Source organism: Mya arenaria, chromosome 3 (assembly GCF_026914265.1).
Source record: "Mya arenaria isolate MELC-2E11 chromosome 3, ASM2691426v1".
Lineage (NCBI taxonomy): Eukaryota > Metazoa > Mollusca > Bivalvia > Myida > Myidae > Mya > Mya arenaria.
This window is the reverse complement of record NC_069124.1, coordinates 80,880,415-81,024,593: the sequence shown is the minus strand read 5'-3', so window position 1 is coordinate 81,024,593 and position 144,179 is coordinate 80,880,415. Positions and strand designations below refer to the sequence as shown.

Here is a 144,179-nt window from a genome sequence, read left to right as displayed (position 1 = left end):
TTCGTAGTATATTGTTGAGACTTTCAGGATTTGTTTATATTAGATAAAATTGTCAGCTGCTAAAATTTTAAATGCATCCTATGAGTTGTATGTTTTTTATGAACATAGTCTCAAAACTATCCGGACATCCCTCGTACTTATAAGCAATCATAGACTGTCTAAGCTCTAAGTTTGACTATCTTATAGCAATAACTATGGCCATAAATGCAATAGCATTGTTTGCATTTATCGTATGGAAACTGTGTAATAAAATTTGTTTATGGATTTATAAATGAATCGCGTGTAAAACTTCCATATTTCATGCCATTTTCTATGGAAATAGGAATGATTTGGTGCTCATGTAATCAATCTGACTATTCCCCGCCGCAAAGCAAACACATTATAAATTACTGCCTTGTTATGGCAGAATATCATAACATCATTTTATTGAAACCATTATCATTATTTCTAGAACACTGTACAATGCTCTCTATAAGGAGAGGTCATTGACGTAATAAGTTTTGGTTGACAGGGGCGGATCCAGGAGCTGACGTTAGCGTTAGAGGGAGTGTAACTACGGGGCTCAACCTTTTTAAATGCCCCCCCCCCCCTCAATATCCGAAAATATATTGCGTAAATTAATTGCATGTGGGTTTCGGGTTACTGCCTCAAGATCATTGTAGCAATTTGTAGTCAAAAAGGTGCGTTTTGAGCATTTTTTATAAAAACAAATCTCCTATATTGAAACACAAATAAAACATTGACGATTTTAGAGGGGGCGCGCCCCACTTTAAATCTGCTTGAAGTTGAGACTGGTCATTAACAAAATTAGTACTTAGCACATGCTAAGGATGAAATCTAGTTATCAGAAATAAAAACATATACGGTACAGGAAGAACGAGGTAACTGTTAACAACCATTTAATGGAAATTGTAGTAAAATATGAAATGCCTTATATAAAAAGGTCATTCAGATGAATTCAATACACCAATAGAACTAATACGGCAGTCTCGGTTTTATTGAGATTGTTCAAGGACATCTCTAGCAGGTACAACACTGTCAACTCCCCCTTACAGAAGCCTCGGTTTTCATCAGTTCATGGACAGTAATGGTAAGCGAAACACTGTTTACTCCCCCCGTCCTTACAGAAGCCTCGGTTTCCAAGAATGTCAATGGACAGTAACGGTAGGTGCAACACTGTCAACTTCCCCTAACAGAAGCCTCGGTCTTCAAGAGTGTTTATGGATAGTAATGTTAGGTCCAACACTGTCAACGCCCCATTACAGAAGCCTCGGTCTTCAAGACTGTTCATGAATAGTAACGGTAGGTGTAACACTGTCAACGCCCTTCCTCCCTTAAAAAAGCCTTGGTCATCCAGATTGTTCATGGATAGTAACGGTAGGCGCAACACTGTCAATTCCCCCTTACAGAAGCCGCGGTCTTCAAGACTGTTCATGGACAGTAACTGTAGGTGCAACACTGTCAACGCCCCCTTGCAGAAACCTTGGTCTTCAAAACTGTTCATGGATAGTAACCGTAGGTGCAACACTGTCAAAGTCCCCTTACGGAAGCCTCGGTTTTCAAGACTGTTCATGGACAGTAACGGCAGGCGCAAAACTGTCAACGCCCCACCCCTTACAGAAGCCTCGGTCTTCAAGACTGTTCATGGACAGCAAAGGTAGGCGCAACTCTGTCAACTCCCCCTTACAGAAGCCCTGTTTTCAAGATTGTTTAAGGATAGTAATAGTAATTGCAACACTGTCAACGTCCCCTTACAGAATCCGCGGTCTTTAAGTGTGTTCATGGACAGTAGCGGTAGGCGCAACACAGTCAACTCCCAATACAGAAGCCACAGTTTTCAAGACTGTTCATGGATAGTAACGGTAGATGCAACACTTTCAACGCTCCCCCCTCCCTTACAGAAGTCTTGGTTTTCAAAACTGTTCATGGATAGTAACGGTAGGTGCAACACTGTCAACACCCCCTTACAGAAGCCTCGGTCTTCAAGACTGTTCATGGAGAGTAACGGAAGGTGCAACACTGTCAACGCCCCCTCCCTTACAGAAGTCTCGGTTTTCAAAACTGTTCATGGACAGTACGGCAGGTGTAACACTGTCAACGCCACCTTACAGAAGTCTCGGTCTTCAAGACTTTTTATGGACAGTAACTCTAGGTGCAACATTGTAAACGCCCCTTTACAGAAGCCTTGGTCTTCAAGACTGTTCATGGACAGTAACGGTAGATGCATGACTGTCAACGCCCCCCCCCCCTCCAAACCCTTACAGAAGCCTCGGTTTTCAAAACTGTTCATGGACGGTAACGGTAGGTGCAACACTGTCAACCACACCTTACAGAAGTCTCGGTCTTCAAGACTTTCAAGGATAGTAACGGTAGGTGCAAAAATATCAACGCCCTTTTACAGAAGTCTCGGTTTTCGAGACTGTTCATGGATACTCACGGTAGATGCAACACGTTCAACGCCCTCTTACAGAAGCCTCGGTTTTTAAGACTGTTCATGGACAGTAACTGTAGGTGTAACACTGTCAACGCCCTCTGGCAGAAGCCTCGTTCTTCAAGACTTTTATGGACAGTAACGGTAGGTGCAACATTGTCAACGCCCTCTGGCAGAAGCCTCGGTCTTCAAGACTTTTATGGACAGTAACGGTAGGTGCAACACTGTCAACTCCCCCTTACAGAAGCCTCAGTCTTCAAGACTGTACATGGATAATAACGGTATATGCAGCACTGTGAACTCCGCCCGTCCTTACAGAATCCTCGCATTTCAAGACTGTTCATGGATACTCACGGTAGATGCAACACGTTCAACGCCCTCTTACAGAAGCCTCGGTTTTTAAGACTGTTCATGGACAGTAACGGTAGATGCAACACTGTCAACGCCTCATTACAGAAGCCTCGGTCTTTAAGACTGTTAATGGATAGTAACGGTAGGTGCAACACTGTCAACTCCCCCTTACAGAAGCCTCGATCTTCATGACTGTTTATGGATAGTAACGGTAGATGCAACACTGTCAACTCCACCTTACAGAAGTCTCGATCTTCATGACTGTTTATGGATAGTAACGGTAGATGCAACACTGTCAACTCCCCCTTACAGAAGCCTCGATCTTCATGACTGTTTATGGATAGTAACGGTAGATGCAATACTGTCAACTCCCCATTACAGAAGTATCCGTCTTCAAGATTGATTATGGATAGTAACGGTAGGTGCAACAATGTCAACGCCCCCCCCCCCCCCCTCCTTTCAGATGCCTCGGTTTCGAAGATTGTTCATGGACAGTAACGGTAGGTGCAACACTGTCAACGCCCGCTTACAGAAGCCTCGCTCTTCAAAACTGTTCATTGATAGCAACTGTAGATGCAACACTGTAAACGCCCCCTTACAGAAATCTCGGTCGTCAATATTGTTCCTGGACAGTAATTGTAGGTGTAACACTGTCAACGCCTCGGTTTTCAAGACTGTTTATGGACAGTAACTGTATATGCAAGACTGTAAACGCCACCTTACAGAAGCCATGGTCTTCAAGACTGTTCATGGACAGTCACGGCAGGTGCAACACTGTCAAAGACACCTTACAAAAGTATCGGTCTTCAAGACGTTCTATGGACAGTAACTCTAGGTGCAACATTGTCAACGCCCCTTTACAGATGCCTCGGTCTTCAAGACTGTTCATGGACAGTTACGGTAGATGCAACACTGTCAACGCCCCCCCCCCCTCCCAAACCTTACAGAAGCCTCGGTTTAAAACTGTTCATGGACAGTAACGGTTGGTGCAACATTGCCAACCACACCTTACAGAAGCCTCGGCTTTTAAGACTGTTCATGGACAGTAACGGTAGATGCAACACTGTCAACGCCTCCTTACAGAAGCCTCGGTTTTCAAGACTGTTCATGGACAGTAACTGTGGGTGCAACACTGTCAACGCCCTCTGGCAGAAGCCTCGGTCTTCAAGACTCTTTATGGACAGTAACTCTAGGTGCAACATTGTCAACGCCCCCTTACAGAAGTCTCGGTTTTCAAGACTGTTCATGGATAGTAACGGTAGGTGCAACACTGTCAACGCCTCCTTACAGAAGCTTCAGTTTTCAAGACTGTTCATGGACAGTAACGGTAGGTGCAGCACTGTCAACGACCCCTTACAGAAGCCTCGCTCTTCAAGACTGTTCATGGATAGTAACGGTAGTTGCAACGCTGTCAACGCCACCTTATAGAAGTCGCCGTTTTCAAGACTGTTCAGGGATAGTAACTGTTGGTGCAGCACTGTCAATGCCCCCTTACGGAAACCTCGGTTTTCAAGACAGTTCATGGATAATAACGGTAGGTGCAACACACACTCTCAAGGCCCCCTAACAGTAGCCTCGGTTTTCAAGACTGTTCATGGACAGTAACTGTAGATGCAACACTGTAAACGCCCTCTTACAGAAGCCTCGGTCTTCAAGACTGTTCATTGACAGTAACGGTTGGTGCAACACTGTCAACGTCCCATTACAGAAGCCTTAGTCTCCAAGACTGTTAATGGATAGTAACGGTTAGTACAACACTTTCAACGCCCACTTACAGAAACCTCAGTCTCCAAGACTGTTCATGGATAGTAACTGTAGGTGCAAGTGTCACCTTACAGAAGCCTCAGTCTCCAAGACTGTTAATGGATAGTAACGGTTGGTGCAGCACTGTCAATGCCCCCTTACAGAAACCTCTGTTTTCAAGACTATTCATGGATAGTAACGGTAGGTGCAACACACACTGTCAAGGCCCCCTTACAAAAGCCTCGGTTTTCAAGACTGTTCATGGACAGTAACTGTTGGTGTAACACTGTCAACGCCCCCTTACAGGAGCCTCAGTTTTTCAGACTGTTCATGGACAGTAACTGTAGATGCAACACTGTAAACGCCCCGTTACAGAAGCCTCGGTCTTCAAAACTGTTCATGGTCAGTAACGGTTGGTGCAACACAGTCAACGTCCCCTTGTAGAAGCCTTAGTCTCCAAGACTGTTAATGGATAGTAACGGTTTGTGCAACACTGTCAACGCCCCTTACAGATGCCCCAGTCTCCAAGACTGTTAATGGATAGTATCGATTGATGCAACACAGTCAACTCCCCCTTACAGAAGCCTCAGTCTCCATGACTGTTAATGGATAGTAACTGCAGGTGCAACACTGTCAACGTCCCCTTACAGAAGCCTCAGTGTCCAAGACTGTTAATGGATAGCAACGGTTGGTGCAACACTGTCAACGCCCCCTTACAGAAGCCTCGGTTTTTCAAGATGTCCATGGATAGTAACTGTAGTTGCAACACTGTCAACGCCCCCTTACAGAAGCCTTGGTCTTCAAGACTGTTCATGAATAGTAACGGTAGGTGCAACACTGTCAACGTCCCCTTGCAGAAGCCTCGCTCTTCAAGACTGTTCATGGACAGTAACGGTAGGTGCAGCATTGTCAACGCCACCTTACAGAAGTCTCGGGTTTTAAAGACTGTTCATTAATAGTATCTGTAGATGCAACACTGTCAACGCCCCCTTACAGAAGCCTCGGTTTTTAAGACTGTTTATGGACAGTAACTGTAGATGTAACACTGTCAACGCCCCCTTACAGAAGCCTCGGTCTTCAAGACTGTTTATGGGGAGATACGGTAGGTGCAACACTGTCAACGCCCCCCCCCCCATACAGAAGCCTCGGCATTCAAAACTGTCCATGGACAGTAACGGTATGTGAAACACTGTCAAACGCCCCATTACAAAAGTCTCGGTTTTCAAGACTGTTCATGGACAGAAACGGTAGGTGCAGCACTGTCAACCCCCTGTTACAGAAGCCTCGGTTTCCAAGACTGTTTATGGACAGTAACGGTAGGTGCAATACTGTCAACGCCCCCCTACAGAAGCCTCGGTCTTCATGACTGTTCAAGGATAGTAACGGTAGGTGCAACACTGTCAATTCCTCCTTATAGAAGCCTCGCTTTTCAAGACTTTTCATTTATATTTACGGTAGGTGCACCACTTTCAACTTCCCCCGTCCTTACAGAATCCTCGCCCTTCAAGACTGTGCATGGTATAACTGTAGTTGCAACACTGTCAACGCCATCTTACATAAGTCTCGCTCTTCAAGACTGTTCATGGATAGTAACTGTAGGTTCAACACTGTCAACGCCACCTTACAGAAGTTTCGCTCTTCAAGACTGTTCATAGATAGTAACTGTAGGTGCAACACTGTCAACGTCCCCTTACAGAAGCCTTGGTTTCCAAGACAGTTCATGGATAGTAACGGTAGATGCAGCACTGTCAACGTCCCCTTACAGAAGCCTCGGTTTCCAAGACCTAAAAGCCGTCTCGTTTTTTTTTTCAGACTGTCCATAGACAGCAATGGTGCAATCAACACCGTGAATGGCCCTTTACAGCAGTTTTGGTTTTGTTGAGAGTGTTTATTTGAAGCAATGACAAATAATACACTGTCAACGTCCCTTTACAGAAAGCCTGGTTTTATTGAGACTGTTCATGGACAGCAATGATGGGTGTAACACTATCAACGCCCCCTTACAACGATCTGGATTTTATCTGGACAGTCTAGTAGCGGCAATCTTTGTCGCAACACTTGCAATGTCCCATAACAGCAGTTTCGTTTTATCGAGAGCGTTCATAGAAAGCAATGGCAAATGCAATACTGTCCGCGCCCCCTTTCATTAGTCTCGGTTTAATTAAGACTGTCCATAACCATTTAAGGATGATGCAACACTGTCAACGTCGGGACTCGGGTTATTGAGACTATTTATGGTTAGCTATGGTAAGTGCAGCATTGTAAAAACCATCTACAAGCAGTCACGGTTTTATAGAGACCTGTTAAGAAACATCAATGGTAGGAGTAACACTCTCAACGCCCCGAAGATTAGCCTTACCTTTATTGAAACTGTCCATAAACATCAATACTAGGTGTAACAATGCCAATACCCCAAGAAGTGCAGTCTCAGGTTTATTGAGCTTTTCAAGGACATCAGTTTTATTGAGACGTTCCATGAAAAGTAACGGAAACTGTATCAGTGTCATGGCCCTAGCAGCAGTCTTTATTTCATTGGGTCTGTTCATTTACAGCAATGGTATTTGCAACACTATCAAAGCCCCCTTACAACAGTTTCGTTTCGGGTGGATATTTTATTTACAGCAATTGTAAGTGCAACATTATCGACGCCCGCTTACAGCAGTCACGGTTTTATTGAGACTGTTCATAAAAAACATTGATGTGTACAACACTGTCAACGCCCCTTCTAACAACAGTTACGATGTAATTGTGAGTGATCGACATCACTGGTACTTGCAACACTGTAAACGGCCTCTTACAGCAGTTTCGGTATTATTGAGAATATCCATGAGCATCAATGGTAATGCATCACTGTCAACTCCCCTTACCGCAGTCTCAGTTTTATTGGCATCAATGGTAAAGCAACACTGTCAACTCTCCTTTACCACAATCTCAGTTTTATTGAGAATGTCCATGGGCATCAATGGTAATGCAACACTGTCAAATCCCTTTTACAACAGTCTCAGTTTTATTGAGACTGTCGATTGGCATCAATGGTAATGCAACACTGTCAACTCCCCTATTCAGCAGGCTCAGTTTTATTGGGACGGTTCATAGAGCGCAATGGTAAAGCAGTACTGTTTACGCCCCCTTAAAGAAGTGTTGATTTTTAGACTATACATAGGCATTACTGGTAGTTTCCACACTGTCATAGTCTCGTATACAGTGTGTTCAAACCACGTGATTCGTGATAATATCATAAATGCTGTGTCAGCAGGCAATATTTTGCTTAAAATGAAGACTTTCAACAAAGATAACTTTATTATATATTCACATTTTTAAATGTTTATGGACAGCAATAGTAGGTGTAACACTTTCAGTTCCCTAGAATATCCTAAAGAAGGGATGTTGGTGCAAATCATCAAAGACGTAGCTGAAGGGTTTTATTGAATATTTATATTCATTTGTTGATGTTACATGAAGGTACTTACGAGTTGAATAACTTAAGGTTAAGCTGTTGTAAAGTTGTTACATAGCAACTATGACCTTCATATTAATAACGACTAATACTAATATTAACTACGCATCATTTTGTTACTAATCCGAATAAACACGGAAATACTAATATCCGAACTATGACGAATTTATCACATGAAAAAGCGATATATTATTGGTGCTGACAAACTTTTTACAAATTTCAATCGTATTTACTCGCCCATATCTGGCATGCGTTATTTAGGAAACGTACGTTGCGTAATGATTCAATGATACAATTCAGTGGTGTCGGGTCGATTCGGCCCAGTTATCATTTCGGACTCGTCCTTTAAGGCCTACTTTTCTATTATTAATGTTTGTTTCAAATCGAGTGAAATTAGCGTTTCACATTCATTTTTAATCAGTCAAATTAAGTCAGTTCATTTCGTGTTTGGCACAAAGATTTGTTTGCTATAAATCGTGAGACTTTCATCTCATATCACTAACATTTGAATTAGTCATTTAATTTCGTGAGTTGGCACTGATATTTTTGTATGAAATCCATGCACTATTATTCAGATTATGCACGTTTATTTAGACCAGCTTATCTATCAAAAAGTGTATATAAATCGGATTTCCGGCGCCCAGCTAAACTAAAACACAGCAATTTTTATTTTAACTTGTTTTAACCGTTAGGCTAATTCATGTCATATGCCCTTTTTAACACGCACCAACACGGTTCTTGACTAAAACATTCAGTAAGTTTCATTTAGAGTTATTATCATTAAGATATCATATTCCTTATATAAATGAATTGTATTCAGGTCACGTCTTATAATATTACAACATTCCATCGAAAATGTTTCTTAGCTGCAGACGTGAATACGGAATTTAATTAAAGCCCATTATATATGCCGTCTACGCGACCATATGGTTACTCAGGGTAGGCCTACGAAGCAGTAGGTCCACATTTCAGGGGAGCTCCAGAGGGAATGTGTGCTAATATGGCTGGTTGTTGACCCAGCGGCTAGTTTAATCAAAGCACTGAAGGTATCGATAGACAAGGAGAATCCTTACAACTGTTGCTGTTTGTAGTGAGGAACATTGAAAACGTGTGTGATGGTGTAATATATTGTTACGATAGATATTGTTAAGAAAATTGGTCTGTGAATCGAGCAAACTATTAGTGATATGCAATACAAATCTGTGCTATGCAGATTATGTAGATGGATGAGTGCACAGCGACTGTTTGCATGGTTGCATGTTTGTACGAGTGGATGATGTATAGATTGTTTTTAAAACAACTTATAAAACACCCATGTTCCACACTACAAACATCTACAGTTGTAACACGTACGTGATGTACAGTATCTAAAGTATTTCAGTTAATGTCAATCTCATGCCTCATCAATGATTTGTGTAATTAAAATCAGCCTCAACACAAACTTTACCATTCCCCAAGTCATTCAACACTTTTAGTGCTGACCTTTTTGGGAACATGTCGACAGCAAGGAGTCGGCACGGGCGATATCGATTACGAAACACATAAATTTCAACAATATATATATATAGTTGTCAAATTTCTCGCCTTGTTTTATCTTAATGAACTTCAAAATCGCTTATCAAGTGCCTTTTTCCTCATATTATATTAATAGGTGTATTCAAGTGCAACTTAAAGCTGCACTCTCAAAGATTGAACATTTTGACAACTTTTTTTTATTTATTTGTGTCTTCGAACGAGCCAATTTTTGTGAAAATTCATGGAAACCAGTTATATAAGACTGCTGACAAAAAATTAGATCGCAGATTTTTATATTTAAGTTAAAAAATGGATGTTTTATGCATTTTTCTTAAACCGTTAATAGTAACGGTTTAAGCCATAAATCATTAATTTTCGAAAGGAAATATGAAAATGTACGATCTGATTTTTTGTCAGCAAACTTATATCACTGGGTTGCAGATATTTATGCAAAAATTTGCTCTTTCCAAAATAAAAACAAAAATTGTAAAAATGGTATATCTGTGAGAGTGCAGTTTTAATGACCAAGTCGTAAACGAATAACTCCTGTCTACCATTACTATCGCGCACCTTCCTTCCAAAATGTCACGGCGTTTTCAATAACGAATTCATCTCCTGACAGTTGCTTATGTTAACGACATCAAATAAAATTATATGAAAACCATATGTTTACCAAATTAACATTTCCTGAAGAAAGAAATAACAATTATTTTTAAACCCACAGTGACTGCTTTTACTGAATAGTGATCATTCGATTTCGACTTTCGGCACATCACACTCACTTCGGGCGTTTCAGGTCATACCGATAGAATGCGTGACTTCCAATATTGAGTACCGATTGCCTTTTGGCCAGGCTTCCGGCATATACGATAGGAATCGGGACAATCTGTTTCTTGCGTTTTCAGTGGACTGTGCTTAACTTAAGAATATACAGACACTTGTATGTGTGTATAGGAAAATTGATATTTCTAGCGATTCACTCTCTAGAATTCAAGTCAAATCCAATTGATTTAAGTAATAAAAAGGTACGTCATGTTTCTCTTATGAATATTCACTTTAAAGTTGAGCACCGTTATCCATTGGCATTAAACTGATCGTTAGCATACATCTAATCCAGCAATATAAACAATTTATTAACCTCTGGGCTATTTATGTATTTTATCTTTCTGAGAGCAAGTATTGGACTTAGTTCAAAGTATAACAGCTGTATTACTTACATGCATTACTCAGACTTGAACAAACATTAGCCTTCAGTAGCATTGTCAATCTTGAATAACGAGAGTGCATTCTGGACCACATCCTTGCACTAGGCATTTAGTTATAACCTACCTGTAACAAAAGGATGATGACAATAACGCAAGACATGTGTAATATTCTTCCACTTTACGAAAGGGAGCACAATGCTTTGTTTTGTAAACTGCAACGATATATTTAATCGTGAACTCACTATGACAGTTCAATCACTAGACAATTCTCGTGGTTATTGTCTTCAGTGAACCAATGGCTCATACTTGTGTTGCACTTCACTTTATTTGAAGCGATATATCAAAATAAAATTATTTTTTTTTTAGAAACCTTGATACAACTGTCTGAATGGACAGACGATGAAACATTATGGCGTACACGAACGGCTTGGGTTGAAGGCGGCTTGAGGGTCTCCCTTCATCCACGAGCAAGGGCAAAGCTGTTGTAATATTTCTGATGTTTTACTGATTAATATCGCGCTATGAACGTTCCTATGGATTCCTGCACAGAATGATTTTCCTTTAATAATCAAGAAAAGGAGTTTTTCCAATGGTTAACTATTCATTATGCAATATTTGGTCATTTTTACGAACACCTCTGTAGGTACACGGTGTTGAACTCCATATGTTGTGCACACATGGCAAATCTCTAGCTCAAATCCGTTCCAATGTCTTGCTGGCACATTCGACTCGTATTTTAAAAACTCATAAGCAATTATTGCGATTTGTCGAGCTTGTTTGGCGAGGATTCTCAGCAAATCCAAGGGGAATCAAAGGGTGTGTTCGTATGGAAATTAAACCACAATATATTCCGATCAGGCTTACTAAAGCAGCGGATCCAACGAGCGCAAGTCTTGTTCGTGGTCGGCAGCCGTCTCATTCAACGTGAAAAAACGGACGCCTGAGATTTTGTAGTGATACGAACAGTACTAAGGTGATATTTGAAATGATATGTACATTTTTATTTCGCCTCGGAAAGAGTAGGACACCATGAAACCCATGTCCAGTATCCATAAGGCTACTAGAATAAAAATGTATTGCAAGACACGACACATGAAAAAGCCGTACAGGAAATAATATTCACAGAGTATCACAAAATATCTTCTTTCATCAACAGACATTAAACATACCACGTATTGTTATTCTTCTGAAAACATCCTTATTGTTTTATTGCAAGAACTGGTTTGATAACGCCCCTGTCCCCACCGCCCGCTTTACCACATATATTACAGGTGTGGTGTTTCTGAATAAGTATTTCTAAATAACTTCCATTGGCTTAAATTAGTTGGTGACATTGTCAAAACAATTTATTTCCTTTCTCTTGAATACACTTATTGATATCACCGTGTCAGCCTATTTTTCTGTTCCTCATAAATGAATTAAATACAAATACTGTGATAATGCAATATTTCAATTAGCATTGTACTCTTTTTACAAACCGGGTCCGCAAATCATAAACCAAAAAAGAAAGTGCATGTAAGACTGAAAAAGGACAATTTCCGCAAAAACGAGTGTTCCTATAAGTGTTTTAAAGGACACTTTTTAACTTAATTGATTCTGTAACAACAGTCAGGACATGATAAGAACTGTTATCTCCAGGGGTAATCTCGAGCAGGAGGGGTCCATAGGGAGCGGTATTAATATTTCAGGAGACAACCACAACAATCTGAGAGACAACCTCAACAATCTGAGAACTATTGAGACGATCGAGAAGCTGAAGTGGCATACAAAATCAGCTAATTGTTTTTATCTTGGCAATTTGGACGTTTCCTAGAATCAAAATTAACGTCTTATGTTGGAAAAATCCCAGTAGATTTGTAATTAAGAATATGGACTTATATAACCTAAGGAAATGTATACATATATAACAATTACCACTTGAAATCGTACATATTTCTTTCGGCAAGTGTATTTCAATACACACTGGGGGGTTTGTGAATTGAGACAGATGTTAAATAGCGATTATGTAATGATATAGCCAAGGGCGAACTTGTACTAATTGTGTGCTTCATTTACCTGAAGGACCAATCAAACGAAAATAAGTGTGTGGCGTTTCAACATACGAGTTTTTTTTACTATAGACTCTATTACGAATTTGACACACAGACACAACGTTCAACTCCATAAAAAACAATGGACAACAATGCTGGTCGAAATGGACGCGGCACTTATAGAGACAGAGCAGGCCAATTAAGGATACGACTACCTTTAGCACACCGTAAGTCGATATTGACTTCTGATCTGCGCGTGAGGGCGTTGTCGAACTGGAAAGCAATGTCTCTTGATGCCTTGGTGCCGTGCCGTTATGGCTGAAGATTACCAAATGCAACAAAAAATTAACAATTTGTACGTGCAATTTTGAGCCATAAACGGAATACATGCGTATAGAGTGTGAACGGGCATGTCATTGTGTCCTTTTCGTAAATATTTATATATAATGTACATAAAAAGCTTTTACAATTTGCGTGTTTATTTTTCGCGCGTATTTCAAGACCAAAGCTGTCGTTTGGTAAAATGCAGCAGACAGTATATGGCAGTGAAGCTAGTAAAGATTCATCTTCTGTTGGATAACAGCGGAAATGGCAATATTATTACCCATAACTCTCATTCTGTGTTATCGACATTGTCTTCTTCCAGACGAATAAATATTATCTTCATCAAAACTAATGCTGCTGCTATGTCTTTCTGCCTTCAGCCGCTAAGCTCATAAAATACAGGATTGGGACACACACGGAGCAACAGTTAGAATAGTTAAGCCCAGTTGTTTTTACCCTGCCAAAGACTACGTCTAAAAAGGCACTTAATTTGCCAAATACGTATGTTCTGTATGTCGTCTTCATCAGTTGTTGTTCTTCTGTTTAGTTAAAATTTAATTTGTGTGTGTGTGTGTGCGTGCGTGCGTGCGTGCGTGCGTGCGGGTGCGTGTGTGCATGTGAGTGGGTGTCAATTTAAGTCAAAGTACATTATCCCCAGCCTAACGCTTATAATCCTCTCAGAGTGACAGATATCTTTTCAAATGAATTTGGTCTTTGAATTACACCTTAAATCTTTAATGATGGTTTCGTTTAACTGTTAAAAGCAATATTGACCCAATGTTTTAAAAGTTCCATGTATATGAATCTTCCTTATGTTCAATTGTTTTTAATGGCAGTAAGCCTATGTATAGCCTTCAAAACTCAAAGCATCAAAAAGCTAAACAGAGTCATGGGAACCACAACTACGTGATTCAACCTAGGATGACGTATTTGACTGCAAGGAACGCCGCATAACAGCATCGCCGCATAAACGAAATCGACCACGTTTATGCGGTGATTTTCAACGCATGAACAGGACTTTCTTATGTGGCAAAAAGGCACTCTTTCACCGCATAAAAAACAATTAAAACAGTTTCACCAAGATCGGAGTTTTTTTGTGTCCACTTAACCAAGCTTTGAACTAGACTTTTAGAGACGTACATTCTGACAAAGATTCTGACAAAGATTTAGTAAGATCGGTTTAAATGAGAACCAAGGCAGCTGATCTTTCTGCGAAAACGTTTGAAATGACGTTTGGCCAGACTAAAGGCTGGAATATATGTTACGACAACGCACAACACCGTCATTTGGGACAATCAGAAAATTGAATCGTCGTATGACGTGACATATATTCTCGCCTTTTTGTCAGACTGACGAGCATGTACCCTTGACAATGCGCACTTTCACTTTCATTTCAAACGTTTCTAGAAAAGTCAATTGTTAACGACGGACAAACAACAGAAATCCAACAATCCTCACAGCTCCACATGTGCTCTTTGTGCTTAGATGAGCTAAGAATTATTTCAATTATTTCAAGAATCACTGGCAATTGTGCGATGGTTAAATTTATTCACGTCTAGGTCATCAGCGTTTATCTCTGGTTACCAGGGCAACGAAAAGAACACTTTTGGATATTATATTGTTTGCAAAATATTCAACACAACATTAGTTTTGGGACCTTGAACAAGAGGACTCAGATGACTGATATAGGGTCATCATGGACGTCTTTCTGTCATTGATTGTGTTTTAATGCACTAGTCATTGTAACCAAGAAAATGTAGATGTGAACACTCCAAGGGGAGAATTAAAATAAATCTACTTTCAATTTTGGCTCAACTTTAAAATAATACCTTAAATTTGACCAATTTGCCTGCCTACTTTTCCCGTATTTTTTTTTCAAAATGACAGTAACATGCTACGCACTAATCTTACTCATCATCATAATCAATAAAATCATCACAACCACCATCATTATCACCACAATCACAACCACCACCACCATCATCATCCCCACAACAATGATCATCATAATTATCATCATCATCATCATCATCATCATCATCATCATCATCATCAAAGTCATCACCATCGTTTTGTTTAAATATTAGAACTTTATTTTTTAGCTTTATAATAAATGATTAAGTTAATCCTCTTTATGTGGCAAAAAGACACAGTTGCGCCCCATATAAGCAGTTTTTGCTTTATGCGTTGAGCGTCGCCGCATAAACGTGGTCGCCCTGTTTATGCGTTGAAAATCACCGCATAAACGAATAAAAACACGTTTATGCGGCGATGCTGCTATACGGCGTTGCAAGGCACATTTATGTGGTTATTGTCAATCAAAGCCAAAATAATAATCGCTTTTCGTTTTTAACATAAACAAAAGACATAAATCAGTTGTTTCATACAAATGTTTTTGAAACTCTCAAACATGTTTAGTTCTAAACGATTAACAACCAATAGTATACACTAAAGTTCACAAAAACAGCTGAGGTTAAAATCATCATTATAACCTCCCCTCTATAACTTCTAACAATCTATTTTCATCGCTTCAAGGACATTTCGTGTGCATGTTGTGTATACAGTCAAAGCGTCCCTTGGCAGTAATAGTAATCTTGCCATAGACAGATACAACTTTAAGACACAAGGCGGAGACATTAATATAACTGCAGTACAAGGGTGTCTTGTCTTCTCCTTCGTAATTACATAATGTGTTGCTGTTAAAACTACAATGATCCCCTACTATGATAAAAGGACAGACGAAGAAAAACCACATAGGACAAAATATACAGAATAACAAGAGCTGTCACAGTATGTGACGAATGCCCCCTAATGTGACATTGACCTATGAACAAGGTCAGTACATGAAAAGTTGACATTGCCTTTACGTGTCAAATACATATGGCAAGTTATTTTCAATTGCCTCTGAACATAAAAAATACCACCCATACTTGACAACCTACACTGTAAGGTCCTTATATTCAGCATTCCATTGTGAATAAACACTAAGTGTATCTTTCACCTTAGAGGTAGGGACATGGATCTTGCACGCGACACGTCGTCTTCCATACAAAGGAAAGTTACAGCCCGGACACGACAACCTGTACTCTATGTCCTTATATGCAGCACTCCATTGTGAATAAACACCAAAGTGTGACATTGACCTTAGAGGACGGGACACGGGTCTTGCACGCGACACGTCGTCTTGGTATGTGGAACACATGTGGCAAGTTATTTTAAAATCCATCTATACAAGGGAAAGTTACAGCCCGGACACGAGTTATTGAGCCGGACACACGGACGGACGGACGGTCGGTGCGATTTTATATGCCCAGCTTCGAGGGCATAAAAATATCAATAAACTATATAACAATAGCTAGTTGGAAAAGTTTGTTTAATTAAGGAAGGTCTCACTGCCAATCAGACCAGATGGCAAGGTATCAACACCAGATGCATCCAAAAAATATTGATACTATCGGAGCCACAGGGGGCAGAAGCAAATTATTTTAATTGTATAAACAATAAATCTATATATATATATATATTTAATAAATATCATTTATTTATAATATTTCGTGTAGAAAGCATATGTTCAGAGAAAAATGTCTTTACTTTACATACATGATTATTAAATACTTGAACAATAGTTGTAAAATGATTCGTGCGTAATATTTCTTAACAATAGTTCAAACAATTGCTTCTGCTTATGTTTCTGTAAAGTGCCTCAACAAGGTATCAAACTTCTATAAACCACAAATGTTTAATAATGAAAAAAATGACCAGGGGCTATCATAGTCTACTTCGTTAATGTACATAATATCTGATATGTTATGTATGGTAATAAACATGTGTTCAGTTCTGTTCTTTATCGATGTGATGCAAGCAATGCCTAAAATTCAATTATAAAGTATTTATACCGCGTGGCACATTGATATACTGCTGAACCGAAATGCAAATAGAAATAAGTAACAGCATATTATTTCCTACAATCTGAATGAAGACAGTGTCTGGGCAAAGCCTTGCTCGGTAGTTTTCCTCAGGTTTTTGCTGAGTGTATGCAATTGACAATGATATATTGTTGTTCCTGTATCTCCTCCGATGAGGCCAGTCTAATTATATTGCCGTTTTCTCTAAGTGTCTCTATTCATCTCTATGTCCAGACTTTGCAATCGGAACGTAAATCAACATCTTATGGGAATAATTCAAATTCAGTCCTGTTTTCCTTTTATGCATTTCCTTTACGGTGTACAATTGGGTCAGAATTCGTCTTAAACTGACAATTAGGCCAGAAAAGCGGCAAACCTCTATACCATTTACGAAAATATTACGCTAATTAAGACTTATACAAAAGACCAAAATATAGACTATAGTATTCTTGTTTAAGGCACAGGTACTTATATGTTTATACTAATAAGCTGAATTAAGACATATCAAGTATGTGAATTATCGCAAGTATGTTAATATTGCTTTAAGAACTAGTCCAAAATTCAAACAGAAAACAAATATCATGGGGTGAAATACAACTTACAAAATGAGCACTTTTTCCTTAAAAGCAGTAAGTCCCTATTAAACATTCCAAGAAAAAACGAAAAGATCACCCTCTACGCTTTCCCGTTCTTTCACGGCAATTCCGTCTATGTAGAGATCAACGCCTTCTGCCCTTGCCCTCGCGCTTCTTTCATCTTTGATACAAGCTCCCGGCACTGGGACACCAATTCCAAGGAAATTATCAAAACAATTTGAGCCCCCGCATGAATCAGTTCCTGAAACCGTCTTCAGACCAGTTCCTTATCCTGAAAAGTGTAACCTTTGACATAATAGAACGTATGCCGCCAGGGTTTAGCTCGCCGACACGCTCGAACCGGTAACTCAAAATTCCATAGTCTCATTGAGATGTTGACTTAACTTTGTCGTTGTCCTTTTAAATGACTCTTGGCCCCAGTCTTCTGGTTTACAAGTAAACACAAAGTTGTTGCGCATCGATTGAGATTTAAATACACAAACTATTCCTATGATCTGAGATCCTGTTTGCCATTAGACCGGCTATACTATCCTTCCCGTTCATCGGACAGGCGCTATTCCATCCACTAGCTGCGCTCGTCCTTCACTGTCCATACGCTCTTCGATTCTTAAAATCCCCCACTCTCTGATCAAGCTTATCAAATGCTCCTAGCTCCTTTTTCACTTCCCATTTAGAGATGTACTTCTAAATACTGAGGTGAACCTCTAAGTGTAGTGGAATAAGTCAAAGTATACATATTAAATGTAATTATTAGAAAAGAGTACACATCCACGTTTAGAGGTGTATATTATTTTAGAAAGGTTTACTATTTTTGCAGAGAAACAGCTGAATGTTGACTATATGCCTATCAGTATAATACATGTGTTCCTGTTTTCCTGCAGTATTAATTTTAAATTCATAAGAGTTTTGACCCAGATGCTACGTCATATTCCTCAAAGAGTGTGGTGGGAATGTTTTGGCATTATTTGATGTACGTGAAGGTAGCGGCCTAGCGGCCTAGCGGCGTGAAGTTAGCGGCCTAGCGGCGTGAAGTTAGCGGCCTAGCGGCGTGAAGCTGGCGGCCTGGCGGCCTAATTTTGTTCTCTATTTCAAAGCAATTGTTAATGCGTTTTATTTAAAACAATGCTAAATCAAAGTTTTTTATCCATACAGTTACATAGCGGCATTAAATTGTTTTCTATTCAGAACATTTATCTTTACGTTTTATTATAAAACAAATATAAATTAACTGTTTTGTGCACAAATTATCACTCTGAAGCGTTTTTCAACTTTTTTTCAAAAAATTCGATCAAGCACTTCAGCGGCCTAGCGACCTAGCGGTGTGAATTTAGCGGCCTGGCGGCCTAGCGGCCTAGCGGCCTAAAATTGGATCCTATATCAAAGCATGTTTACATGCATTTTTTTCTAAAACAATGACATATTAACTGTTTTTACGCACACATTAACACATTGAAGTGATTATCAACATTTTTTTTCAAAAACGTCGATAAAGCAGTCAGCTAATTCAAAGTATTAAACATGACTGTTTTTCTAAAACAGTTATATACAATAATGTTTTTATTCACAAATTATCACTCTGAAGCGTTTTTCAACTTTTTTTTCAAAAAAGTCGATCGAGCACTTCAGCGGCCTAGTGGACTAGCGGCGTGAAGTTAGCGGCCTGGCGGCCTAGCGGCCTAGCGGCCTAAAATTGTATCCTATTTCAATGCATGTATACATGCATTTTCTTCTAAAACAATGACATATTAACTGTTTTTATGCACAAATTAACACTTTGAAGCGATTAGCGATTATCAACAGTTTTTTTCATAAACGTCGATAAAGCAGTCAGCTAATTCAAAGCATCAAACATGCCTGTTCTTCTAAAACAATGATATATTTACTGTTTTTATGCACAAACTATCACTCTGAAGCGTTTTTCAACTTTTTTTTTCAAAAATGTCGATCGAACACTTCAGCGGCCTACGGCCTAGCGGCGGGAAGTCAGTGGCCTGGCGGCCTAGCGGCCTGAAATGGTTTCCTATTTCAAAGCATGTATACATGCATTTTCTTCTAAAACAATGACATATTTACTGTTTTTATGCACAAATTAACACTTTGAAGCTATTAGCGATTATCAACAGTTTTTTTTCAAAAACGTCGATAAAGCAGTCAGCTATTTCAAAGCATTAAACATGCCTGTTCTTCTAAAACAATGATATATTTACTGTTTTTATGCACAAATTATCACTCTGAAGCGTTTTTCAATTTTTTTTCTAAAAGGTCGATCGAGCACTTCAGCGGCCTAGCGGCGTGAAGTTAGCGGCCTAGCGGCATGGCGGCCTAAAATGCTATCCTATTTCAAAGCGTGTATACATGCATTTTTTTCTAAAACAATGATATATGTTCACTGTTTTTATGCACAGAATATCACTCTGAGGCGATTATCAACAGTTTTTTTCAAAAAGTCGAACAAGCAGTCAGCTTTTCAAAGCATGTGAACATGCCTCTCCTTCTAATTTTTTTATATATTTTCTGTTTTTATGCACTATAAAAAGTGCTCGATCGACTTTTTTTGTAAAAAAAATGTTTATAATTGCTTAAGAGTGATAATTTGGGCATAAAAACAGAATATACATAAAAAAAATATAATTAGGCCGCCAGGCCGCTAGGCCGCATACTTTACGCCGCTAGGCCGCCAGGCCGCCAGGCCGCTAACTTTACGCCGCTAGGCCGCTAGGCCGCTAGGCCGCTAACTTCACGCCGCTAGGCCGCTAACTTCACGTACATCATTATTTGTCATTCTTAACTGAGGTGACAGAACTGTTGAGAAACAATGGCATTGACATTGACGTTACCCGAGAAAATGCAAGCACAAGACTGATTTTGTTCACCAAGTGTCATCACTTCACACCATCAACTTATGTTATCGATTGAAAATAGTTTATATATTTTCAGTTATAGTTGCAGTTATAATCTTGACGTTGACACAAACAACCTAACATGCAATCCCATTGTACATCTACACAATACAAGTTATTGGCTAATATATAATACACGTTTCATCACTATGAACTATTCTAAACTATAGCTCTTTTAAAAAAGTAACAGTGGCCATGACTTTGATTCAACTGACCTCAATCGCAATTCCAACGTACAGGGCGCAAGACATATTCGACAGCGATACCACTACTCGACAGTCCTATCACTAGAGCAACAGCACCACCGCTACTCGACACCCTTATCACTAGAGCAACGGCGTCACCACTACTCGACAGCCCTATCACAAGAGCAACAGCGCAACAATGTCACCTCTACTCGACAGCCCTATCACTAAACAAATAGAGTCAACACTACTCGACAGTCCTATCACTAGAGCAATAGCACCACCGCAACTCGACAGCCCTATCACTAGAGCAACAACGCCACCACTACACGACAGACCTATCACTAGAGCAACGGCGTCACCACTACACGAAAGACCTATCACTAGAGCAACAGCACCACCACTACACGACGGACCTATCACTAGAGCAACAGCGCCACCACTACACGACAGCCCTATCACAAGAGCAACAGTGCAACAGCATCACCACTACTCGACAGCCCTATCACAAGAGCAACAGCGTCACCACTACTCGACAGCACTATCACTTAAGCAATAGAGATACCACTACTCGACAGTCCTATCACTAGAACAACAGCGCCACCACTGCTCGACAGTCCAATCAATTGAACAAGAGCGCCACCACTACTCGACAGCCCTATAACTAAACAAATAGAGCCAACACTACTCGACAGTCCTATCACTAGAGCAATAGCGCCACCACTACTCGACAGCCTCATTTCAAGAGCAACAGCGGCACCACTACCATACAGTCTTATTACTAGAGCAACAGCGCCAACACTACTCGACAGCCTTATTACTAGAGCAATAGCGCCACCACTACTCGACAGCCCTATCACTAGAGCAATAGCGCCAACACTACTCGACAACCTTATTACTAGACCAACAGCGCCAACACTACCATACAGTCCTATTACTAGAGCAACAGCGCCACCACTACTCGACAGCCTTATTACTAGAGCAATAGCGCCACCACTACTCGACAGTCCTTTTACTAAAGCAACAGCGCCAACAATACTCGACAGTCCTATTACTAGAGCAACAGCGCCACCACTACTCGACTGTCCTATCACTAGAGCAATAGCACCAACACTACTCGACAGCCTTATTACTAGAGCAACAGCGCCACCACTGCTCGACAGTCCTATCACTAGAGCAACAGCGCCACCACTACTCGACAGTCCTATTACTAGAGCAACAGCGCCAACAATACTCGACAGTCGTATTACTAGAGCAACAGCGCCACCACTACTCGACTGTCCTATCACTAGAGCAATAGCACCAACACTACTCGACAGCCTTATTACTAGAGCAACAGCGCCACCACTGCTCGACAGTCCTATCACTAGAGCAACAGCGCCACCACTACTCGACAGTCCTATTACTAGAGCAACAGCGCCACCACTACTCGACAGTCCTATTAATAGAGCAACAGCGTCAACACTGCTCGACAACCTTATCACTAGAGCAACAGCGCCACCACTACCATACAGTCCTATCACTAGAGCAATAGCGCCACCACTACTCGACAGCCTCATTACTAGAGCAACAGCGCCAAAACTACCATACAGTCCTATTAGTAGAGCAACAGCGCCACCACTACTCGACAGCCTTATTACTAAAGCAATAGCGCCACCGCTACTCGACAGTCGTATTACTAGAGCAACAGCGTCAACACTACTCGACAGCCTTATTACTAGAGCAACAGCGCCACCACTACCATACAGTCCTATCACTAGAGCAATAGCGCCACCACTAATCGACAGCCTTCTTACTAGAGCAACAGCGCCACCACAACCATAGAGTCCTATCACTAGAGCAATAGCGCCACCACTACTCGACAGCCTTTTCATTAAAGCAACAGCGCCACCACTATTCGACAGCCTTATTACTAGAGCAACAGCGCCACCACTATTTGACAGTCCTATTACTAGAGCAACAGCGCCACCACTACTCGACAGCCTCATTACAAGAGCAACAGCGGCAACACTACCATACAGTCTTATTACTAGAGCAACAGCGCCAACACTACTCGACAGCCTTATTACTAGAGCAACAGCGCCACCACTATTCGACGGCCTTATTACTAGAGCAATAGCGCCACCACTATTCGACAGTCCTATTACTAGAGCAACAGCGCCACCACTACTCGACAGCCTCATTACAAGAGCAACAGCGGCACCACTACCATACAGTCCTATTACTAGAGCAACAGCGCAAACACTACTCGACAGCCTTATTACTAGAGCAATAGCGTCACCACTACTCGACAGCCCTATCACTAGAGCAATAGCGCCAACACTATTCGACAGTCTTATTACTAAACCAACAGCGCCACCACTACCATACAGTCCTATTACTAGAGCAACAGCGCCACCACTACTCGACAGTCCTATTACTAAAGCAACATCGCCAACAATACTCGACAGTCCTATTACTAGAGCAACAGCGCCACCACTACTCGACTGTCCTATCACTAGAGCAATAGCACCAACACTACTCGACAGCCTTATTACTAGAGCAACAGCGCCACCACTGCTCGACAGTCCTATCACTAGAGCAACAGCGCCACCACTACTCGACAGTCATATTACTAGAGCAACAGCGCCAACAATACTCGACAGTCCTATTACTAGAGCAACAGCGCCACCACTACTCGACTGTCCTATCACTAGAGCAATAGCACCAACACTACTCGACAGCCTTATTACTAGAGCAACAGCGCCACCACTGCTCGACAGTCCTATCACTAGAGCAACAGCGCCACCACTACTCGACAGTCCTATTACTAGAGCAACAGCGCCTTCACTACTCGACAGTCCTATTAATAGAGCAACAGCGCCAACACTGCTCGACAACCTTATTACTAGAGCAACAGCGCCACCACTACCATACAGTCCTATCACTAGAGCAATAGCGCCACCACTACTCGACAGCCTTATTACTAGAGCAACAGCGCCAAAACTACCATACAGTCCTATTAGTAGAGCAACAGCGCCACCACTACTCGACAGCCTTATTAATAAAGCAATAGTGCCACCGCTACTAGACAGTCGTATTACTAGAGCAACAGCGCCAACACTACTCGACAGCCTTATTACTAGAGCAACAGCGCCACTACTACCATACAGTCCTATCACTAGAGGAATAGCGCCAACACTAATCGACAGCCTTCTTACTAGAGCAACAGCGCCACCACAACCATAGAGTCCTATCACTAGAGCAATAGCGCCACCACTACTCGACAGCCTTTTCACTAAAGCAACAGCGCCACCACTATTCGACGGCCTTATTACTAGAGCAACAGCGCCACCACTACTCGACAGCCTCATTACAAGAGCAACAGCGGCACCACTACCATACAGTCTTATTACTAGAGCAACAGCGCCAACACTACTCGACAGCCTTATTACTAGAGCAATAGCGCCACCACTACTCGACAGCCTTATCACTAGAGCAACAGCGCCAACACTACTCGACAGCCTTATTACTAGACCAACAGCGCCACCACTACCATACAGTCCTATTACTAGAGCAACAGCGCCACCACTACTCGACAGCCTTATTACTAGAGCAATAGCGCCACCACTACTCGACAGTCCTATTACTAAAGCAACAGCGCCAACAATTTTCGACAGTCCTATTACTAGAGCAACAGCGCCACCACTACTCGACTGTCCTATCACTAGAGCAATAGCACCAACACTACTCGACAGCCTTATTACTAGAGCAACAGCGCCACCACTGCTCGACAGTCCTATCACTAGAGCAACAGCGCCACCACTACTCGACAGTCCTATTACTAGAGCAACAACGCCACCACTACTCGACAGTCCTATTAATAGAGCAACAGCGCCAACACTGCTCGACAACCTTATCACTAGAGCAACAGCGCCACCACTACCATACAGTCCTATCACTAGAGCAATAGCGCCACCACTACTCGACACCCTTATTACTAGAGCAATAGCGCCAACACTACCATACAATCCTATTACTAGAGCATCAGCGCCACCACTACTCGACAGTCCTATCACTAGAGCAACAGCGCCAACACTACCATACAGTCCTATCACTAGAGCAATAGCGCCAACACTACTCGACATTCCTATCACTAGAGCAATAGCGCCAACACTACTCGACAGTCCTATCACTAGAGCGACAGCGCCACCACTACCATACAGTCCTATTACTAGAGAAACAGCGCCAACATACTTGACAGCCTTAATACTAGAGCAACAGCGCCACCACTACTCGACTGTCCTATCACTAGAGCAACAGCGCCAGCACTACTCAACAGCCCTATCACTAGAGGAATAGCGCCAGCACTACTCGACAGTCCTATCACTAGAGCAACAGCGCCACCACTACCATACAGTCCTATTACTAGAGCAACAGCGCAACCACCACCATACAGTCCTATCACTAGAGCATTAGCGCCACCACCACCATACAGTCCTATCACTAGAGCAACAGCGCCACCACTACCATACAGTCCTGTCACTAGAGCAACAGCGCCACCACTACTCGACAGTCCTATTACTAGAGCAACAGCGCCACCACTTCTCGACAGTCCTATCACTCGAGCAACAGCGCCACCACTACTCGACATCCTTATTACTAGAGCAACAGCGCCACCACTACTCGACAGTCCTATTACTAGAGCAAAAGCGCCACCACTACTCGACAGTCCTATTACTAGAGCAAAAGCGCCACCACTACTCGACAGTCCTATCACTAGAGCAACAGCGCCACCACTACCATACAGTCCTGTCACTAGAGCAACAGCGCCACTACTACTCGACAGTCCTATTACTAGAGCAACAGCGCCACCACTTCTCGACAGTCCTTTCACTCGAGCAACAGCGCCACCACTACTCGACAGCCTTATTACTAGAGCAACAGCGCCAACACTACTCGACAGTCCTATTACTAGAGCAACAGCGCCACCACTACTCGACAGTCCTATCACTAGAGCAATAGCGCCACCACTAATCGACAGCCTTCTTACTAGAGCAACAGCGCCACCACTACCATAGAGTCCTATTACTAGAGCAATAGCGCCACCACTACTCGACAGCCTTATTACTAGAGCAACAGCGCCAACACTACTCGACAGTCCTATTACTAGAGCAACAGCACCACCACTTCTCGACAGTCCTATCACTAGAGCAATAGCGCCACCACTAATCGACAGCCTTCTTACTAGAGCAACAGCGCCACCACTACCATAGAGTCCTATTACTAGAGCAATAGCGCCACCACTACTCGACAGCCTTTTTACTAAAGCAACAGCGCCACCACTATTCGACGGCCGTATTACTAGAGCAATAGCGCCACCACTATTCGACAGTCCTATTACTAGAGCAACAGCGCCACCACTACTCGACAGCCTCATTACAAGAGCAACAGCGGCACCACTACCATACAGTCTTATTACTAGAGCAGCAACGCCAACACTACTCGACAGCCTTATTACTAGAGCAATAGCGCCACCACTACTCGACAGCCCTATCACTAGAGCAATAGCGCCAACACTACTCGACAGCCTTATTACTAGACCAACAGCGCCACCACTACCATACAGTCTTATTACTAGAGCAACAGCGCCAACACTACTCGACAGCCTTATTACTAGAGCAATAGCGCCACCACTACTCGACAGCCCTATCACTAGAGCAATAGCGCCACCACTACTCGACAGCCCTATCACTAGAGCAATAGCGCCAACACTACTCGACAGCCTTATTACTAGACCAACAGCGCCACCACTACCATACAGTCCTATTACTAGAGCAACAGCGCCACCACTACTCGACAGCCTTATTACTAGAGCAATAGCGCCACCACTACTCGACAGTCCTATTACTAGAGCAACAGCGCCAACAATACTCGACAGTCCTATTACTAGAGCAACAGCGCCACCACTACTCGACTGTCCTATCACTAGAGCAATAGCACCAACACTACTCGACAGCCTTATTACTAGAGCAACAGCGCCACCACTGCTCGACAGTCCTATCAATAGAGCAATAGCGCCACCACTACTCGACAGTCCTATTACTAGAGCAACAGCGCCAACAATACTCGACAGTCGTATTACTAGAGCAACAGCGCCACCACTACTCGACAGCCCTATTACTAGAGCAAAAGCGCCACCACTACTCGACAGTCCTATTACTAGAGCAACAGCGCCACCACTTCTCGACAGTCCTATCACTCGAGCAACAGCGTCACCACTACTCGACAGCCTTATTACTAGAGCAACAGCGCCACCACTAGTCGACAGTCCTATTACTAGAGCAACAGCGCCACCACGACTCGACTGTCCTATTTCTAGAGCAACACCGCCACCACTACTCGACAGTCCTATTACTAGAGCAACAGCGCCACCACTACTCGACAGTCATATTACTAGAGCAACAGCGCCACCACTACTCGACAGTCCCATCACTAGAGCAACAGCGCCACCACTACTCGACAGTCTACTTAAATGCTTGCAGATCTCATAATATGCACTAGTTTGATTCGGGAAAAAAGTTCCTGGCACCACAGTTCGCACAATATTGAAACGAAGTAGTAGCCAACATGCATTTAAAGTGTTTTTACAGGGTACCACATTCTCCGATTTACGAAATCTGTCCGTTTGATAAAATTTTCATAAATTATACTCACAACGGTAGAAGTAAACACAAGGCACCACGGAATTGTCAAAACCTCATTTTTTGCACCACAAATAAGTGATTCAGTTGGCGTTTAGTGGTCGTGAATATGTTTCCTCTCTTAAAATCATTTCTAACATAAACCGTTTTTCTATTATATAATGTTTCTATTATATAATGTAACAACAACTTCAATTTTGACCCTTCGATCTTGAACAACACTTTTCAGAAAAACGGATACTGCTGGGTTCGCTTTTTAACTAAAAATGCGAAATGCGAGATTATGTACAAATTCGCGATCCCTTGATTTCGCCGTAAGGCGGAGATAAAATACATTTCCTTGAAAAAAAATCAGAAAATATTTATTTTACGACTAATTCACTAATTTTAGGCAACGAATGCTGAATACAATTCGAAATTATTTTTTTTCAGGCGATTAAGGCATTTGCTTCGTTTATCGTTCGTATCATTATTGCTGACGCAAAACATCGCTATTAACCTTAGTTTCCAGTTTACCCCATTTCTGTTTTTGAAGATATATAACGTTTATTATTGAATTCATATGTAAGAGTGTCATATTTATGGAGCTTCTAGGCTGAATTTAATAGCTCTCCCACAATTATGTCCGCAATAAATAACTATTATCTGAAGGCAAATGGTTGTGAGTGCAGTCTCTGCATTATTAAAACAATAACGATAATTTATACACGTTTTGTTGCAAAATAACTGTAATCACAGTAGCGTTCCCAATACAGTGCAATAGCGTGACTATACACAAAACATATAGCTATTTAGTATAAAAAAGTAAAATTGGCTATCGCCCAGAATTAAGAGGAGAATATTACAAAATGCTTGAACGAGCACCAATCACCATCTTTGAAGAGGAGTAATTGCGGTGATAAATATAGTTCGATCAGTATTTTGAAATAAAAGAAGTGCATAAACTTGTGAAATCGGGATGGTTGTACTTTATTAACTCCCTTCATGATGTATATCTACATCAGCCACCACAGATAGCAGCGAGTAGTATTTTAAACTTACTTAGCCGCAGGTAAGATTAAGTTGTTGTTGTTTCCTTTTTTCTTTGTTAGTGAAAATCATAAAGAATTATGCAGCAGTGAACTAGGTGCCACTTATCCTTAAAACAAGAAAATATTTGGCAACAATCTTAAAAAATAGATATCTAAGTAAACTCTGAGATTTTTACGCTGGATTTGAAGTTACGTTTGCTGCTCCTTACACAGATTAAGTTTTTTTACGATTTGAAGGTTAAAACAAATCCACTGAAAGTCAAATAAGGCAGTCCACGTTTAGACAATATTCAAAAGTAATTCAGACCATTTCATCATAAGTCATTTATAAATACTTTTTTATGAATATCAAACGTTCGCCCAGTTCCAAGAGCTTGAACGTTTAATTTCCATAAAAACACCGCTGAATACACAATTATCTATACTTAATCCGCCAGGCCATATTCGACTTCGCGAATGTTTGCATACTCTGTTTTCACTCAGCTAGCGAGCTTTATTAAATAAGACGAGAGTCTGCGAAAAATACATTTTTAATGACATGAAAGACCTTTGCGTTCATGTACGTGAAGTTAGCGGCCTAGCGGCCTAGCGGCCTAGCGGCCTAGCGGCGTGAAGTTAGCGGCCTAGCGGCCTAGCGGCGTGAAGTTAGCGGCCTGGCGGCCTAGCGGCGTGAAGTTGGCGGCCTAGCGGCCTAGCGGCCTGGCGGCCTAATTATTTTTTCTATTTCCAAGCAATTGTTAATGCGTTTTTTTTTTAAAAACAATGATAAATCAAGGTTTTTTATTCATATAGTTACATAGCGGCCTTAAATTGTTATATATTCAGAATATTTTTCTTTACCTTTTATTCTAAAACAATTTTAAATTAACTCTTTTATGCACAAATTATCACTCTGAAGCGTTTTTCAACTTTTTTTCAAAAAAGTCGATCAAGCACTTCAGCGACCTAGCGGCATAGCGGCGTGAAATTAGCGGCCTAGCGGCCTAGCGGCCTAAATTGAATCCTATTTCAAAGCATGTATACATGCATTTTCTTCTAAAACAATGACATTTTAACTGTTTTTATGCACAAATTAACACATTGAAGCGATTATCAACAGTTTTTTTCCAAAAACGTCGATAAAGCAGTCAGCTATTTCAAAGCATTAAACATGCCTGTTCTTCTAAAACAATGATGTATTTACTGTTTTTATTCACAAATTATCCCTCTGAAGCGTTTTTCAACTTTTTTTCAAAAAAGTCGATCGAGCACTTCAGCGGCCTAGCGGCCTAGCGGCGTGAAGTTAGCGGCCTGGCGGCCTAGCGGCCTATCGGCCTAAAATGGTTTCCTATTTCAAACCATGTATACATGCATTTTCTTCTAAAACAATGACATATTAACTGTTTTTATGCACAAATTAACAATTTGAAGCTATTAGCGATTATCAACATTTTTTATTAAAGCGTCGATTAAGCAGTCAGCTATTTCAAAGCATTAAACATGCCTGTCCTTCTAAAACAATGATGTATTTACTGTTTTTATGCACAAATTATCACTCTGAAGCGTTTTTCAATTCTTTTCCAAAAAAGTCGATCGAGAACTTCAGCGGCCTAGCGGCCTAGCGGCGTGAAGTTAGCGGCCTAGCAGCCTGGCGGACTAGCGGCCTAAAATGGTTTCCTATTTCAAACCATCTGTACATGCATTTTCTTCTTAAACAATGACATATTAACTGTTTGAATGCACAAATTAACACTTTGAAGCTATTAGCGATAATCAACATATTTTTTTTTAAAAAGTCGATTGAGCAGTCAGCTATTTCAAAGCATTAAACATGGCTGATCTTCTAAAACAATTATATATTTACTGTTTTTATGCACAAATTATCACTCTAAAGCGTTTTTTATTTTTTTCCAAAAAAAGTCGATCGAGCACTTCAGCGGCCTAGCGGCGTGAAGTTAGCGGCCTGGCGGCCTAGCGGCCTAGCGGCCTAAAATGGTTTCCTATTTCAAACCATGTATACATGCATTTTCTTCTAAAACAATGACATATTAGCTGTTTTTATGCACAAATTAACACGTTGAAGCTATTAGCGATTATCAACAGTTTTTTTCAAAAGCGTCGATAAAGCAGTCAGCTATTTCAAAGCATTAAACATGCATGTTCTTCTAAAACAATTATATATTTATTGTTTTTATGAACAAATTATCACTCTGAACCGTTTTTTCAACTTTTTAAAAAAAAGTCGACCAAGCACTTCAGCGGCCTAGCGGCCTAGCGGCCTGGCGACCTAAAATGCTATCCTATTTCAAAGCATGTATACATGCATTTTCTTCTAAAAAATGATATGTTAACTGTTTTGATGCACAGACTATCACTCTGAGGCGATTATCAACATATTTTTGAGAAGGATAGGCATGTTCACATGCTTTGAAAAGCTGACTGCTTGTTCGACTTTTTAAAAAAAAGGTTGATAATCGCCTCAGAGTGAAAGTGTGTGCATAAAACAGTTTATATATCATTGTTTTAGAAAAACAATGCATGTATACATGCTTTGAAATAGGATAGCATTTTAGGCCGCTAGGCCGCTAGGCCGCTAACTTCACGCCGCTAGGCCGCTAGGCCGCTGAAGTGCTTGATCGACTTTTTTTTTAAAAGTTGAAAAACGGTTCAGAGTGATAATTTGTGCATAAAAACAATAAATATATAACTGTTTTAGAAGAACATGCATGTTTAATGCTTTGAAATAGCTGACTGCTTTATCGACGTTTTTGGAAAAAAACTGTTGATAATCGCTTCAATGTGTTAATTTGTGCATAAAAACGGTTCAAATGTCATTGTTTTAGAAGAAAATGCATGTATATATGCTTTGAAATAGGATTCAATTTAGGCCGCTAGGCCGCTAGGCCGCTAATTTCACGCCGCTATGCCGCTAGGTCGCTGAAGTGCTTGATCGACTTTTTTGAAAAAAAGTTGAAAAACGCTTCAGAAGGATAATTTGTGCATAAAACAGTTAATTTAAAATTGTTTTAGAATAAAAGGTAAAGAAAATATTCTGAATATATAACAATTTAAGGCCGCTATGTAACTATATGAATAAAAAACCTTGATTTATCATTGTTTAAAAAAAACGCATTAACAATTGCTTGGAAATAGAAAAAATAATTAGGCCGCTAGGCCGCCAACTTCACGCCGCTAGGCCGCCAGGCCGCTAACTTCACGCCGCTAGGCCGCTAGGCCGCTAACTTCACGCCGCTAGGCCGCTAACTTCACGTACATTTTGCGTTCAACATTTTGTGAAATTATAAAGCATTGGGCCCGGACTTATGTGGATGGGATAATCTGCTTCTATGATCATCGTTAGATGGCAATGCATCTTTTACACTATTCTAACGTTTGAATACACACCTCTCTCTTTATAAATCGCACATACGCTGAGCTATAATGGTCCGAGGTGGCTCAAGACCACAGTTATCTGCCCCCCGTTGACCAAGATCCGGATGTGAATACAGAAACAAAGAGTGCTTGTGTTCAAGTATCAATATTTTATTAAAATTGAATGAAAAAGAAGCAAAAAATGTTCTTTTTGCAGAGAACTTGACTGAATTTGACACTCTATTGCAGAAATTGATAGTTTTCAATGTAAATATTGGAAAAATCATAGCTTGTGGAAGTCTGAAAATTAGTTGTTTGTAGCCGATTGACTCCCTGGCGGAAGGGTTATGTATTTGAACTCAATTTTGACAGTCGGGTCAATGGTCAACATGGTGTTTTCTTGTGATTATATTTTGTGTCTTGAATTGTTCTAGAGATACCATGTCCTTGTTTTTCAATTGGGGTGTGTATAAAGTCAAAAGCCAGGTTAGTGTCTATATGAAACATATAGTAAAAATAACTGTGGTCTCACGCCTGATATAGAGGAAGCTTTTGGAGGGGTGGCCTATTTTAAATTGTTATAAATTCTTAATTTATACAGCTATCTGGTTGAAATTTGGCCAGTTGACAGTGCTTAGCCATAGAATATTGGTGTTTGAGTATGAAATGTGAAAATCTTATATTACATAATATAAATTAATAATATATAATTTTCTTATATATTTTTGACATTTTTAAAATAAACTACTTTCACTTTCAATTTAATGTTTGGAAATAGTTCCAAATGATGGTAACTAATGAATGATAGCCTCACTTTCAATTCCAAAGTATAAATGGAGGGATTTTTTTAACATAGGAAGCAGACCCAGGAGGAACTGTCTGTTGAAGAACCCCCCCCCCCCCCCCACCAAGCTGCCCACCAGAGGCCAAGCTGTACTTGGTGTTTGCCAACATGCTGTAATTTGTAAGTACTTCAAGATAATATATTAGAAAATGGCATCTAAACTGAAGTACAAAGTGAGACAGTTTGGTCATAATAGCCCATTGAGACTGTTTGTTCCATTCCTAAATGAATTTCTTTCATGTTGTCAATCATTTCTGATGTGGCTTTGATAATAATATTATGTTCTAATGAAACTGCTGACTTGTATCAGTCTTTGGTCTGTATTGTGCATCTATTCACACATTGTGTTTGCTCTTTTAAGCAAACACTACAATAATTGCAAATTCTATAAGCAATTAAACAAAACTTACTGCACATAGGATGCAGAATGATGTTTTATTTAGTGTGCATATGATTTTCAGCTTATGGACAAGAAAACATATACTTTAACAATCACAGCAACACAATGAGATCCCAATTTTAAAGAAATAATGCCACCTTTCATTAATTCATTAATTCATTCTATCAATCATTCATATATATTCATTAATTCATTCATTTATTCAGTTTATTCATTGAAAAACTTGACATTTCTCAAGGCAAAATAAATAAAAAGTGAGCAGCTTTCATAAAGAATAGAGCCTTTTCCCTTAATGCATTAAAAAACACAACCTTAATACAGTATAAATGTTTTAAAAACCCTAATTTATTGCTTATTTTAATAGCCAGCCTGGTTGCTGTAGCCACAGAGGAATTTTCAAGGACAAGAACCAGTGCTGGTAAAACTGTGGTCTCGTGTGGTTTTCCATACCGGCTCTCGGCAAGGATTTTCAAGAAAGGAATACCATCTCCAAGTAAGAAGAAATTCCAAGCATGTCTGGTTTGAATGCTTGCAAAATGCATCTGGGTACTCAATAAGATGAGATTTACCTTTGAGTTGTTAAAAACTGATTGCAAAATGTCCAAAAGACTATATATTCTATTAAATTTGTCCTGAAAATCTTTGAATTCATGAACTTTTCTGCATATTTATCACATTTATGACTATATTAAAGGTTGTGTATGCCTCAAATGAGTGTTTACAGGCCTTTTTCAAACTTTAACAGTAGTGGCAGATAGTTTTATTTGTGTAAAACATTGCTTTTGTGTCTTGCTTGCAGATCATGATGTGCCAATAAGCTCCAGTTAGCTGCGGCCTTTTCCCCAGGCGGTAGTCCTGCAATCTGAATCCAGGAGATGCAGCTCTGAATCCAATATTTCAGAAGAATGAAGATGTTAGTCAACTCTGTAGTGCTTGTTTGTGTGTAAATGATTCCAATGAGTGAGATTTATAGCAAATCAGGTGTAAATAAGCATCTTATAGACAATAGTGAAGTGCTGTACTCTGAATTGAATGCCAAATCTAGCCTTCAAAACAGATTCTTAAAGTAAATTTTTTTTAAAAATGGGCATAATAATGCTATCTCTGCATTTTCTACATCATGTAGCCACCTCATACATGAAAACACTAGCAGTTGTCATGAATCTTTAAGTTTTGGTGTGTTTTTTGCCATTTCCTTTGTTGCGCCATTTGTCCCGGAAGCCAACAATTTGTCATATAGTGTTGTTTAGACTGTCTATTAACACATTATCACTAAATTTCTTGTGTTAAACTGAACAGTTCTGTTACCTTTGTATATAAGTGGACCAGAAAAGCAAAATTTTGACAAGTTGAGGCATTTCAGTTGGGCTCTATGTCATTTTTTATATAAAACACTAAGCCGATGAAGTGGAAAAACCTTATTTTGCTTAGAAAAAAATCTTAAAAGAGTAGGCAGGCCAGTTTTGTGGTGCTGTTCTATAGACACCATTAAAAGCTACAAGGAAAACTTTACTTGGTCAAATTATTCCAATGCATAAGGAAATAATGGCTCTTCAAAGGTTTGCGGCTTAACATTTGAGGGAAATGGCTGTTTCTGCTTTTTATGAAAATACCACAGGTGCTAATACTTGTCTCATTCATTTAGTGTTTGATATATCATTGCCAAACTTTCAGTATGTGTTGCATATAGCCTGAAGCTGAACTATAGGAGTTTTGAAGTCTGTTTCTGAAAAAATGTTGCTTAAATAGGCTCAAGACCACAGTTATCTGCCCCCCGTTGACCAAGATCCGGATGTGAATACAGAAACAAAGAGTGCTTGTGTTCAAGTATCAATATTTTATTAAAATTGAATGAAAAAGAAGCAAAAAATGTTCTTTTTGCAGAGAACTTGACTGAATTTGACACTCTATTGCAGAAATTGATAGTTTTCAATGTAAATATTGGAAAAATCATAGCTTGTGGAAGTCTGAAAATTAGTTGTTTGTAGCCGATTGACTCCCTGGCGGAAGGGTTATGTATTTGAACTCAATTTTGACAGTCGGGTCAATGGTCAACATGGTGTTTTCTTGTGATTATATTTTGTGTCTTGAATTGTTCTAGAGATACCATGTCCTTGTTTTTCAATTGGGGTGTGTATAAAGTCAAAAGCCAGGTTAGTGTCTATATGAAACATATAGTAAAAATAACTGTGGTCTCACGCCAGGTATATTAGTTGAACTGGGCATCACGCGGATAACTCGGCCTACAAATATGTCCCCTGGGGCGAGCGCCTCTTCCAAGACGGCTTGTTTTGTGATCGGCACTCTCGCCATCAGATTGCATACATTTACATAATATTTTCTCAAGACAAGTCGTATATTGTCGTAGAGACGTCGGATGTGGATTAAAGATTTTATATTAAACACTCTTGGTATAAACTCAATCAATTTCCAAACTGGTGTAGCTTTGTTGATGCAAAGGGACAAAGCAATCATTAGTCCCGCTCCCGGTGACCGGTAAGGTAACACGTAATAGACAGAGCTAATGGACAATTGAGTAACCGTCCCGGCGGGGACCCTGGGTAAGGACACAATATCCTTAATGAAAATAGCAGGCTTGCAATGGACCCGTTGACTCCTACAATTGTAATGCCGCTTTACTTGGCGATATTAAACAACCGTCGGTTTATTTGATTTAAATTAAATACGAACTACTTGAAATATTGCTTGAATGTCAATTTGAATGTCAATTTGTCCTGATCGAATATCTCTGTCTAGAGACAAGCTGTACAGAGATGTAACTTGAACATGGAAATTAATTATTAAATTTATAAGAATAGCACATCAATTAAGAACGCATTTCTAATTAACTATGATTGATATTTCATGTGCAGAATGGAAATGGGATTCAGGACCGTAAGTATTTTTTGATCATTTTATCAACGATTGATTGTAAATGATGTTGTTCTCATAGTTCGTTTTCTTTACTTAAGAGGGAATAAAAGGGAATTTGTCTCAAAACAACAACTGATACAATGAACGATGATATTATCTGCCCGTATGTCACATGGTTAGTCTAGGCACTCATGATTTATTGTCACTAAATTAAGTTATTAGGCTGCACAGGCAGAAGGAGCAAATTGTTTTTGAACTCGTTATCACAATTTGGACCCGACCATGATATGACATGACAATATGCACGATTGGCAAAACATCTTGGATAAAAGACAAATAGCATCAGATCCGCAGAAAGATAACACTTTTACTAAAGGCGTAGAGATTCCATTGTGCGCAATTTCGGGTAGTACCGTAGACTAACAAAACTAACCCACATCCTAATTAAATATGGGATGCTAGAAAAACAAAGTGTATTTAGTCTTCGTCGGAGATAGTTTGACATGATAGACATTATCGACATTGGTTTAACGCAGGTGCCTTCGCTTGGATCGCGATCAGAATCTGCTATGTGAGGAAACGTATTTATTAAACCAGAATATAAATAATACACTTGGATGCTACGGTTATCACTGGATGATGTTTTGTGCATTTGTTTTTCATGATAAATCGGGGAATATGTGAAACCTGTGAATAGTTCTTGGAAGTGTTATAGTTTGCAATTTATTTAAATGCAGGGGATATATCTCTGAATAAGATGTTTTGCATACATTCCTTAACTTAACTCTTAAGGTTTTCTTTTAAAAGTAATCAATATTAGAAAAAGTTCATGTCTAAAACGATTGACAATTAAATTCCGGACATGTTATTGAGCAATTTCAACACTTAGGTGTAAAACCAATATCCCGAACATTTGATTTACAGATGAAGTCAACAATGCGGGCGTTTTGAGCGAACAGGAAACGATATCAACCGAGGACGGTAGAAGCAAGTCAATTACACATCGGCCGTTGGATAAAGACGTCGCCTGTAAAGGGAATATTCAGATTTCCATCAAGCGTTCTGCAAGACGTGATTGTGGTTATGTTACTTAATTGTTCTGCACGAAGAACATACTCGTAGTGATAAATAAAATGCAACGCGTGTTTAAACCTTTTATGTTCACTTCTACTTCTTATTAATAAAATCTATATATTATTTTTTTTCAAAAGTACTGTGTTTAAGTGCAGAAGTGCTAAAAGCAGGATTGATCATAGCTTTCAAGACAGAGACATAATCACGGCAGTTGGGATTTTACTAACCAAGAGGAATGGTATAACTGTTAATTCTGCAAAAGTTTCGCTAATATCCGGGATAGCGGAAGATAAGACCAAGCTCCATCTCAGTATGTTGATAAAAGTATTAGGTTCGTTCAATGGACATTTTCTGGAATTAATGCTTAAATTACTCGAAAACTGGCGTAAATTGGCTATAAATTAGATACTTAGCGTAGAATTAGATGCCAACAGTAAAACTGATTATTTGATAAAGGAATGCTGTTTGATTTTCTTTCAGTTTATTTATTCGTGTTAATAGTCTTGCAAAACCGAACAAACTTCATAAACGATATGATTTTATTGTTAAATGCATAAATGTTGAAATTAATAGTACATAGTATCCTCAATGTTTACAGAAGGGATAGGGATTGCCCAAGGCGAATAAAAGGCAGAAATTATCCATGAAATGCGATTAAGCTGATCGAACGTGTCTGATTCAGATGGATTTGATTTTTGTTGAAATGAAATGCAGGTGATGATATTCATATGATAAATACTACTTCATATACACAGAGAGCAGGTTATATACATATATATACATAATTGATAGAGATTTGATGTAATATGAATTATCATTCTCTAAATAGTGGAGGAATGTTAATTTGTATGCATTGGGAAATTGTAGTTAGTCCATACAGTAGCTCATAGGCTTAAAATGATACTCTGTATATTTGTTTTCAAACATTGGATGTGAAGTAAGTATATTTGTTTTCCACCAAAAAAGTGGCTTAAGTAAATTTACTTTTCACTTTCTCTGTTTGAAGGATATAATCTGCTGGACGAATTGTGAATCGCTTTTGTGAAACAGACGACTGCTGTCGGTAACTTGATGCAGAAACCAGGTCCTTGAATAGGACTCACAATAACACGATCACAAACATTGGCAGTAATTTAAAAAAATAATAATATGGCGGACATGGAGTTCGGGAATGGATGACAATTCATTGGAGGATTATAATGCATTGTATCATCATGTGATGAAGATTGTGACTAGAATCAAGTTGAAATGACATGTACACCATATTGGATATTTAAACCGGGATATGGTGTGTGGAATACGAGTTACAATGGAACAATGACGAGATTCGTGAGGACAGTAATAACTCTACTTCTGTTGTTACTCATCGGAACGGCCATGCTAGGTAAGTTATCTCTGTCTCGTGTTGTTTCGGTTAACACAATACAAACACTGCATAATTGCCATAATGTATAGTCAAGCCAACGAAACATGTGAGTGTTTCAGTGGCGGGGCCATGAATTCAAATGGGGGGGGGCGTAAAAAATCACTGTAATATATATATATATATATATATATATATATATATATATATATATATATATATATATATATATATATATATATATATATATCAGCGTTTAATTGTAAAGGTATAATGTGAGGTTGAAATAGACTTCATATGCCGGCCATTGCACGCGCCCTTGTCACCCCCCTCGCTTCATCCATTTTGATATTTTTCACTGCTTTGAAAATTTGAAAATTAAGCCCGCTCCAAATCAAACGTCAGCGCGAAAAGGGCTGGTGCACAATTTCAACGACAATTTCAATTTCAATTTCTGAAATGACGTTACGTTCGCATACAATTTGGCGCGCTTCTCTAAAAACAAACAAACGATTAAATGACATTTCAACTTATTTTTAGGCATAAGAAAGGAAAAAAATGTTTGTTACAGTGAAAAATTGCAACGTGAAAGTTTAACTTGTGGCTACGCCATTCGTGAAATATAACTCTTTGTGAAATATATTGCAACCAATCATATGTGTCTATATATATGAATACAATCGCTTAAATCTGGTTGCAGCCTTTTTTTTATACTTTTGTCTCAATTCCTGAAATGTATACGCGTAAGAAACGGCAAATGAAGCGTTATGAAAATAGGTATGTGCCGTATATTATACACATCACTGGTTTATTACATGATTATCCTCTTACGAAAATTACCCGTTTTCTTCTAACATCTTAACAATTCTAGTGATATTTGTCATTATATACTTACATAAAATAATCAGATGAACGATAAAGTAACAGTTTTAGAATGAAAAACCATATATTGACGATTAAACCAGAAAGTACGGCAAATAAAACGTTGATCAACATAAAACCTCAAGATCAAACATTTTGGTAATTGCTGTCCTACCATTCGTCCAAAAATAATTTTAACGATTTTTGTTCTTTAAGGTGTATCTAAGATTAAATAACATCTAAAGGTATCATCCATAATTAAAAGGTTAGCCGTCCGCTCCGAGAAAACAATAAAAATCCATTTTTACAACATTGTAACGCCTAGTTATATCAGCCTTTAAAGTGGCTTGTTCATGTTTTTGGACCAAAAACTACCTTACCCGGTAATGCACCTGAAAACACTAATTTAATCTTTTTTTTTTACTCTATAATATCGAAATTGCAGAAAAAAATACAGTTATAGCATAAAAGAGTATTTTGGTTTTAATGGGGTTCGAACCCTCGCCGCCTTATCCACACGGCCACCGGAACTTTTACAGTGGTGTATATGTTGATCTGATTAGAATACATTGATAACATCACGTGATAATGTCAATCAACCAATCACGCAACATCACAGCCGTAATTAAGTTTCAATCGCGCTATTAACGCTATTAATGAAAATTGTGGTCTTCAAAGACGATATTTGAGAAAATATCAACCTTTGCTGAAGGGTTCCAGTTTTTGGTATTATTGTTTTAACACTCCTTATGATTTGCCACACTTCATTTCGTAATTAAAAAAGTGCATTTTAAAACCATGATCGAGCCACTTAAAAGCTCCACTTTCACAAATTGAACGTTTTGACAACTTTTTTTTTTTATTTTTTGTCTTGGAACGAGCCGATTTTAGCGAAAATCCATCGAAGCCAGTTAAATAAGACTGATAACAAAAAAAAATCGCATGGTCGCAGATTTTTATTTTATTGATGATTTATGCATTTTTCTTAAACTGTTACTAACGATTTAAGCCATAACACATTAATTTTCGAACGGAAGTATGAAAATCTGCGATCTGATCTTTTGTCAGCAATCTCTTATCATTTGTTTGCAGATATTTTCGCACAAAATTGCTCTTTTTCAAGACAAAAAATACAAAACTTGTTAAAATGGTATATCTGTGAGGGTGCAGCTTTAATGGTCTAACATATTTATTTTTATGAAATGTACCCAGCAGTTTTGCTAATGAGTATTATATTTGTGACGTGCACCGCAGTGAAACTATTTATAAAGAATGCATTTCACGATACAAGGATATAAACTTGTAATTTCAAATCAATAAACAGCGAAATACCTTACAAAATCTTGCTTGTCAAGTTTGATTTCACGAAGGTTATGATTCTCGTACAGCGTAACATACAAGTGTGTTCACTGAGAATATTGAATCTGAGTTTGACACTCAGCTGAGGAAGTTAATTATTTTATGCTTCAAAATATCTTAAATATAAGTAACACAATATATGTGCGTAGCTGTAGATTTTTTTATTTGTAACAGATACATTGTACAGCAGTTTTTTAGCATTACTGGTCTTGTATGACACAACACAATTAAAATATCAAGTCCCAGACTTAGACACAATACGTTAGTAAATATGGACCTAATATGGCCTGTATGAGCAGAGTGTATACTCAGAAGACGCTGTCGTTAGTACAGAGACTAAAATTAAAAGCAATATATATACTGATTTAATATCATAGCTGGCACTAATATAAGGGCCAATGTGATGTACACCAGTTCGGTTTAGTTTCCTTTTGGGGGTATTCTTTTAAAGAGACTAGACACCAGATGGTCCCAAAATCTACCAATACACTATTTGCTAATAAATATAAACTTATATGTGGCGGCTAATACATACTTTTGCATGATAAAAAGACTATTTAGTCGCTGTCTCAGCTGAATCTACCCGTTTAAAAATAGCGCAAAACGGTTTCCTTTTTATAGTGTGTTTATTTATCATGTGAAGGTTTCGTGAATAGTACATATACATATACCGACGCTATTTTTAAATTTACTGGGATTTACGTGGTAGACATACCCAGTAAATTTTCAATTGGAAAAATACGCAAAAACTGCGAAAGATACATGTGTCGTAAGCGATGTGATACTCAGTAAATAAGATGCAATGCGTTATACACAACGTTATCATTTAATGTAAGTTTTTTGACAATTTTCTTTTTTTTCCTGCAATGGTATCATCCGACGTCTTGTCCCTTTAACAATTACATGGTTATTAATGTAGAACTTCACTTTGGATTATTGCCGCTTTTAACGAATGCACAAATTATTGAATTTGCATGAATTTTTGTAAGGGAATGTATACATGTATATATTAGATTATTGTAATTTAATGAAGGAATGACGCAAACACTCAAGGAATGGCATACACTAGACATAGTTACCATATGTCTAATTCCCGCAAGCCTGGGTTTAAACAATAGACGTTTTAGCGCCAATATCCTATGTAAATAAGATTTAGTAATATCAATAAACCAATGCAGAGCAGGTAATTAATAATCACTCTTCTAATACACACATAATCTCTTGAAGCGGAAGAGCCATGTTATCAGATTGGTGAATGATGAAATATGGATTATGGCTGCTAGATATTAAAAGATAATGGTGCATATAAAAAAGAAGGGCGCTTAACTCTGGCAGTTAATGTTCAAGAACAGGCCATGGGAATATCACGCTTCCACTTCAAAAGAACCCCAACGTTCATCAATTTTGTTTCGGCTTATAATTAGATATTATTTTTTTTTGTGAAGACATATAGTAAGTTATTTGCTAGGTATGTGAACACAACTTCGTTGGTAATATATGAAGCTGGTGCTTTGAGATGTGTTAACTTTTGAACAATGACACTACTATTGATTTAAAAATAACTGTACTTATTATTATAAACCTACACAATTCAGTTAGTACGTAGCAGTAGCATTACATGTACAGTGAAGATGTTTTTCTCCAATGTAGAGATTTATAGTATATTTGACTACAATCTGCAAGAAAGATCTTTCAAAAACACAAACTATTTCCATGACAAGACACTGATTTTCATTGGCAGAAATGGAAGATGAAACATTGATGGCGTTCCCTAGCACCGGGGTTAATGGTGTTCTATTTTCTAGAATCGCTATGTCATTTTAACTACACGTTTGAGATAATGTATGATGGAGTTATGAAAGATGGAGATATAAACATTTTTGGAAGTCTTGTGTTTCTAGCTGATTACAAGATTCGTATAACATTAATAAATGCTCATTCATAACTCTTTATTTTTTATTTTAATGAACTTTAGAATGATGAAAGTTGTTACCATCGTGAAAATAATTACTGTTTATGCCGAAAATTACTACCCTTTAAAATGTGCACATTTTGTTCGAAACAATAGCGAACATCTCGTCTTAAAATTCTGCAACTTTGTTCTTATCTTACATGAAAAACACTTAGCACTTAAATAACTGTCAATCGGATGTGAATTATTACCATGGTTATCGCGAGAACCACCACATGGAGTCACGCTTTAGCTTTTGCTGGAATGTGATGCACATATTCTTTAAAACCTTTTTACTTTGTTTTCTCGATGTAAATATAAATTCCGGCCTAAAACTGAGAATATTTGAAAACAATAACTCCATTTGGTGCAATGTCTCATTAAGGAAGGCGTCTAAATCATAAAAGTTCACACACATGGAACTATCTCTATAATATCACGTGACAACCATGGTCAGGGATTACAGTTCAGGCATCCCCAGGAACATTTACTTTAATCCTTGCTTAAAATTATCTTCGATTATACACCGTACACAATGACAAATGTTACCCATGTTACCGTATTACAGCCGAAATGAGCAGTTAAAATTAAACTAAGTGAATATGCACTCAGAAAATGCCTGTTAAAAGACAACTGTGTGTTGATGTAATATTTTCACATCTAGATATCAGTCATAACAAGTGGTTATTAATACCACCCTTGATAGAAAACGTATTTAAAACGTTTGTTTCATTATCAATTGTGTCAAAGAACTTGGCAAAAGCTGAAGTTTATTACCTGAATGCCATTATGGCATATACATTAATTACGTTGTATCAAGATATCGACGTGGTTCTTAATGTTTATGGCATTTAAACACGATTCAAGTCGTGATGACGTCACGGCGGGGTCAAGCCATATTAGCGCAGCCAATAAACAAACATCGTTGATCCTTAGTGGTCAATTTGCGGGTTTATCGACCTAGAGTATTGGCCGAGAGCGTAGCCCGTAGTCGATTTCATTTCTTTAAATCGATATTTACAATGATCGTAATTAAAATGAAACGAGTGTTTTCTTATCAAAATCAATATCAAGAATCTCGAAATTTATCATTTTAGTTAAAATCACTGATATTCTTTTGAAATGCGGTGTAATTCGTTTAAAAAAACTCTTGCGAACCGCCCTTTTTCCGGTTATGACATTTTTAATTTAATATCTCACTAGACGCCTGTGTTGCCGAAATTGCCAATAAAACTTATAACTGGTTTCAGAAGTCTCATATAATGCAGATGCAAATTATTAATTTACGTAAAGTTCTAGTGCAAGGGAAAATGACCGATCAGACGTAAAAATGTATTGTCGGGAGGAAAAAAATACTGTGAATTGGTAAGTGGGAATAAATAACCTTTTTCATTTCCAATACTTTGAAGAAAACCGGTAGCAGTTAAGGTATCAGATAAGAATGTAATCTAGTTTGAAGAAATTAATAGTGGTAACCTTTTTCGTTCGTTGCTTCCCTTTGTTTTTGTAACGCCGATACAGTTAATACATAGGACATTTCAGATTATTTCGTAGGAAGAATAAAGTTTATTCACGGAAACATAACACACAATATACAATTGAAATATGCCAGTATGACATGTAATCAAATTCATAGAATAAAATGTAGATATTTAAATGTAGATGTAAATGTAAATACCGATCTTTAATTAGTCTTGGTTCGGTGTGCCTGCCATGGCTTTTTATAATATCATGTATGTATTATGATTTATTTACTATACATGTTGTTTGTTTTAAATGTCCATGTATGTGCATTCATTAGTGAAATAAATCTATAGACACTTTGGTGTGAATTAGATAACAGAAATATGAATAAGAGGAGTAAACGACGTTTCAATTAATTTCAACGTCACATTCATTTATTTTGTCATTATTTTGGACGCTTATTAGAGAGTCAGATCTTGCGGAATAGTCAGTTGTTTATAAAAGGGGATGCACTTAGTTGAAAGAGATTTCATTAAGATCGACCCATATACTTTGTAAGTTATGTGAGCTAGTTTATTTCTCTTAACCGGAGTAAATATAGAATACACTCACCTTGTTAGTACGAAGTTTAAAAGACTATAGCAAAGTATATTTGATCAGTAAAGTGATTTTAGATTTAAAAGAACAACAATGGTTTGAAATGGTTTACACTGAATGAAGTAGTTAGAAGTTGTTAAAACGAATCATTTGTAATTACGTTTTCATAAGTTAATCATTGTTTTCGAATACAATTATTTAAGTAATTATATATTTAATCAAATGATAAGGAAGAGTACTGGAAAATATAAATATTCGAGATAAGCAGTCTGTTTTTAAAAGACCGCTCGGAAAAGATTAAAAACAATAGATAGTCCGAATAAGAAGTTGAAAACCGATCGGTAGAGCGTTTCATATATCATGTGGTAGTTTATCAGTTTAGATAATATCAAATTATTAAACCATAATTAGGAGAGTGATCGTTATATATTTTAGGTGACAAAACTCGTGATTGTTTTAGTTGTTCATAGAAATACGTTACACTTGTGATATCATCAGAGTTATATCATTACTATAGTAAATGATCTTAAAATGTGTATGCTTGGTTATCGGAGTATTTTGCATTTTTTCAAGGCCAAAATTATGTATTTGAAGTATCATTTTGGTACCCATGAAGCCTTCCCAAACTGTACCAAACAATAAGGATTTACGAGGCATCGATACTCAAATATTTGTGTATCAAAAACCTTCACGAATAAGACATTTCCAACAGATAAGTAGATTACGTATCCCATTTAAATCCCATTCATAATATACTGCAGCAACTGTCTCTCAGATATCTTTACCAGATAGTACAGAATAGAAGAACTTCAAACCAACCGACTGGGCATTCGATGTATAGCAATATAGGAAACCGTTGATTGCCGTTTAATGGCTGTCTCGTTAGAAACTATTGGGGAACAATGTTCGCATATATGTTTGCATACTTTGAATTGTCGGCTACGATATTTATTTTGCAATTATGACGTATTACCATTTTTAATGTGATCTTATTATTATGACATATCTATTATAAAGGTTTTCTTTTGGCCTAAGCTAATCATTTAACGTTTCAAGGTAAAGGATTTAACAAGTTCTACTGTTGTCAACCTTATTGCATATATTACTATTTAACATGAACATCGGACACACGTTTTGCAAACATATCGCGTCAAGTAATATACATAAATAATGTAATCACTTCAATCACGAAAAAAATCCCCAATTTGCTGTTAGAGTTCACCACATTAATAATGAATAACCTTCCCACAGAAATGTGCTTTTTGCGCTTTAACTTCCATTATATCATGTCAAATGCTAGCTCAGTAAGAAACAATTCTGATCTGCACGTCTTTATTTATTCATCTTAATTTTTGGATGAGTAAAGATGCCCGCTTCCTTGCTTTTAATTAGTTTCTTTTTAGCTTCGCATCCGGAAAAGCATTAAACTGCCGTTCATCCGTCGCCGTTAACAGTATTATCCTACACTTACTCTCAATTATTTATTTATACCTTAAGGTATCACTTCTATGCACGATCGGGCCGAAGAACTATATAAACAATTGAAGTTGCGTTACAATTATCTCAATATATAAAGGCCATTCGAATAAAACTGTTTTTACGACAATACAAAGATAGTTTTGCTACAAGGTCACTAGCCCGTGTAAACTAAAATAAAGAAGATATACTGACTGATTGAGTGCGACTGACTGTTACATCATATGGCAGCATTGGAAACTGTGCGACATCCAGCTCAACCAGAGATGGTGATGATATGGCTCTACAGCTCAGCTGGTCTTGTGTATTTTGCATCGATAACTTTCAATTGATTGATTGCTTCCACTGAGCAGAACGGGTTATTGTGCAATAACAAAGGCAGCGCAAATAGGGTGTTTAATGATCAACTGGTGATTCATAACGATTTTAGTGCGCGCGTTATCAACATGCACTTTTAATTTTATATGTTACCTGCACACGCTAACTCCAGCTCGTTGAGAAGCTGTATAGAAATATAGCCAATGACACTTTCGAGACAAAGATCGGACAATATGATACCTATACACACTGGCTCCTGCTCTTTTAGGAGCTGTATAAACCATTTCGCCAATGATACCGTCAAGGTGGAGACAAAGAGCGGACAACATGATAAAAAGTAAGTATGACTCGTTTTTTTACCCAACATCATGATTATGAAGGCTAATTTGCGAAATCGTGAACGATTCTCACATGAAACACACTCAGCCTCCACGCATTGGCTCAAGGTCCCTGCTTTTTGACTCAACTTAACCAAGATACCGATGAGTATAAACATACTTTTTAGACGGGCTTTGTATTCCCGACAAAATAAAAGCACTCGACAATATTAGTTTTGAATTAAATGTATAATCTTATCTTTTATCTACTTTAGTGAAACTCTGCTGAAAATTGATGAAAAATGTTCTACCTTCGTTTGTAAACACGCATGTGGCACTGCCTTCCCCGATTTCTCAAATAAGCTCTATCATAATCGTGATATTAGGTAAAATAACGAGTCATACTTAGTATCTATCATGATGTCCGCTCTTTGTCTCTATAGCTCGGAAGAGTCATTGGATCCACTGTTTCGCAATCGTGTAGATACCGCGTCTTTCGTGAAATAGTTCATCCAATTCTGGTCGCTAAATGTATTTCAAAACGAAACTAATTAAAGAGTGATCGTATAATATGTCCGTGTGCTCCTGCTATGTGAACGCATCAGGACACGTTCACCCATAATTTTGTTCATTACTGGTCAGAGCCGTTTCCAATAACACCTTGGATTTGATTTAATCCTAAAAGAAGAATCCGAGTGTTTTGATTGGATTAATTGACCAATAGACTGAATGGTGTACTGTAGTCATGTCTTAGGATTAGGATGGTAACGTTGCCCCTTTTGAAGAAGCGGGATTAAATTGCTTTCCACATATCGGTTCGAAGGTCCGTCTGCCGGTCGGTAGACCAAACCTTGTCCGATTTATAACAAGAGTACGCTTGGACCAACGTTCCTCAAAAGTGCTAGGCTGGTCATGACCAGCAGATGACAGATATTGATTTTGAGGTTAGTAGGTCAAATGTCATGATTGCGGTGACCTTGCACTCACAACTCTTGTCACACTGTATATAGAGATACCGAGATAACTTTGCTTGATCATATGGTCCTCAAACATAGCTTGGTTGTTGCTCATGATCAACAGACTCCTAGTCATTTTGGGGTCACGAGGTCAACCGTCACGGTCGTGGCGACATGGGACACAAAAGGTTTTTTTTTAAATTATATAGCTACAGTATGCTTGGTCGTACATTCCCCAAACTTGTATTGATGTTAGTAATAACATTGAATGACTCCCCATACGTTTCATGCGAAAAGTGTATGCCATTTTGGGGACATAGATAGATAACAAACACTTTATGGCCATCTGTCCAACAAGGCCTAATCGAAGGCATTTGTGGCCGATGTTAGTATAGGATTTCAGTCGTAATAATCTTAATTCTTCACAAATAGCAAGATATTGATTTGTTATATTTTCTTACTTTTGTGTTCATTTGTAATACTGGCTAAAAGTGTATTCACTTGAATATGTAGCAAAAAATGAAACTTAGGCATACTCCTTCACGGTTAATGACCACATAACCCCGCGCTTTTCATAAAAAAATAAGTAGAAATGTAAATATAGACGGATATTTTGATATACTTTGTTAACTATATCAGGCAAATGTATGTTTTGACTGTCCGTTAAATCTGTTTTAAAAACATGCTGTCACTTCAAGGATATCTGTAGTGTCAGTTACAGAATTTAATTAAAGGAAATATTAGTTGAACATGTTTGAAATCTTAATAATACGAGATAATCTTTCGTTAATAAAGTCATTTTTCACAGTAAAATTGTACTCTTCAAACACCTTTCATATTAGCCGATACGTGATATGTAATAATCTCCATCGCGGCTTATTGTGTTCACTTCATTAGTCCAAGTTCCTTATAAAAGACGAAGGAGGTGGCCATAATATAATCACCCATTTCAGCGCATCGAATTTCCATAATTTACCTAAGGCTAAAACAATTTTCCGTGAGAAAGTGGATCAACCAAAAAAAAGAATCACGAAGGGATCTTATATTTCGATTAATGATTCACATATCGAGCACAAGGTTAATGTATTTTACGACTCAAGTTATGGTGAGACAATAAATGCGTCTTTGTACCGCAACTGTCATCGTTTTGCGTACATTTGCAAACTCCCTGAGCATTAATTTAAATATCATAAAAACAAAACATGTTCCACGGTCCTTAAACTCGTAATAAGCCCCCAGTCAGGCAACTGCTTTATTACTCTTGTCATTTTTACAAACAGAAACTAATGAAAATCGAAATTGAGAAATTATACTTATTTTATGTGTCTGTTCAATGCGCCATACACGCACGTCTGAGCTGAACGTTATGATATGAACTGTTCATGGCTTGAAAAAAGCGAGACAGTATAAGTGCCGCTATATACACATCAAATAACCAGTAACATATATACTATTAAAGTACCCCTATATACACATCAAATAACCAGTAACATATATACTATTAAAGTACCCCTATATTCACATCAAATAACCAGTAACATATATACTATTAAAGTACCGCTATATACACATCAAATAACCAGGAACATATATACAATTAAAGTATCGCTATATACACACTAAATAACCAGTAACATATATACTAAAAAAGTTCAGCTATATACACATCAAATAACCAGTAACATATATACTATTAAAGTATCGCTATATACACACTAAATAACCAGTAACATATATACTAAAAAAGTTCCGCTATATACACATCAAATACCAAGTAATATGTATTCTAATAAAGTGCCGCTTTATACACATCAAATACCCAGTAGCATATATAATGATAAAGTGCCGCTATATACACACCAAATACCCAGTAGCATATATAATAATAAAGTGCCGCTATATACACATCAAATACCCAGTAACATATACTAATTAAGTTACGCTATATACACATCAAATACCCAGTAGCATATACTAATAAAGACACGCTGTATACACATCAAATACCCAGTAGCATATATGATTATAATAAAGTGTCGCTATATACACATCAAATACCAAGTAACATACATACTATTAAAGTGCCGCTATATACACACCAAATACCCAGTAACATATATAATAATAAAGTTACGCTATATACACATCAAATACCCAGTAGCATATATAATAATAAAGTGCCGCTATATACACATCAAATACCCAGTAGCATGTATAATAATAAAGTGTCGCTATATACACATCAAATACCTAGTAGCATATATAATAATAAAGTTACGCTATATACACATCAAACACCCAGTAGCATATATAATAATAAAGTGTCGCTATATACACATCAAATACCAAGTAACATATATACTATTAAAGTGCCGCTATATACACACCAAATACCCAGTAACATATATAATAATAAAGTTACGCTATATACACATCAAATACCCAGTAGCATATATAATAATAAAGTGCCGCTATATACACACCAAATACCCAGTAACATATACTAATTAAGTTACGCTATATACACATCAAATACCCAGTAGCATATACTAATAAAGTAACGCTATATACACATCAAATACCCAGTAGCATATACTAATAAAGTAACGCTATATACACATCAAATACCCAGTAGCATATACTAATAAAGTAACGCTATATACACATCAAATACCCAGTAGCATATACTTATTAAGATACGCTATATACACATCAAATACCCAGTAGCATATACTAATAAAGTAACGCTATATACACATCAAATACCCAGTAGCATATACTAATAAAGTAACGCTATATACACATCAAATACCCAGTAGCATATATATAATAATAATAATAATAATAATAATAATAATAATAATAATAATAATAATAATAATAATAAAGTGTCGCTTTATACACATCAAATACCCAGTAACATGTATACTATTAAAGTGCCGCAATATATACACACCAAATACCCAGTCACATATTTAATAATAAAGTACCGCTATATACTCATCAAATACCCAGTAACGTATAATAATAAAGTGTCGCTATATACACATGAAATAACCAGTAACATGTATACAAATAAAGTGCCACTATATACACATCAAATACCCAGTAACATGTATACAAATAAAGTGCCACTTTATACACATCAAATACCCAGTAACATGTATACAAATTAAGTGCCACTATATACACATCAAATACCCAGTAACATGTATACAAATAAAGTGCCACTATATACACATCAAATACCCAGTAACATATATAATAATACAGTGCCGCTATATACACATGACATACCCAGTAACATATAATATTAAAGTGCCGCTATATTCACATCAAATACCCTGTTACATGTATACAAATAAAGTACCGCTATATACTCATCAAATACCCAGTAACATATAATAATAAAGTACCGCTATATACTCATCAAATACCCAGTAACATATAATATTTAAGTGCCGCTATATTCACATCAAATACCCTGTTACATGTATACAAATAAAGTACCGCTATATTCACATCAAATACCCAGTAACATATAATAATAAAGTACCGCTATATACACATAAACTACTCAGTTACATACATGATACTATGGCGGAACTACAGCAAAGAGTCTGTTTAAAGGCACAATGCTAAGGCCTCACAGACAATCATCGTGAAAACAACACAATTTGACCACAAAACATAATACACGATGTAGATCCGGTGTGAACACGACCATCTCTTGAAACAGAAAGGCCAATCAGACGTACGGACTATTGGTGCTAATTTTGCTAGCTCAGTATAGGTATTGTGTGCTGTATTGGAATATATAAAATATATTAAATGTTAAAACCAACCTACTCGTATAAACATTAATTCCAAAATTATCTAAATAGTTCCACAAGCATGTGGTAATCTAATCACCAGCCTTCTGATATGATAAATTAATCTGCTGCCAAGAAGTTCTAACAAGCGTCTTTTCTTTGAATCTTTTCTTTGAATCTTGGGTGAAGCTGGTCGTTTCCTTAATTTACAAATACAACATTAGATAGGATAAATATAGTTATTAAAAAAGAGTTAACATAATTTAAAAAAATAAAAATAAATAAAATAAAGTTTTTTGGCAAGCTTTAACATAATGGACGTTATAGTAGTCGTGGAATCAATTGCATTATACGCTAAAAAATGTTTTCATTGAATGCTTGTTTTTTTCTTTTTTTCTTTTTTAAGCATCACCGGCATTTTAAATTTCAACAAACAAATATCAAAATCTCTTAATTTATATTGCATGCATACAAGTCAATCGGATAAGGAGTATAACAATTGCTCACGCGTCACCAAGTGGCACTCCGTGGAGTCACGAGAATATGATAGCTGAAAATTGTTCTTTTCGGTGTGATCAAAAAATAAAATATGTAAACCTGTTTGTTTGTATTTAAAAAGATGAACGTCATTTGGTGCAACGCACAATGAGGACGAAGAAGAAGCAAATTTTCGTCTGGTATAATTATATCTCTATTAAAAATTTGTACTTTGTGTCTGAATGGGCCTCAAGGAACCATAATGGGAAAAAGTGGTCGGTGTGTGTCTCGATGATTGTATGTCGACCTTTTACCCTTCCATGCCTGGGCTTGTTCTGTTCTTGCCTGTAGCTCAAACTGTTCATTGAAAAAATGTAGAATCGATGTTATTATGAATAAGATCCAAAAACAATTCTAAGCTTATCTATTACTGATTGGCGTGTGTGCATGTACATGTAATATGATAACCGTAAGATGTCAGCCAAACCTTTACGTAGATTAATGCCACTCCTGATAGGCAACTGACGTGAAATGCCGGTTAAGCTCTCAATTCTCCCAAGATCTTAACGAAAGCTGCAAGTTATCACAAACGTATCCGAACTTTTCGTTTGTAACTGTGTGTCAAGAATATGAATGAGCTGATAATAGATTTGACATTGTCTTCAGCTATTAGCGTCAATGAGATACTTACATTTATAACATACTATTTATATCATTGATAGTAAAATGTGCAGGCACATGTCGTAAATACTTTGACGATATAGTTGATGTACGCAATACAACGAAAAATACAGGACACAATCTGAAAATGCTTCCCTGTAACTGACACCTTTACAAATTAATGCAATAATATGCTTGTTCGAAGTTAATTTTCTTCATTTTTTTTAAACTTTCCGATACTTTAATGAACCGGGCGTTCCCAACATAAACGTAATTAATGAATTTCATTTTAAATTTAACTCACAATAATTGATGAAACATCTGCTTCTCAGATTAGAGATTGAACTCTCTTGTATCACCTTTTTGCTCAATAGAAAGAGTAAAAGGTTCCGAACTACCGACTAACGTCAAACAAATACGACATGCAAGGTACAGGAGTTGTGTTAATGCTAATTGCCGTATTGTTTAAATGTTTCACTTCTTTTATAGTTTGAAGCTATAATGCCTAAAGGCCTGTCTTTGATTTGTTTTTTATAGTCAGCTATGAGTTTTATTGAGCGATTACGATTTGGTACCTATTTTTACGATGTTTTTTACATAAACACATTCCATGTGAATCACTTTTCTTTTCATGGTCGCAAAACTATGCCGAACAACATTGTATACATACTCGTTATATCTTATTCGTTTTCATATTCATTTCGACAGTAAAGTAAACAAAATGCTCGGTTATTTTGTGATTTACAAAAAGTTCTGGGATTTCTGCAGGTTGTTTTTTATTTTCGTGTAAGGCTTTTCTATCTTCGCTCTGTTCATTAGTTCAAAAGAAAACGATTCTTTTTTAAATTCGTACAATCTTGGGCTCTTAATAAAAGGCCATGGAGATCTCAAAAAACACGGTTTTATCGATTATTCGATACGGCTTTTAGGTAAATTGTGTAGTCCCTTGCATGTGCAAGGACGGCTACATATTATGTGTTACTATTGTTTACATACGTGTTCTGCAGTTCAAATAGCAGCTTTATGATCAAATCGCTTCAATCAGGACTTCTGACACTTTAGTAACGACCACTTTGATTATGAATGATCTGCATGACTTTATTTACTCATAAATATGACCCTTTATGTAACTAAGTGCTTCCTTGCTCAGTATCAGTATCCTTTGGACGTCTCACGGGGAAGGCCGTTACCTTGTCTTTAATCTGTCTTTGTAAACTGTGCGAGTGTACACTATTAAATGAATCCCAGCACGATCACACATACTGATTCCAGCTTACTTTCCTATATAACTGTGTAATTGGTAAAATGCAAAAAATATGCTTATATACGGGAATTGTAAGAATGTGTATGATGTTGAATGCATTTAATCTTAAAGATGTCTTTCCGAAAATAAAGCGGCGTTTTACTGTGGAGCTGCAGATCTATGAGTTAATCTGATCTTTTGTCGGGGGCTTTTAATTACTGAGCAGAAATATTTATTGTGCAATAACAGTTTCAGGGCTTAATGATAAACTTGTGCTTTGTAATTATTCCCGATAGCAACATACATTTTCGCTTTTAATCGTGTGAAGTATGTATTTTGCAATGTGTAATAAGGCATGCACTCAGCCGCTCCGAGAATCTAACACTATTTACAAGATATAATGCATAGAGATAATTCCGACCTTCGTACATTCCATAAAACACTTGAACTGATGTTTGTTCCGACTTTTCGTATACGTTTACATTTAGGGTGCAGTCTAAATTCACAACAAATATGTCTGTGGATGTTTGTTGTTTCGATTAGATTTCGTTCTTGGTACAAGTGAATCAGTGCATGTTTCAGAATTTCATTGGGACAATATTGTCTCACCTAAACAACAATACAGCGGAGACCACAGGGATAAACTCAGTAGCATCAACAGAAACAACAAAAATCCCCTAGTACTAGGACATGGCCTACCAGACACTGAACAAGAGACGCACAACCTACACAATACACTGGTACAATGCCATGGCCTACCAGACACTGGACAAGAGACGCACAACCTACACAATACATTGGTACAATGCCATGGCCTACCAGACACTGGACAAGAGACGCACAACCTACACAATACACTGGTACAATGCCATGGCCTAGCAGACACTGGACAAGAGACGCACAACATACACAATACACTGGTACAAGGCCATGGCCTACCAGACACTGAACAAGAGACGCACAACCTACACAATACCCTAGTACAATGCCATGGCCTACCAGACACTGGACAAAAGACGCATAACGTACTGAATAACCTGGTACAATGCCATGGCCTACCAGACACTGGACAAAAGACGCATAACGTACTGAATACCCTGGTACAATGCCATGGCCTACCAGACACTGGACAAAAGACGCATAACGTACTGAATACCCTGGTACAATGCCATGGCCTACCAGACACTGGACAAAAGACGCATAACGTACTGAATACCCTGGTACAAGGCAATGGCCTACCAGACACTGGACAAAAGACGCATAACGTACACAATACCCTGGTACAAGGCCATGGCCTACCAGACACTGAACAAGAGACCAACAACGTACACAATACACTGGTACAAGGCCATGGCCTAACAGACAGTGAACAAAATACGCATAACGTACTGAATACCCTGGTACAAGGCCATGGCCTACCAGACACTGGACAAAAGACGCATAACGTACTGAATACCCTGGTACAAGGCAATGGCCTACCAGACACTGGACAAAAGACGCATAACGTACACAATACCCTGGTACAAGGCCATGGCCTACCACATAATGAATAAGAGACCAACAACGTACACAATATTCTGGTATAATGCCATGGCCTACCAGACAGCGAACAAAAGACGCACAACGTACACAATACCCTAGTACAAGGTTCTGGCCTACCATACACTGAAAAGAATGACGCACAACGTACACAATATCCTGGTACAAGGCCATGGCCTACCAGACACTTAACAAAAGACCCTCAACGTACTCAACACCCTGGTACAAGGCTCTGGCCTACCAGACACTGGACAAAAGACACACAACATACGCAATATCCTGGTACAAGGCCATGGCCTTCCAGACACTTAACAAGAGACGCACAACGTACACAATACCCTGGTACAAGGCCATGGTCTACCAGACACTGAACAAAAGACCCACTACGTACACCATACTATGGTACAAGGCCATGGCCAAACAAATACTGGACAAGAGACCCACAACGTACACAATACCCTGGTACAATGCCATGGCCTACCAGATATTGAACAAAAGACGCATAGCGTACACAATACCCTGGTTCAAGGCCATGGCCTGCCAGACACTGAACAAAAGATCCACATCGTACTCAATACACTGGTACAAGGCTCTGGCCTACCGAGACTGAACAAAAGACGCATAACGTACAAAATACCCATGTACAAGGCCATGGCATATCAGACACTGAACAAAAGACGCATAACGTACACAATACCCTGGTACAAGGCAATGGCCTACCAGACACTGGACAAAAGACGCATAACGTACACTATACCCTGGTACAATGCCATGGCCTACCAGACACTGAACAAAAGACGCACAACGTACACAATACCCTGGTACAAGGCAATGGCCTACCAGACACTGAACAAAAGACGCATAACGTACACAATACCATGGTACAAGGCTCTGGCCTACCAGACACTGAAAAAAGACGCACCACGTACAAAATGCCCTGGTACAAGGCTCTGGTCTACCAGACACTGAACAAGAGACCGACAACGTACACAATACCCATGTACAAGGTCATGGCCTACCAGACACTGAAAAAAAGACCCACAACGTACTCAAAACCCTGGTACAAGGCCATTGCCTACCTGACACTGGACAAAAGACGCACAACGTACACAATATCCTGGTACAAGGCCATGGCCTACCAGACACTGAAAAAGACGCATAACGTACTAAATACCCTGGTACAAGGCCATGGCCTACCTGACACTGAACAAAAGACGAACAACGTACACAAAATCCTGGTACAAGGCCATGGCCTACCAGACACTGAACAAACGACGCACAACGTACACAATATCCTGGTACAAGGCCATGGCCTACCAGACACTGAACAAACGACGCACAACGTACGCAATATCCTGGTACAAGGCCATGGCCTACCAGATACTGAACAAATGATGCACAACGTACACAGTACTCTGGTACAAGGTCATGGCCTACCAGACACTGAACTAGAGACGCACATCGTACACATTACCCTGGTACAAGGCCATGGCCTACCAGACACTTAACAAAAGACCTTCAACGTACTCAACACCCTGGTACAAGGCTCTGGCCTACCAGACACTGGACAAAAGACACACAACGTACGCAATATCCTGGTACAAGGCCATGGCCTTCCAGACACTTAACAAGAGACGCACAGCGTACACAATACCCTGGTACAAGGCCATGGCCAAACAAATACTGGACAAGAGACCCACAACGTACACAATACCCTGGTACAATGCCATGGCCTACCAGATATTGAACAAAAGACGCATAACGTACACAATACCCTGGTTCAATGCCATGGCCTGCCAGACACTGAACAAAAGATCCACATCGTACTCAATACACTGGTACAAGGCTCTGGCCTACCGAGACTGGACAAAAGACGCATAACGTACAAAATACCCATGTACAAGGCTATGGCATATCAGACACTGAACAAAAGACGCATAACGTAAACAATACACTGGCGTACCATGCACTGAACAAGAGACGCACAACCTACACAATACCCTGGTACAAGGCCATGGCCTACCAGACACTGAACAAAAGACGCACAACGTACACAATACCATGGTACAAGGTTCTGGCCTACCAGACACTGAAAAAAGACGCACCACGTACACAATGCCCTGGTACAAGGCTCCGGTCTACCAGACACTGAAAAAAGACGCACCACGTACACAATGCCCTGGTACAAGGCTCTGGCCTACCAGACACTGAACAAGAGACCGACAACGTACACAATACCCATGTACAAGGACATGGCCTACCTGACACCGAACAAAAGACGCACAACGTACACAATATTCTGGTACAAGGCAATGGCCTACCAGACACTATGTAAAAAACATACAAAGAAGAAAATTCCCTGTTGCAAGATTCACACATCGAACAGCCCTTTAAACTAAACTATGATAAGAAAATAACTACGTCTTTGAAACGGTTCTGCTTTTCTTTGCAATCGTTTACACCCATTCTCCTTTAGCTTCAATTCAAATATCACAAACAAAATGCCCAATTCATTGCAAAATTTAATAATAATGCAATGAAAACTACAGGGACAAGCCAAGTAGTAAACGCCGCCATAAACAAACCATAGCCACATAATGTCCGCAGTCAGGCTGCTGCATTATTAATCTCGTCAAAAAAAACGAAACATAATATAAGTCTATTCCCATTGAGACCTTAACATTATTTCCTGTGTCTGTTCAATTCGACAAACACGCAGGCCAGAAGCATTTTTTGTTTACGAACTGCTTTTCATTTGTTTTCCTAATTTTGCGACTATGAAGAATGACTTTATGCAATTGGTACAGTTTTTGTAATAAGGCGTTGTAGGATTTGTTTACTCGGACACTTTTGAGCCATTGTTTTATCTATCTTGTTTTGTTTATGAAGAATTGTTCGAATAGTTCAACAAGAAAAACAACAAGTAAGAGGACAATGACTGAAAACATTTCATGATAACAATATGTGTTCATATCTATACAACTATGGGCTTGGCAGTTATCAAATATATGTAACATTAAATGCGGAAGCTAAATTTACCAAGCCTTTAGCAGAGGTCAATATTGCTTTTATCTCGTAAATATCACATTAATTTTCATCAGTTGATGATCATTAATGATACATATTAATTAAACAAATTTCTTAACATCAAAAGGTGTGTTACTTTTTCAAGAATTATATTTCTAGAGCTCATTTTAATATGGAACAAAGCCAAAACACAAAGTAGCTTTTTCTCTTGTTTCTCCAATTTAAAAGTTAAAAGGTCAAGCTATAACGAAAAACAAATTTGACAATACGATATAACTAAAATACCTTCATCAGGAGTCAACAGGTTATCGTTTGTCTAGTTTGTTTATTAAAACCATTTTGATTGATAGGAAGTTATTGTTTGATAGGCATTGACCAATCGGTATTTTATATATTATATATTTTTTATACCTTCTGCCAAGAACTAAAAGGCATTTTCTTAAGAGTCCTGAGTAAAGCTGTTTCGTCAGTTTATAATTGCACGTTGTCATGGAATAAATTATGTTATGACAAAGTTAAAGTAAATTACAACCTTTAAAATACCCCTTTTGGAATTAAAGTTAAATAATTTTCTCTGCGCCAGGCTTGCTTTTATAAAGCTGGCAGCAAAAAGATTATTACGCGTAGCATGCAACCGAAATGTTCATTCATAGTTCTATCATTTCTCTTTTATTGTCAATTTATGTAACAATAAAGAAAATCATAAAACCAATTACTTTAAATGCCAAAAATTGCTTCTTCTCGAACATTGGCCACTTTGCGTAAATGAGCGTTTATAAGTTGAAGAAACAAATTGCGATTACTTTTTGCAGGAATCTGTACTTAAAGGCAAAACACGAAGCATTAACATAACTAAATAACTATCAATAGATACAAAGTTATTACCATGATTATCACTCACACGAACCACCATGTGCAGTCAACTATGTAATATTTTTCCACGAATCTAACGCGAAAGTAGCGCAAGATAACACCTTTAAATCGATGTGATTAAAGATAGAGTGAAGATGTTTTAATGAACTAATGCTTCATGACTCATTCTGAATTATAAACCTTCTTTCGGACCAAACAGTCATCTGAAATATGATAATAACGCTCTTAGATACAGTTGACTATGTACTATGATCTATTTTGTTCTTTTTACTAAAGCATTCCAATATCATTGAATGGGACGTTTCTTAACACATTACATATTGCATCTTCCGCCTGCTTCCCAGATGAAAGTTGAACTCTCTTCTTTTATCTCCTTATTGCTCCACAGACAGGGTCAAAGGTTCTGAGCAACCGACAGACGCCAAACAAATAGATCATTCAAGGTGCAACAGTAGTGTTAATGCTAATTGCCGTTTAATTGAAAGTTTTCGCTTGATTATAGATAAAGGTTAAAATGCTTTGAGATATGTTTTGTGTACTTTTAATAGTCAGCTATTAATTTTATTGCGCGATTACGATTTTTTATGATGATCTTTACATATACCTCTTCAACAGAGCATTTGCCTATGAAAATCACTTCATTGACGCAAGAATATGCCGAACACAATTTAATGTTTTCTTAAATTACCATTTTTTTTAAAGTATTAGGTTTAATGCATTTCGACTATTCAGTGAACGAATTACTCAGTTTTGTTGTTTCATACTTAAGCCCTTGGTTTAGGCGACTCTGTTCTTATATCCTTCCTTGAACTGTTGCTTTCAATACATCTGCACAAAGATATTTAACCTACCTAATGTGTTAAATGATAAATACTCCATAATTATGTTTATTTAATTTCGTAAAGTCTGGTTTTCAATAAAGGCCGGTCATTCAGATTAACAAAATGTTTTTTAGAATTTTTGTTCAGTAAATAGCCAGGGATATTCAACGAATGCGATTGCGATTGCGATTTAGTAAATTCTATAGTAGTTTACTTGAGCAAGGTAATACTGATCATTTGGTAACATGACCTGTTCTGAAGTATCGCAAAGCTATATTGTTTATGAGTGTTTGGAAAGGGGTGAGGTTTGGTACCCATTAACTGGCTAAAAATGTCCACCCCACCTCAAGTGATCTCATGTTTCTCTGACCGTTGTTCCATGGCGGTAACCGCAGCATTTATCATACGTGTGTGGTCCGTCTGCGTTGTTTGTATGGTAGTCGTTCCTTGCCTTTATACAGGGTCCACGGTAAATGTTTTGCTTCTGGGGTTTCTGTTGTATTATTAGTCACTATAGAATTATCCACGGTTCCTGACATTGAAGAATCTATCAAATCAGTTAATAATAACGTATTTCATAAAATGTGTTTTCTGCGATTACTCGTGAATTATATTATGTGACCTGCTAGTTCGGTCGCAAAAATACTGATCTGCTCATCTTTATTTATTCATACAGCCTTAGTTGTAGCTGCCTGCTTCAGTGCTCAGTATCAGCTTCCCTTTAAACATTTGACCGGCTTCACGTCCGGAGAGGCGTTAATTTGTCTATCACCCTTCCCCATAAACTGCGAGAGTCTACACTTCGAGCCACAGAGCTTTTTTTAGAAGTAAAGATTAATCACTATTTGTAAAATGCAATGGGCTAATATATGTGCTTGGGTGTCGGGAGCTTGTAATGACTGAGCAAATATATGTATTGTGAAAAACCAGAAACATTTACTTCATGAAATGTTTTACTCGTTTAACTTCATACGCTTTAGCTATATACCTAAAACCTTGATGAGTTTTCAGGAAATAATTTATAATCATGTGTGAAGTATTTCTTCAATTTATATCGAAGCTTGTCATCATCAAATGTCAGTATGTATAACTATGAACAAGTGATAAAACGACGGGATAAGTCCGACATTCGTGCTATCTATATAACACGTTAACAAATATATTTTCTGGCGTTTAAATACTATACTTATAAGAAGAAGTACAGTATATGTTTTGTACTGTTATTTTTGTTGTTTTGATTAGAATTTTTGTTCTGAGTTTGGGAGAATCAGTGTATTGAAAAACTTTACAACACTTATAAGATTCAACATTTCTGAACATTTGTTAACATTTCATTAAATTGTTAATATACCTAATCGTGAGGAAATATTTTGCCGATTAAATTAAAATTGTAACCAGTATACATCTTTTATATTGCGTTTTATTAACTAAATGATGTATACTTATATTTTAACTGTATAGGTGTATCTAATGGGTTTTCGAAAAGGGCCTTTGTCTCTTATGTTTTCGATTGCAATCTCCCTTAGCATTCATTGAAATATCTGTTTTAATTGGGTACAAACCATAGTCACAAATTGCTCCCAGTCAGGCAATTACTTGATTAAACTCGCCATTGTTACAAACTCATAATTAAATAACATCCCTATTGAGACCTTACTTTTGAGACCACATTGCTTGTGTCTGTTCAATACGCCAAACACAGGCGTCTTGATCTGGGCGTTATCACGTGATGTTTTCACGGGCTTTCTTATTTGCTTTTCTGAATATTCGACTTCCGATAATGCCTATTGATACAAGTACAGGCTTTGTTACATGGCGTTGTAAAGACATTTGTGGGACATTGTCCTACGCATCTGTCTTCCCAGGCATCGAAGATAGCAAACGGTCGATCCATGATCGCATTTAGATTTTCAAGTTTTGCTTTGTAAAGTTGTGAATATCATTTAAAATTCTGGTCGAAGCTTCAAATAAAAATGGTAGCCTATTGAAGTGGCGAAAAGTTATTGAAATGCTTAGACTAAAAATATCATTTCACTTTCTCAATGATTTATTTGCAAATTTGTTGTTCAGTCCGTTTGTTTTAATTGTTTTATCACGGAGGACTCATCGGTTTTAAACGAACGCATTTTTTATAAAGTCATCAGATATATATATAGCGTTCATCGCGTCCCGTCATATCCCATCGCGACCCACATAGGTTTGTCGCATTTATCATTAATTTTACCTACACACATTGAACTTCAAAGCTATGTTGGCCAGCAGAGGCTGTTGAATGTCTGCCTTTTGGTCACATCTCCTTCCGGGCAACAAGAGTGAGTACCCTTAAAATAGTAAAAGTGGTATCATAAAATACTGTGTTATCACTGTGATAGTTCCAGCTAAAACATATGTCTAGTTTTTGAATACAAGAAACCATTGAATTGCATAAGTTTGACCGTAACCTGGCCGACTTAAAGTCCAAACAGGCTATTAATGGTTCGATAATGCTTGTTTCCATATTTCATTTAAATTAACAGTTTGAACTATTTATTAAGACGCTCGATGGTTCTGTACAGTTAGTATCCAAATTACACTGGAGTCATGATATTTGCAATCATCAACCTCGTTTTCAAATATTTTCTATATAACTGTGTTAAAACACATTACTTTTAATTTGCTTGAAAATAATCATACAACTTCTGTGTAGATAAAATATCTAAAGAGCAATTAAAATAATGAATTAATTTAAGAAATAAATCTCTGCATCCTCCTGATATACGTAGCCGAGGTTCCGAATTATATATGGAATGATGTTTGTATGACGAACAAAGATTGAAGTAAAAACAATCGATACGCTATATTTCCTATGGATCACGTAGGTATGGAGGAGCGCAATTTTAATAATGACATGAATGTGTATATATAAGTATGCATTTTGTACGACTGAAATACGTAATATATATCTGAGGCACAGTAGACATACCATTTATATATTTCCCGCAAGTCTAGTTTTCAACAATATAAGATTGAGCTCCAAATCCTACGCAAATACGATTCAGATATATCAATAAACCGATGCAGAGCAGGTAATTAATAATTACTCTTCTAAAACACACATAATCTCTTGAAGCGGACGAGCCATATGATCAGACTGGTGAAATATGAATTATGGATTATTGCTGCTAGATATTGAAAGATAAAGGGACAAACGAATAAGACGGGAGTGTGGTTGATAGCTAAACGCTGGCAGTTATGTTCGAGAACAGTCACAAGGAATATCGTGGTTTGTTTCAAAACCACCCCATATTTCTGACATTTATTACGATTTTTAAAGGTTCATGCTTATAAACAATATAAAAGGTAGATGAATATAGTTTTCCTGATTCTATGATAAAAGGAAATAAACACTTCATTGTTATAATGGATACACTTTTTAATTTCATTTTTAATAAAAGCCTACTGCTATTGAAGTGAATTCGAATTTATCCGAATAATTCCACAATCACATGTTAATCTATGTTACAGATTTATGACATGAAACTATGTTCTACTGCCAAAAAATACTTATTGTTCTTCGAGTTCAGCAGTACTGTACCCATTTGTTTCGTCAATATAAAAATTGCATTATTATATAAAATAAATAATGTTAACAATAAAGGCGACGTCAGAATGGTTTAAGTCTTTTCAAAATATTGGCAATGTTGTCATAATTTAAATAATTTGCTTTTCTCTGCGCCAATCTTGTGTTTTTAAAGTATTTTTGCATGTCGCTTGCAAACTGCATGCATTTACATCTCCGTTATTTCTCTTTCATTGTCAATTTACTTCACAATAATGAAGGTTATCATAGTTGTTTAGACAATTACTTTAAGTGCCGAAAATTGCTTCACTTTGAACTTTGCCAATAAATCAGCATGTTTAAGTTTTAAGATCGTACAAAATACAAACAGTGATTTCGTCTTGTCTTTAAACACTGCAACGTTTTAATCACCTCACGTGCAAAACCAGTAACGCTTACAAAACTGTCAATCGGATCGGAAATAGTTAACATGGTTATCTTTCGAACAAACAAATGCCAACATGGAGTAGCTCAGTAGTTTTGGCGGGAAGTAGTGCCATTTGGACCCGATGGCCAAAACAACAAATATGACAAACTAAGCTTAAACATGTCCTTGTTGTTTATGCCTAACGCCTCAAGTACTAATGACCTAACTCAATATGACGAGAGCCACGCCTATTGAATGATTCCTGCTTGTGCTGTGGTCCGTTCAATGTCGTCCCTGAATTCCCGTTGAGCACTCATCTCTGTATCAACGCCACGTTCGACAAACGTGAACATCTGAACTGGTGGATCTAGGGGCCAAAGAGTCTACTATCTCTAAAATACAGTAAAACACGCGGAAACAGCCGGTCTAATATTTTTAGGCCTTTGTACTGTCCGAAAAATGATTATTCATTGCTGTGGACAGTCCCCGAACAAGTGTTCAGTTGGGGAACGATAAAGATTTTACTGGACTCATGAGAAGCTTTGTTACGACCTCTTGATATCCATCGTTAAATTAATATAATATTTATATATTTTATCAATGCGAAAGTAGAATTAAATGTGAAAGTAGGCATCTATAAACAAACATATTTACAATAGTTCTGATAAAGAAAAAAACTATTGTTTAGGAATAGCTGTTATTAAAACAACAATGTTAGAGCCTTTGAATGTTTAGAGGTGATTGTTTTCAAAGTCAGATAACATGATAATGCATTTTGCATCTGCTTCTCAAACTATTTCATAATTGTGCTGTTATAGTTCACAATTCCTTTCAACTTCATATTGCTAGCCCCATTGAGTGCGTATACCAACTGCTTATTGCCGTTTAATTAAAAGTCTTCGATTGCTTTATTGATTGAAGTAATTGGCTAGAATGCTAGACTATTTGTACTTTTGTTAATCAGCTATATTTGTATGATAATCTTTTTCACAATGGCATTCCATAGAACATTTGCTTAGGACTCTGTATTTGATGGTTGTAGAAGCCCAAAACGTCTGGCTATGTTTTATGTACATTGTGCGTTTCTCGCCTAGTTTCAATAAGCCTCAACATTAAGATTTTAAACCTAGTGTTAATTCAATTTTTGTTACTTAGCTTGTTCCTGTATACGTAGTTTCTATTTGATTATTCTTTACATCATTCGAAGTCTTAATGGCTGTAAGATAAAGACATTGCCCAGTTATACTGTGCTATATTGAAGTCTATGGTTTAGGCGAGTGTCTTTTTGTTTTTTGTTTGTTTACCATTCTTTGCCATATCAAATAATCTGTTTTGAACTTGTTTTCAATACTGGAATGATTAAGGTCTTCATGTGTTTGCTTTAGTTTTGTTCTCTTAAAACGTATGGTTATTTTGGTCATCAAATGTTTTAATTGTTTGGCATCGAATGTTCTGAAGTTGCAAAATCGACTATCGCTATTTTGTAAATACTACAATAGTTTCCAAGTGCGAGGCCGGCAACGTTATTTTTTGTAGATGTACTGGCCGTGTGTATGGATACGTGTTCCTCACAACATTTCGTGTTTATATGCATGAATAAGTTTATCATTAAGTCAGTAAACAATTCTGTTAATTCCTGATGTTAAAGAAAATCCCACATTGATTATTTAATAATGCACTCACGAAAATGTGTTTTCAACGCTTTAACGTCCATTATATATCATGAAAAATGCTTTCTTAGTAGAAGCAATATAATCTGCTCCTCTTTATTTATTCATACGGACCTAATTGTAGCTGCCCGCTTGCCTGCTCGGCATCAGTTTCTTTTGAACGTTTTATCGACTTCGCATCGTGAAAGACATTACCTGGCGTGAGACCACAGTTATTTTTACTATATGTTTCATATAGACACTAACCTGGCTTTTGACTTTATACACACACCAATTGAAAAACAAGGACATGGCATCTCTAGAACAATTCAAGACACAAAATATAATCACAAGAAAACACCATGTTGACCATTGACCCGACTGTCAAAATTGAGTTCAAATACATAACCCTTCCGCCAGGGAGTCAATCGGCTACAAACAACTAATTTTCAGACTTGCACAAGCTATGATTTTTCCAATATTTACATTGAAAACTATCAATTTCTGCAATAGAGTGTCAAATTCAGTCAAGTTCTCTGCAAAAAGAACATTTTTTGCTTCTTTTTCATTCAATTTTAATAAAATATTGATACTTGAACACAAGCACTCTTTGTTTCTGTATTCACATCCGGATCTTGGTCAACGGGGGGCAGATAACTGTGGTCTTGAGCCTATTTAAGCAACATTTTTTCAGAAACAGACTTCAAAACTCCTATAGTTCAGCTTCAGGCTATATGCAACACATACTGAAAGTTTGGCAATGATATATCAAACACTAAATGAATGAGACAAGTATTAGCACCTGTGGTATTTTCATAAAAAGCAGAAACAGCCATTTCCCTCAAATGTTAAGCCGCAAACCTTTGAAGAGCCATTATTTCCTTATGCATTGGAATAATTTGACCAAGTAAAGTTTTCTTTGTAGCTTTTAATGGTGTCTATAGAACAGCACCACAAAACTGGCCTGCCTACTCTTTTAAGATTTTTTCTAAGCAAAATAAGGTTTTTCCACTTCATCGGCTTAGTGTTTTATATAAAAAATGACATAGAGCCCAACTGAAATGCCTCAACTTGTCAAAATTTTGCTTTTCTGGTCCATTTATATACAAAGATAACAGAACTGTTCAGTTTAACACAAGAAATTTAGTGATAATGTGTTAATAGACAGTCTAAACAACACTATATGCCAAATTGTTGGCTTCCGGGACAAATGGCGCAACAAAGGAAATGGCAAAAAACACACCAAAACTTAAAGATTCATGACAACTGCTAGTGTTTTCATGTATGAGGTGGCTACATGATGTAGAAAATGCAGAGATAGCATTATTATGCCCATTTTTAAAAAAAAATTACTTTAAGAATCTGTTTTGAAGGCTAGATTTGGCATTAAATTCAGAGTACAGCACTTCACTATTGTCTATAAGATGCTTATTTACACCTGATTTGCTATAAATCTCACTCATTGGAATCATTTACACACAAACAAGCACTACAGAGTTGACTAACATCTTCATTCTTCTGAAATATTGGATTCAGAGCTGCATCTCCTGGATTCAGATTGCAGGACTACCGCCAGGGGAAAAGGCCGCAGCTAACTGGAGCTTATTGGCACATCATGATCTGCAAGCAAGACACAAAAGCAATGTTTTACACAAATAAAACTATCTGCCACTACTGTTAAAGTTTGAAAAAGGCCTGTAAACACTCATTTGAGGCATACACAACCTTTAATATAGTCATAAATGTGATAAATATGCAGAAATGTTCATGAATTCAAAGATTTTCAGGACAAATTTAATAGAATATATAGTCTTTTGGACATTTTGCAATCAGTTTTTAACAACTCAAAGGTAAACCTCATCTTATTGAGTACCCAGATGCATTTTGCAAGCATTCAAACCAGACATGCTTAGAATTTCTTCTTACTTGGAGATGGTATTCCTTTCTTGAAAATCCTTGCCGAGAGCCGGTATGGAAAACCACAGAGACCACAGTTTTACCAGCACTGGTTCTTGTCCTTGAAAATTCCTCTGTGGCTACAGCAACCAGGCTGGCTATTAAAATAAGCAATAAATTAGGGTTTTTAAAACATTTATACTGTATTAAGGTTGTGTTTTTTAATGCATTAAGGGAAAAGGCTCTATTCTTTATGAAAGCTGCTCACTTTTTATTTATTTTGCCTTGAGAAATGTCAAGTTTTTCAATGAATAAATTGAATAAATGAATGAATTAATGAATATATATGAATGATTGATAGAATGAATTAATGAATTAATGAAAGGTGGCATTATTTCTTTAAAATTGGGATCTCATTGTGTTGCTGTGATTGTTAAAGTATATGTTTTCTTGTCCATAAGCTGAAAATCATATGCACACTAAATAAAACATCATTCTGCATCCTATGTGCAGTAAGTTTTGTTTAATTGCTTATAGAATTTGCAATTATTGTAATGTTTGCTTAAAAGAGCAAACAAAATGTGTGAATAGATGCACAATACAGACCAAAGACTGATACAAGTCAGCAGTTTCATTAGAAAATAATATTATTATCAAAGCCACATCAGAAATGATTGATAACATGAAAGAAATTCATTTAGGAATGGAACAAACAGTCTCAATGGGCTTTTATGACCAAACTGTCTCACTTTGTACTTCAGTTTGGATACCATTTTTTAATATATTATCTTGAAGTACTTACAAATTACAGCATGTTGGCAAACACCAAGTACAGCTTGGCCTCTGGTGGGCAGCTTGGTGGGGGGGGGGGTCTTCAACAGACAGTTCCTCCTGGGTCTGCTTCCTATGTTAAAAAAATCCCTCCATTTATACTTTGGAATTGAAAGTGAGGCTTTCATTCATTAGTTACCATCATTTGGAACTATTTCCAAACATTAAATTGAAAGTGAAAGTAGTTTTTTTTAAAAATGTCAAAAATATATAAGAAAATTATATATTATTAATTTATATTATGTAATATAAGATTTTCACATTTCATACTCAAACACCAATATTCTATGGCTAAGCACTGTCAACTGGCCAAATTTCAACCAGATAGCTGTATAAATTAAGAATTTATAACAATTTAAAATAGGCCACCCCTCCAAAAGCTTCCTCTATATCAGGCGTGAGACCACAGTTATTTTTACTATATGTTTCATATAGACACTAACCTGGCTTTTGACTTTATACACACACCAATTGAAAAACAAGGACATGGCATCTCTAGAACAATTCAAGACACAAAATATAATCACAAGAAAACACCATGTTGACCATTGACCCGACTGTCAAAATTGAGTTCAAATACATAACCCTTCCGCCAGGGAGTCAATCGGCTACAAACAACTAATTTTCAGACTTGCACAAGCTATGATTTTTCCAATATTTACATTGAAAACTATCAATTTCTGCAATAGAGTGTCAAATTCAGTCAAGTTCTCTGCAAAAAGAACATTTTTTGCTTCTTTTTCATTCAATTTTAATAAAATATTGATACTTGAACACAAGCACTCTTTGTTTCTGTATTCACATCCGGATCTTGGTCAACGGGGGGCAGATAACTGTGGTCTTGAGCCACCTTGTCTTTCATCCATCGCCGCTAACTACGTTAGTCAACACATACCATCAACGCCTTCTTAAGCATTAAAGATCTATCAGATTTAACACGATATCGGACGTACCGATTATAGCTTACTTTACCATATAAGTGTTTAACTGGCAATATAAAAAACCTTATATTTGGAATGGTTACTTAGCATCTTTAAACCGATTTCGTTTCCAAAAATAAATTAGGGTATTATTCAGAATCTGCTGATCTGTGATAATAGGAATACGACCACAAATAGGCTAGTTCTTTGATGTGCTATATGTTACACTTTAATGCCTTGTTGCCCCATTTAATTGTAGTGACATTTGAAGGATATTTGCTAACTAATTATTTGTATGAAAAGTAAATGACAAAAAGTAAGTAAAACACCAAGTTCTAAAAGTGTGTTTATTTGCTCTATATTTCAACTGAAAATGGCGGTATTTTTGCAATCATGAAGTTCAAAAACACTATTTAATATTGTTTTCGTTGGATTGCATGGTCATTTTTGCATGCAAAATCCTTTCAAAGGACACCTAAATGATATAGGTTACAAGGCATCCAAGGTTCAAATGTTTGTGGATCGGATGCCGGACTTGTGCCTTGCGTATTGTCAACAAATGTACTGTACGATGTACTATGAAAAATGACTGGACAGCAGTTAACGCAATAGCGAATTGAAGCCAATTGTATAAAAGTGGTTAATTCATTAGATTGGTCGAAGTGTGCAGAACACATATTAGATAAGTCAATATCTATCCAAACTACTATTAACTAATTTAATCATTTAATTGTGCATCTAAAATGTGGACAATACACGCATTTGTTTACAGTTGGCTGCTGACGTTTTATAATGATTTAATTAAGCACAAAGACATACGCCTTGGCTTCTAACTGTTATAAAAAATATGCTATCAAGAGGGTGAACGTTTTTTTTTGTAATTTGTATTCAAGCATGTTATTATCTACTTACCTATACAAAATTAATTTCCAAATGTTGTCTTTGAACGTTTCCCTGGGTAGATGAGTTTCAGTGAACGTTCGCCAATTTAATCGGGAAACTATTGTGGTCGGTATGCTGTCGCGTTCAGTAAAATAAGAAACTGGATCGCGTATTCTCGTTTGGAACAAAAGGTCTATACAAACATTTTAAGCAAGAACATCCCTCTATTAGATGGCATTTTATCAGGAATCCAAACAGACGGACAAAACTTTCGTTGAGTAAGCGATGTTTTATCATAATACAAACTTCAAACAAGACGAATTGATAATATATGTAATGATATTGGTTGATAACACATCCGAGTGAAACTAATGACAGGAAGCTGCTAATTGTCGATTAATATTATCTGTACAAATAAAGGAACATGTACTTTGATTTTAGAATTATGAATTAAAGCTGGTTGGCTCAATATGATATCTCACTAGGTATATTATCGTTTGTCATATTTCTGTACTCTTTTTCTTAACTTTACCATTTATCATAACTATTGTCATTGTTTGAATGCATTCATATTTGGAAACAAATACGATTATGAAATATTCTTGATAAGTTGTAGTTTACAACTATTGTCCTTATATCGTTTTGGTAGCCAGCATGTCAGTAATTTTTTAATCATCGAAACTTACTGACGAACTCCTTACTTCCAAATGTGTGTCTAACAAGAAAGTAATGTTTGAGGCGAAAATACTGCTCGTCAACATACCAGAATGACCATAGACCAGCCGACTTCAAAGGCCAAACAAATTATAATTGAGAAATGATTTAATGTTTTCATTGTTTTGATATTAAGTGGTTTAAAGAACTGTAACGCGTGAATAAATACAAACATACTTCTTATGGTGCATGATGTTTCTGTACAGTAAATAACTCATTCACACTCTTAGTCATTGTATTCTCATTCATCAAACTCGTTCCCAAATATTTTCTAGCAAACTTTATATTTTACACATTACAATCTACACATTGCTTTTAATTTGCTTGAAAGTTATCTGACAATGCTTTTGTAGATTTAGTATCTTAAGAGTAATAAAAATAATGGCGTTCTGCATTCTGATCTTCGAAGCCGTTCTTCAGAATTGTATATGGAACCATTTTTATATGCTGAACACAGATTTAAATAAGAATTTCCAAAATGCTTCGTTTTAACAAAGACCTCGTTACCAATAGTGAGCCACCATTTGGATAACGTTTTGTTGATACTCGCATGGAAGTGTACTTGAAAGAATGCATTTTTACGACCCGGATTCACATTAACATCGTAAAACATCTGAGGCATAGAAGACATACCATATGTCCAATTCCTGCAAGTCTGGGTTTAAACAATAGCCGATTTAGCGCCAATCCTATACAAATAAGATTTAGTAATAAACCAATGCAGGGCAGGTAATTTATCATCACTCATCTAAAACACAATCCTCTCTTAAAGCGGAATAGCCATATAATCAGATTAGTGAATTATGAATTATGGAGTACGGCTGCAGGATATTGAAAGATAAATGTGCATATGAACATGATGCACGCGTGGTTGATAGGTAGACTCTGGCAGTTATGTTAGACAACAGTCGCTAGGAATATCATGGTATGCCTTCAATAGAATCCCAACTCTCGTTAATTGTATTCAGATCTTTGAGTCTATGTTGGTTCATGCTTAGTAACTATATGAAAGGTAACTGGACTGCATTATAAAACCTAATAATATGAACATAGTAAATAAACATTGCATTTGGAGATTATAAATTTAATTTTAATCTAAAAAAAGTTATAGTAAACTGCTATTGAAGTGAATTCAGATATATCTGGATAAGTCTACAATCATACGGTAATCTAATCAACGTGATTCTGACATGATAAACTGATCTACTGCCAAGAAATACATATTTTTCTTCGAGTGCGTTAAGCCATTTGTTTCGTCAATTTAAGTTTAATAACTGTATAAAATGAATTATGTAATTGAGAAGATAGAGTCAAAATGAATTACAAATAGCTATTCCGTCTTGGCTTTTAACTTACCTAATAGTGTACCTGCAAAATCATAAACGCTTACAAAACTGTCAATCGGATGTGAAACAATTACCATGGTTATCGCTTGCACATACCGTCAAATGCCGAAATGGCTTCTTTCATTAATTTTGGCGGGAGTGTGATGCAAGCAGAGTGAATTTTGATACATTTGTATGTTTTTACTTGATTAGAAACAGCTTAAAATGGTTTGAGATTGTGTTAAAAAGATGAAAAGCAATGGCAATATAAGGAAGACGGAGTCTGCTTCTGATGTGATATCTCATTGAAAGCAGGTCTTTTTTTTTATTGATTATGTGACAGTACCAGAGCTAAAAAGACCTCAATGTATATATACATTTTCAAACACTAGTCGTTGCTTGAGAGTTTCTGTGAGTGCACTTTATGCACTCTACCATTTTTAGGTTACCGGCTTACTTGTCATGGCTTTGTTTTTCTCGTTGTATGTTTTGATCCGCGTACCTCAAAATATACTCATAGTTATATCGTCCATATATTGTTCTGTAGGCTTTAGCACGCGAAATTGAAATTCCTAACTGAGGTAGTCTCGCATTATTTGATAAACAAGATTTCTGAGCTTATCAATGCCTTACAATTATATGTTGATGCAATGTGATCACATTAAGATGTAAGGCAAACCTTTTTTTAGATTAATACCATCCTTGATACTTATGTAAAATGCTGGTTTTTATTTCTTCGGGAACTTGACGAAAGCTGCATATTATCACAACGATGTCAGACCCTTTCAAATATTACTGTTTGTCAAGAATATCAGTGTGTTGGTAATAGATTTAAAAGTGAGCGTCAATGAGATACTTATATTTTGTGAAACACTTCGATTTCCTGTATTTGTTAATTACGCCCATACAAATTACGAAAAAAGAATTCAAAGTAGGAAAATAGCAGACAACGACATTTATATCGGAATGAAGGGCATAGAACATGTCTGCACAATGATGTCAACGTTGTTTTTTATGGTTTTTAAAAGGATCAAAAGAAAGACATCATCAACACATACGTAGAAAACGTTATCTCAACCCATTCATATTAATGCATTTTACAACTGTTTCTCAAAATAATTTACGATTGTGTAAAAGTTCAGAGCAACTAACTGACATAAAATTAATTGGGGATCAGTTGTTTGACAGTAGTTGCTGTTATATTGATGCAATATGTTGATGCTTCTGTCTGTGCTGTTTGTACGTTGTGCGTTTCTCGTTATTGTCTGTTAGGCATAAACATGGTGCCTTTAAAATAGTCTTTGTTAAAGTTTCGCTTGTATTTGTAGTTTCCATTCTTTTATCTAAAATATATTTTATTAATTTATTTGAAGTCGTAATGGCTGTAAGGTAAACACATCGCATGGTTATATTGTGTTATATAGTGTATGGTTTAAGTGATTGCCCATTTTGCTCTTTTTACGAACTATCCTTTTCCGTAAATATCAACTAAACTGTTCTCAACGCTTGTTTTTCATTTTAGTCTCTATATAAAGAATTGTTATTGCGGTGAGCAAAGTCCGTTGCTTGCGTAAGCTCCGACATCAACACAACCCAATCAAGAAACGGGGATATCAGACAAAAGGTGTTTTGTAAATACAAAAGAAGTATCCTAGTGTGGCCGGCAACCTTATTTGATAGAAGATTACTACACCCATCGCCGATAACTACGTGAATCTTCATTTACTATCATCGCCTTATACAGATGAAAAGATCTATGACTTCCATACATGAAATCGTTCCTGCCTTTTTTAATTTTAAACATTAGATTTTGTCCATTGAAGAGGCAGTATTTCTGAAGTTATCTAATATATTTTTAACAGTAAATCAGCAGTCAGCCGTTATTGATTTTAATCAGATTGGTCGGTAGATATACACAGTGTCTGACCCAGTAGCTAGTTTACTCAATATTTTGCACACATCTGAAAGACTTGAAAATTGTTATTATTTACAAACAAACATCAATAGTTGTGCGACTGCGTCTGATTCAGTAAGTACATACATTGCACTAATAATGTTGAACCATAACATAGCTAAAATTTCCCATATAACTGTATAATTTACAGAAAAAAACTCGTATTAGGTTTGTTCTCAAAATAATTGGATCATGTTGTTGCAGGGCATCAGTTAATTTGATAGTGATTTGGTGCTTTATAACGATTTTCGTATGAGCAGCACTAACATACGCCTTGGTTTTTAACCGTCACCTACTTACCTTGAACTTAAAGGTGTTTCAGGAAATATACCACATGAGTATGGGTGTTTTTTATGTGTAAATAAGCATGTTATCATCGACTTCCCGTAAAAAATACATTTCCAAGTTAAAATAATACAGGATCATTATTTGTTTCGTACACACTTTGTCACTTCAACACATGTCTAGGCCAGATACCCTTGTATTCCTGTAATTTTGGACTCGTTCTAAGCTGACGTTGTTTTTTTGTTCCTTCAATTGGATCAGAAACTTGTTTTGAACATCAAAGCAAGTAAATATATTGGAAATTCAAACAGACCCACACACATGTTTTTTGAATGCGTTATGCATTGTAAAAACTTCAAATATGCCATATAAACCTGTCCTAAGACGTTTTAATAAGTTCCTAATTTGATTTAAATGGTTAAGAGCACTATGCAATGCCTTTTTTAAAATTTAAACGTTATAAATCATTTTAATTAAACTACCCCAGACACTTTTGCCATTATAACAAAAGTCAAATAGAAACGCTCGACCATCCATACGTACGTTGACTGCCATGGAATACAAATGAAATCGCTACGAGTCCGAGAAGGAAATATTAACGCTTCTTGCTGTAAAATCATTAATGTGTCTTCGGCAATATATGAACTCGACTCCAGGGAAATTAAACCGTTGTTCGAAAGAAACAAAACTGCTATATTTGCTACATGGAACTCTAAATGATATCTATAACATATGTGTAAATCCTATATGATACGAGAACGCGCGGGGATATGATATTGTTGGTAATCAATGTCAATGGTGGGATTTGCATATTTTGGGTGTACCTAGGAATCGGGTAACAAGGACGTTCCGTCATGTGGTTAGGCATTCTAGTGCAACACACAAATGCTGTTAATAACGCCATCAAACATAATACTTGTTTGATGCAATACTACGTATATTATTTCGGACAACTTTTTAAAGAATATTTTTTTTTCATGTTCAATATTGATCACATGATATTGTGACGGACCGACTCAGGAACTCAATCTTACAGACAATCATGCCCAAAGCAATGTATCTCCCCTCAGTCGAAAGGGAACACATAATAAATTCTCGACCGTGCTGATTTACAAATTTGAGCTTTTACCAGATAAAAAATATGATAACATTTACTGAAATATTCTGTTCAATGTAATATGATAGCATACAATATTTTAAAGGGAGACTTTTTAATAAATGTTTTGCAAGCATATAACTTGTAGTTTGTAAAGTGGAACAGTTTAATTTCTGTTCTATAAAATGTATGATAATGAGCATATACAGACCGAAGCCTTAAGCGAAGCTGTAATGTTATGTTTTGTTTTGCTTTCATTCATTATTTTACATTTGATGTCGAAATATCATAATTTGACGCTAGTGTGCATTGCGAAGCGAAAAGATTTTATTTTTTTTGTTAATGAACCTTTAAAAATATAATTTGGAGTTTACAGAAATAGAGCATTATGTCGTATTTAAAAAAGTATGATAAACATAACAGCTTTTTCAACACTTTCTACATTAAATCATCAGCACGACTTAAGATGATTTTATTGGAATATTTGCTGACGGCAAAACACAATAAAAACACATTAGTGCGTAAACACATCATCTTCTTGTCACTTAAAATGAAATGTTATAGGTTTTCATATTCAAACGGGCGGCTTGTATGTGCCTATAGGCATTTGACAAGTGTTGCTGAGCGAATTCGCACGTCGTCCTAACTCTAGGTAACAATATCCGTTTTATATGATTAATGTTTATTGTCGGACCGCCATCCCCCCCCCCCCAATAAAAGCCTATTGCATTTGATTTCATAACGTGCGCCAAAACACACATACGGCGACAGGATAATTGAATCGCCGCCTGCCTTCAACTTTATATAGACATATTGATATATAGTGTAATAATTGATCTTACATATCGTTTGCTTCACTTCTTTCACATTGAGTAGCTCATATTGACCATATTTAAAGATGGGCTATCTTAGCCGTTCAGTATCTAAAATGTTAAGTATGTCATGGTTTCGGGAGATTACCACGGTGATATTCTTACCTTCTTGTATTACTAGTAAATATAGAGTTGAATCATCGTCTATATATAGATAAGAAAGATTAAAGACCAAGCATATAAATACAATAAATGGAATGATGCTGTAGGTACTTAAATAGAGATCATCAACTACCCTAAAATATCACAAAATAAGGTATTTGCGTTTTTTTAAAACATGTTTAGATACTTACCCGTTGAAAATCTCTGCCATATGAAGGCGTACCAGAACCACAATTATGCAGCGCTGGGAACGCTTGGACACCGAGTGAAGCAACTAGCGGACAGGTACAGATTGTGGAGTTAAAAACTCTGTACAAAGGAACATGATCCTTGACTGCATGTATTAAAGCTAATTGGTTCCATATCATATCTCACTTGGTATTACATTGTTTGTCATACCACATGTTACATAAGACAGGTTCTAGCAAATGCAAGAACTGTAATGTTAGGTTGTTGATATGAAGATTTAATCACTCCAAGTTGAATGCGAAAATACATTTTAACACGCGTCTTAATGCAAGCAACGGAAAACGGTACAATCCAACAGGTTAACTATTAAAATATTTTTTAATAACGTTCGATTGTCTTAAACGATGTCAAGTAAGACGTGAATGTTTGATGAAATCCCAGGCCTTGATATGGTGTCTCAAAATAATGTTGCGCTCATAAATAAATATTTACACATCAACTTCCACTCCTTAAATAAACTGCCTTTCGGCAATTGCGGTTATCATTTGATAAACGCAACATCTTCGGATATCTTCGGAACGCGAATCATCGCATAGCAATATACATTTTGGAATTGTTTATCCTGTTATTGTTTGTTTTGTGTCCGCATGTCCCGTTAAAAATAAATCAACATTTTAGAAAGTGTGAATTTATGATATGTTAAGTCAGTGTTGCCATTAGTGTTTCAATTTTACGTTTAAAAATGATTTCAAGTGGTTGATCTTTTCCCCCGTTTTTGAGACGTCATTTGATAAACAGTTTCCAGTTACGATCGGGTCGTTCTATTTACAGAATGGGTGAATTACTGTTAGGTTTTCTTATAAGAAATGAAGTATTTTTTTAACAATTCTTAAATGAAATAATGAACTATTGGTGTTAATATAAGTAATGAATACTTACAAGGGATTGATGTCATTATCGGGGATTTGAATGCTATTGGTCTGGTCAAAGCACGCAGGGAGTCCTTCGGAATCCACACACTTTTACCACCCCAACTGCGTAAATACCCCGATAATGACATCAATCCCGCAATTCATTGTTCGCGTTGCAATGACCGCTAGCGTCGAATTCAGATACTTCGACGTCAAACATTCACAAAATATGACTATAAAATATTCTTGATAAGCAATAATTTATAACTATTGTACTCATACTCATGTTAGTAATTGTTGTTATCATCGGAACTGACTGACCAACTCATTATATCTAAATGTGTGCATACAAAAATGTAACATTTGTGAGGAAAATCCTGCTCGTCAATGAAACATGTATGTATGACTATAGCTCAGCCGACTTCAAAGGCCAAACAGGTCAATTATGATTGGATGATGCTTGAATGTTTCCATTTCAATTAACATCAAGTGGTTTAAAGAATTGTAATACTTGAATACATACATCCACTTATTATGACGCACGATGGTAATGTACAGTAAATATCTCATTTACACTTTAAGTCAGGGTATTCTCAATCATCAAACTCATTTCCCAAATATTTTCTAGAAAACTAAAAAAAACTAAAAAAAAATACAGATTTCACCTTGCTTTGATTTGCTGGGAAGTTATTTGACAACGCTTTTGTAGATTTAGTATCTTAAGAGCAATATAAATAATGACGTTGATTTAAGAAATATTTCTCTGCATTCCGATCTGCGCAGCCGTTCTACTGAATTGTTTATGGAATTATGTGTATATGCCGAACACAGATTGAAGTTAGAATTTCGAAAAAGCCTCGTTTTAACAAAGACTTCGTTAGCAATAGTGAGTCACTATTTTCATTATTATTTTTTATACTTGCATAGAAGTACATAGAATATATTTTGTACGACTCGGACTCAAATACAAACTTCGTAATATATTTTTTTTGGCATAGTTGACATACCATATGCCTTATTCCAGCAAGTCTGGTTTTAAACAATATACGATTTAGCGCCAATTCCTATGTAAATAAGATTTAGTCTTATCAATTAACCAATGCAGAACAGGCAATTTATCATCATTCTTCTAAAACACAATCATCCCTTAAAGCGGAATAGCCATATAATCAGATTCGTGAATTATGAATGATGGATTATGGCTGCAAGAAATTGAAAAAAAGTGCATAAGAACAAGATGGTCTCGTGGTTGATAGAAAAACTCTAGGTGTGTGAAGTTGCCGCGTAGCTCGTAGATCAGACATCAACAATATTTTTGATGCTGTTTTACTTTGTAGATCTACGATCTACGATCCAGGTCAACCGATTTCTATGTATAACAGGTTGTCGATCTACGATCTACGATCCAGGTCGACAATATTTAATGTATTTTAGTGTGTCGAGCTACGATCTATGACCCAGTTCAACCGATTCATATTTTCGTTTTATTGTCGATCTACGATTTATGATCTAGGTCAACAATGCATTGTCGACCTACGATCCAGGTCAACAATACTTTTGATGTTGTTTCAATTTTATTGTCGATCTACGATTTATGATCTAGGTCGACAATGCATTGCCAATCTACGATCCAGGTCAACAATACTTTTGATGTTGTTTTAATTCTATTGTCTATCTACGACTTATGATCTAGGTCGACAATGCATTGTCGATCTACGATCCAGGTCAACAATACTTTTGATGTTGTTTTAATTTTATTGTCGATCTACGATTGATGATCTTGGTCAACAATGGATTGTCGATCTACGATCTACGTTTCAGATCAACAATATTTGTATGTATTTTAGTTTGTTGAGCTACGATCTATGACCCAGGTCAACCGATTCATATTTCCGTTTTATTGACGATCTACGATTTATGATCTAGGTCAACAATACAATGTTGATCTACGATCTACGATCCAGGTCGACCAATTTATTTATTTTTATGTTGATATACGATCTACGAGCTACACGCTAACTTCACACACCTATAAACTCTGGCAGTTGTGTTCGAGAGCAGTCCTAAGAACAAGGTTTGCCTTCTAAATCCCAACTTTCGTCAATTTTGTTCAGATTTGTAAAGATAATGTTAATAAAATTGCCTAAAACTGTGATCATAGCTAATTTAATCTTCTGACATGATAAAGTGATCTACTGCCAAGAAATACTTATTTTATATTCTTCGAGTGCGTTGAGCCATTTGTTTCGTCAATCTTAGTTGCAAAACTATATAAAATGAATTATGTAATTCAAAAGATAAAGTCAAAATGAATTCCATCTTTCAAATTATGTTTTAGCAACGGTGTCATTATTCATATAATTTGCTTTTCTCTGCGACATTCTTGTGAAGAATAAAACGCCATGCTCAATCATATCACCTTTATTTTGCTCTAATTGTCAATTTCCTCTACTATAATGAATAGGTTATCATGGTCGTGCAAACAATTACATTGCCAATCAATCAGCATATTAAAATTGATACAAGATACAAATAGCGATTCGATATTGTCTTAAAATTCCGCAACGTTTAATTTACCTTATATTGAACGTGCAAAACCATTAACGCTTACGTAACTGAAAATCGGACCAGGAACAATTACCATGGTTATCGCTCGCACATACCGTCAAATGCCGAAATGGATTCACTCCGAATTTTGGCGGGAGTATGATGCACACCGAGTGAAATTTGATGCATTTGTTTTCTCGATGTCATAAGAAACAGTTTTAAATTATTTGAGATTGTTTCTAAAAGATGAACAGCAATGGTGAAATTAAGGAAGACGGAGTCTACTTCTGATGTAATATCTCATTGAAAGCACGTCAATCTCTATATTGATTATGTGACAGTACCAGCGCTAAAAAAAAACTCAATGTATATATATATGTAAATGTGCAAACGCGAGTCGTTGCTTGAATTGTTTTGTGAGTACACTTTGTGCACTCTACCATTTTGAGGTTACCTGCTTACATGCCATGGCTTTGTATTTCTCGTTGTATGTTTTGATCCACGCGCCTCTAAATATACTCTAAATATATTATTAACAGCTAAGAACGTATATATATTGTTATGTAGGCTTCAGCACGCCAAATAGAAAATCTTTACTGAGATAATCTCGCATTATTTGATACAAAGTTTTCTGAGCCTATCGATGCCTAACAATTATGTGTGTTGTTGCAAAGTGATCACATTTAGATGTAATGCAAACCGTTTCTTAGATTAATACCACCCCCTTGATAGACCACTTGTGTGAAATGCCGGTTTTTATTTCTTCGGGAACTTGACGAAAGCTGCATATTATCACAACGATGTCAGATTCTTTCAAATATTACTGTTTGTCAAGAATATCAATGTGTTGGTAATAGATTGAGCGTCAATGAGATACTTATATTTTATGGAACACTTCGATTACGTCTACCACTGATAGTAACTGCTTCTCAAATTAATTTACGATTGTGTAAAAGTGCAGAGCAAATAACTGACGTAAAATAAAATGCAGATCAAGGGTTTGACAGTAGTTGCTGTTTTATTGATGCAATATGTTGATGCTTCTGTCTGTGTTGTTTGTACGTTGTGCGTTCCTCGTTCATCGTATGTTATGCCTTACCATGGTGCCTTTATAAGAGTCTTTGTTAAAGTTTCGCTTGCTCCTGTGGTTTCCACTCTATTAATAAGTATACATTATACTACATCATTCGAAGCCTAATAGCTATAAGAGAAACACATTGCTTATGTTTATGGTTAAGGCGATTGTCTTTTTTGTTATTTTTACAAATTATTCTTTTCCTTAAATATCAACTAATCTAAACTCTACCTGTTGCACAAAAGACCTCCACGTGTATGTTTTTTCATGTTGGTCTTAAAAAAGAACGGTTAGCGGTGAGCAAAGTCCGCTTCTTTCGTAAGCTCCGACGTTATTACAATCCAATCAAGTAACGCGGATATCAGACGATAGCTATTTTGTTAATACTATATATAGAAGTTTCCGAGTGTGGCCCGCAACCTCATTTATTGAGGATATACTGGCTGTTTGTTTTAATAGGTGGCTTGCCGAACACTTCTTAGTTATAAACCTATATAAATAAATCATTTGATTCAAATAACAAATCTTCTAATTCTTAATATTGAAGAAAACCCAACCTCGATTTTTTCAGTAACGAACTCATGGAGATGTGTTTTCAACGCTTTAACGTACATTATATCGTGAAAAATGCTTTCTTAGTAGAAGCAATTTATCTGCTCCTCTTTACTTATTCATACGGCCGTAATTGTAGCTGCTCGCTTTCCTGCTCGGCACCAGTTTCTCTTGAACGTTTCATCGACTTCGCATCTAGAAAGGCATTAACTTGTCCGTCACCCATCGCCGCTAACTAAGTGGATCTTCAATCAACATCAACGCCTTATATAGATGTAAAGGTATATGCCTTCAAAACATAAAATCGGACCTACAGATTTTAGTTATCAACATTATATATTTTGTCCATTAAAACGGTAGTTTTTCTCAAGATACTTAATACATTTATAACAATTAATTGGCGGTCAGACGTTATTGATTTAAATCCAGTTAAGCTGTAAATATAAACCGTGACTGGCCAAATAAGTGGCTAGTTTACTCAATATGATGTAGACCACTAAACTGCTTAAAGATTGTTATTATTGACATACATAAAATAAATGGTTATGCGACTGCGTCTGAATAAGAAAGTACATACAAACAATATTGAGCCATTAGATAGCTGACTTTCCTGTATAACTGTATAATTTACCCAAAAAATGAGCTCATATTTGGGATTTGTACTTAAATTGTATTAAACATTGTTCTCGCAAAGCACCAGCTTATTGGTGTTTTATAATGATTTTAGTATGCGCAACATCAACATACGTCTTCACTTTTAAGCGTTACCTACATACCTTGAAATTGAATTTCAATAAAAACACCTCGTGTGTAGTTGGTGTTTTGTAATATGTAATTAAGCATGTAATTATCTATTGCCGCAATGCAAAAATATATTTACAAGTTAAAATAATATTGATTAGTCGTTTTGTATCTCGTGTATAATTTCGTATTCTTTCAGTTAGATAAGAAACTAGAAGGCGTATGCTCGTTTGTAAATTCAAAAGCAAGCCAAGGGATGGGAAATTAAATCTGACAGACACAAATATGTTTCTTTGAATTATCAATTGCTGTGTATTGTTATTTGTTTATTTAAACAGCAACAGGAATTATTCAATTCTAGTTGTCTAAAGACAAACATGCATACGTACGTTGACTACCCTATGAAACACAAATCAGAACGCTACGAGTCCGATAAGTAAACGCTTCTTGCTGTAAAATCATTAATGTGTCTTCGGCAATATATGAACTCGACTCCAGGGAAATTAAACCGTTGTTCGAAAAGAACAAAAATGCTATATTTGCTACATGGAAATCTAAATGATATCTATAACATATGTGTAAATCCTATATGATACGAGAACGCGCGGGGTTCAATGTTGTTGATGATTAATACCAATGGGTGCATGGGATCGGAATGTTTTTGGAATGAATTCGGACAACATTTTAAAGAATATTATTTTTCATGTTCAAGATTTACCACAATATTTTTTGACGGACCGACAGGAAGACTGACAGACAACCCTGCCCTAATATATATATATATATATATATATATATATATATATATATATATATATATATATATATATATATATATATATATATATATATATATATATCCCTTAAATTGAAGGGAAGACAAAATATATCACCGACACTGCTGATTTACAAATTGAAGCTGCCTTAAATGATAAGCATGATCAGATAAAACTATGATTACATTAACTGAAATTTTCTGTACTCTGTAATATGATAACATATTTACGACTTTCATAAGAATATTTCAAAGGAAGACTTTTTAATAAATGTGGTTCAAGCATTTACCGAGTAGTTGAAACAATTTAATACCTGTTCTATAACATGTATGATAATTAACATGTACAGACAGAAAAGCGAAGCTGTTATGTTATGTTATGTTATGTTATGTTATGCAATCATTTTTTTTATTTGACATTCCAAATACCATAATTATCATAAAAAATACTGACGCTAGCGTTCATTGTATGACGCAAGCGAAAAATTGAGATCTTTTTTAATTTTTTTCTTGAAACGAGCCAATTTTTGCGAAAATGAATGGATACCAGTTATATAAGACTGCTGACGAAAAATAGATCGCAGATTTTTATATTTAAGTTTAAAAATTGATGTTTTATACATTTTTCTTAAACCGAAGCCATAAAACATTATTTTCGAACAGAAATATGACAATCTGCGATCTGATTTTTTGTCAGCAATCTTTTATCATTGGTAAACGCAAAAAATTGCTCTTTCCAAGACAAAAAAGTAATAAAGTTGTAAAAATGGTATATCTGTGATAGTGCAGCTTTAGACATACAATTTGGAGTTTACAGGAATAAAGCATGATGTCGCACGCAATTAAAAAGTATAATAGAAGCTTTTGCAACACGTTTTACATTAAATCATGAGCACGACTAAATATGATTGCATTAGAATAATTGTTGACGGCAAAACACAATAAAACACATTAGTGCGCTCATTTTCTTGTCACTTAAATGAAATGTAATAGTTTTTCTTATTCAAACGGGCGGCACGCATTTGACAATTGATGTTGAGCGCATTCACACGTCGGCCTAATTCTAGGGAACATAAATATATTTTGTCGGACCGCCATCTCGAAAACAAACTATCGCATTCGATGTCATTACGTGCATCAAAACACGCATATGGCGACGGAATAATTGAATCACCGCCTTCCTTCTACTTTTAATAGACACATTGATATAAAGTGTAATAATTGATCTTACATATCGTCTGTGTCTCTTCTATTACATTAAGGAGCTAAAATTGACGACATTTTGGACTATCTTAGGGCGTTTTTGTTCGTTATAAACAAGTTTTGGTTTTACATCGGTTTCATGGACTGTGTCATTGTTTTGAAGAATTATAGAAATAATGGCTACATGCAGAAGACCTATCATATCGTCGAACCTGTACATAAGAAAATGCATTTGTTACTTCAAGCAAACTTTCGAACCGGTTTCCAACCACCGAAACACTTCAATACTTATGTGAAAAACTACAGAAACAAGCTCAGTAGCCAAAAAAAATAAACATAAACCCCGTTTAATGGCACAGGGTAAACGCCAAAGACACACACAAAAAAAATCACAAACAAGAAACATGGAACAACAGCCAAAAACTCCTCAAACAGCACAGTGCATATATGCAATATAAAAAAAAACTAGGTATTTTTATCAAGGATGGTAAGGTTACGCTTTGTGACGGTCAGTAAAATGTAAATTCACTGGGGCCAAAGTATGCATTTTCTTGAGGACACTTAATAATAAAACAAATAATAATAAATTAATGGGTAAACCCCAAGTACCTCAATGTTTTGGTCCTTTTTTGGTCCAACGCGTTTTGTATTGTGGAATGCCCTTAAAACTTAATAGTTCAATATGACTTCATTACCAATTGAAATTTGAAGGTTGTTATGATATTTAAGAAAACAACAAAGCGAGCATTATTATATAGTACAACATAAAGGAGGGCATCAAAGCATGAGCACGTGGTTAATAGCTTGTGCCTGAGAGCTTTTGTTTGAGAGCATCCACTCTTTATATCATGATTTGTAGCCAAAAGAACTCCAATGTTCTATAACTTAGTTGATATCAAGCATATGAACGGTATCTCACCATCAACAGCCAACTGTATATCAAATGGACCAAAGTTAGCCAAAATGTTTATTGATTGGCCAATATTCATTCATTATTTACAATTGATTATTGAAGAATCAAAACATTTGCGTAACACTGGTCAAAAGATACCCTGTGAAAAACTAATTTTATGCAATTGGCAACAACAGATTATTTGCTAGTAAAAGCTGATGTAAACTGTATTTGGGGATATTAATTTTAACCGTTCTATTTTGAAATGTTTATCAATTTTTAAAAGATCATGTTTCCACACTAGTTATGGTTACCTATACAACAGTCTTTTCTAAGATAGTGTAACAGTAGTGTTATTTGCAGGCCTTGCACAGGCTTCGATTAAGCGGTAGTAGGAAACTCATTATTAGTTAATTTACATATGCCCGAAGGATACCACATACTTTAACTACATATGTAATTATAATCACAGTGCTTAAGTAATCAAAGTCGTTTAAAATACGAATTGTTTTGGCACTTACCTCATTGGTTAAATGACTTAACTTTCTCTGCAAGAGTCATGTGGTTCTAGCTCGCAACAGGATGAGAATTGCGTGTTACATGCGAACGGCATGCTCATTCATGGCATCATTATTTCTCTTTTATTGTCAAATTAATTTTCAATTACAATGATGGACGGTATTCTAGTCGTGGAAACAATTACTTTAAATGCCTACAATTACTTCTCCTTGTTTTGTTCAAACGATTTTTCAATATTTATAAGTGGGGGAAACACACAGTGGTTCCTTATTATCCTTAAATGCTGTACATATTTAACAAGCATTCTTAAGGGCAAAACACGAAGCAATTACATATATTTTATCGAATGTTGATTTGTTACCATGGAATAACACAAACATACAATGTATGGACACAAACAAAGCCGAGTTAGACATCTTTATTTTCGCAATTTTAAAGTAAACGTTGGTTGTCTGTATAGTGTAGTAATGCTACGTTATACCTTATAAAAAGAAACAATAAATATAGAGATACTTATCGCTTTACAAAGTTTCACACACATCAAGATTAAATGAAACCAATATCAGTGTAAACTCATGGTGTTCACATTCTTGATTATGTTTATCTCAAGGGTTGGCTAAGTATTGTAAGGTATGTTGAACCACAATATTCACAAATCACATTTTTCACAAATCGATATGTGAATAATGTGAACGGTGAAGGGGTTTGTATACTAAAACAGTTCTCACAAAACGTGTACATGTCTTCTGGAACTGATACATATGTGGCTAGTGAAATATTGAATCTGTTATCAATTTCAGCCTATACGTTCATTCGTCCGTCCGTCCATTGTCTGTCTATAGATAACTCGGCCTATGATGATGTTGTTGATAATAAAAATGCAAAACTATATTGTGAGCAATGTGTCAAAAATATCCCATCGACAAAAATGTGATCACATTTTTCATATTTGTGAACAATCTGATTTGTAAATAGCTGTTATTTCCAAATATATAGACGTTATCAAACAAGGGATACAGGAATTCAGACATGGTTTATTTTAACCCTTTTTCGAACATTATCACTGACTTCAACTTTGCACTGATGGAATTATTGCTGTTTAAATATAATTTTACCATATTGCAATACCATATTTATTGATGTGTAAATGCTTTATTGTCAATTTACTTCAGCTGCGGAATATCGCCACAATGTCATCAATATACTGATAATGATTTTCAAAGCATCTTTAGCAATAAGTGTAAATGAGATACTAACTTTTGATGACATATTTCGATTATTTCTACAACTGTTTATAATTTGGGAAACGAGTCGTAAATACCAAAGTAGATTTTACTTTTTTGAGCCTATTCACCAAGGTGATTTATGCAATATTAACCGTCTAGTTGTAAACGAATGGATTAAGGGCGCAGGCGACACGATATTGTAAATGTATAGTACTGTAGGCTTGCGTTTTATGCATTTGGAACAGCGTTCTGGTGAATATGTTGCCATTTTATAGCATTCTGATAAACATCTGTCCATTTGTTTACAGCTGTATATCTGGTTATATGAAAGAGTTGTTCTTGCCAATTGTTGACAGTATTATATTGTACATGTTGTGACGAGTCATGCACCATATAATGTAACATCTTCAATCTCGACGAAAACTGTTTCAAATTTCTGAAGTTTAAGGTTTTATCACATCAATTATTATTAACTTTCCTACGGAAATGTGCCTTCTGCGCGATATGTGTGATAGTGCTTTCTCATAAAAACCTACTTGTGATTACTTATTCATGGGACCCTAATTGTAGATGCCTGCCTCGAAAGTTTTATCGCATAAAAGTCCAGAAAAAAAAATCATTAACTTGTCTCTTATCGCCGTACAATCTTTGTCAAAATGGATAATGTATTACTTCTTAACGCGATTGGACTGACCGGTTATATCTGATTTTTTTACAAAACCGTATAATTTTCTGAAAAAAAAAGAAGATAAATGCTTACAATAGGGAAGTTACTTGTCTTAAAATCATTGATGTTAAAATAGCGCAACGATTTATTCACGTTTTGTGTAATAACAACAGCAGGGCAAATAGGTACTTAACGATAATCTGGTCCTGCATTATGGTTTTAATATGAGCATTTGGAACATCGGTTTGTCTGTAACCGTTTTCTGCATGCATCAGCCTAATATATATCGCGTGTGTATAGTTGTTTTGTAAAGCTTGCCATTATCTACTCCCAAAATATGAAGACTTATTTTCCAGCGATAGTTCAAACGATTACGAAGATATTATACGCCCTATATAGCTTGAACATATGGGTTTTCTGGCTTTTCGAAATGGTTTGAAATATTCCGTAATGTTACAATTTTTTGGGGGGATATAACATCTTCACTTATTTGGTTTAACATATCGGAATCCTTTATAAAACAACAATGCATACTGCGATAATAATATTTTGGATACAAATTTATGCCGAAAATAAAAGTGTACGCTCCATACTCCTTTCATATTAGCTGATACGTGATATGCAATAATCTACTTCCTGCCCACACTTAATATGATCGGTGCACTCGAATAGTTTCTAATCACTGAATAAAGAGGTAGCCATAATGTAATCACCAATTTCATCGCATCCAATTTCCATAATTTACCTTAGGCTAAAACAATTTTCCATGAGAAAGTGGATCAAACTATTTTTCACGAAGGATTTTTGTTTTTCAATAGTACATTATAAATGTTATGGTCATATAAACTTAAAATATGAAAATGCATTATATTTCTAATTTGTCGTAAGGAGAATTAACAAAGCTTTGTATCTTGTAGTCATATTCTTTAATATCTGAGAATATAAATTTTGTTCAAAATCTTAAAAAACGTCCACATTTTAAATAATTAATGCCTAAAAGCCTCAAAAAATCCATTAGTCTGCTTAATAAGTATCTTAAATTTAAGGCTTTTCCCCATCGTGATATTCTTCTCATTATCTGCGTCTGAAGTTGAATATGCAAAGGACACATGTCTTATTTTGGCTATTTTAGGTGTAATGAAATGAATCCATCAGGGCGCAAATTAGTTTGGTTAGTTAGTGGTCCCCAAGCCGGACAAGTGGGTTTCTCTGGGTACTCCGGTTTCCCTCTTAACACAAGACTACACTCAACGTGGGTGACTTAGTACAAGTTATCATAACTTTGTTCACAATCTTTTTAAAAATAAAATGATTAAACTAACATAGTATGACTTTGATGTAAAAACACACGTTTACATTCACGAGCAGCATCTTCAATAAATGACGATGGGTAGAATCTTAAGGCAACGTGTCCATTAATATGTAAATATTTCGTGTCTTAAGTGGTCCGCACACACTCGAAACTTAAGCTCAGCTTGTGTCTGTATTCATTTCATATTGTAAACGTTTTGATTTAGATAGACAATAATATTCTATATATATGTTATGATACAGTTGCCAAGAGAGTAAGCCAAAAGTGCCAACTGTGCACTTATATAAAATATATTCAGTCTATAGAGACCTAAACATCTTCTAGAAACAGAGAGCGTATACTCTTTTGCCAAAAGCAAGTAAAGGACCTCTGTCACTCTACTATACAGTCATTGGATTGGGCAATCCATAAGTCAGACACAAATCAGCTGAACAAGATGGTACTGCATACGTACATAATACACTTTAGATAAGAAAGAACTAAATCCATGCAAACTATGATTACAGTTCTGAACATGACGAACAGAGTGTTTTAAACAATAGAGTATCAGCATATGTTCATTGGTATAAACCATCAAATGTTTCGGCTGTAATATCTCTAATCACATCGCTTGTTTAATTCCACAGCCAGTTTGAGTATATAATTTATTTCATTGTACTTACAATCCTGATGTAGGAAAACTTATTGTTGGCATTCATTGAACCTTCAATCGTGATTTGGCACATATTTGAAGACTCTCTTTGAAGTAAGTAGTTTTCCATTCAGTTATTGCACAGTGAACACATATTAAAAAACCCAGTCTGTGAATTAATGTTTCTTAAAAAGGATGGTATATGGAAAAATGATATAAACGAATTAGGTATTATCTTATTTCGCATTTAAAACTATCTCAGACAGTTTTATCAACAATGTGTGAATTCCGCCTGTACTATATGAAAATGGCAGTTATTTAGGAATTAAGATTTATATGTTTTGCCAAAGGATAATAATATTTTCTATTGTTACGATGGAGCTAACTGCTAAAGTTCCCCGAGTGTTCATATCCCAAGAAATTAATATAAAGCAAAACTTACTTCTTTAAAAGAAAATATATGTACTCTGTGTGATTGTATATACTCCTAGAAACATTCAAACAAGGACACGTACTTGAAGCAAGGCTGATAAATACTCAAATAAGAACACATCCTTCTTGTAGCCAGGCTGAGAAATTCTCCAAAAAGGACACATTCATGTAGAAAGGCTGAGAAACACTCAAACAAAGATACACCAAACAATGACACGTACTTGAGGCAAAGCTCAGAAGAACTCAAACAAGGACGTATTCTTGCAGCAAGACTCAAAAATACTCAAATAAGAACACATTATTGTAGCAAAGCTCAGAAACACTAAACAATGACTCGATCTTGATGCAAGGCTCAGAAACACTCAATCAAGGACACATCAAACACTGACACGTACTTGTAGCAAAGCTCTGAAACACTCAAACAAGGACGCATTCTTCAAGCAAGGCTCAGAAATACTCAAATAAGGACACATTCATGTAGCATATCTCAGAGACACTCAAACAAGGACGCATTCTTGAAGCAAGGCACAGAAATACTCAAATAAGGACACATTCATGTAGCAAAACTAAACAAATTTCAAACAATGACACAATATTGTAACATAACATAACATAACATAATTTCATTAAGAATTAAGCATATACAGCTTATCATCATTTACATGTTAATAGATCACAAATGTACACTTACACAAGGAATGGCATACAACACCATTACCAAACTATGCATTTCATCTCATATAATTACACGAGAGAAGGAAATGATACAATATTCTATTGCACATTAATAATAGTATCTCTTAATGTAGAGGCTTTAATAATACATACAGCTATTTTATGCAGGAGCTGTTTACTCTTTACATTTAGTATTTAACAAAATTGAACATGCTAGGCCTGTTTGTATAATACGGAGGGATATAGTCTCTCCTTAAGTCACTATATACATCACATGCAATCATAAAATGATATTCATCTTCAATATCGTTCCTGTTACATAGTTCACATTTTCTATCTTGTCTAGGTATTCGTGTGTATCTGCCCCTTTCAATATTTAGCTTATGTGAGCTCAGTCTCATTTTTGAAATAGCTTGTCTGTGCTTAAAGTTGTCTAACACTGCTAAATAATCACTTATTTCAAAGACAGTCTTTATTTCACGATATAACGATAATCCGATTGACGTGTTCACTGTTTCCCTCCATTGGGTAGTATAAATGTCTTTAAGCCTTAATCTAAATTGAGCAATAAAGCATTTAACATTTATTACCGAGTCCCTAAATAACCACACATCATTAAAACCAGTTTGCCGAAACATTTCTTTAATATTTGAAAGCCAATTACTTTCGTTATTATCACATTTTATTAACATATTAACATATATAGCATACAAAATACAATTGTTATCATAGCAACTTACAAGCTTAAACCAATATTTAATAATGCGTATCTTTCTGCTGATTATCAATGGTTACCTTCCAGTTTCACCATACAGTCCATTATTACTGGTTGCCATTTTAACACCTAACTTTTGCTTTAAAAACTTTCTATGCAGTCTCTCAATATTGTCAGCACTAGAGAATCCCCACAGTTCACAGCAATAGCTAAGTACTGAAGTTACATAAGTATCAAACAAATCAAAAGTCATCTTTAGCGGTATACAAATATCTTTTATAATATTATTTAATGAACATACAGATTTAAGTCCTTTACTGGCCAAGTTTTCAATACCCTTTCTATTTGTGCCCTTTGAGGTCATTACAAAACCTAGATAATTAAAGTTTTCTTCCACTTCGATTTGGCTCCCTTTAAACGTGAATATTTCACGCCCAGTCAGTTGCCCACCTTTCCTAAATATCATAATTTTAGTCTTTTCTATATTCTATGTCAATTTCCACTTCATACAATAACTGTCGAGCTGATTGAGGTGTAATTGTAATCCTTGAGCGCTGTCACTAAGCAATGCACAATCGTCTGCAAACATGATCAGGAATATAGATAATTAGTCAAGTGTTAACCCGTTATTTATGTTTTCTTGAATGTGGTGTTCCAGATCATTGACGAAGAGGGAAAATAATATCGGAGATGTAATCTCTCCTTGGAATAGGCCCACATCACTATTAAAGTAGTCCGACAGCGTATTCATATGCTTCACGCACGATTTCACATTACTGTACATTGCCCGAACAATTTTCAATAATTTACCATCAATGCCTTCTTTAATTTACTTAAACCACAATGCCTGGCGATTAATTAAATCATAACACTTAGAGTAGTCAATGCAGCATACACTCTTTTGTTCTCATTCAAATTTCATTCAAGAATTGTTAAAAATCTACTTCATTTCATTTAAGAAAACTTTTCAGTAATCCGTTCTTACCCATTCTGTAAATAGAACGACCCGACTATATCCGGAAACATGTTTTTCAAATGACGTCACAATAACGCGGGAAAAGATCAACCACTTGAAATCACTTTAAAACGTAAAAATTGGAACACTTCTGGCACCAATTTATTTAAAATATAATAAAGTAACACTTTCTAAAATGTTGATCTATATTTTACGGGACCTGCTGACACAATACAACCAATAACAAGATCAATAGCTTTCATGTAAATTGTTATGCTATGAATTACGATCCGAACATATCCGAAGATGTTGCATTCATCGATTAATGAACGTAATTGCCTAAAGGTAGTTCATTTAAGGAATGGAAGTTGAGGTGTAAATATTGTGTCATGTTAAGCGCTTTACCCTCAATACTGTATTTAAATGTATATTTTTTTCTCCCACCTCAAATTAGTAGATCCAAATAATTAGCCATGCTAAAAATTCTGATCTTGCCCATGGGCAAAAATAAAACAAGTACACGTATGTAACTCCTTTTTAATAGTCATCACATTGTAATAACCTCCCTTGTTGAAGACTGTCGTCTGTAGCATCATGGAAACCTTGTCTTGTGGCAATTTGTAAAAAGCTAATTAAGTATTTCTCGCTTCAAATGTCACCATAAAAAAGTGTTCACGCATTTTTTAAGAAATAATGCTTCACTCTCCTCAGAACTATTTAAAGACAGATTTGACTATTAACATAATCTGAATCACTGCGCGCATAAACATGACAACATCGAATTATAACATATCTATACGCATATATTTTCAATACGCACAAAACATACCTTTTTTTCTTAATTTTGTTTAACTGAGTTGGGAGAGACATTTACCATAGCCGCTCGTCGAAGTTAGGCTTATCCAAATATGTGAAAAACTACAGAAAGAAGCTCAGTAGCAAAACGTTTAAACATAAACCCGGTTTAATGGCACTGGGTACAACGCAAAAACAAAACAAATCACAAACAAGAAAAATGGAAGAACAGCACAAAACTCAACAAACAGCCAACCCTCGCGCAGGGTGTTTTGCGGAAATCTCGTTTGCGAAAGACACCTTTGGCTCGGGTCGGGATGAACCTATCTAACACTCTCGGCCATGGAAAAAAACTTATAATAACTTCCAAACACGATCGGACCGAACGGTTAAAATTGTTCTTCAAAGTTACTCAGTAGTTTTCTGAAGGCAAAATGCTCATAATAAGAAAATATAATAAACATAATTACACGGATGTAAAAATCATATCTATAAATTCTAAAGCAATTATAATATTTCCGAAATACCCAGACGTACGACTATGCAGCTGTAGAGGAGAGTTGAGCTGGTGTTATGGCTGCGTCGAAATGTTTCAATGAATGATTGCTTCCACTGAGCACAACGATTTATTCACGTTTTGTGCATTAACATCAGCAGGGCAACATATGTACTTAATGATAAACTGGTGTTTTACAAAATGTTGCATTAGGAACTTACGCTTTGGCTGTAATTGTTACCCAAATTCCCCAATCGGTCTTTTTTTATAGTATATCACGAGTATAGTGAGTATTTTGTAGCGTGAGTCATCACTACTCCCGAAATATGAACTTATTTCAAACGATTGCTCCGATATCATACCCCCATCATTTGAACAAATATATTTTATGGCTTTTAGAAATGAGTACATAAAGCTTAGATTATGTTTAAAAAATGGGAATATATTATTTTCACTCATTTGGTGAAACTTATCTGAATCCTTAATGAAACAACAATAAAACATTACACTAAAACATTACACTAAAATGACTTTTATAATGCATAAGTATGTCAAACATAAACTCGAGCTATCCATACTTTCATTCTTTCTGGTACGTGATAGGCAATAATCTACACCGCTTGACGTGAGCAATGCACTCGAATACAGGGGAGTCCATAATATAATCGCAGGTTTCATTGAATTGAATTTCCATAATTTACCTTAGGCTGAAAGAATTTTCGTGAGAAAGTGGATCAATTTCTAATTAACAAAGGATTCTCACTGAAATAATCGCTCTGGCCATTAAAACCTCAGAAAGAAGTATAAGAATATTACGATGATGCGTTAAGGAACTGTTAACAGTCCTCGACGAGTCCTAGGCTAGACATCGACAAAAGTCCTTGGCAAGTCCTCGACAAATCTAGACAGTTCCTCGACAAGTCCTCCATTCTGGCGATAATTGCTTTATAGCTTTTGTCATTTTAACAAACAGACAAAAACGAACACACATCCCCATAGGGATCCTCTCCCCAATTTATTATTCTGAACTTGAATATGCAAAACACACATGTCAGATATTGTCTATTTCCGGTGATATGTACACTTCTTATAAATTTAATTGTGCTCGTGGACATTAAGTACATTCACTAAAAAATAAACATATCCAACGTTGATATATGTACATTGTTGTTGGTGTTGGTGGTGGAGTTTTGTGCTGTTGCTCCATGTTTCTGGTACGTGATTGTTTTTGTAGTTTATTTCTTTGGCGTTTAACCTGTGTCATTTAACGGGATTTATGTTTAGAATTTCAGCTACCCAGCTTGTTTTTTGGTTTTTCATACAAATATAACTATCCGATAGAAATCTTCAACAAAGTATCGCTTTGATTTAAATAATATTTGTGCAAGTACATGTTTACATGCATTAACAACGTCTCCTATAATTGGTGCAGGGTAAAATATTAAGATCACGATTCCAGTATATGTAACTACCTCATGCCTTCAGTATTCCACAGAAGATCGAAAATAAACCTCAGCTTTGTGTCTATATCCATTTCAAATTGTTCATGTTTTGATTCGGCGGATAGAAAACAATATAATTTCTTTGGTGCATATATTTATACTGTATCACTTCTAATTATGTTTACCGTCTAGAAACAAAGGGCGTTAACTATTTTGCAGAAACAAGTTAAGAAGCTCTGTCAACAAGCTTTACATGGCATCGGATCGGGCATTCCATCAGTCAAATACAAATCATTTTAACTATAGGTTGCTGCATACGCTGACAACACACACATTTGAGAATATGCTGTGTTTACAGATCGGAAGGACACTTATTATTTTCTACAAAGACATACACTCTTTGGTTTTTAGAATCATGTGCTACGTCTGTGATATCTCATATCCAATCGTTTGTCAGTTCTTGTTTCTTTTGATTTACTATCTTGATGTAGGATACCGTATGTTGGCATTCATCATCCCTTTTCAAAGATTAAGCTCCTATTTGAAGACCTTTTTTTCTTTCAAGAAAAAAGTTTGTCATTTCTTAGGTGCACATTGAAAACTTTTATTTAAGTAAATGCCCTTGTGCTCCCAAAACAACTATTTCCAAGCTATTCCTGTATACTCGTAAAATAAAGGACAGTAAATCTTCACGCAATGGACCATTTAAGCCCATAGACAAAGTTGATTGTGACTCTGTGGCTATGAACATTGTCATAAGGATGATTTAAGATTAGAAGAGAAATAAACATGATGGACGGTTAACATTATCAAATATGTTTGTGTCATATAACATAAGGAAGCGCAATAAACCTTTACCCTGAAGTCAATTTTGGCCCAGAACTGAACCGTAATATTGTTACAATATATATGGTTTATAAGATGTGACATTTTAAGATGTAATTATTAGGACATATATTTTGAAATTCTAAGACCACCAAGACACAATTATGACTGTGTCTCCGTTTGATTACAATTACTTTTGAAACGTAGGTTCTTTGATATAAACTGGATACTCTTTGATGGTGTACGACGCTCCTCGGACGCCGGATGTCCAATGACTTCGATACCACTTTGCACGCGTTTAACCAATGCAGAAACAATCCAATAGATGAGATTTGTAAAATCGTCTAAATCAGTTTTATCAACAATATAAGATAGTTCGCTTCTGTTTAATTATTGGCACAACCACCGTGCTAGCAATTATTAAGGAGTACACATATATGGTTTTCCTGTGACCGACACTAATTTCTATTAATTCCCTAGGCATATCCACCCAAGTTCAGTTATTGTAATATGATATTCAAATAATATTAGGTTGTTGCCTGATTTAAACAATGTCAGTTTGATACAGTGCGTTGCAAAACAGTTGTTTAGCCTTACAAACGTGATATATGTTAATATGCGTGCTTGTATATATGGCTTGCTATTATAACATTTCTTTGCTATTACTTAATAAAGTTTAGCTATAAAACTCACATGAGGAAATAAAAGCTGAAAAAACAAATAGACCATTACGTAAAACAAGGGCACGAAAGCCATCGAGATGTTTATTTTATGGCGATCGTTTCCAATTCCTATAAAAAGCGCACCATTTGCATTGCCAACATCCTTTCTCTGTCATAAAAGCGATATACAGACTATTTTAGAATATTCATTCTTCTGAGTTCCATGAAGCGTTTAACAGTTTTGTTACCTTCGAATAACGATTTAATTTCCCCAGAGTAGAATTCAGTTATGCTGAAGACACATTTATGACTTCACGGCTAGATGCGTTAACACTTCCCTTGATGTTTTAAAATGAAAGTATGGAATGGGTCGACATTTATGTAAAAGTACACCTTCGTTACAAATAACTATATTGTTGCGAAACAATTTCTTTATACAGAAACAAAGCTTGTTCATGATTTAGGCAATGCCAGCGTTTTAAACATGAGTGTACAGAGTATTGGGCTTGTCTCAGTAGTTTCCACTATATACTAATTATTGAAATAAAAACGTGAACTGATGAACAAATTGATGGAAGTTTAAAAATAAATAAATTTTATACTTGGTGTGTTCCTCCATATTCCCCAAAAGCATTATGTAATACCATGGATAAAAGACATGCACATTTTCTTTAAAAATAGGATACACAAATGCAATTTAAACACTAAACATTTTCTTATTTAAATGCCTGAAAATGTTAAGATATCTTAAATAGTTTTATGAATGATTTGTATCGCATGAATGAAGATTTGGCTCAAAGTCGATGTGGTCGTAGCTTTAGTTTTCATTGTACATTTTTCGTGATAAATACTTTTATAACTCGTCTATTTTAAAACCGAGAAGGTTTAACGTTCTCGCGAAGGATCTACGGCATATGTTGTTATATGAGTGACCCAAAAACACGCACACGGCGGTAGGATTATATAATGATGTTTTTCCTGCTATTTTCTGTAGACATATTGATTGATAATATAACCATCAGATGATTGCAGTCTCCTTCGTCTTTCTCCTTTTTAAAATACGAGCTTTTACAGACGACACTAACTCGTTCTGCATTTATAGCTCCAGTACCCAGTATCCATAGATATTTCTCCCGTGTCATGTATCGCATTTTCGCGGTGAAAGTGCGCATTCGAGAATGCGAAAATGCAGAACCCATCAAGTACGAAAATGTGCCCAATGGCAAGGTGAACATTTGTCTTATTATTATTATTAATAAGTATTATAAGTATAACTGCATATGTAACGAGGATGCAGCATGTCTCAACCATCTAACGTTTCTAATTTTCGCTCGGAAATCTTTTAGTAAAAAGGCAATTAAATTGCATGCGGTGTTTTGCAATATATATGATGTACGGTGTTGGTGAACAAATTGTTTTCCACACACATGACATAACTAATCTGAAATGTGTAAATTCTGATCTCACTTCATTTAGTAAATAAACATTTAAAATCAATTTACCAAGTAAAGAAACGCTCTTAAAAGTCAGCTTTGATACAGACGCACCAATTTTGAATAGCAAATTTGAAAATAAATATATGATATTAAAATCTGGCGAATCATAGCTTTTAAAACTACAAGCATCTCTTAGTTTAAACATTTGACAATCATGCATTCTTGTTGATATAGTTTCAATCATATTTTTTGTTTATTTTGTTTATGTTTTATTTTTTCTGGATCAAATGCTAAATGCTTATGCTAAATCTATCTATCTAAAATAACAAAACAATAGAAAAAACACATTTACCCTTGTTTTTGCAATGTGAATGACACAAAATGGTTCAACAGTATGTAAATGACTTAATACGTTTGTTATGGAAAATAACTTCTATTGTTGTTTTTACAAAAGGCTTTTCGAGAGGAAGAAATTGTTTATTGGAATCAAAACCACTTTAAAACACTAAACGAGCTCATTGTTGTCATACAATACAATACAAAAAATACAATACAAATACAACACAATACAATACAAATACAATACAATGTAATACGATGCAATGCAATACAATACAATACAATGAAATGCAATACAATACAATACAATATAATACAAATACAATGCAATGCACCGCAATTCAATACAATGCACTGCAATGCAATACAATACAATACAATGCAATGCAATGCAATGCAATACAATACAATACAATACAATACAATATCTTTATATCAAATAACTATGGCAACAATAAACGACGAAAGCCCAACAATGTAACCAAGTTAAGGAAACAGTGTAATTTTGTTTAGTAAAAAATGTATGCTTGTTGTAATTGTTCAATGATTAGAAAAAAGAAACATTTGTTTTTCCATTCCTGTTTATAGAACACAACATCAGTGTTTTCTTTACTCTGGTTCAATCATCAATTCTATCAACAAAGTCAATTTTCAAATAGTTTGTTTCCTAACATTTCCTAAATACAAGGTTTTGATTTGCGTGAAATTCTGCTCAGATCGTTTGTAAAGATTAAGTATCTGAAAAGCAATAAAAATAATGAAGTTAATTTTAGGAAAGACCATTAGGCGCTGCAAGACTGAGTTGAACATCTGAATATGTGGTGATTAAAGGTGCCCAAATCGAATGTTATATAAACATGGGAAATATGCCGAAGATGCAATTATTAAAATAAAAGTAAATTCTATTACTTTTATAACTCTTTCTAACATGTTTACATGGTATTAATTGAAACGTTCTACTTAGCATATTTATGCTCCCTAAGGATGGGCGTATAGTAATCGCTCTGTCCTTTCATCTGTCGATCCGTTACAACCTTGTTTCAGAAAAAAAGTAACTATTGGCGATATTTCATTTGAACTTCACGTAATTGTAAAGCACCATAGTAAGATGTATATCACATAAAATCATGATCTTCTTTCAATGGTCAAGGTCACATTTTGAGGTTAATACATACAATATGGACTTCATTCCAATAATTCGTGTCTTAGCCGTATTGTTTTTACTACTAACGGGAATTCAATCCAGTTCAAAACATTTGTAAAGCACCAAGGAAAAATGTGTCAGGCCTAAAGGTCGTGCTCGTATCTCAAAGGTCAACAAAGTCACACGTTATTAAACATGGATTACATATTTGAAATTCATTTCTCAGTCATAACTATTAATGGAAAATTTATAGATTTCTACAGATGTGTAGAGCGCCATGGGAAGATGTGTCACACGCGCAATTCATTCTATTATTTCACATCTGGAGGTCAATGTAACAATATTGAGTTTAAAGCAATGATTCGTGTCTCAGCCATTATTTTTAACAATAAATGGGAATTCAATAAATGTATGTGCATTTAAAGAGCTCCATGGGACGGTGTAACACTTACAACAATTATGTTTTTTCTCAAAGGTGTATGTCACTCTTAGAGGTCAAGTTTATACAATATGGATTTCATATCTCACTCGCGTCCCAGCCATAACATTTAAACTATCATTGAGAATTCAATTAATTTCTACACATTGGTAGAACACCATGGGAGGGTTGTGACACGCATAGCATTCGTGCGCTTATCTGAAACACTAAGCTAACATTGGGAGTTTGATATTAAGCAATATTTTTTATAGATATATAGTATTGTTTCCATCCATTTTAATGAAGAAATTTATGGCTTTAGATAATTATATTAGTTTTATGCATGTTGATGCTGTTCTAATAATATGTATAGAAAGACTCGTGATTGAAACCTGCTGGATTCATTGGCACTGATTTCCCCAATTAAAAAAACTCTAAAAATACATTTTAAACTGCTCTTTAATGAAGATGGATATTTTTCACATTGTTTTTATTCACATTGTATTTATATGGTAAACATCTTCGTAGTTACGTTCATTTCTTTCACGTAACAGTTGTTACACTTACTTGTCAAAGGGCAAAATTCTACCCTCGGGCACGGACCGATAAATAGAAAGTATTAATCTATCATGTGTTTTCGGTCAAGATCAAAAAGTCCGACCAATAAATAAGCGCGTAACGTCGGTTTAGGGGTTCGATCAGGACAGAGAAGAACACGATTGATATATATATATTTTTGCCTACCTAAAATTATCAATTCGTGGGACAATTGTCGTAGAAAACGATTGTGCATAACACCAAATACGCGTGCGATGTTGTTTACTGACGTCAAGACGCGTAGTTATTTTAGATCACTGTTGACGTCAAATTTGCTCTAAAAATGTGTTTTGGCTATTATTTATTTTCATTTTTAAATAAAAATTGTTGCATACTTCTATGGTTAGTTACGTTGTTTTGAAATGACATAATGTACTTTTCATAAACCATACAATAAAAGAAATAAGAAGTAGCGCAATGTTGCGGGTGACTCATCTGGCATGGGGTGCCAGATAGAGTTTTCTAACATCGCCGAAGTCCCCTGAAATGCCCGTTTCTAAGAAATGTATATCCGGTGTGGAATAAACTAAGTTGCTTTCACTTGGTAATAACCCAGTTATGTCGAAACGGTTTGTTGAATGGGAGTTTGACTTCGCTTTTGAAAATTTAAAGTAATTATTCGTATCTTATGTGTAATTTAATTACATAACATGAATCCAGTTATTCTTTGGTAAATCCCTGTTCATCTATTCAGCCTTGCACAGCAGGCGTAATTATTGCGTAAATTTATTAAACATTAGGTATTAATAACAACATAAATACGAATCGGCATTATATGATTCCACTGGTAAAAACTGTTTCATAAAATCAAAGAATAATGGTCTCTTGTTTTGAGAAGATGGCAATCAAATTTTATTTATTAAGATAAAAGAGCAGTTTACAGAAGATATTGCTTTTATCTTTTTAAATGCCTTTTGATTACTGTTATAGTAAAGTAGTATTTATGATTTACAGTTGCAGAATGTGGGTTGAATTGATTTCTAAATTCTTTGCAACCATATAATCGAATGTTACCATAAAACTGTATTACTCAGCGCCAAGGAATGTTCTTGTATTAGTTTTAAACTCTCAGATTACCGGTCGCTGCTGAATAAGTTAGAAAAGTGTTTGCTTATTATCCTTTTTAAATTCATTTCTGTTTCAAGTGCATACGAAAACAAGGAGCATACAGTTTTCTATTGTTTAAAGTATGGATAACACATTCTTTATGCTCGTATGTAACTTATTTACAGTGTTCTATTGTACATCTGGACATTTATTTACAGTGTTCTGCTGCACATTTCGACAATTGTTTATATAGTTCTGCGTAACATTTCTCCACCTGTTTACAATTTGCTGCTGTACATCTGGTCTTTTTGTTTACAGCGTTCTTTTACAAATCTGGGGCCGTATTCAATAAGCATCTTACTGAAAAATTGCGTTTTTATGCCCCCGACGGTGGGCATATCAAAATTGCACCGTCCGTCCGTAAAGTCAATGTCACACTTAGGTGTTTATATTAATAGAATGCTGCATATAAGGACATAGAGTATATGTTGTCGTGTCCGGGCTATTACTTTTTATTGTATGGACGTATTTTAAAATAACTAAACACATATTGTGTTTGACATACCAAGACGACGTGTCGCGTGCAAGACCCGTTTACCTATTTCTAAGGTCAAGGTCAAACTTAGTGTTTATTCACAATGATATGCTGCATATAAGGATATAGAGTATAGGTTGTCGTGTCCGAGCTGTAACTTTCTCTTGTTTGGACAGATTTTAAAATGACTTGCCACATGTGTTCGACATACCAAAACGACGTGTCGCGTGCAAGACCCGTGTCCCTACCTCTAAGTTCAAGGTCACACTTAGTGTTTATTCACAATGGAATGCTGCGTATAAAGACACAGAATATAGGTTGTCGTGTAGGGGCTGTACCTTTCTCTTGTATGGACATATTTTAAAATAACTTGCCACAATTGTTTGACATACCAAGATCACATGTCGTGTGCAAGACCCGTGTCACTACCTCTAAGGTCAAAGTCACAGTTAGATGTTTATTCACAATGGAATGCTGCATATAAGGACATAGAGTATAGGTTGTCGTGTCAGGGCTGTAATTTTTTCTTGTATGGTCATAATTATTTTAAAATAACTGGTGATTTCAACCAAAATGCGATAGCCTGTCCAATGCCTCGAATATGCCAGACGCTCATAGAAAAAAATTCGCCAGTATTCTCACACACCGACCTATGTATTAGGTTCTTGTCTTGGCCATATCTTTATCTCTGGGTTAGTTGGCATAAGACCAACAACAACACTGACATATTACAGTGACCATGTATAGGTCTCATGTGGTGTTTCAAAACACCAATGACAAGTAATTAGTGTTTTTTATAATTATTCCGCTTGTTTTTCAGCATTCCTTGCTTTATATTATTATGAAATGCTGCATATATGCACATAAATGTCATAACCGGACTGTAATTTTGTCATGTATATGACAAATTTACAACAAAAACTTGGCACATGTGTTTGGCATATAAAGATTGTGTGGCGTATGCAAGATCACATGCATACATCAAAGGTCAGAATTTGATCTTTAACTTTACATGTACTTACCTTGTTCATAGGTCAATGTCACATTCGGGGGCATTCGTCACATACTGTGACAGCCCTTGTTTCAAGTATATATTAAAAGAAAACAAAGTTGAAATATTCACTAAGATGTTTATTGAATACGGCCCCTGACCTCTTAACAGCCTTCTGCTGTACATCTGACCACTTGTTTACAGGGTTCTGCTGTACATCTGACAACTTGTTTACGGCGTTCTACTGTACTTCTGACCACTTTTTTACAACGTTCTGTTGTACATCTGACCACTTGTTTACGGCGTTCTACTGTACATCTGACCACCTTTTTACAACTTTTTGCTGTACATCTGACCACTTGTTTACGGCGTTCTTTTTTACGTCTGGTCACTTGTTTTACAGCGTTCTGCTGTACATCTGACCACTTGTTAACGGCGTTCTTCAGTCCATCTGACCACCTTTTACAACGTTTTGCTGTACATCTGACCACTTGTTTACGGCGTTCTGCTGTACATCTGACCACTTGTTTACAGCGTTCTACTATACATCTGACCACTTGTTTTCAGCGTTCTACTGTACATCTGACCACTTGTTTACGGCGCTCTACTGTACATCTGACCACTTGTTAACGGCGTTCTTCAGTACATCTGACCAGTATTTAAAACGTTCTGCTGTACATCTGACCACTTGTTTACAGCGTCCTACTGTACATCTGACTACTTGTTTACAGCGTTCTACTGTTCATCTGACCACCTTTTTTCAACGTTTTGCTGTACATCTGACCACTTGTCTACGGCGTTCTGCTGTACATCTGACCACTTGTTTACCGCGTTCTACTATACATCTGACCACTTGTTTACAGCGTTCTACTATACATCTGACCACTTGTTTTCAGCGTTCTACTGTACATCTGACCACTTGTTTACGGCGCTCTACTGTACATCTGACCACTTGTTAACGGCGTTCTTCAGTACATCTGACCAGTATTTAAAACGTTCTGCTGTACATCTGACCACTTGTTTACAGCGTCCTACTGTACATCTGACTACTTGTTTACAGCGTTCTACTGTTCATCTGACCACCTTTTTTCAACGTTTTGCTGTACATCTGACCACTTGTTTACGGCGTTCTGCTGTACATCTGACCACTTGTTTACCGCGTTCTACTATACATCTGACCACTTGTTTACAGCGTTCTACTATACATCTGACCACTTGTTTTCAGCGTTCTACTGTACATCTGACCACTTGTTTACGGCGCTCTACTGTACATCTGACCACTTGTTAACGGCGTTCTTCAGTACATCTGACCAGTATTTAAAACGTTCTGCTGTACATCTGATCACTTGTTTACAGCGTTCTACTGTACATCTGACCACTTGTTTACAGCGATCTACTATTATAGTAGAACGCTGTAAACAAGTGGTCAGATGTATAGTAGAACGCTGTAAACAAGTGGTCAGATGTATAGTCTATACATCTGACCACTTGTTTACAGCGTTCTACTGTACATCAGACCACTTATTTACAGCGTTCTACTATACATCTGACCACTTGTTTACAGCGTTCTATTATACATCTGACCACTTGTTTACAGCGTTCTACTGTACATCTGACCACTTGTTAACAGCGTTCTACTATACATCTGACCACTTGTTAACAGCGTTCTACTGTACATCAGACCACTTGTTTACAGCGTTCTACTATACATCTGACCACTTGTTAACAGCGTTTTACTGTACATCTGACCACTTGTTAACAGCGTTCTACTATACATCTGATCACTTGTTAACAGCGTTCTACTGTACATCTGACCACTTGTTAACAGCGTTCAACTATACATCTGACCACTTGTTAACAGCGTTCTACTATACATCTGACCACTTGTTAACAGCGTTCTATTATACATCTGACCACTGGTTAACAGCGTTCTACTATACATCTGACCACTTGTTAACAGCGTTCTACTATACATCTGACCACTTGTTAACATCATTCTACTGTACATCTGACCACTTGTTTACAGCGTTCTACTGTACATCTGACCACTTGTTTACGGCGCTCTACTGTACATCTGACCACTTGCTAACGGCGTTCTTCAGTAAATCTGACCAGTATTTAAAACGTTCTGCTGTACATCTGACCACTTGTTTACAGCGTTCTACTGTACATCTGACCACTTGTTTACAGCGTTCTACTATTATAGTAGAACGCTATAAGCAAGTGGTCAGATGTATAGTAGAACGCTGTAAACAAGTGGTCAGATGTATAGTCTATACATCTGACCACTTGTTTACAGCGTTCTACTGTACATCAGACCACTTATTTACAGCGTTCTACTATACATCTGAGCACTTGTTTACAGCGTTCTATTATACATCTGACCACTTGTTTACAGCGTTCTACCGTACATCTGACCACTTGTTAACAGCGTTCTACTATACATCTGACCACTTGTTAACAGCGTTCTATTATACATCTGACCACTGGTTAACAGCGTTCTACTATACATCTGACTACTTGTTTACAGCGTTCTACTATACATCTGACCACTTGTTAACATTATTCTACTGTACATCTGACCACTTGTTTACAGCGTTCTACTCTACATCTGACCACTTGTTTACAGCGTTCTACTGTACATCTGACCACTTGTTAACAGCGTTCTGCTGTATATCTGACCACTTGTTAACAGCGTTCTACTATACATCTGACCACTTGTTAACAGCGTTCTACTATACATCTGACCACTTGTTAACAGCGTTCTACTATACATCTGACCACTTGTTAACAGCGTTCTACTATACATCTGACCACTTGTTAACAGCGTTCTACTGTACATCTGACCACTTGTTAACAGCGTTCTACTGTAAATCTTGCCACTTGTTAACAGCGTTCTACTGCACATCTGACCACTTGTTAACAGCGTTCTACTGTACATCTGACCACTTGTTAACAGCGTTCTGCTGTATATCTGACCACTTGTTAACAACGTTCTACTGTAAATCTGACCACTTGTTAACAGCGTTCTACTGTACATCTGACCACTTGTTAACAGCGTTCTACTGTACATCTGACCACTTGTTAACAGCGTTCAACTGTACATCTGACCACTTGTTAACAGCGTTCTACTGTAAATCTTGCCACTTGTTAACAGCGTTCTACTGTAAATCTGACCACTTGTTAACAGCGTTCTACTGTACATCTGACCACTTGTTAACAGCGTTCTGCTGGATATCTGACCACTTGTTAACAGCGTTCTATTTTACATTTGACCACTTGTTAACAGCGTTCTACTATACATCTGACCACTTGTTAACAGCGTTCTACTGTACATTTGACCACTTGTTAACAGCGTTCTTCTGTAAATCTGGCCACTTGTTAACAGCGTTCTACTGTATATCTGACCACTTGTTTACAGCGTTCTACTATACATCTGACCACTTGTTAACAGCGTTCTACTGTATATCTGACCACTTGTTAACAGCGTTCTACTATACATCTGACCACTTGTTAACAGCGTTCTACTATACATCTGACCACTTTTTAACAGCGTTCTGCTGTACATCTGACCACTTGTTAACAGCGTTCAACTGTTAATCTGGCCACTTGTTTACAGCGTTCTGCTGTACATCTGACCACTTGTTTACAGTGTTCTATTGTACATCTGGACACTTGTTTACAACGTTCTACTGTATATCTGGCCACTTGTTTGCAGTGTTCCTTTACACATCTGGTCACTTGTTTTCAGCGTTCTTCTGTTACGTCTGGCCACCTGTTTACAGCGTTCTGCTGTACGTCTTGCCACTTGCCTACAGGATTCTGCTGCACATCTAGATTTTTTTTTAGCGTGCTGCTGTACATTTTGACATTTGTTTACAGCGTTCTACTGTTCTTCTGGCGACTTGAGTACATTATTCTGACGTTCATCCAGCGTCAAGTCATAGACATTTTTTATTTAATCACTTCAATTTTACTTCATTCATGACAAAATGCTTCTTATTCCTGACGTTCAAGAAATAACACATCAAGGGTTAACAACTTAGAACCTGCTATTATTTACTTATTCTCGAGGCCGTTATCGTTAATGTCTGCTTCCAAAACTTCACCCATTTTACGTTCAACAAATATGTACTTTATCCTTGGCCGTACACAATGTTATTCCACACTTACCGACAAAGCATTATTCTAATGTCAATAGGAATCACTTCCAAACACGATAGAACCGACCGGTTATAGCTGCCATTCTAGTATAACTACATAATCTTCTGGAAAACAAAATGCTTATAAAAGGGGAACATTACTGACCTAATAATATAAATACATTTATCTAAAATTCACATCTTAAAATATTTTATAATATCGAAATACGAAGAGCAGCAACTCTGAGAGTTGAGCTGATCTTGTTGCTTGAATTTAAACGTTTCAAAAGCATGCTTCCGTTGAGCACAACGGCTTGTCCTCTTGATGTGAAATAATACCAGCAGAACAAAAGTGATACTTAATGAAAGACTGATGCTGCATTATGGTTTAAGGATGACCATTCCAATCATACACTTGGCCTGAAACCGCTACCCGCATTCATCAACCTTCTTTATTTTTTAAGATTTATAACATGTGTAATTGTTGGTACGTTGTAAAGCATGTCACCATCTACTCACCAAATGTGAAGATAGTTTTAACGTTTGCTCCTATTTTCATACATCCTATATCGCTTGAACAAATTTCCGAAAGGGAACAGCAGGTTCAGTGTATATCAATAAGTTTCATAAGGTCCATATTGGTTGAACATTTCTCATCCTTAATAAACAAACAACACATTATAATATATAGCATTGTACACTCCACAAGACGATACGTGATTCGCAATGACCTTAACTGCGGCTTCCTGTGTACACTACAAATTTTGCCAGTGCATTCGAATAGTTTCTTGTTTACGACTATGGAGGTTGCCGTAATAATTATGATCACCCATCGCATTCAATTTCCATAATTTACCTCAGGCTAAAATCATTTGCCATGAGAAAGTTGATAACACTAATTTATTCACGAAGGATTCTTGTTTTAATTCATTTCTAGTACAATTATAACCTAGGATATACAAACTTTATTAAAAATCATGTGGCCAAGAGATTTAGAACACACTTTTGCACGTCTAAGTCATATCCTTCAATTCGTTGGAAGGTAAATATTGTCAAATAAAATAAAAACACATTCGGACGTCTTAAATATTTTAAAAGGAAATAATACTTAATACCCTCGTCAGTTCCTCCCGTCTTCTTATTGCTTTATTATTCTCTCTTCATTTAACAAACAGGAAACGTTGAAGACTTATCCTAATGGGAATTATAACACTCCTCCTTTTCTGCTTCTGAACTTGATAATGCAAAACACACATGTCCTATTGTGACAGTTTTCGCCAAATTTCGGTGAACTAAATTATTTATGTCGGGGACTTTCAGCAATATTCACCGGGAAAGATTTTTATAAATTAAATGCATTTACCAAAGGGTTGAAATATTAAACAGTTAATATATTTCTCTTCAACAAAGATTCATTTTGATATTAACAATGTATCTGTTAATACTTGTATACAAATATTAGTAAGGTCTCAAATGAATGATGCTGGCAGGGAGGAATTAATATTCGTCCCAGATGCACGATAGAACCTAAAGACAGCGACTCCATTATGTTTCAATATCTCGTTTCTTGAGTATTCCACATGAAATTTCAAAATAAACGTTAGCTTGTACCTGTATCAATTTCATAATGTATATTATTTATTCAAATAAAAAAAACATATAGTTTATATATGTGATGATGGAGAGGTCAAGAGATATTGAGCAATCGCACCAATGTTGCCACTGTCTTCCTTGTAATTATGTGTAGTATCATGTCGCAAAATAGCTAAAGGTGAGATAGATAAAACATCTTGAAGAGGTCGCAAAATAGCTAAAGGTGAGATAGATAAAACATCTTGAAGAGAAGGCATATACTTTTTTGATTGGAGTATGTGACGGAACTATGTCACTCTACTGTACATGGCATCGGTTGGGGCACAAATCAGCTGAACCATAGGGTTCTGCATACGTACACAAGAGTTCATACAGAGTATTTTATATTATAGACTAATATCCTCTGTTCACATGTTCATTGGATATCTTTGGATATCTTTGGATGTCTTTCTTATTTCACAACCAGTTTGAGTATATAATATATTGCATTGTAACTCCAATTCTGATGTAGGATACCTTATTTTGTTAATCATCATCACTGTGCAATAATTTAGCTGATATTGAATTTGTGCTTTATTTGAGGAAATAGGTTGCCACTCCGCTATTGCCAATCGAACTCATTCATTTAATAGACCAAGTATTTTAATAAATATTGCTTAAACTGTAAAATGTTATATTGGCCATGATTTAAAATAAATGGTAAAAAAACTCTAAATCGTGCTACAATTCCAAGTATTTCAGCAATATGCCGTCTTGCTCAAGACAGAAATATTTTAAAGAACAAACAAACTATATGCTCATATAATAACGGACAGTAAATCTTAAATCTTTACGCGATGTTTCAATTTAGCCCATAAATAAAGTTTCTTGCGACTATGTGGCTATGAACGTTCTCTTACAGTTCATTTAATATTAGTGGAGAAATGAACATGATAGGCGATTAACGCAATCAGATATGGAATGAAAGTGCTAGTGTGATTTACCATTACATATATATTAAGCATGTTATTGATAATGAATAAAATATTGATGTAAATTATTTTTAACACTTATCTTGTTTCGCAATGTTAAACCGTCTCAGACAATTTTATCAACAATATAAGATAAGTTCGCTGATATTTCCTGATGCGGCACAAACGCAGTGATAGCATTGATTTAGGAATGCACATTTGTATGTTTTGCCATAAACCGACATTATTTTCTGGTGTAGCGATAACTCCCAATGATCCCGAATTGTACATGCCATAACTAAGAATAAGTACCTATGGCCTGGTTAAACTATGTCAGTAGGGTACTTCGCAATGATATACTCGCTTCTTAAGTATGTTAAGCATTCGGAAGAAATATAATATATGTGTATACACGCATTGACACATTTAAAGAAAGTACACGTACTTGCAAAGCCAAACTCAGTTGCAATTTACCTTTGTTTGACATGATATCATAAACGTTAACTACCAAATTCGCATGAGGAAATTAATAGGTAATTGAAGAGTGCTATTTAATGGCGATGACTTCGTTTTCAATTCCTTTAAAAGTCACACCAGTGCCCTCACTGCCACTGCCACTGTTTTGTCACCTTCGAATAACGATTTCTTTTCCCAGGAGTAGAATTCAGCTATTCCCGGAGACACTTTTGTTGTTTGAGAATGTTGAAAATATGGGAACGGTACGACATTTCCGTTAAAATTCATTTTTGTGATAAATAATTGTAAAGTTTTAAAGATAAACAAATAATGTGGTTTATGATTTTCAAAATGGGCTATAATGGGCTAGTCCCTGTATTTTCCTCTGTGTAATAAATATTTAAATAAAAGCGTTAACTGATATACAAGTTGAAGGAAGTTTTAAAATACATAATGGAGTAATATTATTTGTGTTGATTCCATATTTCCCAGATTCATTACTTAACACTATGAAAAAGTAAGTGCGCTTTATGTTAGAAAACGGAGAAATAAATTTTAATAATAAAATAAGTTTTTCAATGATTTGAGTCGCATCAATTGTTTTTGATTTTCGTTCGTAAACGATTTTTCTCTGGGGTTGTCTCTTTTTGTTCCCATTGAACGTATTTCTACTTTTCTCCTTTCATCCTTGTCTATTATATGACCGAAAAGGAAAAACCATTATCGCTAAGGAACTACTGCATTAGTTGTCATACGATTTCCAAAACTAGCATACGGCCATAGGATAATCTAATCACTTGTGTCATGCTATTGCTGGTAGACTATTGATTAATAATATAACTTGTAATTCAGTGCAGTGTCTTTCTCCTTTTTTATCAAACGAGCTTTTTCAGACGACATCCACTTAGTTGTTTATCTTTCTCCATTTATTGCGGCGAAAGAGCAAAAACGCTGGAATACGAAAGTCAAATCCCCGTCCGGGCCGAACGTTAGGAATGTGGACGGGCAAATGTACGTGTGACAGGACAAGTATGCATGTGGCGGGGCGAATATGCGTGTGAAAGTGGCGAATACGCGTGTGAAAGGGTCAAATATGCGCGTGGAAGGGGCATTTATGCGTGTATAGGGGTAAATGTGCGTGTGGAAGGAGTGAATATGCGCAGGGAAGGGGCGAATATGCGCGTGGAAGGGCGAATATGCGTGTGTAGGGGTAAATATCGCGTGTGAAAGTGGCGAATATGCGCATGGAAGGGGCGAATAAACGTGTGTAGGGGTGAATATGCGTGTGAAAGGGTAGAATATGCGCGTGGAAGGGGCAAATATGCGTGTTGTTAGGGCGAATATGCGTGTGTATGGGCGAATTTGCGGGTGCAAGGGGCGAATATGCGCGTGGAAGGGCGAATATGCATGTGTAGGGGTGAACATTGCGTGTAGGAGGGGTGAATACGCGCGTGGAAGGGGCGAATATGCGCGTTGAAGGGCGAATATGCGTGTGTAGTGGTCAAATATGCGCGTGTAGGGGTGAATTGATGGAACATAGTTGTTTTTTGGATGCAGCTTCTCGTGTAACAAGAAGTAGTTTGATGAAATTAAGCAGCTAAACGAGCATTTTATTGTTAGGGAGTCAACTAGTACATATCAGTATTCATTGACAAGTTATCAAACAAAAACAATGAAAACTATCAATGTCAAGAATCGAACAGCGTACCCCAGTTCCAAAAACAATCTATATAACATTGGTGAAACCTATGCTGGTTGTACTTTGTATATTGATTAAAAATGTTTTAATGTATTATACATATCGGAATATAACTGAATTCCATCTTTTATTAACGCAACATCAGTGTACTTTTTATCCTGGTATCATCATCCTTTCTATCATCAAAACCACTTTCAAATAGTTTTCTCCCTAACATTTCCTCAATACTTCATGGTTTTAAATTGCGTGAAATTCCGCTCAGATCGTTTGCAAAGATTAAGTATCTGAAAAGCAGCAGAAATAATGAAGTTAAATTCAAGCAAAAACATTAGTCCTTCTGTTATACACGTTTTGAATATCTGAACATGTGCTGATTTAATTTGCCTGAATCCTATGTGATGATATAATTGTGTATAGCGACCCAAGATGCAACATTCAAGAGAAGCCGCATGTCGTCTGTTTGGTGACTGTGTAGAACACAAGCGCGGTGGTCTAAAAAGTCGTGTGCGAATATTCCACGTGTAGCAGTCTTATCTAATATAAAACATTTTTATCGAGGTTTTTTAATTTCCGTTCATCTTGAACAAGCCTACTCGTAACATATTTAACTAATTAGCGCTGGATATCGGCTGCCCCTTTAAACTTTAACAAAGTACACACACCCTGAATGACGAAGCGCTCAAAACGTTGACCCCAGTGCACGTACTCGCACAAGTAGCGTTTCGCTACCTTTTCTGTTACAATATAGGTAATAATGGGGATCATTCGATTAGCTTTGACCATATTTTGTTTGTTTCACTTACATAAAATATGCAATGTCTGTCTGGTACTAGACGTTGCGTTCCACATGTTGCCCCTGGTGTTGTTTGATTTCCCAGGAGAGCCCAGGCTCGTTATTGGTGAAGACATATTGGCAAGTTAAGCCAATGGACGGACAACACAATGTAAAATACTTAAAGCGTGCTCTTAATATCCTGGTTGAATGAATGTGAAATATTGTGATATTCACTTCAATGCTTTCTCGCATTTATGCAAATCGCCTTTGGGGATTGAGCCCGAAATAAATCAGTGGTTGGAAATACTTAATTAAACACAAAACACGAGAATTGGTGTTTGCTAGAGATTCTTGATAGATATTGAGAGTAATGTCATATATGAAATGATTTCGTTATGCTTGTAAAGAGTATTATATCCCAATTGCATTGCGGATAAACTGAAGAAACTGATATTTTGAATTGATTGTAAGTTTTATTTAAGCGTGCTATCCGCTCTGTTTAGTTCCCGTTTGAACTGTATTGTATTTGTTAGTTTAACCTAGTACCATTTATTAAGGCAAACTGCTTGCCATTAGAAAGGCTCCTGCAAAATATGTTAGTGAAGCGATCACGATTTTAGTCTGTTATTGCGATGGTTCTTTAAAAATAATCTCAATCTTAGTGACTTATGTTTTGAGGGAGAGCGACTTTGCTTCTTTTAAAACGTGATTATCTAGGTCTTATTCAGACACTTTCCTTTATTCATCGTTAAGTAAGGTAGTTAGATCTTCAATTAACAGATGCATAAACTCAACAGGAATCTTTGATTTTGTTCAGGTGTTCACACAGCGTACCCTAAGCAGCATTTCTTTTACCAATAGCTCAAGTGTTTTTCTACCTGTCTGAAATAATAACAATATTGTCAATGATAATGGTAGTTTATTGCATATGATAATAAACAGATAGTATTTATTCTAAAATTCCTCCACATGTATCGTAAAACAATAATGTTCGTCTAGCAAAAACATTCCAAAGGAACTATTTATACCACTTTAGATCACATCAAATTTCGAGCAGTATCATCGTAAACAAATAAAACAAAATGAAACATGAGTTTGCATATATATTCTTTCATGAGACAGTGGAGACAGTAGGCTAAATGCATTTAATAAACTCAATGTTTTATTACCATTTCACAAAATGGTTTGACTAAAAGACGCTTGTTTATTTTGGTTTCAAAACAGATGGATGTCAGATTCAGCAGACGCTTAAACGTCCAACCCAGCGAAGCCATTGCCATAGTCGTGTCATTACGTTTTCGGCCAAAATTGTACAAAGTGTAGAACATAGGAACATAAGGACGCGTTAAACTGATAGGTTACCTATGTAGAAAGAATGGAGTTTTCCACTTTTTAACAAAATCAATATATGTTTAGTCGTCATTAATGTTTAAGCATATAACTATAAGACCTAATGTCTAAAGCTCATTATGTCTTTATACTTGAATGCTACCTGGTATTACAGTGCGAAGACTACCAAGCATAACTGCAATGGGAATTTCTGGATTTGATTATATACATATCCCTATTTTGTGTTTTATGATGTAAGTAAATCCGGCAGCATCAAAGGCAGTTACTGGAAATGCAAGGCAATTTGCCTCAAATTCCCTAAGGATGCGGTGTTGAACAATTCTAAGAACGCCTCTGGCTGAAAAAGGCTGTTCTATATTTAAAGTGAATGCTATGATAACCCGTTTTAAATGTTTTGGTGGAATGACCGATATGTTATAAACTACTTAGACCCTTTGAAATGACAATGTTTTCTTTTTAACTATCAATGTCAGAACTATATATTCCAGAATAAGCTCAAAGCGGGACAGTGTATGTGCTTAAACTTATTTTAATTTGTTTAATTTAGTCTTTTTAAATATCATAACTTCCTTATATTTTTTCCTCAAATGTATTCTAACTACGATTTTGATAACTTTGAAACCCAGGTATTTCAAGAAAATGCTCTAAGTGTATGTTTTTACACACACCTGTGTGAGCAATTTATTCGTATAAATGGTCCATATTCACATACTCCGCTCATTTCGTTTTAACATGTCTTCATATTTGTTTCTCTTTCGAATAACGTCATCATGCGGGGCCCGCATCGCTACTGATATTGCTTTGGTTTATTCTCCATTCTCAACAAACCATTAGTAATTAGTTATCTCAAAGATCTGGAACACATGTTGCTCTTCCTGTACACGTAAAACTCTCATTTTAAGAACATGGCGAAAACATAGCCACTTGCAGAATGGATTCGTAAAATAACATCAAAAAGTTTGTTTAAAAACATATCGCGATAATTGCTTATATTGATTTCTAGATTACAAAAAAGATCCATAGTTAAATTCGAACAACCCATCGCTGCATGTCCGTCATCCGTCGACAATATGGGGCTATAATGTATCAACAAAAGCGAGGTCACAATAATTCTAAAACTGTCAAGAAAAAGCTCCTTCAAAGAAGGTTGTCTTTCTAAACGCCCCATTTCAGATTGCCCTCAGGTCATATTATCACGTGTTAAATGTCGTACTGCAATGAGAAGTATTTATCTTGTCCATTTTGTTTACACACAGTGTACATTTCGCGCTATGTAAAGCATTAACTGTTGTCAAAAACTTCCACACTACGTTAAATGAAAAGCAAACGATGTGTTTTCATTTAACACTGATAACTTACACAATTATGGACGTGGGTACCAATAAGAGCGTTTAATAAATATGTTAATGACAGTCATCTTTATTATTAAAATAAATTCATATAATCAGTGCTACTACATATATTCAGCTAAAGGCGGGAGGGTGAAGGACTTCCGGTACTCGACACCTGCTCCACGCTTCCTGCAGACAGAGGACACCTACACGTACCACAAAGGCGAGAGAGCCATCCTGTACTGCTCCGTCAAAAACCTGGGCACAAAAACGGTAAGAAGAAACGGAATGTAAAACAGACATTAAGCTGACATTATTTCAAGACAACATGCATATTGGGGCACTCAAAACTAATGAGATCTGTCGTATAGTGAAACATAATAGACAATGCAAGAAGTAAGAAACGAAACTTAAAAAAATCTTTATAATATGCTTCCAAATATATCGCCAAAGCTGGTAAAGTTCGCAGTCAACATTTTCTCATATTTACATCTCTTTATCTCTGTAAGGTAGATAATGTTTCACATTTATTGAGACTATAAAAACAAAAACAAAACAAATTTTCCAACGGGGTGAAAAGTCGCTCGTTTGGAAGAGCATGGAGTTTGCTTTGTATTCATTTCGACAAAGCAAGGTAAAATTAGAACTAAACGCAGTTAATTTAGAATTAGCTTATACTTTATCATTGAAGTCGAATGACCCCTTACATGAATTCTTCATGTTATATATTATACAAATTAAGTTTGAATAAATACTTGCCCATGAGAAATGACATGAATATCTTTAAACTGAAAGGCGCTTGCATCTTATCAGTTATTCATCATTCAATGAGTATGCGCTGAACGCTGCACATTGCAACAAGTATTTGGTGGCTCCACGCGGGAATGAAACTTCCTGAAATAGAAACTGGAGTGTTGGCAGCACGAGATTTGTAAGATCAAAACGTCAAATTGGTTTTGATATTCAACTTGGTATAACATGACGCAAATGAAATTTTACCCATGGATGTAATTATCTCAATATTTTGCATCCTTATTTTAAGTCTGAATTAAATTGGATTGAATGCATCTTTCTTTTAACTAGGACTTAGATACTTCTAGTTGCTCTTTCCTCTGTCAATATTTGTTTCAGAAATAATCCATGTCTTAGGAATCCGATCAAACTAGAGTTGACAGGTGGTCGGTTCATCTGAAGCAAAGAAATATTGTTTCACTTAAGCAAATAAGCAATGATATAAAATAAATATTTTGATCTGTTACGTGGAAGCGCCCTGCAGACACAATATGTTATCCTCCCCAAACGTCGTTGGAGACCACTGCAGCACGCATTATGTAATATTTTCCTCTAAATAGGTATCTCACTTGTTAATTGAAACATGACGCGCCTTCGACTGAAAGTATTATATCTTAGCCTAGTTTCTGTAAACCTCCCTTTAGATATTAACAAATAAAGTACGCCCTCCAGATTCAATGATTTCTTATAAATTGGTTTACATCTCTGATAACCTACTGATGACTTTCAAATCACTTAAGTACACCGAAAAGACGTAAGACTTCAACGGTGATGTACATAACTGAGTCCCAATGATCGGTATCTTTTCAGGTAAGCTGGAGACGCGCCAACGAAAGCTACTTCTTAACAATCGGTACCCTGCCTATGACGAGCGACCCTAGGTTCGAGGTCGCTCACATCGAGGATTCCCCCGACTGGAATATGATGATATCCAACGTAACGACCACGGACAGCGGAATGTACGAGTGTCAGATAAGCTCCCGGGACAGATACCTCCGCAAGGAAGTCTTTCTCCATGTAAAAGGTACGCTCTTAAATAGAAGAAATGAGTTCTTCAAGTCATATTGCTTTTTCACTAAGAGTTGAGTGTTTGAAGTATTCACTGGTTGAAGTGTTTTAATTTCTTTCCTGATCACTTTAAGCATTCAGCTACTTTAGACAATTTGAATAGTTTATATGTATACCCTTATGGCATAGCGATTGATTTTGAATACAGATATGTGTACAAAGGCTTACTATGCTCATTAAATGCCATGAAAATTTGTTTCAGACGAGTTCTCTTACGCGGAACCTCGTAAGTCACTTTTGCTTTTCCCTTCACATCCATTTCCCCATTTACAACACTAATTTTAGACACATCCCGCACATTGTTAGCTTCGTACCATGCTTTTGGTGTACCTACATGTACATATTTTGTGTTCAAGATCCTTAGACCCTCTACATACTAAAACGTTAAACAGTTCCCATTATAGCTTTGCGGAATGGATGACATTTCTAGCCAAACAGAAATGAATATATATGTAATTGATTTACTCATATGATTTGATATGTTAATGTTAATCAATAGATAGATGTTTATAAATCTTACATTTATTCTTCTAACCCTAGTCAGACGGAAGTTAATAAATATTCTTAAGCATAATAGCAATTCAAATCAGAGATATTTTGGACGTTGTCTAATGTGTCCGTAATCATTAGTCCTTTTATCCTATAACTTCCTTCTACTGCAGTAGTTTTAACCATTTCACACTAAATGTCAACTCTTATTTTTTGATTGACATGATTATCTTGTTTTTTTAGGTATAACAATAACAGGATCACTTCATCCCGACAGAGGAACGCAACTGTTATTAATGTGCAATGCGTCAGGGGCAATAACACCTCCAGAGTCAATTGACTGGTTCAAAGACGGGATAAAAATTGTTCCAGACGGACAGAAAAAGGTGGAAATGCGTAAAAAGCTTTCAATAAATTCTCGGACTATTACGAGTATTCTGACCAAATCCTCGACGGAGATGACCGATACTGGAACATACTCGTGTAGGACTTCGGACTTACAGGTTACCAGCGTCAAAGTCAACGTTTTAAATAGTAAGTACACTTAAATGGCTTTCTATTTGCACCTCGAGGTGAGACAATGAATATAAATTGCGAAAATGTTCTGTTTGCCAAATAGTATATGCTTGATACATTCTGTGCTTGCCTTACTCACTTCACTTTTAATCTCTTTTCAGCCAATAAAAAGTCTCAGAAAAGAGGTAAGATTTGTATTTTGTCGTATAAGCTATGTTCGTTAATAACGAATCATCAGTGACGGAGGAGCTGTTAAAAACTAATCAATTAGCCTTTTAGGATCGTAGTCATTTAAACGACTCCATGTCAAAATACAAAACTAAGTAAAACTATGTATTATGTTTCGCACGTTCTTAGGGAATATATAATCTCTTGGGGACATCGTTTCTCACACAATTCATATTAGTTTAATAAAATAATTTATACAATAAAGTGTCTGTCGTTGCACATAAATTATTTACTGAATAAATACTTTTGTTAAAATTTTGTTGAGGAGAAACAAAAGTGGTTCTTTTAGTACACTGTTCTTGTTATTAAAACCTGATGTCTGCTTATTTCAGAACCAGACGACGCTAAGGCCAGTTACACACTTGATTCCGGCTCATCTGCAAGTCAAATGTCGACCTCTCTCATATTGGTATCGTTTTGTCTGACACTGGTGGCATTTGTCCGAAACGCTGCATTGGACACCTATTGATGTTTACGAGAACCGTAGCGTTACAGTAGACTAAAACTGGAAGAACTAATGTTATATGCCGTCGTTTTCTCTGTCAAAGTGGTTATAGTGAACAAGTTCGCATTGATGAGTTTCATGGCAAATAAAGTTTGTTGGCATAACTTTTAGAGATGACATGATTGTTAGTTATGTCATAATACCATATGTTTGATATTTGACCAGCACATTGGATACACATACTTTGTCGTTGCAAGTATTAACTCTAGTGTTTGTTTTTTAAAAGTCGGGACACTTATGATACCATTTTAAATTTAAACAGAAATGTACTGTGCAAATAGCTTTAGTGACCATACATTGCAACAATTAAGTGAAAGATCATGTTCATCGGGTTTGCTTATTATAAAAAACATTAACTATGAAAGATTGTGTCTATTTTTTAAAAAGAAAATTCTTAGAAGCATTTACGATATTATCACTTCCATCCTTTTTTATGAAGTTGGTTGTTCTTTTTTTAAATGAACATAAACCTTGTTTATTTTTTTAGTTACTACGGGTATATAACTAATATATCTATTTAACAGCTGCAATACTATTCATTAGGCTACCTGTGTACAACTTAAAAACGCTTGATCAAAGGGCGACTTCAAAGTGTCAAATTTGGACAGTTGCATAGTATAACTTGTTTCAGTATCTTTTATTGAATTATTTTGAAATGATAAATGTTTCAAATCGGTATAGTCCGTTGTGCAAATGGAAGTTTTAATGTTCATTGTAGTACGTTATTAATCACTTATATATGTTAGGCCTTCTCCTAGCTCTTGTTTACGCTAAAACCAATGTAGTTAACAAAGAAGAACACAATTTGAATATCAGCTATTGTTCTGTGAATGGAAACAAAAATTTCTTTTCATTCGTATTGTAATTTCGAGATATAAAATTGGTTCTCTCCTTCTTTTACAAACATTTCTTTATTATTTCTAATTAATAATGGTCATTTGACAGTTCACAAACATTACTTTATAGTCACATTTTGTTTTGTTTCTACGATACGGGTAAATATTGTAGTGCGTTTTGTTTCACAGAGGAGTTGTATATCAAAGTTTAAACTCTCGAAATGGTCACTCAGTTGGCATATTGATACAAACGGAACTTGTCATTGACAAGATCCTTTGACAGCAACAGCTTGTAGATAATGAGAGATTCAACATCTAACTGCTGGAATCTTACGGAATCAAAGTGTATCAATAAGACAACTTTCGGGTGTTGAAAGATGTGTTCTTAGAAGATGTAATCGCACACAGAATTTGATAAATTAGTCTTATATTAATACACATAATGCTTCATTGTTTACTCCCGACCAACTCAAACATAACATTTACATCAGGTCAGACTTGAATGAATTCGAATATATTTACAAACATACGTTAAAGATAATGAAATGATTAAAATTGTTCCTGTACTTCAAGCATCAGGTTTAAGTGATCATGTTGTAACAGGTGTAGAACAAGTTTATCACAAACTCACTGGCTTTATATGTTAACTCATATGTTCATTCCATTATTATTTTGTGAATGGTTAATTTGATTAATAAAAATAAATTAAACGTGTTGTCTTTATTCGCCATTTAAACTGCCTTGTTGGACATAAGCCCAGACGAATTGAGCTTTGGCATGATAAGTGAGATGTTTTTATTATCTTTTCTGCGGTACCCCGATCTACGTACATGTCGTTAAAGCGTCATATCACTTAAAGCAGCATTTTGGTCACAAGTCAAAGTATTTTGTTCATTTCAAAGAATAAAGAAATAATAATAGCAGTTCTCTGACAATAGTGAATCACCTGGGGCACCTTTTCAGGGACAAGGGAAGTATTGAAAGCTTTCTGTGATTTTTGTCTTCCTTTTACGAACAAAATGGTAATGGAAAATATCTGTAAAGAATTATGCAGTCTTTTTGGACTGCAAAACTAATCAAATTGTCCTAATTAAACGTAGATTCGATCTTTGTAGAAACAAATATATCATTTCGAAGTTAACATAACACAGGAGTTGCGCAATAATTGCGAGTAATTATTGATTCAATAGCATGTATGATCAAGATTACTTAATGTCATTACTTAATTACATCTAAAAGCCATGGTCACCTTCTTCTAATTTATTGTTTATTGATTTATTCTTCATATTTGTATTTTGTAATATGTATTTATTATTGATTGTTATTATCATTGCCCATACAAGTTGACTAGTTGAAATATAAAATGTACGTGTTGTGACGATGTACTATGTCTTTCTGTCTGTCTGTCTATGATAAAACAACAATGCGTTTCCTCAACGAGTCCAACTACATTCTTTGCAATGTATATCCGGAAATCAATGCCAATCACGTACATAACAACAATAATGAACCTCTAATTGATTTCATAATTAATTCTTAATTAAAAGTTCCTCCATCAGATCCTGACAGTCTTGGCGAATTAAAACAAGCAGGCACACTATTAGGATATAGTTTGACAGCGGGAGTAGTATTGAGTTATTCCACCAGTGATTGACCTTAATTGTCGTAAAAAGAAATTATATTTTTATATTACATTGTGATAAATAATTGAATGGCAAACTTAGGTCTATCAAGTATTTTACTGAAAACATTTACGAGTCTCGATTATTTTACGTCGAAAGTAGGTAAATTTCTTTCATTCCTTTCAAATTATTGCTTACAATCCAAGAATACCTTCGTCACAAGTATTACTGCGCCGAGCAATCAGAGTATGTTACCCTCCTGAAAGCTTTGTTAGATATAACGAATGAAAATAAGGTTGAAAAATTGATTGCCATGTGTAATATTTATATTTGTTTAAAAAGTGTTTCATATGAGTGATTTAATCGATAATCGTCAAAACGTCCTAAAAGAGTGTGGACTTATGGATGCTTGGATTCACACTATGAAGTTCTGAAAAAATAACCATTTTCAATGCATGATGTTCCTTGTTAAACCAAAACCTGACTCACGGTATTGACAATAGCACGGACGTGTTTTCCTCTTCTCATATGATCCTTATAGAGGCCACAGGCCTACTGATCCACATGGTTGCATTATAGTATATGTGAAATCAGACATGTTTGTGTTGAAATTTCCCAATCTGTACTGGCTACTCATTTTACTGATTCCAAATTGAAGTCAGAAATCCGATAGGACATAGATAAACAGCATACTGACAAACCAAGCGTACCAACATGGAGCTTCATTGTCGTAATTCTAAATGAAGCTTTGTTAATCCATGGTCTTCATCCAACATTCCCGAACTTGTCCATCGTGTCAGAATGCGGTAATCAACCTCTAACAATGCTAACTTGCTTAACAACGTTTCCAATCACAATCATTATATGAATGCTACAGACACGGAAAGCACAACCATACCTGATTTTGATATATCACGCTACGATGTCATTGTCTACTACAGAAAACACCTATATTATATCAGTAATAACTTTATTTCTGGGTCCACGCTGATAAAAGTCAGTAAAAGCATGCCTTTGTCAGAGGTAGACTCGCCATAACTTCCATGTTAAAGGCTACAAGGGAACGACTTAACTTGTTGCGGTATTCCTTTTGCTATATTAAAATATGTTCTAAGGAAGTTAAATTTCATTGCCTCTTATGGTATTGGCAAATCGCGATACAGTGTTTAATAAAATTGTTTGGACTGTTGACTATCATAGGGTATTAATGTGTATGTTTAAACTTATCGTGACTTTTATTATCTGCAGGAAAATGTACGTCCTGACAGTAACTTCAGAATACACCTATCTAGGATAACGAAACTGTTTTTGACAGGTCATTTATTGGTTAGACGAGAAACATGAAGGTCAATGCTGTCAAATATTAAACAAGTCAAACCAATGTAATATTTATCTGAGAAATTAAATTAAAATACTGTTGCATACGATAATATAGTTATACTAAGCATGCCATTGTCGGAAGTAAACTCTACTGAGTTCCTTCTGTTTTTCTAAGCAGCTTAACTTCCGTGTCTATTATTGACAAAAAGGGATTTGGTATTTAAAAATAGTACCAGTTTTATTATGTTATTTAAACTCTATCGCTTAATGCAATATTCTAAAATGAATCATATTAAACCCAACCGTATGATTTATTCTTCATTACAAACAAATATATACCATACTCCATCAGATACGACTTTTGTCAGAATGCAATGTAAAGCAAGTGAATGAGAAAACCAGTTCCCCTATCGTAATATGATATAAATCAAGGGCAGTAATGTCAGGTGCGTCCATGCTTCCCGGTTCATTGTTTTGAGTGGAAAACGTCCTCGATTCGGTGAGTATTGCCACTGTTTTCTATATGTTTCAACGATAATTTTTAGAAACGACCTTGTGCACCGAATGAATAGTAATTGCTAGTTTACGAAGACGCTTGTTTTAGATCAAAATAATGTCTGTATTAAAATATCTCGTGAAAACAATGCACGTTCTTACTAGGCTTCCCGACTCATTCAATGCATTTTTTGCTTCAAAACAACTATTTAATACCGTTCTCTTGCGTACAAACCCCACCCGATGCTTTATTTTGGACAATAAAAGTATTGCTATTGTTTTCTGAATGCAGACAGCGAAATTTGGAGTTGAATCGGCTCATTTACGAAAATGCTTGCTGGTTCATTCTGTACATTTTTAGAACCTAGGTTCATCCCAAATCTGGAAGATCATGGCACGCTGTATTTACCCGAATTACCGTACGTAATCTAAGGACATGATATCCATCTTCAAAATACTCAACCTTAACCCGCGAAGAAATTCGCCGGTCATACGATTTTTTTATACTTTATTCCCATTTTTCTGTTTTCCTGGATTTTCTTCCACCCTTGACTTCCGGTTTCAGAGTAAGGTTTTATAACGGCTCATTTCATTGGTCCATGAACTCCGCGAGACATTTCGCGTATAAGTGTCAACAACTGTAATATTTGGACCGAAAGTGTTAATCACAGAGAAGTCTTTGACATTAAATTCCGCTTTGAGTGACTTGAGCGTGCTTATTTCGGGTCAGACTGGTTCTGGAATTACACATACCATCAAAGCCGAATATGAAATTGCATGAGACAACGGAATATGTACCACAGGATTGACTTGTTGAACTTGTTTCCTTGACAGCGATCTGATCGCAAAAACGTTCACAGGTAAGAAGTGCAAAATGTTTTATTTATAAAAAAGAGCTGTTTACCAATACGCCGTGTTAAATAATAATCTATATAATTGTAGAAACATGCACACATATCTTGTGTGTGTACATGCGTTTGGTTCATTTACACATGTATATTTATTAAGTAACATATTATATTTTTATTTATATATTATACTAATTTTCTTTCATGGAAAATTGTGGAATATATTTTTAAATGACATATATTGACTATTTTGCCAAAAAAAAATTAAAAAAATATTGATAATAAAAAATAAAAAAATAAATGTATTACTATATCCTAGTCTAATATAATAGACGTGTTATACGGGATTCTTCCAATCCCTAACAGTCTTAAATAATAGACGTGTTATACGGGATTCTTCCAATCCCTAACAGTCTTAAATAATAGACGTGTTATACGGGATTCTTCCAATCCCTAACGTCTAAACGGGAATGTGCAAAAAACGGGGGTGTTTTAAAAATATTGAAATTGTTTTAAGTGAAGTATTTTATGGTTGAAATTGATCATAAAGAGGTATATTCATATTTTACCATGTAAGTGAAATGTTATTTTGCACTAAACAAGCATTTAATGCATTAAAACAAGTTGTTTACCTTTCCAATAAAACGAAAGTTGACTGACACAGAAAACAATTATGCGAAGGGGAACAACTCGATACAATCGTAATAACTCGGCCTCCTCCGACAAAGCTTCGAGATAGACCTCGTTATACAATCGTAACAACTCGGCCATGGCCGAAATGTTCCGAGCGATTTAAAACTGTGCCCTAAAGACTTGCAGGTGCCCTTCATGTATATATCGTTATGTTTTGACAGAATGAAATGAAGAAAAGCCATCAAACTCATTATTACAAGTTGGATATTTAATTTTTTTGTACGGAACTAATATAAAATAACATTATCTGGTAATAGTTCTTGTTTTTATGATATTTTATAGACGCTATATGCTTTAACCCGGAATCCTGATCGGAACAACTACCCACTTTTGATACTAAACAATTTGTACGTGAAGGATTTGCCATATCAAAAATCTAAAAAAAAAATCCGTCAACGTACAATTGAAGGATTTGCCATATCAAAAATCTAAAAAAAATCCGTCAACGTACAATTATTTGGACTATACTGTATCCATGCAGGCAATGTGACGAACACCTTTGATTAATTCATTTTGTAGTTTAACTTAATGCTTTGTTTTTTATGCATGCGTACAGAAATGAGTGCCATCTCAATTTCTTTTGCAATTGCCAAATTGCTCTTAAAGGGACTTGGTCATGTTTTGTGGTAAAAAATTTAATTTCCTGAAACTGAAAATGATTAATATTATTATGCTTACATTTACCTGTATCACAATACCATGTATATATATTTCAATGTTTGATATCATAATTTTAGAAAAAAATAGAAAATAAGTAACAAAAGAGACTGATCCCAAATTTGATTCGAGTCTTCTTGTGGAAACCAGTAAATTATTAAGAAAATGGACAAACCACTCAAATATACAGGCACATACCCCAGCTTTTGCTGCAAAGTTGAATATCAATAAATATTTTCAAAACATTTATTATAATGCAGATGCTACAAGTCCATGTGCACATTGTGCATTAATTAATAGATTTAAAATGAATGTACAGTTGTAGCTAGGTTAAAATAAACCTTTAAAATCAGTTTTTTTATATCTTTGCAGGGAAGTGATGGATGGCAACACCGGTATCCTTGACTGTCATATGTATTGAAGTGTAGGCTTGTGGGCTACAGTTCCACAGAGTGAGACACACCGGCACTATCTCCTATCCCACCGCCTAGACCTGGACTCAGTGGAGATGTTACATTGCGCTGTTAACAGTTTTAACATGATATCGCTACAACCTGGAAACAATGACTTATATAATGACAATCTGCTGTCTTTATCTTTGCAAGAGTTGGGATTTTGTCCAGCTTTGTGTACTTTCTCAGTAAAAGATACTTACAGTTGCTGAAATAGTATCTTAAGAAATGCATGAAATGTAATTTAGGAATAATGCTTTGTAGGTATATACATGTATGTAGTTCACCTCAGGTCAATATATGGATAGTAAATGTTTAGTTTCTCAGACCATTTTGTAACATTTTAGTAGGGAGCACATAATGCTATTGTTTTTTACAGGATAAATGCTTTCAATTTGTATTACCAGTTTGGCTTTAGAGCTGCACTCTCACAGTTTGACACTGATATGAAATGTTTGGGGGGTTTTGTCTCAGAATACGCTCATGTTGGCATTAAAACCTTCAATTCAGTTATCAATATAAAGGTAACTTACATTAGAACAAATCTCAATTGTAAGAAAGAACGCCAAAATCTAAAATAAAATAAGCGTTAATAATGCTTTTTACTATAAAAAATCAATTTTCTAACATAAATAGGAAAAACTACATTCAAATATTACCATAAAACATCAATTTTCTGACAAAAACATGAACACCTTCATTCAAATCTTTTGTTAGCAGTCTTATATCACTGTTAACCAGACATTCACTCTGTAAGAGTGCAGCTTTAAATTACTATAGAGCAAAAGCAAAATCATTTGAAGATCCATGCTTTAAAAGAGGCGCCCTTTAAAGTAGCAAGTGTTACCAATGTTTTTCAGCAAAATAAAGCATTTTTTAAACTTCTTAAATGAATAGACTCCATTATAGAGCTCTATTGGAACTAATAGTGATGTATTGACTTTTAAATTAGCTATATTGGAACTTTAAGTGTTTTTTTTACCTTTTTAACTAGTTTTTATCAATAAGAAAATTAATTATTTTGCTCTCTCTATAAATTGTGACCAAGTCAGAAGTCACTATAACCATTTCATGTTTGTTGTTAATGTAGTTGTGTTGTAATATTGCTTAAACTTATATTGCAAGATTTGTCTAATTAAACATATATATAGAATAATTTGCTTGATTGTGATGAAAGTTGATAACTTAACAGCCAAGTCAGTTTGGCAGGTAGAAAGCAGGCGCATAGCTGCCTAAAAGCGAAATACACGGCTGAATCCACATGACAAAAAATAAAGCAGTTTAGCCAAAGCTACAGAATCACTATGTTTGTTTGAGTACATGATGTAACAGACACATGGACATTGTCATTGAGTATGTAAATATACAGTTCAATGGCAAAAAGGACAGACAATTAGACTTCTGTAAGACAATCTGAGTGTTTTTCACATTATCGAACTTTATTTGTTTGATATTTTGTAGAATAGATCTGCCGAGAAAATAAATTTGTTGATTTATTATCCTTAAACTGTCATTTTACAAGTACTAAAGGACCTAAGAATGCCCAAAATACACCAGATTGCTTCAATGTTTTCAAAATGTTCATACCCCCCCCCCCCCAGCACAATCATGAGTCCACATGAATAGAGGGCTAGCTACGCCCCTGGAAATCAGTACTGTGTACGTTCAAGAGCCTCATCACAATGTTCCATTTGTCACCAGGTTGGATATAACCAATTCACTCTTGGATTGGAGGCATACATCTTATTCCACCAAACCAGTCTCTCACCCTTCTTGACTAGTACATTGGAAACGTTATCAGAAGATGAATCTCTCTCTTTTATCCAATTATAGGAATATGTATTTATTTTAATTTTATGTATTAAAGTTTAAAAAAAAATTAAAAAATCTATATTTTCTTTTATTTTTATTTTTATTTTTATTTTTTTTGGGGGGGAGGGGAGGGGGCATGTGCCAGGTGCGTTCCCCTATAGCTGTTAGTGGTTAGTAACTCAAATACCAAGAACAATAAAGTTTCTTTATTATATTTATCGATTTTACTTCGTTTCGAACAGTAAGAATTTAGCAATACAGTGAACTCGTAAATAAGAAATGTATTGTCATGTTGAGTGCAGAGTGACCGTTGTTTTCTGTTATAAATATGCCTTAATCTGTATAACCATTGCATTGAATCATTACAAATTCATATTTCATGTGGACTTTCATTCATGATTTGCTTGATAACGGAGAAGAAGGGCCAAAATGTTAGAGTTTCAATTTGTTAACGATCTGTGATTTTAAATACGCCGCCTTTTCATTCGACCAATCAAACAATAACAAACCGGAAGTCAAGGGTGGTAGAAAATCAAGGAAAACAGAAAAATGGGAATAAAGTAAAAAAAAAATCGTATGACCGGCGAATTTCTTCGCGGGTTAAGGTTGAGTATTTTGAAGATGGATATCATGTCCTTAGATTGCGATGACTGTCAATCTGCAGAAGTTCTTTTGAACTGAGTATTAAGATGATTACGTGACCCGGGTAGAGAAACGTTCAATACCATGTTAGTATGATATACAGTACAAAGTGCATATTTAAAAAAAAATATTTTTCAATATATTTTCACATATTCGGTATTATAATTTTTAGTGAGGAATTTTAAGATTGTTTTGGATTTTTTAAAAATTTGTTTGAGTTTGAAAATCCGGTGCCAGTGGTACGTTCATATTCAATCGTTTATAACTCATCTATTTTAAGAATCAAAGGGCGAATCCAATAACTCGAACGAACTACTGCATTTGTTGTCGTACATGTGCCAAAAACATGCATACGGCGGTAGAACAATTTAATCATTTCCTTCCTGCTATAGACACATTAATTAATAATAAATCTTACAGATGAGTGAAGTCCACTAGGTCTCCTATCTTTCTATCTACATTGCGGGAATCTACCTAGGACTACTACTCAAAAGTCCTTCCTTGTCCCGGGGAATGTTAAATTTTAGTTAACACCAAAAATTCAAAATCTCTTCAGCTTAAAAAAAACATGAAATTTCCAAATGTCTTTAAGGCTCAGGCATATCGAATATCTTAAAGTTTTCGGGATATAAATACAGGCAATTGACAATATCTTTTTAAAAAAATGTTGAAATAGTTTCATTCTTAATGTTTTAATTTCGATTTTTTTATTCTGCATTACATTAAACTTAAAATTAAAAATCTCAATGTTTAATATTGGAATTTTGATTGCATAAGCTGCAAATACGGCGCGACGTATTTCATCCAAATAAAAAAAAACATTAGAGTAGAGAATTTTCTCTTAGTTTTCTCAGTTCTATAGAATAAATGATACTATGTGGATGCATTCGTGATGGAAAAAATGAAATAACTTCTTGGATTCCAAGTAATAGTTTGCTGGATTCAAAACAGGTTTGAGGAACTTAACGAGCATATTACTGTTAGGGTTTTAGCCAATATCTATCAGAAATCATTGACTAGTTACGTAATTCAACTATGGCAAAAACAAACATTATAACCCAGTTCAAATAGCAATGTACACTATTATGTTTGCCTTATGAAACAAAACTATGCTACTTAACCCTGGTTGTATTAGCGAGTTCAATGATCTATTGGTTTGCTGCACACAAGTTTCTCTACACTCCATTGCTTTGATTTAGGTGAAATTCCATTTAGATCGTTGGTGAAGATAAAGAATCTGAAAACCAATTAAAATAATGATGTTGATTTTAAGCAAAATTTTTAGGCATACATGTCATACACATTTGAACATCTGAATATCGGAGTATATAAAAATGTTAAATTATATAACTGATAAATTAATGGCATGTAATTGAGTACACAAATAAAATTAAATAGCTTAAATACTTACAGAAATGCATTTTCCACCAATCAGAAAACAGTTTGGCATTAACTGCGCGACTTCATTTCAATGATGAAAAGCGAAAAAATCAAATTTTATATAGTACTGTAATAAATGCCGAAGATGTTAGTGTTACATCCAAATCTGCATGTCTGTTTTGTGACTGTGTAGAGCGACGAACGGTCTTAATATTATTTTCAACATAACTGCTTCAATACGTAGAAACAGACTTTTGTTATTTCATTTGATATCAAATGCAACATTGTTATATGTCTTCATTATGTGATTCCACTGGTAAATATTGTTTCATAAAATCAAAGAATAATGGTCTGTTGTTTTAAGAAGATAACAATAACATTTCATTTATTGAGGTATAAGAGCAGTCTACAGAAAATGTTTTTTGTTATATTTTTTAATGCCATTTGATTAGTGTTATATTTTAATAAGAAGTGCGGTAGAATGTGCGTTCAAATTTGTGAGCATATATGCGAGTCTTATATTCATATTGTATTACCCAGCGCCGAGAAATGAACTTGAATTGGTTGAAACCCTCAGATTACCAATAGTTTATGAATTTACAATTATTTTACAGTTCTGATTCAAGTGCATCTAACTACAGGGTGCACACAGTTTTCAAGCGTTACAGGTATGTTTTCCCCCATGCTTTAAGTTTAAGGGTCAGTTGTCGTAAATGCCCTTGTCACAGTGACACGATATTTCTCCCGACATGTCACGACATTATGCTGGATAGACCTTACTTGGAATCTGACACAACATTTTTCCCGACATGCCACGACATAAGGCGAGTTAGATCGCGCCAGGCTCCCTGAAATTTTGCGTCATACGGCAAGATAGAACTCGCAAAGGGACTAAGTGTTTGTACGAGTTCACAGCAGTTGTCATTGGTGCTTGAAAATGTCTGGGCCGTGCACGGTTAATGACGTCTGAAGGACACGCTGATATGTTGTTTAAGAGTCTAGTACTTATATGTAGGTATATATAGACATAACGTACATTATTTATCTAGTTCTTATACCGCCGTTAGCACGTTTAATGCTAATAAATTTAGATTTTTGTTTCGTGATAAAGATAGGTTTTGGTCAACATCGTGACACTATAGAATTATTTGCCTAGACAATGACAATGGCATTAGATATTACTACATATTGGCCTATTGTTTCCAGTGTTCTTATGTACATTTTTGGGCAAATCATAGACATAATTATAAGATTTAATATCTCCAATCACCACAAAATGTTTCTCATTCATGACGTTGAAGAATACTTTCATCCATTATTAATGACTTACTATACAGAAAGGTTTCTCTTCCGCTTTATCTTTAAGTGTGTCAAAATAAGCGCTTTACCCTCAACACTGTATTTAAATGTAAATTCTTATCACCTTACAAAACGATTGGACCGACCGGTTAAAATTGTTTTTCAATCTTAGTAGTTTTTAGAAAAGCAAAATACTGATAATTAGGAAATAGAATAAACCTAATAACATTGATGTAAAATACACATCTTAAAGTACTTAAGCAATTAAAATATTTCCGAAATACCCAGACTTACGACTATACAGCTGTAGAGAAGAGTTAAGCTGGTGTTATGGCTGCGTCAAATGTTTCAATGAATGATTGCTTCCACTGAGCACAACGATTAATTCACTTTTTGTGTAATAATAACAGCAGGGCAAAATCGGTACTAAATGATAAACTGATGTTTTAAAGAACATTTAGTATGGTCACTTTGGATGTAACCGTAACCGAAAGACCCAAACAGGTCTTGTTTTTTTTTAAATATATATTACGTATATATAGTGAGTATTTTGTAACGCATGTCAACTACTCCCGAAATATGAACTTATTTCCTAGCGGTAGATCAAACGGTTGCTCCGATATAATATCTTCCATATTTGAACAAATATATTTTATAGCTTTTAGAAATGGAAACATAAAGCTTAGACTATGTTAAAAAGGGGAATATATTTTGTTCTCCCATCTCAGATAAGTAGATCCAGTAATTTAACCATGCTAGAAATTCTTATCTTGCCCATGGTCGAAGATAAAATGCCCGTATGGAACTCCTTTTTAATGGTCGCCACATTATAATTACCTCCCTTGTTGAAGACTGTCGTCTGTAGCATCATGAAAACCATGTCTTGTGGCAATATTTAGAAGGCTAATTAATTATTTCTCGCTTCAAATGTCACGCACCTTTCCAGAAATAATGCCTCACACATCTTAGAACTATTCATAATCTGAATTACTGCGCGCATATTCATGACAACCACGAATTATCGCATATCCATACGCAATAATTTTCACTAAGCTCGGGTCGGAATGAACCTATCTTACACTCTCGACCATGGAAGATACTCATATTTACTCATTTGGTTAAACATATCTGAATATTTTATGAAACAACAATAATTCATTATACAAACATGATTTTTCTGATGCATAATTATGCCAAACATAAACTTAAGCTATCAATACTTTAATTCTTTCTTATACGTCATACGCAATAATCTACACCGCTTGATTTGAGCAATGCACTCGAATGTAAGTGAGTCCATAATATAACCACAGATTTCATTGCATTGAATTTCCATACTTTACCTTCGGCTGTAACAGTTTTCAATGAGAAAGTGGATCAAGTTCTATTTGCCAAAGGATTCTCACCAAACTAATCACTCCGGCCACATAACCTCAATTATGAGTATATTACGAAAATGCTTTTAGGAACTTTAAACACGGCCTGGTATCTCTTATTCATATCCGAGGAGTCTCTGCAAGAGCTCGGCAAGTCCTCGACAAGTCCTCGGGGCAGTCTTCAACAGAAGCCCTCGGCAAAATTGCCTTATAAATTTTTCATTTAAACAAACAGACAAAGACGACCACACAACCCCATGGGGTTTATCTTCCCAATATCTTGTCATTTTAACAAAAAGAAAAATACGAACACACATCTCCTTGGGGATCATCTCCCCAATTTCTTATTCTGAACTTGGATATGCAAAACACACATGCCTTATATTGGCTATTTCCGGTTAAACAAAGTAAATACATCAAAGACGCTCGGAATACACTTCATCGGCAACAAATGTTCGGTGATATGATGACTTCTTATAAATTGCATTGTGCTCGTCAACATTAAGTACATTAGCCAAAAGTTCGACATATCCAACGTTTATATAAATTATGTACTGTGTTGTTGGTTGAGTTTTGTGCTCTTGTTTCATGTTTCTGGTTTGTGAATGTTTTTAGTGTTTTATGTCTTTCGCGTTTACCCTGTGTCATTCAACGGAGTTTATGTTTACAATTTCGGCTATTCAGCTTGTTTCTGTAGCTTTTCATATAAATACTATCTGATAGAAACCTTTAAAAAGGAATAGCTTTGTTTAAAATAATATTCGTGCTTAAACATATTTACATACATTAACAACGTATCCAATTATTGATGCAGGGTAGAATATTAAGATCACGATTCCAGGATATGTAACTACAACACGCCTTCAGTATTCCGCAGAAGATAAAAAGTAAACGTGAGCCTTTTGTCTATATCCATTTCAAATTCTTCATGTTTTGATTTGGATAGAAAAGAAAATAATTTCTTGGATGCATATATATGTATATTTCATAAAGTGGTCAGGACTTTCGGCCAGTTGCATCTTTATCACTTCTGATTGTGTTTACCGTGTAGAACAAAGGGCGTTAACTTCTTTGCAGAAGCAAGCTCTGTCAACCTGCTTTACATGGCATCGGATCGGGCATTTCATCAGTCAAACACAAATCATTTTAACTATAGGGTGCTGCATACGCTGACAACACACACAGTTTAGGTTATGCCGACTGTGGTTACAGATCGAAAGGACACTTATTCTTTTCTACAAAGACACATACTTTGGAATCATGTGCTACGTCTGTGATATCTCATATCCAATCGTTTGTCATTGTCTGTTTCTTTTAGTTTACTAATTTGATGTAGGATACCATATGTTGGCATTCATCATCCCTTTTCAAAGATTAAGCTCCTATTTGAAGACTTTTTTCTTTCAAGTAAATGGCTTTCATTTCTTAGGTGCACATTGAAAACATTTTGATAGTTTCCGATATTCTTTGCCCAGCAAATCAATTAGGGCTCCTTCAAAGTTTTGAATGCTATATTTGACATGATTCAAACAAACTTGGTAAATGCTCGTGATACATACCAATAAGATATATGTAAAATGCCCTCGTGCTCCCAAAACAACTATTTCCATGCTCTCCCTGTATACTTGTATAATAAAGGACAGTATATATTCACGCAATGGTCCATTCAACCCAATAAAGAAAATTGATTGTGACTCTGTGGCTATGAACATTCTCATAAGGATGATTTAAGATTAGTGGAGAAATAAACATGATGGACGGTTAACATGATCAAATATTGTTGTGTCATATAACATAAGGAAGCGCAATAAACCTTTACCCTCAATTTAATTTTGGCCCAGAACTGAACCGTAATATTGTTACCATATATATGGTTTATAAGATGTGACATTTTAAGATGTAATGATTAGGACATACATTTTCAAATTCTAAGACCATCAATATGTTGTCGCAATTATGACTGTGTCTCCGTTTGATTACAATTACTTTAGAAACGTAGGTTCTTGGATGTAAACTGGACAGTCTTTGATGGTGTACGACGCCCACCGGACGCCGGATGTCCAACGACATCAATATCACTTGGCACGCGTTTTACCAAAGCAGAAACAGTTCAATAGATGAGATTTGTAAAATCGTCTAAGTCAGTTTTATCAACAATATAAGATAGTTCGCATCTGTTGTTAAATGGCTCAACCACGGTGCTAGCAATTATTTAGGAGTACACATATATGGTTTTCCTGTGACCGACAATATTTTCTATTGATTCACTAGGCATTTCAACCAATGTTCAGTTATTGTAAGATAATATTAAAGCAATATTAAGCTGTTTCCTGATTTAAACAATGCAGTGTGTAACAAAACAGGTGTTTAGCCTTAAAAAACAGGCATATGTGTTAATCTGCGTGCTTGTATATACACCTTGATATTATAATATTTCTTTGCAGTTACTTAATGAAGTTTAGCTATAAAACTCACATGAAGTAATAAAAAGCAGAAAAACAAAGGCGAGATGTATATTCTATGGCGATCGTTTCCAATTCATATCAAAAGCGCACCATTTGCATGGCCAACTCACTTTCTCTGTCATAAAAGCGAAACAATTTCTTTATACAGAAACAAAGCTTGTTAATGATTTAGACAATGCCAGCTTTTTAAATATGAGTGTACAGAGTATTGGGCTAGTCTAAGTAGTTTCCACTATATACTAAATATTGAAATAAAAACGTGAACTAATGAACAAATTGATGGAAGTTTAAAAATAAATAAATTTTAGTCTTGGTGTTTTTTCCCATATTCTCCGAAAGCATTATGTAATTTCATGGAAAAAGACATACACATTTTTTTTCAAAAACAGGATACACAAATGCAATTTAAACACTAAAAAAATATTATTTAAATGCCTGAAAATGTTAAGATATCTTAAAAAGTTTTATGAATGATTTGTAACGCATTAATGAAGATTTGGCCCTAAGTTGTTTGGGTCGTAGCTTTAGTTTTCATTGTATATTTTTCGTTCTGATAAATACTTTTATAACTCGTCTATTTTAGGACCGAGAAGGTTTAACGTTCTCGCGAAGGATCTACGACATTTGTTGTTATATGAGTGCCCAAAAAACACGCATACGCTGGTAGGATTATTTAATCATGTTTTTCCTGCTATTTTCTGTAGACATATTGATTTATAATATAACACTCAGATGATTGCAGTCTCCTTCGTCTTTCTCCTTTTTAAAATACGAGCTTTTACAGACGACACTGACTCGTTCTGCATTTATGGCTCCAGTACCCAGTATCCATAGTGGGTTCTGCCGTGTCATGTTATCGCATTTTCGCGACGAAAGTGGGCATTCGAGAATGCGAAAATACAAAACTCATAAAGTACGAAAGTGTGAAAATGTGCCCAGTGGTTCAACAGTATGTGAATGATTTAATACGTTAATGGCAAATAACTTATTTTGTTGTTGTTACAAAAGGCTTTTTCGGGAGGAAGAAATTGTTTGTTGGAATCAAAACCGGTTTAATTAACTAAACGAGCTCATTGTTGTTATACAACACAATACAATACAATACAATACAATACAATACAATACAATACAATACAATATAAACTAATACAATACAATACAATACAACACAACACAACACAATCTAATCCAATACAATACAATACAATACAATACAATACAATACAAAACAATACAATACAATACAATACTATACAATAAAATACAATACAATACAATACAATACAATACAAACAATACAATACAATACAACACAACTCAATACAATACAATACAATACAATCCAATACAATACAACACAACACAACACAACACAACACAATCCAATCCAATCCAATCCAATCCAATCCAATACAATACAATACAAAACAATACAATACAATACAATACAATACAACACAATACAATATCTTTATATCAAATAACTATACACCAATAAACGTTGAGAGCCGAACAAGCTATTACCCAGTTAAGGAAACAGTGTAATTTTGTTTAGTAAATAAATACTTGTTGTAATTATGCAATGATTATTTTTACCATTCCAGTTTATAGAACACAACATCAGTGGTTTTTTACTCTGGTTCTATCATCATTTCTATCAACAAAATCAATTTTCAAAAAGTTTGTTCCATAACATTTCCTCAATACTCTATGGATTGATATGCGTGAAATTCCGCTCAGATCGTTTGTAAAGATTAAGTATCTGACAAGCAATAAAAATAATGAAGTTAATTTTAGGAAAGACCATTAGGCGCTTTTAGACTGAGTTGAACATCTGAATATGTGGTGATTAAAGGTGCCCAAATCGAATGTTATAGAAACATGCGAAATATGCCGAACATGCAATTATCAAAATAAAAGTAAAGTCACTTACTTTTATAACTCTTTCTCACATGTTTACATAATATTAATTGTATCTTTCTACTTAGCATATTTATGCTCCATAATTGTGGGCGTATAGTAATTGCTCTGTCCCTTCATCTGTCGATCCGTTACAACCTTGTTTCAGAAAAAAAGGTAACTTTTAGCGATATTTCATTTGAACTTCACATAATTGAAAAGCACCATGGTAAAATGTATATCACATAAAATCATGATTTTCTTTCAAAGATCAAGGTCACACTTGGAGGTCAATACATACAAAAGGGACTTCATACCATTAATTCGTGTCTCAGCCTTATTTGTTTTACTATTAACGGAATTTAAATCCATTTCAGCACATTTGTAGAGCACGAAGGAAAAATGTGTCAGGCCTCAAGGTCGTGCCCTAATCTTAAAGGTCATCAATATCACACATTATACAACATGGATTTCATATTTAAAATGCATGTCTTGGACATAACTATTTATGGAAAACTTATCGATTTCAACAGATGTGTAGAGTGCCATGGGAAGATGTGCCACACGCGCAGTTAATTCTATTATTTCGCATTTTGAGGTCAATGTAACAATATTGAGTTTATAACAATAGTTGGTTTCAAGCCATTATTTTTAACAATAAATGGGAATTTAGTAAATTTCCATGCGTATGTAGAGCACCATTGGACAGTGTAACACGCATAACAATTATGATTTTATCTCAGAGGTGTATGTCAGTCTTTGAGGTCAAGTTTATACAATATGGATTTCATAGTAATAACTCGTGTCTCAGCCATAACTTTTGAACTATTATTGAGAATTCAATTAATTACTACACATTGGTAAAACACCATGGGAGGGTTGTGTCACGCATACAATTCGTGCGCAATCCCTGTTCATCCCTTCAGCCTTGCACATCAGGCTTAATTTTTACGTCATTTTTTAACATTAGGTATTTATAACAACATGGATATGAATCGGCATTATATGATTCCACTGGTAAATATTATTTCATAAACAAAGAATAATAGTCTCTTGGTTTGAGAAGAAGGCAATCAAATTTTATTTTTGAAGATATAAGAGCAGTTTACAGAAGATGTTGTTTTATCATTTTAAATGCCTTTTGATTACTGTTTGAGTAAAGTAATATTTATAATTTACAGTTTCTGAATGTGGGTTGAATTGATTTCTAAATACTTTGCAACTATATAATCGAATGATATCATAAAACTGTATTACTCAGCGCAAAGAAATGTTCTTGTATAAGTTTTAATCTCTCAGATTACCGGTCGCTGCTTAAAAAGTAAGAAAAGTGTTTGCTTATAATCCTTTTTTTAACTTCATTTCTGTTTCAAGAGCTTACGGAATCAAAAAGCATACAGTATATTGTGTAAAGTATGGATTACCCATTATCTATGCTCGTATGCCACTCATTTACAGTGTTCTAGTGTATAGCTGGCAACTTTGAACAGCGTTCTGCTGTACGTCTTACAATTTTATTCCATCGTTCTGCTGTACATCTGGACATTTGTTTATTTCGTTCTGCTTTACATCTCTCCCTTATTCACAATTTTCTGCTGTACATCTGGTCATTGGTTAACAGCGTGCTGCTGTATATCTGGCCACTTGTTTACAGCGTTCTTCTGTACATATGTATTTTGTTTACACCGTTCTGCTGTACATCTGACCCCTTTTTTACAGCGTTTTTCTGTACATCTGGCCATTTGTTTACAGCGTTCTACTGTACATCTTACCACTTGGTTACAGTGTTTTTTTACACATCTGGTCACTTGTTTACATCGTTCTGCTGTACATCTGACCACTTGTTTACCGCGTTCTGCTGTACGTCTGGCCACATATTTACAGCGCCCTACTGTACATCTCGTCACTTGCTAACAGCCTCCATCTGTACATCCGGCATTTTTTTGCGTTCTGCTATACATTTTGACATTTGTTTACCACGTTCTACTGTTCATCTGACGACTAGAGTACATACTTATGACGTTCATCTAGCGTAAGTCATAGACAAATTGGATTTAATCACTTCAATTTCATTTCATTCATTACAAAATGCTTCTTTTTTCTGACGTGTAAGAAATAACACATCAAGGGTTAACAGCTTAGAATCTGCTATTATTTTCTTATTCCCGGGGCCGTTATCGTAAATGTCTGCTTCCAAAGATTCACCCTTTTTACGTCCAAAATATCTGTACTTCATCCTTGGCCGTACAAAACATTATTCCGACATTATTCCAATGTAAAGATGAATCGTTTCCATACACGATAGCACCGACCGGTTATAGCTGCCATGTAGTATAACTACGTAATCTTCTGGAAAACAAAATGCTCATAATAGGGAACATTACTGACCTAAATACATCTGTCTAAAATTCACATCTTAAGATACTTTATAAAATCGAAAAACGAAGAGCAGCAGCTCTGAGAATTGAGCTGATCTTGTTGCTTGCATATAAACGTTTAACAAACATGCTTCTATTGAGCACAACGGCTTGTTCACGAGTTGTGAAATAATAACAGCAGAGCAATAGTGATACTTAATGATAGACTGGTGCTGCATTATGGTTTAAGTATGAGCATTCCCATCATACACGTTACCTGAAACCATAATCCGCATTCATCAACCTTCTTTATTTTTCAAGACATATAACTTGTGTGAATGTTGATATGTTGTAAAGCATGTCGCCATCTACTCGTCAAATGTAAAGATTGAGTAGCGAATGATAGAACTGTTGCTCCTATTAACATACATCCTATATTGCTTGACCAAATTTTCGAAATGGGACAGCAGGTTGAGTGTATATCAAAAAGTTTCAATAAGACGATATGGGTTTTATATGTCTACATCCTTAATAAAACAAACAACACATACTATTATATAACATTGTATACTCCACAAGCTGATTCGTGGTTCGCAATAACCTCTACCGAGGCTTCTTGTGCACACTACAAACTTTGCCAGTGCATTGGAGTAGTTTCTTATTTAGGACTATGAAAGTGGCCGTAATATAATCGCCCATTACATCGCATCCAATTTTCATAATTTACCTTAGGCTGAAATAATTTGCCACGAGAAAGTTAATCACACTATTTTGTTCATGAAGGATTATTGTTTTAATTTATTTAGAGTACAAAGTATAACCTAGGACATACAAACTTTGTTTATAATTATGTGACCAAGAAACTTAGAACACACTTTTGCACGTGTAGGTCAGATCCTTCAATACATTGGAAGATAAATATTGTCAAATAACATAAAAACACATTGAAGTTGTCTTAAATATTTAAAAGGAAAGATAACTTAATAGCCTCGACAGTTCCTCCCTTCTGCTCTTATTGCTTTATTACTCTCTCTCTCTTCATTTTAACAAACAGGAAACGTCGAAGGCTTATCCCAATGGGAATTATAACACTCCTCCATTTCTGCTTCTAAACTTGAAATGGCAAAACACACATGTCTTATTTCGACAATTTTCGGTGGACTAATTATTTGTGTCGGGGACCCGAGTTTTATTCACAGGGAAATACAAATTGAATGCATTCACTAAAGGGTTGAAATATTAAACGGTTAATATATTACTCTTCAACAAAGATTCACTTATTTTTATATGTATTTACAATATTTGTGTAAATGCATGAATACAATCATAAGTAATGTCTCAAATAAATGATGCTGGCAGGGAGGAATAAATATTCGTCCTAGATGCAGGATAGCATCTAAAGACAACGACTTCATTATGTTTCAATATCTCGTTTCGTGAGTATTCCACACGGATTTCAAAATAAAGGTTAGCTCTTGCCTGTATCAACTTTATAATATATATTTATTATTTAAATACAATAATGTTTATATATGTGATGATAAAGAGCTCAAGTAATAATGGTTAAGTGCGCCAATGGTGCCGATGCGTTCGTTAAATGTACATTTGGCATCATGTCGCCACAAAGCTTAAGGATAGATAACAAAATATCCTTTTGAAATAGTGAGCGTATACTACACAGGAGCATGTGAAGGAACATTACTTCACATGGCATCTGATTGGGCATTTCTTTCAGTCAGACACAAATCAGCTGATCCATCATTCGTACTCAATAATTCATGAGTTACAGAGTATTTTTTTTAATAGAGTAACATCCTCTGTGGCACGTGTTCGGTTGATTTTAACATTATGCGTTTCAGCTGTGATATCTATCGCATACCGCGATGCCTTTCTTATTTCACAGCCAGTTTGAGTATATAATATATTTCATTGTAACTACAATCCTGATGTAGGATGCCTGTTTTGGGGATTCATCATCACTTGTGCAATACTTCAGCTGACAATTGAATTCGTGTGTTCTTTATAGTAAATAGCTTTCCATTCCGCTACTGCCAATAGAACACATTCAATGGACAAAGTATGTGAATAAATAATGCTAAAATGTAAAGTATTATATTCGTCATGATTTTAAAAACAATGGTAAAGAACCTCTGAATCGTGCTACAATTCCAAGTATTTCAGGTATATGCCGTCTTGCTTAAGACAAGAATATTTTTGAAAACAATCTATAGACCCATATAATAACGGAAAGTAAATCTTTACGCAATGTTTCAATTTAGCCCATAAATAAAGTTTCTTGCGACTATGTGGCTATGAACGTACTCTTACAGTTCATTTTATATTAGTGGAGAAATGCACATGATAAACGATTAACGCAATTAGATATGGAATGAAAGTGCTAGTGTGATTCACCATTACATATATATATATATTAAGCATACTTGTGATAATAAATAATAAATTGATGTAAACTCTTTTTAACACTTGTTTCGAGTTAAACCGTCTCAGACAATTTTATCAACAATATAAGATAAGTTCGCTGATATTTCCTGATGCGGCACAACCGCGTGATAGCATTGATTTTGGAATGCACATTTATGTTTTGCCATAAACCGACATTATTTTCTGGGGTAACGATAACTGCCAAAGACTCCAAAATGAACATATCATAACAAAGAATAAGTACCTATGGCCTGATTTAACTATGTCTGTAGGATACTTTGCAATAATATACTCGCTTCTTAAGTAAATGAAGCCTTCGGCAAAAATATATGATATATATATATATATATATATATATATATATATATATATATATATATATATATATATATATATATTCGCATTGACACACTTTAACAAAGTACACGTACTTGCAAGATCATCAGTTGCATTGTTATATACCTTTGTTTGCCATTATATCATAAAAGTTAACTATCAAATTCGTTTGAAGAAATGAATAGGTAAAAACAAACTGGGTTGTGCTCAAGACAAATGACGGGAAAGCCTTGAAGAGTGCTATTTAATGGCGATTTCTTCGTTATCAATTCATAAAAGTCACACCAGTGGCCGCATTGCCATGTTTTTGTTACCTTCGAATAACTATTTCTTTTCCCAGGAGTAGAATTCAGCTATTCCCGGTGACACATTTATGTTTTCGCAGTTAGATACGTTAACACTTTTGCTGTTTGAGAATGTTGAAAATACGGGAACGGTACGACATGTTTGTGATAAATTATTGCAAAGTTTTAGGATCATATTTTTAAAGAAAAACAAATAATGTGATTATGATTTACAAAATGAGCAAACATCTTAATGGGCTAGTCCCTGTAGTTTCCATTGTATTATGAATATTTGAATATAAGCGTAAACGGATAAACAAGTTGAAGAAAGTTTTAAAATACATAGAAGAGTATTATTTTTTGTGTTGATTCCATATTTCCCAAAGTCACTAAAAAACACCATAAAAATATAAGTGCGCTTTATGTTAGAAAATGGAGATATATATTACAATAACAATTAACCTCTACAAACAGTTTTATTTAAACGGACTTTAATAATAAAATAAGTTTTCAATGATTTCAGTTAAATCAATTGTTTTTGTTTTTTCGTTCGAAAATGATTTTTCTCTGAGATTGTACGAGGTCGTACTTTTTGTTTCCATTGAATGTATTTCTACTTTTCTCCTTTCAATCTTGTCTATATTGTCGTATTTGACCGAAAAGGCAAAACCGCAAAGGAACTACTGCATTAGTTGTCATACGATTGCCAAAACAAGCATTTGGCGATAGGACAACTAATCATTTTTGTCATGCTGGTAGACCTATTGATTAATAACATAACGAATATTAGAGTGCAGTTTCTTTCTCCTTTTTGATAAAACGAGCTTTTACAGACGATATCCACTCAGTTGTTTATCTTTTTTTCCATTTATTGCGGCGAAAGAACGAAATTGCGGGAATGCGAAAGTTAAAAGCTCGCCAGGTTAGAACATGTGGAATTTAGCGGATATGCGTGTGGAAGGAGCGAATATGCGTGTGTAGGGCTGAATTTGTGTGTGGAGGGGTAAATATGCGCCGCGTATTTTCACTTCGCCCGATTTTCACATTTTTGGCTGCTAATATTCATAACTTCGAAATGGCAAAAATGAGCTATCCTAATTATCACAGTGTCTGTATGAAGAAGGCTCAATGAATGAAGCTTTTTCCAATAGCCTTTGTATAACGTCCATTTTCTAGCGTGTGCCACTGCATATGTAAATAAAAGTCACAGCAGAAAAGGTCTTCAATAATGAGTGTAATTACCGTTTTCTGCTTGAACTTTGATATTTAAATTGATTCTTTCGACATATTTTAGCTGTTTTATAGTGTTTAATGGTGTTTATCATATAATGTACCTACTTGGGCATTGTTTTATGTATCTTGTCTTCCGAAACACTGTTCATGAGAACATGTCGATTACAGCGCAATCGAGATTTGCAACGTGTGTGTTGGAAAGTCAAATGCCATCTCTAGATTGTTTAGCGGTCGTTTGAACTTTTTATATGTTCATTGATTTAATTTGCCTGAATCCTATGTGATGGTATAATTGCTTATAACGACCCAAGATGCAACAATCAAGAGAAACCGCATGTCATCTGTTTGGTGACTGTGTAGAACACAATAGCGGTGGTCTAAATAGTCGTTTGCGAACATTCCGCGTGTAGCAGTATATTATCCAATATTAAACGTTTTCATCTCGGTTTTGTCATTTCCCTTGATTTTGAACAAGGAGATAGGGCACAAAATGGGCCCATAAAATGAAACCTTCGAATATTGTAACGCCTATAAGACCATAGTTACAGTGGTTACACTGGTTTATTGTAAGGCGTGTATGCTGAAAATT

General features: G+C 35.9%; 1 protein-coding gene and 1 long non-coding RNA gene across 6 annotated transcripts; one reads left to right on the top strand and one right to left on the bottom strand.

Annotated features, from left to right (window-relative positions):
* The first annotated feature begins 36,240 nt into the window (after positions 1–36,240).
* LOC128228349 (zwei Ig domain protein zig-8-like) lies at positions 36,241–120,688 on the top strand. 5 transcript variants are annotated; one of them, XM_052939610.1, is made up of 10 exons: positions 36,241–36,396; positions 36,750–37,230; positions 37,498–37,613; positions 37,906–38,283; positions 115,681–115,817; positions 117,147–117,360; positions 117,607–117,630; positions 118,137–118,427; positions 118,571–118,594; positions 118,970–120,688. In XM_052939610.1, exons 4-10 carry the CDS (start codon positions 38,148–38,150, stop codon positions 119,104–119,106), a joined length of 963 nt encoding a protein of 320 aa, XP_052795570.1. In that variant the 5' UTR covers positions 36,241–36,396; positions 36,750–37,230; positions 37,498–37,613; positions 37,906–38,147; the 3' UTR covers positions 119,107–120,688. The 5 variants fall into 5 exon arrangements, with proteins under 5 accessions (XP_052795570.1, XP_052795572.1, XP_052795574.1 ...); XM_052939612.1 differs by having other exon boundaries at positions 37,498–37,661; XM_052939614.1 differs by lacking the exon at positions 37,498–37,613 and having other exon boundaries at positions 36,750–37,209.
* LOC128228351 (uncharacterized) lies at positions 67,095–68,398 on the bottom strand. Its single transcript, XR_008259909.1, has 3 exons — positions 68,326–68,398; positions 67,554–67,681; positions 67,095–67,247 (listed from the first exon to the last, which is right to left on the bottom strand). It is a non-coding gene; the product is annotated as an uncharacterized LOC128228351 (long non-coding RNA).
* Positions 120,689–144,179: the final 23,491 nt, after the last annotated feature.

Coding starts and splice junctions, on each gene's coding strand:
- LOC128228349 (XM_052939614.1), top strand. CDS start 38,148: ATGACATGTACACCATATTGGATATTTAAACCGGGATATGGTGTGTGG. Junction 115,818..117,146: donor AAAACCTGGGCACAAAAACG/GTAAGAAGAAAC, acceptor GTATCTTTTCAG/GTAAGCTGGAGACGCGCCAA. Junction 118,428..118,570: donor CAAAGTCAACGTTTTAAATA/GTAAGTACACTT, acceptor ATCTCTTTTCAG/CCAATAAAAAGTCTCAGAAA.